The sequence below is a fragment of the Gouania willdenowi genome, chromosome 7, assembly GCF_900634775.1.
Source record: "Gouania willdenowi chromosome 7, fGouWil2.1, whole genome shotgun sequence".
Taxonomy (NCBI): domain Eukaryota; kingdom Metazoa; phylum Chordata; class Actinopteri; order Blenniiformes; family Gobiesocidae; genus Gouania; species Gouania willdenowi.
The window spans coordinates 2,716,906-2,861,084 of NC_041050.1; the positions used below are offsets into that span (position 1 = coordinate 2,716,906).

Genomic DNA, 144,179 nt, shown 5'->3' on the forward strand with positions numbered 1-144,179 from the left:
CCTCATTGACAGCAAAGCTTTTCCTAGAGGACATTTTCAAGAGAGAAAGAGAGCATTTGATTGCAATACACACAGGATGTAAGGTCACATGGGTCACACACAGTTTACACTGCTAAAACAGCCTGGGGTCAAAATGACCCCAGCGGAACACCAATGTGTGCAATATGTGTTCAGCACATTGAAAAAATATTATCATGATGATTTTATGCTTCATCAATTATACCCATCAAATTAGGAAAAGTCATGAAATATGAAGCACAAAAAGGTCAACTATTATTTGTTGAATGATGAACATTGAATGATAATAGTAGTGTTAAGTGAAGATAGAGGTCTTTCTTCTGATGCATGGAAGACAGTGGATTTTTTATTTTATTTTTTATTTTTTTAAATATGATGTTCATATATATCAGGGAGTAATGCCAAAGGCAAATAACTTAGTGCATAGACGGGTTGTTTAATGTTGTAATATTAGGATAAAATCAGGCCGCTTTGCGCTTAATTGGTGCTGCAGTACCATTCATGAACTGCTGGGTGCAGTGTCGCTTCACCATTTACACTGTGAAGAAGAATTGAGCAATGAAAGAAGAACCAACCTAAAGTCTCAAAAGCTTGGGACCATTTCACTGAAAACTTAACTTATGCTAGTATTTTTAAAAGAACAACAAATAAACTAATATATATTTTGTACTGTCACTGTGTTTTATGGTATCTTAAAATATTTGTATATTATGTACATTATATTAAAGCAACACTGTGTAACTTTTGGCCACTAGGGGCGCTAGACCTGTAACTTTCACGTCAAGCGCCCCTAGTGGTCAAAAGCGCCGCAGCAAGGTCGCAACAATCAACAGTCAGTCAGTCGGGCCAGCCTCCGTTGTCCTTTGATTGTGTACGCAGACAGTAGTTGACCTGTTGGTTGAAGAGAGATCATCGACTCACTATTAAAGAAAAGTAAAGTGAGTTTTATGTAAGTAGGAATCTGTCGCTTGGGTGAAATGACTGACTGCGTTCACACCGTACGTGACTGAAGTGACTGAAGGGATTAGATTTCATTCAAATCAATGTAAATGACGCAACCTCAAGTTATCCCCCCTCAAGCAACATGACTTGCGTGATTTGAGCAACTAGGTTATGCACGATCTCGGTGCTCAAAGTTGAAAAATTTGAACTTTTTAAGCGACAACTGATGGCTGCAGCGGAGGGTTGTACTACACTTCCTCAATTTATCGGGGCAAAATTAAAGTGGTTAACTTCTTGACTAAGCCTACATTCTGAGTGAACTCATCCTTTAGTGACTCCGTATGTTGATCATTCTCCAGGTCACATGACCTGGCCAACGACGGTCCGTCTTCTTCAAACTTACGTAGTCGGTATTTCAAGAGGGAAGTCCCGCTCGGAGCATTGATACTGTCAAGCGCTGTATATTGGCCTGAAGAATCATTTAAAATAACTAAACTCTTTCGGTCATAAAGTCTGCAGTGTGGCTTTAAGAATAGTATTTTTAATGAATTTGGGAAAACTGTTATGAAAACTTTTGACCCCCCTTCAGCAAACTCTGCGTTTGGGGTCACGTAAGGTCACCACTGACAGGCAGGTGCTCCTAATCCTGCATCTGATTGGTCTGTTATTGGCATAATCTCACAGTTAAATAAATGTATTCTGCTTTGGAACCAACTGGTTTGGTTTGGTTTAGTCCAGCCGACTGGTGTTTCACGTGCGGCGGCTCCAGGAAAACCTCCCCGACTTTCCCTGAGCTCACATCACTCATGTCAATCCCCAGACCATAGCTTGGAAAACGTGGAGTCCAGGCCAAAGCAGCAGAGAGGTGGGTGGAGGTGGCTCAGAGGCTACTGTTGGGGTCTAAACATTGATATGTCACTGGGAGAAGACCAGTGTGAGACAGCGGAGCGACCACAATGAGTCTTTGGGGGTAACCATTGAGCTCCAGACACAGATTCCTGCTCTCTGACTAAACGCTTATGTAACCTGATCTAGGAGTGAGTAAAGAGAGGAAAACTGCTCACGTCCAGACGGCCGACTTTGTTGCACTTCCGTTTTCTTTTTTCGGCTAGCTCCACTTTTCCCCAAGTTCACGCCAGTGCTTTCCGTCACCGTAAAACATCGTCTGGGTTTCTGAGCATTTCCCTCTTTTGCTTTTCCAAGTGTAACATGCGTGATTGAGCTTTTAAAACCCAGCGCAAACCCTTTGAACCAAACGTTATACGTCTCATGGAAATCAGGAGAACATGCAGCTCCTCCTCTTCCTCATCTCACCTCTTAATTCAGTTTCTCAGGTGAGTCCCCACAAATGCTCTACAGTAGGGGTCGCGAGACACTGGGAGAGGTTTGCATTCAAGAAACTAAGAATTTTCTTTTTTAACAATTTGAGCCCATTTCTGCTTATTTTTACCACTTTTCTGCAACTATGCCAAACATGTCATATTTTAACCTATTTTCATCACTTTTTTTGCCATATTTTTGCTCCTTTTAATGCATTTTTGCTACATTATTCCCATTTTTGACAATTCTACATCAAATTTCCTTGCATTTTCAGCACATTTTTTCCACTTTCCAGACATTTTCAGCACTTTTAAACCCTTTCCACCACTTTTCCTCCTAATATCACATATATTGACCCATTATTGTCACTTTTCACCATATTTCAAGCTTATTCTTGCCATTTTATCCACATTCACAATTTGTCATGCTCATTGTTTGCCAGTTTAAACTAATTAACCTTTTTTTTTTTATCATTCGTCAGTTTCTGTCCACTCTAATTTGCAACTTTTAACCAATTTATGTGGTTTTTTTTAAATCCCTGTTCACCACCTTTTCCACCATTTTTAGTCACTTTTAACCCATTTTATTTCTGATTAAAACAAGGATGACTCTATATATGGTACAAACAATAATAGTAAACGTTCCTGGATAACAGTGGATATTATTCAGATGAATAAATAAATGTGGTTATCACAGATTCATAGAACAATGGACCATCATTTTACTGACTTTATGGATGGACCCCAAAAATCTCTCCCCTTTATTCCCCCTTATAGATGGTCCTGTCTCCACATGACTGTTCTTCAACGTTCATGTCTGTGTTCAACCACATTCAGCTATAGTGGGGGTCCCTGCTCTCTGGGACCTTTATTTTAGGGGTCGTGGGCTGAAAAGGTTGAGAACCACTGATCTAAAGGATAAGTAATCATGATGCAAACACATCATGTATAATAAACATTTGGATCAAAATATTTCTTTTCAAAATAAAATATTTTTTACCAGGCCTCTCAGTGTAAATGTGTGTGGGTCCGACCCATAACACTGTTTGTGTGTAATGTGACAAACCACAGTCATTCAGGTCTGTCCAATGCAGTTTTTTTCTCAAATGGGGGTTCGTGTACCCATAGGGTTACGTGATGGCACTACATGGGGTAGTGCCATGATACAAAGCAACTAAATCAGCGTTTTTCAACCTTGGGGTTGGGACCACATGTCGGGTCACCTGAAAATCCTGAAAAAATAAAAAAGATTTTTGACATTTTTTAATTATTATTATTATTATTATTATTATTATTATTATTATTATTATTATTTAATGAAAACACACAATCTTTAACAACTATATTCCTATACTTTTACTTTGTGAAATATAAATCTAGTTCACTTAAAATGCAGTAAAAATTAAAATCTGAGCTCAAACACAAACAAAAACTAATTCGAGAAAAAAATGTCTTTGGGGTCGCCAGAAACTCTTGATTTCAAAATGGGGACACGATCCAAAAAAGGATGGAAACCACTGCACTAAATACTGTTTATTTCCACTTATTTACAAAATGAGATTCTTTCAAATGTGTTATCACTCGTTTATTCCATCATTATGATCTATAGATGTTTTTAAATAGTTTTCTTGGATTCAGAAATAAGAGAAAGGGGAACTTGAGCCTAAAACGTTTGCAAACCACAGCTTTAATGTGTCTGTATACGTGAGTTTGGGCCTTAATGCTGATTGTGTTTCCATCGTAAACAAACCCGAAAGGAAACACTCAGAAAAACCAAATCTGAGCAGCAACCAGAGGTTAAAATCCTTCCAAAATTAGGTCACATTTAGTAATCAGAGTTGGGTTTGAGACTGAGCTGCTCCGACCACTTCTGGCTCGTCTCTGCACTAAGGATTCCTCTTTCCTTCCTGCCACAACTCCACATCCATGGAAAACATTTATCTTTTTTCCAAACACTGTAAATGAACTAATACGTTCCACCGACATGGAAAACACACACACACACACACACACGCGTATACATCCACACAGGATGAACCCGGGCCATGTTATGCAACAGGATCGTGATCAATATTCAGATGTTTGGAAGGAGAAAGTTTGTCTGAAGTCCAATGGAAAAGTGACGAGGAGCACAGGGGTTTTTCCTTCTCAGAAATCCCACTAAATGATATCAAACCCCCCCCCCACCCACCCCCCCATAGTCCAGACTATTTTTTCATCCAGTTTTCCAATTCAGTCCTGCAGTGTGTCATTAAGCTTTTTACCAATGTGATAATAGTCTGTATTTGGTAGTCAAAACAAAGTTGGATATCTGCATTCAGCTTTTCACACACATCCCATTACAACCCATTCAAACCATCTGAGTTAGCAACATACAGTATTTATTAGCATCAAATAATAATCAGCCTTTAACCATCGACGAACTTTTGGAAAAAAAAAAGATACCAAAACAGATCTTTTCAACAACTTCAGACCTAACCATCGATATAAAGTTCATTATATTTCTTTTTTATGGCCTTTGTGATTAAAAAAAAAAAAAAAAAAAAAGGTGCAAAGTAGAATATTTGATATGAAGTTATTACAGCCTTGACTTGGTCAATAATTGATTTTGAGCTATGAGCATTTATTGAAAAAAACCTACACTTTGAGCTTAGACACAAAATGGTCCCTGTCATAAAAATGTCATCAAAATGTCAAATATAGATATTTTTTCCGCTTTTCTCACTTCAGATCTAACCACGAATATAAAGTTTTTCATTATATTTTTATACATTTTATTTATTTTTTGCCCTTTTACTCATAAAAACATGTTTTTTCAATGACAAAAACAAAAATTCTGCTTTTTTTCTCCTTCAAAAAGATAAAATAAATAAAGTGCTATTTGTATTTTGAAGGTAGAGGCTTAGATTTATTAGTTATTTATGGGAAAACCACTGTTATATGTTAGGATAACAGGATATTCACATGTAAGCAGAAGGCACACGTTTAAGGGTTAAATAAGAGGGAAAGTTCTTCCTGATCCATTCTGTCTTAAAGTTGTTTTTGAAGTTTTTGTTCGCCTCCTTTAGGAGCAAATATTGTCTCATCAGAAATCACCAGAGGTGAAAGTCATACATTTTAAGTACTCACATTACTGTAATTGTGTTTACTTGTATTTAAGTACATTTCAAAAGAAGTAATTCATTACATTTCTACACCTAACCATTACAGAGTGAATTATCATTTTTTACATTGTGTATTTTTTTTAGGTATGCTAAAACAAACAGTAACTTTTCACAACAAAGTTTCACTCGTGACATTTAGATTTACATTTAAAATAACATTTAAGATTTACATTTCAAATTTAGACTTAATATTTAGATTGATTCAACATTTAGATTTAGAATTTATATTCAAATGTAATATTTAGATTTGATATTTAATAAATAGATTTACCATTTACATTTAGATTGAACATTGACATTATAATTTTATGAGAATACTAAATATCACAAATATTGCTGTAAATCTGGTCAAAAGTAACATTTAAAAAAATCCACATGCTTTTTTTTAAACGTGGTTTGTTGCTAAATGTTGCTAAATATTGCGGTTTATTTTAGCATGCGGAACTTGTGAAAGACCCTAAGATGTGACCTTCACAATGACCTTGTAGGTTAACTATCTAGGAAATCAGGAATCCCGCCGTGACCTCATGTATGGGTTCCTGAGCAGGAAGTATAGACGTCCAGCTGCTGGTGTACTCTAGTCTGTAGTTAGAAGTCTGCCCCCCCGCCCGCACCCACACCCCCTCATCCTGTTCCATTGGGAGCTGAGCTGTGTGTAAGATGTTTCCAAGCTGGAAACCAAATCCAAAAGCCAAAGATAAAATGCGCCAACGTTGTGATAATTACTCTGGAAATGTTATGTAACAGACAGAAAAGTTGCAGGAGTCTAAAGCTTGTAAAGTGCATTTGTGAATTCTCTCAGACGCTGATTGGATTGAGATTTGGCAGCTAACCATCGGGAGCCGTTAGCTGGCATCAATAAGAAAAGGAAAAGACCACAAATGCAGCAGGAAGCCCTTTTGGCTCCGGGGTGGAATTTCAGTTTTCATGGGACTGATTAAGTTATTTTAATGGCATGAGTTACGCATTTAGTCGATGGAAGGAAGGAGAAAAACGTTGGCTGTAAAACAGGAGACGGAGATTCCTGAGTGCCTGCAGAGAAAAGGGAAAAGTTTCAGGATTGGGAATCACGTCCAACCTTTGCACAGTCACGCTCTGAAAACCGTGCACGTTAAATACGTGTAAGCGTACGCTCAATTTATAAAGCAACACATTTCCACCTAAAGGACTTTTACGTTTACGTTTCAGTCTGAGGGTTTCCTCAAAGGTTCAAAAGGAAACAATTTCCTCTCCAGGTTTCAGGGGTTTCCTCCTCTGTGATGTGTAGGAGGAAATGGGAAAGAAGGAAGAAAGAGTCGATAGAAAAAAGGGAAGGAAGTCAGGAAGGAAAAAATAAGTGTGTATTGAACAAAAGACAGAAAAAAGGCTGAAGAAAGAAAGGAAAAAAGTAAAGAGACATGAAGGATGAAAGAAAGAAGTAAGAGTTGGAGAAAAGCTGTGAGGAAATGAAATAAGAGAAGGAACGAAATAATAAAGGAAAAGAGGAAAAACAAAAGAAATAAGGAAGACAGGAAAGAACAAAGCTGTAAAGGAAGGAAAGAGAGAAAAAAGGGTGGAGAAAGAAAGGAATGATGAAGGAAGAAATGAACAAAAGTTGGAGAAAAGATAAGGAAGGAAAGAAGAAATTAAATAATGAAGAAAAGAAGCAAAAAAGGAAATAAAGGAAAGGCAGAAAGAAGAAAGGAAGGACAGAAGAAAGAAGGAAGGAAGAAAGGAATAAAGCCGTAGTAAAGGAAGAAAGAAAGTAAGAAGAGAAGGAAGAGTTGCCGAAAGGATGGAAGAAAGGAAATAAGGGAAGAAATGAAATAATGAAGGAAAAGAGGAACGAAGAAAGAAAGGGCTGAAGAAAGTCAATGAAGGAAAGAAAGACAGAGAAAGGAAGGAATAATAATGGAACAAAGAAAGCAAGAAAAGAAGGAAGTAACGTTGGAGAAAGGGTATAAGAAATGAAAGAAGAAAATAAGGAAGAAAGGAAATAATAAAGGAAGGCAGGAAGGAAAGAAAGGAGGAAACAAGGAATAACGTTGTTACGAAGGAAGAAGGCATGAAGGAAGAAAGTTAAAGAAAGGAAACCAGGAAAGAAGGAAGAGTTGGAGAAAAGCTGTAAGAAAGGAAAGAAGAAGCAAGAGTCGATAAAAGGAAGGAAGTCAGGAAGGAAATAAGGAAGAAAAGAAAGAACAAAGGTCAGAGGAAGGAACAAATAATAAAGGAAGTATAGAAAGAAAGAAGGAAAGGAGGAAGGAAGGACTTTAAGGAAGTAAGAAGCATGGCATTAAGGAAAGAAGGTGGGAAGTGAGAAGGTTTTAACAAAATGTAGGAAAGAAGGAAGAAAAGTTGGAGAAAAACTCAAAGAAGAAGAAAGGAATAATTATTGTTAAAAACATAAACAAATGAATAAATAAATCTTTAATAAATGATCAACGATACATGAGCCAAAACAATGAAATAAAATGAGCTGATAAATATGTGTGTAAATCACACACAGACACAGATTAAACGCAGACACGTGAGGTAGAAAGTTAAACCTCGTGTTTATTCTTCATCATCATCATCATCATCATCATCATCATCATCATCATCACAACAAAGACGTTGGCACAATTCTCCCTTTTTCTGCCCAAATGAGCCCAACAATAAATACAGCAGATTAATAAATTAAAAAAACCTTTTATGTACACGTTAGCATCCTGTGTGCTAATGTATCCTAGTAAAGAAAAGCTAACAGTCGTATGCTAACAGCTCGTTAGCTTCAGTGTGAAATGTTAGTGAAGCACAGCACAGTAACGATGCTGAAGTTAGCGACGTCCATGTTACTTTTTAGCACTTCATCCAACATCACCATCCAACATCGCACAACAATAACAACAAAGCAAACTGAGACTGGGAGGGAAACACTCCATGGTTTTCACAATGCGGTTGTGTTGGAAATCTCCCACTAACGTACGACTCATACTAAGTTAGTATGAAGGGCGTTCACATTAAATAGTATGGAAAGATTGAGTACGTGAGATGTATACTACATGGCACGGGGGGGTCAAACTCATTTTTAGTTCAGGAGCCAAACATTGAGCTGTTTAATCAGATTTGAAGCATGAAAATTAGTCATTTAAACATTATTGTGCCCTAGTTTGCACTTCTACGTATACATTAAATACAAAATATGACAATAAACCGACAATATCCAAGCAATAAGTGACAGATATCAGTCCCAACAGGATCTCCACTTTAAATTTCCTAGATTTTGCGCCGAATTTCTAATTAATTAAGGGAAATATGTAATAATTTAAAGGATTTTGTAAGATTTTTGAGTTTTTTCAACAGTTTAACATAAATAATGTCTGTAATCGTGCGATATAAGCAACAGGAAAACTGAGAGAACCTGTAAATATTGTTGAGTTTAGTTTATACAATTATTTATTTTATCTCTGTCATTTTTAACTTCTCCTGTGGGCCAAATATGATGATCCAAAGGGCTGGATTTGAATTTGACACGTGCTACGTCTTCACATTAGTCATACTCAACCGTCCCATGATGCTTTGCGAGTGAATTGTAAAATGGTCCTGGGAACGTCTTCAGGCTTATGATTGGTTTGTATATGCAGAATCAATTTTTAATGGGATCCACGCTAGCAAACCAATGGTTCCCAACCAAAATCAAAAAAATCCAAGATGGCCGCCATTCGTTTTGCCAATTTGGATATTTTTTGTCATAATGTTGGTTTTATTTGACATAGAAGCATAATCTCAGCGGCAAATTATAGATTTTAAGACTCAAGGAATTTAATAATATATCTTAAAATAGTGTAAATTGTGCTCAGAGTAAGATCCAAGATGGCCACCATCTGTATTGCAAATTTAATTCTTTCCATAACTTTGGTTCTGTTCCACGAGGAAAAATCATCTTTGTGGCAAAATGTAAGTTTTTGGAGAAAAAGGATTTACTTGTATATATTTTTCCTTTATTTATCCCTTATCCTTTATATTTCTCATCATCATTATTATCACTGTTTCTGGTTTGTTTTTTTCTTGTTCTTTGCACCAACTGCCAAGTTAAATTCCTTGTACTGTTTTAAACTGTACTTGGCAAATGAAAACCTTTCTGATTCTGATGAAATGGTGGCCATCTTGATTTTGAGAGAGAACCATTGGTTTGCCAGCGTGGATCTCACTAAAAATGGATTCAGAATATACTCAAAAACCCCTCATGTACAAATTTGAACACTGATGTTTGTAGTTTATAGTACGTTAGTGGGATATTTCCAACACAGTAGATCAGTAGGTCCTGGGGCTCATGTTCACTTATGGCTTTAGGTCACGCTCACAGTGAGACGTCATGCAAAGCTGGAGCGACACATTCCTCCTGGTCTGTGGTTGGTTCTGAGCGCGCTCCACAAACACAAAGAGACGAGGCCACATGTAGCATCACACGCCTCGGGGTCATGCTAAAATAAAACCTCCAGAGCTTCAGGGTGACGCATAAACACACAAAGTCCACTGGTCTTTTTCAGAGCGTCTGAATCTTACACTGCTTTTAGAAGGCGTGGGTTCAGGACAGAGGGAATCCAACCTCCAGTGGGACAAAATACAGACTGACGACGTGTTCTCTGTCTCTCATTTTAAATTATACCTAAAACTGCTCAGGACGATCATTTTTATTCCAGGGGCTAAATATAGTTTGTGCTTAAATGGGTCGCAGATTTTTGGTGGGAAAACGAGCAATTTCAACAATAATTTCCCCTAGTGTAAACGAGCGACATATAAACGATACATAATGTATTTAAGACGACGATAATATTAAGCAATAAGTGACAGATTTCAGTCTCTGCAGGATTTTCTCATTTCATTGATTTTGTGACTAATTTTTATTCAATTTCTAGAAATTATGGGATGCAATTTCAGGAAAATGTAGTTCTTTGAGATTTACAATGACTGCAGTCATGTGATAAAAGCACGGAAAAATTGCAATTTTCCAAATATTGTAGAGTTTCATTAACTTTGTGTATTTAGAAGGACTGAAATATCTACAACTGAATTATTTGGTCATTTACACAATAATTCCTCTTTTTTTACTTTCGCCTGCGGGCCGAATTGGAGGGTGTAAAGGGCCGTATTTGGCCCCCGGGCCTTAAGTTTGACACATGTGAGTAAATGACATATATAGTGAAGGCCTCATAAATCAATAAATCCAAGGTTATTTGCTGAAAAATTAAGATGTTAAAGGTCAAAATTACTGCTTGAAAGTTTGTTTTTATCTCCACTGTAAACACTCTATTATTGACATTGTTGGAAAAGTTTGTTGCATTGCATTGTGGGATGTGGAGTTCCATAGACGGCTGCATAGATGTGTTTTTACTTCGTTCGTACTGTGACAAAGTGACTTCCCAACACATTCCTGGTGTTTTGTGGCAAAACAATGGTGGATGTTTATTTTTGGGGTTCACTGGGAACAAACTAGAACAGCAATTCTCAACTGGTGGGTCAAGACCCAAAAGTGGGTTGCAGACCTGTAGTCGGTGGGTCGCGGATAGCTGGCCCAAAATACATAAATAAATACTTAATGTCTCTCATGTTGGATTTGTCTTTTATTTTGAAAGAAGCTTTTCTTTTTGACAGTCGCGCTGTGAAATGCATGTTGCACAGGAAAACATATAGATTTATGTTTTTAAAAAAAGATTACATACGTGTGTTTTCAACAGCTATTTTTTGAAAACTACATTTGCTTGGTTGAATTCTAGAAAAAAAAAGTGGGTCGCGATTTAATGACAATGGCAAAATGTGGGTCCCAGGGTGACCACCAGTTGAGAACCCCTGAACTAGAATAAAAATGGAGTTAGGCCATCACGGTTCTTTTTGTTTGGCAAAGAAATCACAGTAAGAATGAAGTAAAAACATGTTTATGAATCTGTCTATGGGACTCCACATCCCATAATGCAATGCACCAACATTTTGGAAATGAAAACAAACTTTCCAGCGGTAATTTTAACCTTTTTTCTTGTTTTTTCCAAGTAAATGATATTTGATTTATTGATCTATGAGGCGTACCATGTTGTTTTATCATCCCTAGCAGCTTTAAGCATGAGTCAGATTATTTGATATCTCTCTGTAGATACTTGGAATGTTGAAGTTTAAACTGAAACAAGTGATTTCCACACATACACATATACGTACATTTATCAGTGATAAATGTACTTTCCGACCCACACCATTGGCAGGCTTGATTGCGCTCATTTCCAGGAAAACACCATAAACACAGATGGATACGCCTCAATATTTTAGCTTATGCAATGTTTTCTGGATTTTTCTGCATGCGTCATTTCCCACGAGACCCTGGACAGTAAGACTTTATCAACCTGTAGTTTTTTTTTGTTTTTTTTTAAACAGTAATATTAGAAAACTCTCGCTGTCAGTAAACTATCCGTCTCTTACAAAGCTGCTGCGTAGGGGCTTTTATTTTGTAGGGGATGAAGGCTTTGCAGGATGCACACAGGGACACTTCCTGTCAGTAAACGACGGCTCTGGGTTGGTTACGAGGTCAGTTTGGAGTAGTTTGGTGGCGAGAAGCGTCTCCGCAGGTATTTGAGGATGTAGAGCGGCAGGCAGCTGACCAGCGTGATGACAGTGACCTTCCACAGGAACGAGAGCGTGATGATGAAGTACACGTCTGCGAGGGACAAAGAACACACATCATCATCATCATCAAAGCTTAAAAAACTGAATATTTCTTGAATAATTTGAGCCCATTTTTGCTGGTTTTTAAGCTTTTTCTGCAACTACACCACATATTTTAACATATTTTCATCACATTTTCGTGCCCTATTTTTGCTCCTTTTAATGATTTTTTGCTACATTACTCCCATTTCTGCCACAAATTTCAATGACTTGTCTGCACATTTCCAGACATTTTTAGCACTTATAAACCCTTTCTGCCACTTAACCACCTATTATTGCCTCTTTTCACCATATTTTATGCTTATTTTTGCAATTTAACTACATTCATGATTTGTCATGCCCAATATTTGTCAGTTTAAACTAACCGTTTCATTACTGGCACTTTTTTACCACTTTTTCTGTTCGTTTTTGTCCACTCTAATTCCCAACTTTTAACCATTTTCTGTGGTTTTTAAAATCCCATTTCAGCACATTTTCCACCATTTTTGGTCACTTTGAACCCATTTTATTTCTGACTAAAGCAACGATTTGTATCTTAAAGATGATATATACTATATACTATGGCGCAAATAATAGTAAACTTCATGAATAACAGTGGATATAATTTAGATAAATAAATGTGGTTATCACAGATTCATAGAACAATGAACCATCATTTTACTGACTTTATGGATGAACCCTAAAAATCTCTCCCCTGTATCCACCCTTATAGATGGTCCTGTCTCCACATGACTGTTCTTCAACGTTCATGCACCTTTATTTTGGGGGTCGCGACCTGAAAAAATTGAGAAACACTGGTTTAAAGGGATCCTCCACTGTTTTTACAAATGTGGCCTAAAATCTTTTAAATGTACTTATTATTAAATCTATGTCTAACAAAACACATTATTTTGCACCAGATTCATTTAATTAACTTTTAAAAATGGGACTACTTTACAGTTTTAGAGCCTGTGTTCCTCCATCTTGAAATCACATGATTGATGATGTCACACGGCCCCACTACCTATAAACATCCCATTGTTTTCTATTGGAGTGAAACATTCAGCCTGATGTTTAGATGATTTAGCAGCTTTTTCAGTCAAAATGACCATTTGCTCTAAAAAAAAAAAAACAGGAAAAATGAAAGACATCAATGTAAACCTATTTTATTTACAGAAAGATGATAAAAACAAGTTGTGACCCAAAAAAAATCTGGGGGCGACAGTTCCAACTCTGTAGTTTCGTAGCAGACAATGAAGCAGAGAAGAAGAGCTCTCCAAAGGGACCTTTATCTCCCCTTAAACAGTGCGCTGACACGCTCTGGTGGCTGAAGTTGGAGACGGGAGGAGAATTTTAAAGATTTAAAGAGAAAGTTTACTAAAGTACACACAGAAGGGTTCTCTTAATCCAATGAATTCATTTATTATATTCAGTATGATGAACTAATTAAATATTATTGTCCTCTGTGTGCACTCCCTCCACAGTTTATTCACCTTTGCTATTACTCACAACTCTATTTAGTTTAACACGGGACTTTTTGACACATTTTCTGACCAGTATCCACATTAGTCACCCTTGAATGCCAAAAATGGGGAAAAATGTCCAATTAAGCGTGTGGAGTGCAAACGTAGCCTTTAAAATCTATTCCTGTGCAGCTTGAAGTGGGAGACACGTCGTCGTCCCGACCACAGGCCAGTCATGACCCTCCGTGGTCCAGAACGGAGGCTGGATCTGGTGAACCCACGCCCCACATAAAGATGAAAATACACACTACGCCTGGTCAAAGTTTTGTGTCACGGCTTAAAAAAGGTCACAGACACAGACTCTCTGTCTGTTATCAAAGTCCTCTCTGTCACAGATCTGTGATAATATGTTAAGGTTTCATTTATTCAGACAAATGTATTTCAGGAAATGTACTTTGATCTCCTGACATTGTTTCGACTGTCAACTGCCAGTCTTCTTCAAAGGCATCTGTCGATCGCTTTGATGTTTCCTTGACTTCTGCGTAATAATTCCAGCAGGTTCGTTTTGTCATTATTTTGAATAATATGTTGAGGTTTATTTTATTCAAACAACTGTTTTTCATGTTTCGACAGTCAACTGTCAGTCCTCTTCAGAAGCGTCTGTTAAAACATTTCAGGAGATCAAAGTGAATTTCCTGAAAAACAATCTTCTGAATAAATGAAACTTGAACACATTTAAAATGAAGACAAAAAGGAATCAGATCTGTGATAAGCTTTAATGTGAAGCTGTTTCCAACATGCTCAGCTTGACTAAATCTGTGCGCGTTTCACAGGAAACTCATGGAATTGTTGGGATTTCCTCCAAAGATTGATTTTCTGAGCAGGACGGAGCGTCCTCAGCCTCTCACATCCTAATATCTGACATACCAGGAATTATTGCTCACAGTGCTGCAGATGGCCCAACAGATACATTTTTAATGGGATCCACGCTGGTAAACCAACGGTTCCCACTCAAAATCCAGAAATCCAAGATGGCCACCATCCGTTTTGCCAATTTGGATATGTCATAACTTTGCTACTGAGATCATGCTTCTATGTCAAACAGAACCAAATTCTATGTTTTTTGGGTCACAATACTGTAAATTGTGCTCAGAGCAAGATCCAAGATGGCCGCCATCCATATTGCAAATTTCATTTTTACCAAAACTTTGGTTCTGTTAGATGTAGAAATATGATCTTTGTGACAAAATGTAGGTTTTTGGGGGCAATGATTGACATGAAATAGCTTAAAATACTGTAAATTGCACCCAGAGCAAGATATAAGATGGCCACCACAACGCTTTACACATGGAAAGGGTGAAATTGTGATTTCTTTGCAGCCACAACTATGTATGACAAAGATGACTTTTAAAAGGTGAACAATTTTATTTAAATCTTCATCAAAACATGAATAATATATCTATTTCCATATATTTCTCAAGAATATTATATCCACTGTGATCCCGGTGCATGCATTAGCATTAATCTGAAGCACTTGCCAACATGTACAATGATTTAACACAATCTTTTGATGTAGATATCTGAATAATATTTAAATTAACGTAACAAATGTTTCAATTCTTTGGCCAGCTGGACGGTGGCCATCTTGGATTTCTTGATTTTGAGTGGGAACCGTTGGTTTGCCAGCGTGAATCCCATTAGAAATGGATTCAGCATACTTCAATTTTCATATTTTCTTCCAGAAGTGAAGATATTTTTGACATATCTGCCGGGCTATTAGGGATCTGGTGAGTTGGGAGCCGCAAGTTCCAAACTCGCTTAGGGCCCCAATTTGACCTGCTGCTGATGCACTGGTTCAGGGTTTCAGGGAAGGCCCAGCAGGACTTTAAAGTGAGATCAACCCAACAAGTTCTGCGTGTGTTTGCAACGACTCACCGATGAATTCGTGCAGGAAGACGAGCGAGGCGACGTAGCAGGCCAAGCTGAGCAGCTCCCCCACAATCATGAGCCAGTGCCAGGTCTGGATGGTCAGAGCCACCATCAGCAGCTCCGTCAGGATCAGGGACGTGAAGGAAATGGCAACGATGTGCACGAACTCGGACTCAAAGAGCAGCAATGCTCCGTACATGATGATGCTCCCTGTGAACGAAACAAAGGACTCGTGAGCTTTTTTTTAATAAATAAATAAAATAAACTGTTCCAAACATGAGTGAGACATAACTTTAATCAAACCTATAACTCTGACATGCTCTTAAAGAACCATAACACATACTTATTGGTTTCATGATCTGAGAAGAAATGCTCTTTTCTACCTTGATAGATGCTGATTAAAACCCATATTAGAAAAGTCTTAAATGACAGCGGTCGGCCCTGTGAAGGAAAAATAACACAGTCATTACATTTGTTCCTGTGCAGCGTTCAGTGGCTTCTCTCTCTGACCTTCTGGAGATCTTTGTATAACTCTGGGTAGAGCATGGCCACCTCGGACTTTACATCTTTGTCCAAAACCAGGGAGAAAACAGGGAACATAGTGTAGATAGTGGAGTATCTAAAATAGACATTTAGTGTGTTTTTACACAGTGGGAAACAAAAGCAGCCATCATGTGCAGAGCCTTCGATTTTACATTAAATATCTTCCAAAGTCCGTTTCAATTTTCCTGTTTTGTTTCATTATCTTTCCCCATTTAGGCATCTTTACTGAATATTAAACTTCCCCAAATCATAACAAACATGCTAATAAATAGGGTAAATGAAAGTTATTCATTTTACATTTTACTGTATATGCTTCGCCTACTGGATTTTGCATGAAATCCTTCGCAGCTGTGTATTTTTAGATGCTTCAGAAGAAGCTCTGCCTTCATTCAATTACAGGATATCATGATGACTAGATGAGCCTTGACACGTAGCATGAGATTCTGAATCTAATAAAGGGTTTGTAGCACTTTCTAGACCATATGTTTCAAATTCAGCCCTTCAGTGCATCTGATTTGGCCCGCAGGAGAAAGTGAAAGTACCAAATAATTCAGTTGTAAATTGTTGTTGGAAGAACTCCAAATTATTCCACCAAATCTCCCCAAACTAAATAAAATTTGGTCAAAAAATAAATAAATCTGCCACTTGCCTTCCATACTTCGTGTCTAATTTATAACAGGAAGTGCAAACTTGGGCACATTGATGTTAAAATTGTTTGTTTTCCCGCCTAAAATCTGCGGCGCATTTGTGATCGAACTGGTCCGTATTTGGCCCTTGAACTAAAATGAGCTTGACACCCCTGTTCTAGACAGTCATACACCTGTTATCTGGTGAAAAATAACGTGTACATGTGAGACATTGTCCTAAAACATTTACGTGGCGTGTTGGGGCTCGATTTCATATAAAGAGGGAGATTAAAAATAAAAAAGGGGTCAGATTGCTTGTTTCTTTCCGTTTTTTGTGTTTTTCATGATCACGAAGAATCGCAGGCTCTACATGTGTCTCAATGACTGTGTGCAATGCTTGATTCTCACCCGATGACCAGGAATCCTTGGTAGAGCGGGACCGAAGCGAAGTAGAAAACAGTGGAGAAAACCGTCTATGAGAGAAAGAAGAACACACTGCTTTTTATTGTAATCAATGCAGTTATTAAAGGTACCTGCAGTGAAAATGTATAAAGCAAAAATTTGTTTAATGTGACGAATAAATGAAATGTGCACCTTTTTATTAAAAAAAACAAAACACATTAAAAGGACTTTTTAGAACGATTTTATGCTTTCGGGAATAAATTATGGAGAGTAGCCATTTTGGTTAGGATATGACGTACGTTGGTTGATTCCTGTTAGCTGTTGCTAGGCAACAGTGTTCCGTTGGTCTACAATTTCTGAACAAATGGCGGCGTGTAAACCCAATGGTTCCAACAAGAGAAAAAACCACTAAAACATTTATTTTGCATCTTTGAGCCAAATAACGACATTGACTCTATAATATCGGTACAGGATACACACTTAAAACGAAATCCAGTGATATGTGAGGGATCTATGGGCTAAGCTAATGGGCTAAGCTAATTGGCTAAGTTAATGGGCACAAAGACATAATGCAGCTTGTTAACGTACTTGTTCAGCGCACTGCTACGTTTCTGCTTAAAGGGGATAATATGGGGGGGGTGTCATAGCACTAACCGCACCTCCACCAGATTGTTCCCTCTTATTTCCTTGTGGCTAAATGATGAACTGTTACCTGTTTGATCCTTGGTGCATCATCCCGTCAATGAACAGATATCCTTTCACGCAGCTTTCATCACAGTTTCTAACCATATTTGTGCACTTCCAACACCTAACTACTCAGCCATGGCTCGTTTCTGCTGGTAATAGCTCTGTTTGTTCTAAGGCTAATTCTACATGCTGAGTCGGGGCAGGGCTGCATACAAGAAGCATGTAGTTTGTGAGAAAGGTGATATTGAATCCTCTCGTAACCTGGATGCTGCATTTTTTCACTGAGGGAGACGTTAGACCCGACTGATTCACACCAATAGCGAACAGAAAAACTACACATACCATACCATAATGTAAACAGACCTGTTATGTCTCTACCTCCCACAATGCACCATTTATTTAAAGAGACAGGCTGGGCTGATCAACGAAAGTGCGCCATATCATGTCAAAAATGGCTCTTCATTGTTAAATCATTCTAAAAAGTCCTTTTAATGTGTTTTTTTTTTAAAAAAAAGGTGCACATATTTTGTTTATTGGTAGTACATTAAACATATGCTTGTTATATACATTTTCACTTTAAATATTTAACATCTCAATTTCAAACAATGATACTTAGAAACAAACCTACTCAGCCCTATATCTACATATTAAAGGCTGTGATGACTCTGCTGAGACTGCTGCTTCCGCAACCCGGCCCCGGATAAAAGTGGAAGAAAATGGATGGATGGATGACTGTGACAATGAGCTGCTACTGTTGCACTAAAACAAACCAGAATGACTAATCCTATGCCCTACTTGTGGACGATGCCAACACTGAGCTGTGAGCCATTCGGCTGCTGTTCCCTCTGAAACCAGACGGTCAGGCCTCAGGACTACAGCTGCGGTCGTCTGTAATGTGAGATACGTGTGGGAGCCCCCCCCCCCCCCCCAAACCTTAAAGTCTGACATGGGGTGAGTCATCGGCTGGGGGCCGATGTCGGACTGGGACTTGGGAGCTGGACAGGGAACGCCGTCAGGTTTGTAGTGGGTGGAGGGACACCTCTGAGTCACTGTGAACCAACCCTTCCACCACCACAACGTGTCCTTCACTTGATTCTCCCCCAAACGCAAATATCAGGAGCAGTGAGTGAGGCTTAAAACATGTACAAACTTTCCTATGTTGAGCTTGCATATTGACTTTGTGTCAGTGTGGTCTTCAGCCAGGTCCAGTAGCTTTCCTCATCACTATGTTTAGACTCTTCATTCAGGCCTAATTGTGCATGTTTGTCTGGGTTTGTGTTATTCCTGTGTTGGATGGCACAACTTAAACATCTGATAAAAAAAATCGAGAGTACAGAGCCCCAGACGTTGACAAAAACATTTTTTTTGTTGCCACGAAGTACCACAAAATACTAATTTGTGGTCACAAAACATCATGAAATACTAATTTGTTGCCAAGAAATACTAACTTGTGATCACAAAATGCTACTTAGTGAAAATACTAATTTGCAGCCACGAAATATCATGTAATACTAATTTGTGGCCACAAAATATAAATTTGTTGCCACAAAATACCATGAAATACTAATTTGTTGCCACAAAATACGAATTCATTGCCACAAAATGCTAATTTGTGGACACTAAATACTAATTTGTTGCCTAGAAATACTAACTCGTGGTCACAAAATGCTACTTAGTGAAAATACTAATTTGCGGCCACGAAAAACCATTTAATACTAATTTGTGGTCACAAAATATAAATTTGTTGCAACGAAATACCATGAAATACTAATTTGTTGCCACAAAATACTAATTCATTGCGACAAAATGCTACTTTGTGGCCACAAATAATTTTTTTTTACCATGTCATGTCTGGGGCTATGTACCAGAGAACACACACATTGACCACAGGGTGTTGGTACCTGCATGGTGGCAATACACAGACTTCTATGGATGACGAACTGGCTCAGAGCAGCAGATCTCTTGTAGCTGTTGCGGCCATGAACCATGAGCAGACGACCCAAATGTTTGAACTGAGTCACTGAGAAGTCGGCGGCCAGAGAGGCCTGCTTCCCTTCCTGTTACACACACAGTACATAGAGCACACACACACACACACACACACACACACACACACACACACACACACACACACAAAGACACACAGCACAGAGCACAGTGAGGATGAGCTCAGCAGCCAACACACCACACAGAGAATGCTACACAGCATCTTTTTTATTCTCCTATTGAGTTGAAAAGGTCAAACCCAGATTAACTCTGGACATACTGTACTTATAACATGGACTTAGAAACTTTAAGTCTCTAGTTTTTTTTTTTCCTTTCCAAAAACATTGTATCATATCATTATCGCAAGCCCGTTATCATATCGTAAACTCAGGGGCGGATTCACTAAGATCTCAAATAAAGGGTAGTAAACCAGTTGCTTCCCTAAATCCTTAAGTGACGCAGTTTCCTCACCTGCTGAGCGGAATTCACTACAATTGCAGCAATGATTAGTGCACGTGCAGAACTGGTGCAGACCGCCCTTATTTAAATGAGCGTTTTGTATGTGTTGTGTTGAGCATGGAGGGTGAGCATGTGTGCGCAGAAGCAGCAGAATTGGAGGTGTTAGTAGAGGAGAAGAATAAAAAAATGGATGAATTACAGCAGATCAATAAATAGATAGATATTCTTGATTCCTCCCGCAGTGAAGAAATGTGCGTGGATGTGACTGTGAGTGACGGATGGGTGCATGTGCGCGACTGATCACGCATGTGTGTAAGACAATGACCTGGAGCCTTTATTTCATCTCCTCTGTGTTTCATGTCCACATTTACTGCAGCGTTGATCTCTGCGTGTGTGTTTGCACCTGCTTCTCAGTCGTACTATTTTCTGGTACTAAAACTATCACCGCAAACAGTTCCAGATTTCATGAATCGCATTGTTCTCCCTGCATACATTTATTTGCATTTCCTCCTCCCATATTTTTTCTCGCACTGGGAGATCTGTCTACTATGCATATTCATTAGGGGAAAGACGCTAAATAGATTCAGGGCGCATCGGGGAGCACAGCAGCGGCGCACACCTGATTCCCTGGGCTTTGTACTCCTTATTAGCGGTGGAGTGACATTTGCACAAGTTTTAATACCACTAAACCTTTACTGAATCCACCCCTCAGTGTATCGTCCCACCCCTAAAAAAATACATATAAATAAATATACTCGTACACATACATGTAAGCAGCATTCATATGCACGCACGTGCACACACACACGCAACATCAGAGTGGGGCCAAATAAATGTGATCATCTGATCGGAAGGGCAACATTTTCAGAAATCAAATCTGAATTTACAGAAAAGAACAACTTTTTTCCCCCAGTATTTTTGTTTTTCAAGTCATTTTGTATGTTTTTGTTCTCATTGAGTCTATTTCTGTTGTTGCTTGTATTTCTGAAGATATACATAGATTATATATATTAGTGATGTCAAGAGACATAAAAGAAATGTGAATAATTAATTATGCTTTGTAAATAATTAATCTATTTTTTAATCTCACCTTAAAATTGCTGAGAAAACTTCCTCAACTTCAGGTATTTTCATTTAAATTTATTACATTATTGTGGCATACAGTATGTAGGTCCAAATGTAGCGCCATAAAGTTAAAAAACAGTAAGAACACTTTTCTGAGCAATACAACCGTACATTTTTCTCCCCTTCAGATAATAATATTGATCCACTGACTCTGTTTATTTGTCAGTCATGAACTTATTTATATACTTTCCGTATTAATTAGTAAAAAATAACATATACAATGATTGAATGTAAAAGACATCAGTTTGTGTCTGAACAAATATTAATATTTAACTATACTACATTCTAAGAATAAATACTTGATTTAAAAACATCATCATCAGTGAGGATGAGCCAAGGTGATGAAGGCTTTTATTTTATAGCTGGAAGCTTCCTGCTAACTTCCACTATAGGACAATAGATCCACAGCAGAGGAATCATCTGTGTAGACATCACTCCACAACTCTGACAGTTACACGACATCTTGGCAAGAAACACAAAGAACATGAAATACCACACACACACAAATAAAAAACACACACACACACAGCACAGAGAGAGCCTTACTTTTCCCTCCACTCCCACGCCACAGTCGGCTTCCTGGATCATGCTGACATCATTTCCTCCGTCCCCTGAGGAAAAAGAAAAAGTCATGGAGGTGTCACTGTTCACATCGTCTCTATCTGAGCTCAGATCAGGCACGAGGCGCCGTGCACACCCTCACCAGGACGCCAATAAACGGTGACCAGTGGGTGTGCTCTGTAGCTTTTCCCACTCAACGTTCTTGAAGCCAAAATACGGTGCTTAAAGGCGCTTCCATCTTGAAAATTTGACATTATTTGGAGCCAGAGTCTGCACAGTAGGGTCCAGCGGGAGGAGCCGTGGTAACATGCCCCGCTCATTTAGCGTACTGCCCTGATGACTTACGCAGCCCAGCTACGCCACGAACTTAAGTATCTTTCCCGCTGCAAATTCTACCAATGGCTTTGAACAGTTTACTGCAGAACAACTTGTTTTGACAACTCAAAAAAGATTAAAAAAAACTGGACGGAAAAGTTAAATGCCGTCTCAGCTTTCCTTCACGATGTTACTGCTATTCACAAAGAGAGCTACGCAACACCCGCGGCTGTCAATCATCTTCATATATGACGTAAAATCCCATTTTTCAACCTCAAATAACTTATTTAAAAACAAACTACACAGAAAAATGAGCACTTGAACACAATGTAGGGTGATAATAACTAATGATCACAGCAGAGTTTATGTTTGGAAAAAAATGATGTGACGAGTATTTTAACTTTACAGTTTGACCCACATCCCATTTGTTATCATTGAGGAGGCGGGGTTTATATATATATAAGTCGATGATAGTGACACACACACGTTCACTCCTAAAGGCTAGGGGTGTAAGGATACACTCAACCAATGATTCGATTCAAATTCATATTAAAAAAAGAAAAACATTCAAATTAAAAATTGGGATGTAATGATGCACTTTGACACCTTTCAATTTGAATACATATAGATCCAGGGTTCCCACACTTTTTTCACAATGATTTCTCAAAACCTTTCCAAAATATTTGACTAAATTTCCATGACTTAGTTCTTCTGAAGCACAAAGATCTTTTTTTGCGTATGATTTCCTAGTTTTTAACGTACGCCAGTTGAAGTATGCAGCACTTTCACTTTGCATTAATGCTTAATATCTTTGGGGTTTCATATATTTTAAACATTAAAATAACATAGGCTATATTGCCAAAATTTTTCAAGACTGGAAAATTATTTTTTCAAATTCCATAACTTTTCCAGGAATTTCATGACCGTGGGGACCCTGGAGATCATATTTTAAAGAAAAAAAGCTGTTAAGTCAAAAATAGATAGTTTTTCTCTTTATTTAAATTGTCAAGCTTTACACTTTACTTGAAGTTTTATACATAAAAGCTGATATTACGCTGTCATTATTATGACCTGAACACCTGTCATTAGCATGAATAGGGTGTCATGAAGGCTGTCATTAGATGTCGTTCGTTACCTTAACCCTAACCCTTTGAAACCCTGACCCCACTTGATTCCACCATCTAACTCAAAAAATGCCAACATAGCAAGGCCAACATTGTGTCTTTTTTGGTCTTCTCCACCTGCTGCTCTTGATCGCGACGTCTAAACAAGCATCACTAAAACAGTCACAGCGCCCCCTGTTGTTTATGCAGAGTATCGAAGCACATACTGTGCTGTATCAACTTTATTCCTCCTTATCTGCATAGATTTTTAGCAGATTTTGGCTATATCCTTACATCCCTAGATAGACACACGTATTCTCTCTAAATGGTAATCATTTACCAACTCCAATAAAGCAGAGTGATGCTGAGAATGGATGGAGATTTCTACCTGGCTTTACTTACCTACAGCACAGGTGAGTTTTCCCGTGCGCTCTTGCAACAGACGAACTATCTGAGCTTTCTGCGTGGGCGTACATCGGCAGCAAACCACGGCAGGACACTGACAAGCCAGCTCCATAAACTCATATTCATAATATTTTAGACAAACCTGCAACAAAACCAGACAGACACACACACAGACATGGAACTTAGTCCATATTCAACTCCAAATCACAGATTATTCACTAAAGGTAAAGTTATGGTGTTCTACAGAATAAATTCTACCTCCAATGAGTCTCCTGATATCACCAAAGCACAGTCATGTTTCCTTCTAAAGGCGTTGAGCTCCAGGTGGGCCTCGCCTCGTGTCGTCACCTGCAACATCACACACACACAACAATGCAATCAAAGAAATATTCAAAAAGGTTCCAAACTATGGTTTGAGCTTCAAATATGAACCAAAAGTGAAGTAACAAGCAATCAATTCACCGATAAATCGCAATATCTCACTGCATAATTATCACATCGATCCAAAAAAAGTCGAATTTTTTTTTTAGTCATGGTTTTTAACACAAACACCATTTAATTGCGTTTTTAAAACAAAGAATACAGTACAGGTTCTGATACAGCTGGCTTAATGATGGCTAACTGAATGCTTTTGGGTTGCTGATGGAAACCAGAGTACATGGGAAAAAACAAAAAAACATGCAAAGTCCACAATGTTCTTGCTCTGAGACACAATCAACTAAGGGTGTAAGAAAAAAATCAATTCCCTGATATATTGCAACATTTCACCGCATGGTTATCGTATCTATCCAAAAAATGTCCAAATTGATTTTTTTAATCATGTTTTTCACAGAATTTTTTATTTTTTTTTTAATTGTGCCGACATCTGCATTGCACGTAAACTCCCGGTCACTAGGTGTCAGTAAACGCACCATCAGACCTTGTTAAACTACCTCACTACTCAATGCATTTTAGTTTAGAAGTTGATTTATTACTATTTTCATAAAACATACAGGGCACATTTATAGATGTATGTGGTGACTTTAAAAAAACAAACAAACAAAAAAACAAGGCAAATTTATTAGTAAAGCACATTTCATACACAACTCAATGTGCTTTACATGATCAAAAAGTGCAACAAAAAACATTCAACAACAAAAACATTTAAAATCATCAGTAAAAACATTTAAAATCATCAGTAAAAACATTTAAAATCATCAACAAACACATTACATCAACAACAACATGACCAAAAATCCTTTAATTTAAGAACTTAACAGAATCAGAATCTGTTGTAGAAGCAAAACTTAAACTATTTTGAAAAATGTAATTTGACAGTTTGATAAACATACCACTTGTTTTGATATTTGTACTTGAATTACAGTTAGTTAAGATTTAGTTGTTCTCTCAAGTTTAAAAAATAAATAAATAAATTGTATTTTGTACTTGTAAAGGTGACATTTGTCATTCTTGATATCACAATATACTGTATATCATATTGTTTAGTATCAGGATATATCATATTGTGAGATGCAAATCTTGTATCGTATTGTATCGCATGTACACCCCAAGTCTCATGATGTCCTGGTATGACTGTCCTCTAAAAGGCCAGCATTCATACGTCAGTCAATCCGGATCAGGAAACTGATCCAGATGTTTGTACATCAGCCCACTCAGCATTCCCCGTCTGCTGGTGAAGACGTTTTCAAGCCGTGCCAACCATTGTTTTTCTCTCCCTGTCGTACACAGGTTTTAACCTTCCTACATGGCCAGCCCTTCTCCTCCTGCCCTGGCATGGATCCAGAGGGGAAGCATCAAAGCAGGGGGTGGGGGGGGGAGAGTCTGAAACCTGCAAAACTATTTAGGAAGTGAGTCCGGAGCGTGTTCCCTGTGGGAGTGGAGGGGCTGTATGTTTCTCTGTGACAGGGGCTTGGATGTTTCAGCTGGTGGGAGGTGATTTATTCAGCCTGGGGGTGCTGTCCTGGTTTGGCTCTGGAGCTGGTACGCTATGACAACTAGTAGACCAGGGGTGTCAAACTCATTTTAGTTCAGGGGCCAAATACAGACCAGTTTAATATCAAGTGGGCCACAGATTTTAGGCTTTAAAACGAGCACTTTCATCATCCATGTTTGCAACATATGATGATTTCAGGATCTTAAATGTCCTTGATTTTGTATCCAATTTTCATTTAATTTGGGCACATTTTGGGGAATAATTTGAGGAAAATTGTAGGATTTTGTAATAACTGGAAAAAGTTCAAAATGACTGCCATCATGTCATAAATTCATGGTAAAAATGTGCAGTTTCATTGAAAATGTGTATTTGGAGATACTGAGATATCTACAACTGAATAAGTTGGTGACTTACACAATAAGTCATGTTTTCGCTGTAATTTTTTTAATTTTCTATTGTGGGCCAAATTGGGAGCTTTAAAGGGCCAGATTTGGCTTTGAGTTTGACACTTTGATCGTCTATGGACGGATTTTGCTCACAAAGTTCCACTCACTTTTAAAATCTTCTTCATCGTTTGCTATCAATGTTCTTGTTTTATTTTTTGTTTGATATTTCTTTGATCTCCTGACATGTTTCGTATGTCAAGGAAACTTCAAAGGAATTATCAAAGTGATCAGCAGATGCCTCTGACAAAGACTGGCAGTTGGCAGTCGAAACATGTCAGGAGATCAAAGTGGATTTCCTGAGGAACAGCTGTCTGAATAAATGAAACCTTTTAACATATTATTCAAAAATAATCTTGCTGGAATGATCTGAAACATTACTATACAAGGTTTTACTTTATAAATTCAATTTTTTCAGTCATTTTCTCTTTAAAATGATCAAACGTAGATGGTGTTAGGAGTCAAAAAGGAACAGCAGTCCTTGATTCTGACACATTCACATTAGTCGTAAGGTAAATTACAACCTAGCGCTGTTCCAGATATCTGTAACTACATGCATTACACCATTACAGTTGTTTACACGTGAAAGAAATGCAGGATTGGAAAAAAATTGAGAGTTCATTAAAAATGACTGTCTTCATGTGATATTAACATGGGAAAATTGTGAGTCCTGCAAATATTGTAGAGTTTCATTGAATGTGTGTATTTGGAGAAGCTGAGATATCTACAGCTGAATTAGTTGGTCCTTTTTGCTTTCTTCTAAGGGCCGGATTTGGCCCCCGGAACCTTGAGTTTAACACATGTGCGCTATTCAGATAAATTAGCATTGCTGATTTTAATAAAAAAAATGCATGATTGATTGATTGACTGACTCACTGATCTGAAGGTGTGTATATCCTGGTTGCGGGTGATCAGATGAGCATTCTTAGCTGTGCACGTGGCAGTTTCAAGATTATCTCCTGTCAACATCCAAACCTGCAACAGGAAACAGGAAGTCAAAGGTTTGATCGATTAAACACAGATAATCAGAGACTTTCATAAAGAAAAACACAAAAAGTGGTTTGAGTTCAGATGTCTGGTTTGTTAACGCTCCTATTATACTCAGATATTACTCACACATTTTACCTTTCTGACCCCAGGGACACTGGCCTTCAGGAAATGATTTTCAGAGAATTGTTTTAGTGTCAGACACTGTGTACTTCTACTTGTTTATTTTTATGTTACATATTTGGGGTTATTCACTATAAAGTCCTCTGTCTCAGACACATCTACATCTACATGACTTTTACTGTGAAAGAGCTGTTCCAAAATTAGGATATTGCCTCCTTGCTGCCCCACTTTTTTAGTAAACACTAACAGTTTTTAACTAAACATGAATTATGTTTTTCCATGTTGGGGCAAGTTATAAATAGTTCAAGTTTTAATAAAATAAATTTATTTTAGATTTTTGGATAAGTCTTATTACATTTGTGACACAGTGGTTTGACCTGGACTCGTTAGCGGGTCTCATTAGGACCACTAGGGTCATAAGCAGGGGTGACTGTCAGGTTCCTGTGAGAAAAACTACCTTTGGTCAATAAGTCCTGTCCTACAAAGGACAGGACTTATTGGAACAGTCTAGCAACCACAGCTTTAACATTTTTAAACGTCATTTAAAGGAGTGGCTTATTAGGAATATTTTCCTTATTGATAAAACACAACAGTAAAATGTTAGAAAAGATACAGAATAATCTGACTTTACTCATTATGACTGCATTGGAACTAATATAAGATATTGAAAGAGTGTTCTAAAAATAATAAAATGGATCCTGTACTGTTGGATCTGAAGAGTTTCACATTATTCTGACTTCACTTTTAAAATTTACAATAACTCTGGATATTTTGTAATAATCTATTTTCGATCACAGGTTTGATTTAAATGGATTAATGGAGTTATGTTTAAATTATAGATGATAAATCCTTTCTTGAAACTTATTTATACGTATATGTAACATATACAGTAAATATCCCAAACATGTAGAATTAATAAAGTGAATTGCTATAGTTACAGAAAGAGGAGGTGGAGCTGATCACTTTTTAAAAATCACTGATTATTAGATTTATCCTTTTTTCAGTTAATCATAGACTAGAATAGACCTTTATTGATCTCCCAGAGAGAAAATTCACAGAAAAAAATAAGTTAAGTATATTACTCTGGATCTGAACTCCCGCACGGGAAGCGAGAAATTTACCTCTGCATATTATGCATTGATTTGGTTGGATATTGCCTGCCTTTTTCCTTATTATGTTTTTTATTTTATTTCTTCATCCTGCTCCAGAAGCATCAGTTGTTCACAGGTGTAAACGAAGCTGAGCGTCCGTGATCCATACTTTCATTACTGGTTCTGTGATCGAATTCATGGTCTTCTTCAGAAAGCCGTGACCACCCACATATCTCACATCTAACATCCACAGCTTCACTTTTCCTAGTCTCTTTATCCTGCCTCAGCAAACGTGCCACCAATTTATCCAGGATAGTAATATCGAGATAATATCATGTGTATTTCTATTATAATTTTATGCTAAATTGTACCCATCAAATTCGGAAAAGTCATGAAATATAAAGTGAAAAGAAAAGTTAACTTATATTTTTTCAATGATAAACATTGAATGGGGTCAAATTGACCCCAAGGATAATAGGAGGTTTAAAAAAAAAGAATGCAGCCCATATCTTTGCAGAAGGAACACTGAATTGTACTTTTGGTGCCCTTTGGTAGTGAGAATAAGGACAAAAAGAGGAAAAATAAAGGACCCCTGCAGTGCTCACCTTGATGCCAGCGTTGCGGAGGATCTCCAACGTGGGTCTGACATCAGTCTGAAGCTGGTCCTCCACCCCAGTCAGACACAGAAGCTCCATCTCCATCTCCAGACTCTCGATGACCGTGGCCACCTTCAGGGAGCGGTCGTGGACGCTGATCTTTGCCTGCAGGTAACGTGTCTGAAGGTGGAATCACAACAAATACAATGAAACACACACAGAATGAAGCAGGCAGTGGTTAACACTAAATGATATTTTACATTTCTCTGAGATGTTCTGTACTAAGTGCTGTTTTTTTTATTCTAAAAAATCCAGAAAAGCATGAATATATCTTAATTAATTGTAACTTAGTGCTTTGTGAACAATGCAATCTTAATATTCTTTATTCATATTACACATTATGTTTGCACTCAGTGATGGAAATAATAAACACGATTTAGTTGTTTAAGATCATTTATTGTTTTCAGTGATTCAGTCAATTTAGATTCATCGAGATTAATTAATTACAAAGTCTCTAACTAATTAGATTATTTTTTATAATCTAATCCCACCACTAGTTTGACGTTTTTTATTGTATCTGTAGCTTCTCAACTGTCATTCACACTAGTAAAGCTCACATAGAATAATCTTTCATCTGAGCCGTCGTTGTTATTTGGATTGAGGATCAATTTAAATAGATTGAACAAATTAAATGTAAAAAAAGAAAAGTACACAAAAAACCTAAAGATACAGATAACAAAATACTGATAATCACTGCAAACAAAAGATTTAAGTTTAAGAAGATATATACATTTAAATGGGATCTCCTGAAAGGTCCAGTAATTGGTTAGAAATAATTATTGATTAAAAACATGTTTTATAAAATGATAATTAATATTCCTTTTTCAAGTCATAACACAAAACACAATCTTAAACAACTATATTCTATACTTTCACTCTATCAAATATAAATCTAGTTAAATTGAAATTATTTTTTTTTGATTTAAAAAAAGAAAGAAAAAAAAGGAAAAAAATAAAATAAAAATATAAATAAATAAATAAACAAACAAACAAACAAATAAATAAATAAATACAGTATAAAATATATTTAAACTTGAGCATTTTTTCACTTTTTTTTTTTCTACAATAATCCTCTTACTAAACTTGAGTAAAAACTAATAATAGATGGTGACGATCCAAAATATGTTAAGTTGAACCACTGTGCTAAGGTTTAAAAATGTCAATACAGTATGTAAAAGTATAAGTATTGGGGAAGTCTTAGAAAACACCAGAATGGTAGATGAACAGAAATAATCCCGTGGCTAACGCCCATCCTCTCAGCTACGCCTCACGGGCCACTTTGAGAGCGAGATAAGCCAACAGCGATTTGTGTGAGTCACCCACAAACACAAACACACACTCTCTGTGTGTGTGTGACTCAGCTGGTGACTCACTGCTGCCCACCAGCTCTGCTCACTCAATTACACACTTCAGAACGGGGGGCCAGGGGCCAACAGCTGCAGGGGTGGACAGTCCGTGTTGGAGGGTGGAGAGGGAGGGCGAGGTCAAAGGTCACGGCAATTATACAATCTGACATTTACAAACTAATGCACGTTTTGTTGATGTGAATTATTATGTAATTATATATCCTTACAATAAATATCCTTATATCCAAATAATTATACATATACAGGGGTGGACTGGCCATCTGGCATACCTGGCATCGTCCCAGTGGGCCGTCGACCTGAAGTGGGCAAGTCTGCTAGGTTTTTTGGTTTTGTTTTTATGAGCGAGTGGAGGCAGACATGGTAACAAGTGGCCAAAAATGGTCCAAAAGTGGCAAAAACGTGGCAAGAAAAAAGTGTAAAGTGACTAAAATGGACCAAAAGCAGTCAAGAGTGACCAACAACGGGAAAATAAAGGGGAACCAGGTGGTATGTAATGGCAAAGGGTAGCTTATATGGGCAATGCAGAAAAAAAAATAGTGAAAAAGGGCAAAATGTGAAAAAAAAAGAGGCAAAATGAAGGAAAAAAAGGAAAGAAGTGATATTTATTGGTATTTATAGCTTATTTGGATGAAAAGTGGCCCAAAAAAATTAAAGAAAGGACAATAATTGGAAAAAAGTGACAAAAAGAACTTGCAAAAATGGACAAAAAATAGAAAAAAAGGGTTACTTATTGACAAAAGGAAGCTAAAATCTGAAAAAGTGTCAGAACTTTTTGAAAATGGGACAAAGGAAGTTGCAAAATAGTCAAAGATGGCCGTAGACCAGCGGGTCACGACCTGTACTGGGTGGGTCACGTACAGCTGGTCAAAAACAAATAAATACTTATTTTTGTTTTATTGGATTATTGAACAGGGACAGTGTACATTAATATCAATACTAAAAATGTACCAGATTTTGTCAAAAGGCTGTTTTTCATCTGCAGCCCCTGGACAAAATGTTCAATTGTCACTCTAAAAGAACAATATTTACACAAATTACAGTAAAATATACAGCGAAAAATGCAACTGCATAATAACATATAACACTTCCATTTACATACTTTCATGTTGGACTTTTATTTTGAAATAAACTTGTCTTTATGACAGGCATGCTGTGAAATGCATGTTGCACAGGAAAACATATGGATTTATGTTTGTGTGTGAGTTTTCAACAGGTAATTTTGAATAACTGAATTTGTTTGGTTGAGTTTAAAAAAAAAAATAAAAAATTGGGTTGCGATTTAGTGACCGTGGCAAAATGTGGGTCCCAGTGTGAGACCAGTTGAGAACTCGTGGTTTATACCCAAAATGATAAATAATAACTGATCAATCAAAACTCTCGTACGTCTGTATTGCTTTAAATCAGAAAATGAAACAAGACAGAAAAAAAAACAAGAATTATTGTGTAAATTGCCAAATAATTCAGTTGTAGATATCTCAGCCCTTTTAAATACACTAATTTAATCAAACATCACAATATTTGGAGGATCGACATTTTCCCCATGCTTTTATCACATGACTGCAGCCATTTTAAATCTCAAATTATTCAAAGGACTTATTTTTCCTGAAATTATTTCTAATATTTTCCCAAAATGAAATAAAACGTGTCACAAAATCGATGTAATTTAAAAGAGAAAATCCTGCAGGGACTGAAATCTGTCACTAATTGCTTGGATATTGTCGGCGCCTTTACGTACATTATGTATCATTTATACGTCTAAAATCTGTGGCCCACTTAGGATCAAACTACTTTATATTTGGCCCCTGAACTAAAATGAGTTTGACACGTGTGAACTAGAGTAACTCCACTCTATTCGAACAGTTTCTAAGTTAAATATGAAACTGTAATGGAACCTCTCAGCTTTAGATCTGTGTGGTAAAGTTTCACAGGTTAATTCTGCTCACCTCAAAGTCTTGATACTGTTCTTCTGTCAGTGACTTCTTAGCGACCACAAGGACCCTCAGACCCTCTCTGGCCATGTTCCCACACTGTAACCAAGAAAGGATTAAAGGTTTCCTTTATTTTAACAGAGTTCATTCTTTTAGAAATGATTCAAATAATAAAACAAAGGTGAAACGTGAGAATAGCACCTCCTCCTCCAACCAGTCGTTATACTGGACGATCCCAGCCATCACCACATCAGCACCTTTCATATAGAACGTAATCTCTCCAGTAGATTCATCCTGGATGAATAGAAAATGTAAATATTAACATAAAAGTCCATTAATAATGATGAAGATCAGCATTTATTGTCAAATACTAACACAGTCAAAACAAAGATCATATGGTCAAAAAATATGTAAAGGGTTAAAAATTTTACTTCACTGAGCAGCACGTTTTACCTTTTCTATATATATATTTTTTATTGGTGAAAATAAGATTAAAACTTAGATAAAATCAGATTAAACATAAACTACATTTATATTTGCTGAAAGTTACCCTTGTGCTGTAGACTTATCTTGTGAATTACTATATTTTACTATGGTGCTTGACCAAAATGATTTTGGTGCATTGTGGGGGGGGGCGGTGGAGGGATGAGCCCAGTTTTGCTTTTTTTTTTTACCATTTTTCTGCTACACCAAACTTTCTATATTTTAACCTATTTTCATCACTTTTTGTTGCCATATTTTTCCTCCTTTTAATGCATTTTTGCTACATTTCTCCCATTTCTGACACTTCTACATCACATTTCAATGTCTTTTCTGCACATTTTTCTACTTCCAAGACATGTTCAGCACTTATAAACACTTTCCACCACTTTTCCAACAAATGTCACATATATTGACCATTTACTGCCACTTTTAACCTCTTTTCACCATATTTCATGCTTATTTTTGCTAATTTAACCACATTCATGATTTATCATGCCCATTATTTGCCAGGTAATAACTGTTCTAACATTGAAAATTTTAAATCTTTTTACCACTTTTTCTGTCCATTTTTGGTGAATTTTAACCTATTTTTTTCCTTTTATTTCTGATTAAAACAAGGATTTCCATCTTTAAGATGATTATAATAATAATAAACTTCCTGGATAACAGTGGATATTATTCAGATGAATAAATAAATGTGGTTATCACAGATTCATAGAAAAATGGACCATCATTTTACTGACTTTATGGATGGACCCCAAAAATCTCTCCCCTTTATTCCCCCTTATAGATGGTCCTGTCTCCACATGGCTGTTCTTCAGTGTTCATGTCTGTGTTCAACCACCTTCAGCTACAGTGGGGGTCCCCAGTCTGTGTGGAACCTTTATTTTGGGGGTATTTTGGGGCCTGAAAAGGTTGAGAACCACTGTAATAGATGAGAGGACACTAGTCCACTTTAAACCATCAACAGCTTAATGTTTCTGTACAATTTCATCTCACTTCACTTTTCACCAGAGGTTTCACAAAGTGTTTGAAAATATTATTGGAAGGAAGTGCAGCTCTTAAAAACATCACATGCTTCCTGTGTTGCATCCTAATGAGCAGCCAATGAAAATCAACTTGGTCTCCAGACTGAGTCAGAGGTCTGGAGGTGACTTTGTTCTCAGATCGTGGCTCTGCTACATCAACGTCATGTGACAGTCTTTGTTTTTATTCAGTCTGTGAGGCACCTGGCAACAAGACTGACTTACCTCAACATGCACACACACACACACACACACACATGCACACACACGCACTAAGAATGTGTGATAAACTTTTTTGGCTAGTACCTCCTTTCTCTACCTTTTATTCAGTCGGACCTTTGTCCGACTACAACATTTTGCTCAGATGACAATGAAAAAACAACTAAATATCATCATGATGGAATGAATGAGTGATGACACACATTCTAAAGAATCTCATTTTACAAATAAATGAAATGAAACAGTCTTTAGTGCCTCCTGAATAGATTTATTTCTATTATAATTATTATTTCCGGTCATTTTGTTGCTGTCTGTCTGTTCTTTTTATTATTCAGTATATTTTTTCATATTTTGTGTGTGTTTTTGGAGTCTTTTTTGTGTGTTGGTATTATTTAAAAAATTCTCTCTCAGTGTGTGTTTTTGGTGTCGTTTGGTTGTTTCTTAACTCAACTCAACTTTATTTACTGTATATAGCAAAAATTACAAAAAAGTCATCTCAGAGTGCTTAACAAAATACAAAGTCCGTAGTTTTGTATGTTTCTCTGTTATTTGTGTGTATTTTGTAGTAATCTTGTGTATTTTTCTCTCATTCAGTGTGTTTTTGTGTGTTGTTGGTATTATTTGTGTGTTTTTGTGTATTCTGTTGTTGTTTGTCTGTTCTTTTTATTGTTCATCATTATATATCATCTTATTTTGTGTGTCTTTGTTGTCGTTTTGTGAGTTGCTGGTAATATTTAGTATGATTATCAGTTTTAACTAAAGATAAACGACAACAGAAATGCACAAAAATATACAAGCAGGCTCCAAAAACACACAAAATGACTCACACATTGATCATGTTCATGTTCCATGGAATTAAACCAGGGAAATCACACACACTATTTTACTTTTCACCCACAAATAAACATACAGAGAATGTACACCTCTTTGTACATCCAACCTTCAAACACATACTCATTTGGCCATGATTGATAATTAAACTCCTCCCACTATATGAATACATACTTAAAATGGGCACTGTACTAGTTAAATAAAATATCAACCCATGATGAGTAGCTCTTTGAGTACGCAGCTAGTTTTTAATGTGTAAATGTTATCACTGAAGCAGATTCTAATGATGTTTTATTCAATTTAATTTGTATTTGTAAGAAACCTGTTTACACTTTCAGTTGAGAATAGTTTTATTTATTTATTCATTGTTTTTAATTATCGTTACCGTGATAAATAGCAGAAATTATCGGGATATTTTCTTTTTTGTGTCTATATCGCTCATCCCTAACGCACAAGCACACACACTCACTCTCACTATGATGCCCATCCTCTTGCTCTCATAGGTGAAATGAAAGATCTGCAGGATGGTGAAGTTGAGTATTTGTCCAGTAGGGGTCCGCAGCTGCATGGAGGACTGGTCTCTGCCCACCAACGTGAGGCCAACGCTCTCAGTCCACTGCACCAGCGACACCTGGAGGCCACACAGTGAAACACAGACGCTTTAGGGACCTCACAGCTGTCCATCAACTAAAGATTACCTTTAGATGTTTAACTACTATGAAATTACAAAACAATATAAATTTTAATCTGCTGCGGATGATATTTTTATTAATCAGATAAAAGTTGGTTATCAGTTACAACTGGTCAATAATATAACAAGATAATGAACCTAAAACATAACTTTTTTGCCCAAAATGCAACATTTTTCCCATAAGAGTTTACTAATTATTTTATTACGTCATAGAGTGAGTCAATCAATTATTAAGGGAACAAGAAAACATAGACATCAACATCCCCCGCCAAATTGGTTCTATTATAACCTTTTCCTAAATGTCCTAAATCTAAGAACTAAGATGTAGACATAAAAAATGATTATTACATCAGAATATGCAATTACTAACGATCTTAAACAGACGGACGGAGCTCAAACCTAAATCCCCCTTTCCACTTTGTGGCGGGGGATAGTAATAATAACTAGAACTGCAAGCAGTTATGAAAGGAGGCCAAGCCTTCCAACAGGTTATGCGTAGCCCATGGATAGCTAGCTAGAAAACTTTACTCGTTAATAATTTGCACATATTTTGACCGAACAAAATTCTTTCCTCAACTTCAGATCAGGATCAACGGAAGACTCTACATCCCAAGTTTCACGTTGATTGGACAAAACCCCAAGTAGGTTTTGGAGCTTTTGCGATTTTGCGCCAACAAAACTCGAGGCGTAAATGGGCGTGGCCTAGCTCAGCTGATTCTGTGCTATTCAAGGAATCTGTGGATATGAAATTTTTGAATGTGCGACATACGGTGTGGGAGCTATAGGCCAAAACGTGTTGACCTTGGTTATAGCGCCACCTGCTGATGGACATATATGAGTTTCGACATCCATCAAGGTATTGACACACACCAAATTTGGTTGTCCTATCTTAAACAGTTTCTGAGAAAAGCTGTGCACTTTAACTCAGACGGATGGACGCAGTTAAAGTGTATAAAAATATTCTGCCTACTCCGTAATATAATAATTAGACTATTAGGCATTTATTGTTTTCATTGATTCAGTCATTTAACAAAATCCATTTAAACTTTAAATAAATGTTAATTCTTGTGTCAAATATTGTTAATCGATATGAATTAATTACAAAGTCTCTAAATAATTACATTCATAATTTAGAAGATAATGTACATCCTAAATACATGAATGAGTCGTATTAAAATGCTTCTGAAGGTGAGACGGTTTTTAAAAATGTGTTACTTTGAAAGCACAAAACGTTGCTCATGTTATTTCTTCAGCATGTTCATCACTTGTGTCACTGTTTTTTTTTTTTTTTGTCCTTTAAGAAAAAGAAGAATGTGAGGAATGTGTGATTGTGTTCTGGAAGTCATCGGGGACACAGACGCACGCACGCACGCACGCACGTACGTACGTACAGGTTATTATATATTATCGTGTCCTTCAGGAGAAAAAAAACTTTTCATTTGAGAAATGTTCAACGTATCAATCAATAGATTTAAGTGGTGAAACGTCTGAAGGAATTGATTTCAAGCTGAAAATGTCCTGAAAGTGGCCTTCGCTGCCTTTTGTTCCTCAGATAAAAGGAAGTCGTTCAGATGCAATAATTTTACCTTGAAAACATCTACAAACAAACAGAGGCCAGTTATTGCTCTTTTCTTACTTTCTTTTTTATATTATTATTGTTCTTTTTCATTGCAGCAACTTCTGTTTGAAATGCCATGTATAAAGGTTTCTGAATAAATAAAAACCTAAACATTTCATTTATTTCTGAATAAATGAAACCTTTCCATATTATTATTCTTTTTGTGTACCTGAGTGTGTTTTTCCGCTGAACACTCATGTGCCTACTGGCCAAATAAAGTCTGTTGCATTGCATATCATGAATTCTAATCTTATTTTAGGATATTTGTGCACATTGTGTAAGAGTTAAGTATTAAAACATTCAACATACAGTATATTTAATAAAGTAGACCTTTAAAGATGTACTTGAAGCTGCTGGATAAAGATTGTATGTCTCATAATTTGATTGAAAAAAAGACGTAAAATAGAAAATCAGCAAACTCTTTCTCGCACAATTTTCACACAACTTGGCTTTTGTTTTCCATCCGGTGTTTTTATTTAAATTAAAATTAATGCCCATGTAGCACAGCAACGACTTATCCTCTGGTTCTCCCTTTTCTTGTGTGGTGGTCTATTAATCTATATTATAGGTATACCGGGAACTTATGGAATAAAAAATGTTCCACGCTGTTTGGAATGCAAAAAAGTTATTTTTCTGTAAATAAATAATCGCATATAACGCATTAAGGTCCCAACCTTAATAAAAATATAAAATTTAAGACAATACTGCTGCATGAAGCCCAATGCATCATAACCTTTCTGGTCTATAATTTTTTTATGTGATATTTAAGTGGCGAGCCATCCTACCTCATCTGGACTTGCTGCCTGGTAGACCCTGCACGTGTCCTCATAATGCTGCTCGGCCTCGGCCTGGTCCGTGACGCCGTTGGCCTCGTACACGGGCGTCACGTTGTGCACCAGCGCGATGGCTTTCACGGCCTCGTGAACTCTGCTGCTGATGGTCTTTCGGACCTTGGTGGCCGCTGGAGTTCGGGAGGCTGGAAGGTCAAAGGTGGGCTGCAAACAATTATGAGAAAAGCCTTATGATTGAAAAGAAGTCCCAGCAGAGACTGAAGAGTGATGAGACTTTATTCACTGTTCAAGGTTTTTTCTAAGTGAGGTCAGTTATTGTGAGGTGACAATTCCAATAATCTGTGCAGTCTAACGTCCTACTGAGAGAAAACTATTCTACTAACAGGCTGTGCAAACACGCTTTATGTGAACCACGATCATGTGGAGAGAAAAAAAGTTATAAAGAATGTGCAAATTGATTGTTACATTCACGTTTTCTATGCTCCCTCATTTACAAAAGCACATTATTTTGGGGTTTTTTTTCATGTTTTTTGGACAACTTTTTTTCTTTTGTTATTTGGAATTATTTTTTTCTATATTTCATGCTAATTTTTGTTTAGTTTTTCCAACTAATTTTTTTTTCTTCTGTTTTTCATGGTATTTTTTTTTTAGTTTTTTCTACACATTGTTTTCTGTTTTTCATACTTTTTTTTTTTTTGGACTATTATTTTTCAGTTTTTCTGCTATTTTTTTTAATTTCTTTTTCCAGTTTTTCATGGTATTTTTTGTTTGTTTTTTCGACAATTTTTTTTTTCTGTATTTCATGTTATTTTTTGGACAATTCTTTTTCTGTTTTTCATGCAATTTTTTCTTGTTTTTTTGGCCTAATGTTTTTCAGTCTTCTGGACTATTTTTTTTCTGATCTTAGAGGGCATCTGGAACAACAGATAGATTTTTTTTTTTAATTGAGAGCAAACATGGTCAGCTTGTTTAATTTGATAAAGAATTACTTTCAACTTGGTTTAAGACGCTGGGAGATAATTCTATCTTTAAGCCTAAATATTAGATCCATCTGTCCATCAGTTGAACCGATATGACATGTTCCATAGATTACAAATGTCACAGTAATTGAACCGGAATGGGTAGAGCATTGAAACGTGCAGCAATGAGTAGCTATAGGATGGATGTTCTCACGGGATTTCTCGAGTAGCTCGATAATTTAGAAAAAAAATAATGGGATAACAGAAAAAATGACTCAGAAAAACTGAAAAAATTTCATTTTAAAAACAGAAGAAAAATTATTTGACCAAAAAATAATTTTTTTTTTAATTTTTTTCGATTGAATGCAATACGCTTCCGTACTTATTTAAAGCACTAACAGTGGCCTGTAAACATATCCAGATGTGGAGGGAGACTCAATATTTGCATCACAACGTGTCTATTTTTAGGAGGCGGTGCGTTCCAGAGGTTAATGGTAGTTATTAAAGGAGTCCGTTCAATGCGTCGCTTGAAGCTAATCCCGTTTCCTGCTTCGCTAACCTCTGGTGTCAAAGGGGGACAAAGAGAGTCACCTGAGGTCAAAATGCATTCATCCAAACAATAATCACAAACTCATATCCTCATCTCTTCCCATGATGTTGGACCATGAATCTGTTCCCTAACATGGTTTCTACCTGTGTGTAAGCGCTGAACACGTGACTCTGTACTTCATCCATGGAGTCCATTCCATATGCAACGGTTCCCAGATGAAGCCTCCTGAACACCATCTCATTCTGAGTGAGAGTTCCTGGGAACAAATTATATCAACATGTCAGAATCCATCTGAAAATAAACACAACATTTAAAACCACTTTACAAACTGTTCAATTCATGACTCCAGAAGCGTTTTGCATTCACCTGAAAAAAAAAAATAGAAAAATTACATCTTTTCTGAATGATTCATTGTTTTGGTTTGTTTTTTTGGGCTATTGTTTTTTGCGGTTTCTCTGAATATTTATTTTTTTCTTCTGTTTTTCAGAGTAATTACCTCCACCAAGCGTGAAGCGCAGAGCGGTAAGGTTATGTTTTACCCTCCGTTTGTCTGTGTGTCTGACATTTAGCAAGATAACTTTAAAAGTTATGAACAGATTTGGATGAAATTTTCAGGAAAAATGATAAATGGGACAAGGAACAGATGATGCAATTTTGGTGATGTTCTGACCAAAAGAATATATATATATATATATATATACATATACACATACATATATATATATATATATATATACACATACATATATATTCCATTATTTTTCCCATCCACACTGTGGAACTTCTTGTTGATGATGTCATAGCTTCTCTCAGAACACGCTTCGCTGATGATGTCATCAGTAATTTATTTTCTGGAGTTTGGAGTCATTTTACTATTTTTTTAAATTATTGAGATACTTGTAAATCCCGCAAGAACATCCATCCTATGGCAATTCCTTGCTGCACGCTTAAACTCCACCCATTCCAGGTCAATCATTACAGTTTTTTTCAACAGTTAGTTACCATTTACTTGTTACGCGCAAGTTAAAAAAAATAAATAAATAAATGTATTTTATACCATTTTGTTTTTGTAAAGGTGAAAAAAAATTGATTATTGATATTGCGATATATCGCAATGCATATCATACTGTTTGGTAACAGGAAATATCGTATCGTGACGTGCAAACCGTGAATCTTATTGTATGGTCAGATTCATGGCAATGCACACCCCTATTGGTGACCCCTGATCTAAAGTGTATTTATGTGATGGGTTCATAAATGCTGATTGGTTCAAAGATCACTGAGGAGAACAGGATGTGAATTCTGTGAACGCTGAATCCAGTTTCACACTCCGTCCTCACTCCTGAAAACAAAAGAAACAGGATCAGAGGCCCTTTGACACCACGCTGCACAACTTCTGTGTCCTGGCCCCCGGTTTAAAAGCATTTTCCTCTGTGTGTGGGGCCCTGCACATACATTAGCCTGACCTGTAGACCCCGCTGCTCTTATCTCAGTCTGGATGGGGGAAATGGCTGATCATTTTATTGGCCATGAGGGCTATAAATCTGACGTCAAACACCTCATGCCAGAGGAAGTGCACACTGGTGGAGGTGTTACGTTCAAAAGGTGCGTATGATGAGAGGGTTTTGGTTGTTTTTTCCTTTTATGATTGAAGCAGCAGGTCTCTGGGAGCACAAACGCCACCACAGCCAAACGCCCTCGGGGAAGGAAACAGCTCAACTCTGTCTTAAAGGACATTTCCTCTGCAAACCCCCACCTCTAAAACCGCTCATTTACTGCTGGACTTTCTGCCCCCCCTTGTCCTGTTGGTCACTAGGGATGGGTACCTCACATTTGAACCGATATATAAAATAAATACACTAAAACAATATTATCTATCATCTAATTTGTTTCTCATCTATTGGTGACCTTGTTAGGCTTCCTAACTATTGGAAATATTGGTATTAATATCTTGCATGTGGGCGTCCCTAGATTTATATCTATTTTTTAAATGGTAAAATGATCTTTAAGAGAACTGACAGGTAGACTTGATATTTTAATAATTATAAACTACGTATGCGTAAACCATAGAACTGTAACATGATTCCACAGGTTTGCATTTAATTAAATTGTAAATGACAATTTTTATAGAATTTCCATGACAATTACAACGTCAATTATCTGAACTGAATTACAATTAAATTACGATTACAAAAGCAAGAGATTTTTCTAGTTACAATTATAATTCCATCATAAATGCAATTAATTACCAATTACTTTTTTTCTTTTTTTTTTTAAATTAATTACCAATTACAATTATAATTGACCCCAACCCTGCCAGGTAGTACCGAAGCAATAAGGTCCGTACCTAAAAAAGTGCCCAATTCACTACCCATTCCTATTGGTCACACACTACAGGGCAGCGTTTCTCAAATTGGGGTACGCGTACCACTAGGGGTATGTGATGGCACTACAGGGGGTACTTGAGAGAGAGAGAGAGAGAGCGAGAGAGAGAGAGAGAGAGAGAGAGAGAGGAGTCCAACCTGTTTTGTCCGTCAGCAGGTAAGAGATGCGTCCCAGCTGCTCAGGGATGGTGCTCGTCCTCACCACCGTGCCGGGGATTTTAGGGTCTTTCTTTATCATCCAACTGAACACCATTTTCCCCATGTCCAGATTGACACGTAAGCTGTAAATGAACAACACAGAATAAACACACAAGAATCTTTCTCATGACAAAACAAACGAGAAGATGAGTCATACCTGATGGGGACGATGTGTGAAAAAAGCAGCACGAAGCGAAAGATCTGGAGGTACCATCGACCAGCAAAGTGCTGAAGGGCCACCATGACCAAAGAGACCACCACCAGGGCCCCGAACAGGATCTTAGTCAAACAGTTCACCTCCAGATCAAACAAACCCACCTATCACGAGCAACACATGTACAAATGCAAAGATTTAATGCAATCAGAAAGCAGTTTTCTTTAATTCTCTCTTTATTTTGAAAGGCAAATTCCCATCACATACTTTAATTACAATCTTAGTCATTCAGAGACTTAGCTTTGATTCTAAAGATCAAGCCGGGTAACTGCGCTCGCCTCTATCATCATGGTACCTAACATTCAGAGGCCTATAGCAGAAGTAGAAGCACTGTTACTTGTTTTAAATTGTACTCAAGTACAAGTAAGTCATACATAAAATAATACAAGTAAAAAGTAGCTCAATTAAATACTACTCAAACTAGTTACTTTCACCCCCGTGTTTATTTTTGGTAATAAATCTTGCCACGCTTCCCTTGCATACAGTAAACATCTCATCTAGAAACTTAAAGAGTAACTAAACCCCAAACCCATTTTTTATTTTACATACTATGTATTTGGGTATTAACTATTGATCCTCGTCCAACTTTTAACATTTTAGTAACAGTATTTGAATTTTTTGTATTTAGTTGTAAAATGTCAGATATACTGCCCTCTAAGGATTGAACCGCTATTACAACTGAATTTCGCTATTGGCTGAAACTGATTCTTTAGATTCCCCTGCGTCATCAACATTCACTGTTGGCCCCGCCCCTCCTATAAAAGCTGAGAGGAGGGAGGAGGGTTTCCTCCAATCACAGCCCTCAGTGAGCATTGATCAGGGTTGGGGTCAGTTATATCTGTAATTGCGTAATTGATAATTAGACAATAATGGCATAATCATAATTGTAATTTTAAAAAATCTGTTTCTGTTGTAATCGTAATGAAATTGTAATTGAGTTCAGATAATTGACTTTGTAATTATAATTGCCATGAAAATTCTATAAAAATTGTCAATTATAATTTAACACAAAACTGGGGAACCATGTTACAGTTCAATCTACAGTTCTACATATATGTAGTTAATTATTAAAATATGTTTCATATCAAGCTTTCCTACATGTTACCATTAAAAGAAAAATAATCTAGGGGTATACTGACACAAAAAAGGCTCAGACGTCCACACTAAAAACCTATATTTTCATTGATTAGAAAACCTAACAAGGTAACCAATAGATGGGAAATAAATGAGGTCCATGTTAATCCTATCAACCACATTAAAGTGAAACGAGAACATTTCTACACATTTTGGAAGTTTGATCTCTGCTGATTGGCTCTGAGAATCACATGATTACGTAGCGTCTCAGGTAAATATACGGCAGAGCTCGGTAAAGGCTTTAATCTGTTTCCCACCCTACTGTACCTTGTGTCTGGGGTTGGAGGTGTTCATGACACTGCGCAGCTCCTTGCCTGTGTAAATCACGACCCCCACCACAGTGCCTGCAGCAAAGCAGGGGAAGAAAGAAAAAAAACTAAAAACCTTAGGGTCAATGTACCAGAGGAACGACATAAAACATAACATGTCAGCGAGAAGTTCACCAGACTTATAATCCTGTCATGTGCAGAATGAAGGACGTCATTAGAAATATAGGCTGCACATTTCCGATGCTTTAATGGACAACACATGTTGGTTTGGGTTAAAGTTGATTCACTGCAGAAGAAGAACCACACAATGTGTTTCTGAACTGGTCCTGAGCTGTTTAGAAACACACCAGCTACTGTTATACCATGTATGTTTGTTTAGACAAGTCTTCATTTCACCAGCTACAAAAGGAAGCTTTGGTTCACTACAGGAAATGATGGTCCTGGTTACTTCCTGGACATTAAATGCTTGATGAGTTGGACCGAGGTTGCAGGTTTTTTTTTTTTTTACCAGAGGCAACGACGGTGCTCGCCCACAGGGTGTTCTCAATGCCCAGGCTCTCATTAACCGGGGGGTCCCCGTCCTCCTGAAACACAAACAACACAAAAACAATGAATGTGAATGATGTGTCATGATGTCACTGCGATTAATATGTTATGTTTTAAATGCAAGAGCTAGAACATATTATATCTACACAAAGTGTCATCGGGGGTATGTGAAAAAAAAAAAATGACAACATTGAAAACTAGAATATAAATTGACCAGCATAAAAATACACAAAATTGTTCCAAAAATACACAAAATGACAACAAAATAAAAGACAAACATACAAAATGACTCTAAAAGTTCCCAAAATGACAAGAAAACATACTAAGTAAGTCCAAAAGAGTCCACAAAATGACTAAAAAAATGACAATAACAAAATGAGAGAAAAATAAAAGATTAGTCCAAAAGTACACAAAACAAAAAAAATATACAAAAATAACTTACGACAAACAAAATGACTCTAAAAACACAATGACAGAGAAAAACACAATTTGCAAAACCTGTTTGTGATAATGTGAATAGATGGCACTTCCCTTCAAAATAAGATCACAATATCTTTTTATTTTTTGTCTAGGAACATGCTATGACCCACTTTGGGTCCCCCACCCATGTGTTGTTAATTATTGTTCCCCCATAATTTCAGGCACTTCATTTCAATTGAATTTGACTTCAGAATCCTATGGACATGACCACAGCAATGAAGCTCCTATCGAGCAGACATTTCCAACTTAAAACGCCTCTGTCCATGATTACAGAGATAATAATTAAAGATTCACATCATTGTTACTACTTTACAGAAGAGGATTAGGGCAACTGGAAAAAAAGCAGATCCAGTAGTGGAAGTAAAAAAAAAAATCCCAATTATAGGACACTTTTTTAAATAATCAGTTTTTGTGTTCTTTTTGTTGTTGTTTTTTTTGGTCTTAACATTCTTTTCCAGTCCTGTTTTTTTTTTTTTTTTTTTTCATTTTCATCTGTTAATATTGCGGAACACCTGCAAGCTCCTCCCACACACACCACAAAAGGAGGCAGGCAGCAGATTTCTGAGGAAGAAACTAGTGAGTGAATTGAGAATTTCTGATCATGCAGAAAATCCAAAATTTCAGTGATTCTCACGAGTTTCTTCCTAAGATAAAAAAAAAAAAAACAAAAAGAAAAGAAAAAAAAAACAGGACGGGGGGAAAAAAGAAGAATAATCAAGACAAAAAAAATGTAAAGACAAAAAAACAAAATCAAGACAAAAAAACCTTAAGACTAAAAAACACAAACCAAAAAAAACTATAAAGATAAAGGAAAAAAAAAATTAAGACTAAAAAAAGCTTAAAGTCCGTGTAAAGCAGAAATAAATGTGTGTTATGAGTTTGTCACACCACAGAAACATTTGTCATTGACCATTGAGCCACATTTGAAAGACGAAAAAAAATTGCTAAGTATATAAAATTAGGTCTCAAAATCATGGAAAAATAAAGCACTTCTCTCTGCTCTGAGACACTGGGGGCGTGTCAGTTTGGAGGTGCTGGAACTACTCCTAAGCATGGGAAGGGCGCCGCCTTTGTGTAATAACCCTAACCCTATGGGAGAGAGCAGTGTGAAAGACCAAAAAATATTGGAAAAATCCAAAAATGCTCGAACCAAACAAGGTGTTAGTGGAAAGGTCTTCTCCATCCTAGAGCAAAAAAGTGTTCATTTAATTGAAAATGTGGCACCAGCGGAAGCGTTTCATTCCCCGAGTCTAAATATGTGCTTTGTTTTCGGCTAGGCGCCGAATTGCGCCCCCTGGAGACCGCGGAAGTTTGGTGTACTTCAGCAGCAGGGTCGGGTTTATGCTAATGATGGTCGAATTCGTGCTGGTCTCGAACGGTCTTGACGGAAAATCCCGAGTCCGGGCAGCCCGAGTCCGAGACAAGACCGAGTCAAAATGCTTCAGAGTCTGAGACAAGACCAAGACCTTTAAAATTTGGTCTCGAGACCAAGACCGGTCTTGACCACCACAACACTAGGCTCTGTTATGTAACACCTATGATTTCTGACCCGCCCATTAAATCCTGAACACAGAAATTTGAAACACAGTTTGTGAAGCCTAGCTCCACAGTTATATTATAAATGGCTTTTTACAAGTTTTAAGGAATACATTTATGACCTATTTAATGTGTTAAGAAAAAATGGCTGAATTTGATTTACACGGACTTTAAGACTGAAAAAAAAAGACAGATAGATAAATAACCATAAGTGTTCTACAACTGTGATTTTTTTTCTTCCACTACTGTATCAGTTTTTTCCAGTGGTCCTAATCCTGTTCCGTACATCTTCCTTCTCACCCTGGTAAATGTTCCAATAAAGTTGTGGATGTCAATGTTGGGTTCCTCTGCGTACACGTAGGATCTGATCTGCAGAAGGTCCTGTTGGAGACAATGGAAACAAACATCAAGGCCACAATTAAATCAATATTTAAGATAAGATATAAAGTACTGTATTGGTCCCACAATAGGGTAGTTTGAGGAGAGGCAGAGAAAAAGTTATAGAAAGATACGCACAGTTCTATACATACACATGTGCAAACATAATTATACATCCTAGAATCTGTGTCTGCGTGTTTAACGCCCAGCTACATGTTCATTAAACAGTGGTAGTAACCTGTAGTACTCAGTATTCTTTAGTTTACTTTTTAAAAACACACAAAAGTCAACAATAACGTACACTACACAGGTTGTGTAAATGTGCTATCACAGTGTAAACAGCAGCAATGTTTGCCATGTAGTTTTTTTCCACATAAACACTTAAGTAAACTCAACAAAAAATGCACAGAAAGTCTTGTGAGTTCCTGATAAATAAAGCTAACCAAAACGATAAAAGCACATCTAGGTTCTTTGTTCAGCCAAATCAAACCTGGATAATTGATACATAACCTCACAAACCCATCACAGGAATTAAGCACTTTAGATCAGCAATTCTCAGGTGGGCCGGGCCCCAAAGGGGGTCGCAGACCTGTACTGGGTGGGTCGAGGACAGCTGGTCAAAAATAAATAAATACTTAATGTCTCTAATGTCTGACTTGTCTTTTATTTTGAAACAAACTTTTCTTTTGACTGGCATGCTTTGAAATGCATGTTGCAAAGGAAAATCTATAGATTTATGTTTTTAAAAGTATTAGATATATGTGTGTTGGGTCGAGATTTAATGACCGTGGCAAAATGTGGGTCCCAGGGTGACCACCAGTTGAGAACCACTGAACTAGGGATCAATAATGTTAAAATTACTTATTGTCCCAGCATAAAATCAGTGGCCCACTTCACTTTGGAACCCTAACCCTGTTGTTCACTATGTGGCTGTGACTTTCTGCCAGATGATTATAGATCTGAAACACACAGATCTACCACTGCCTATGCTGGGGACTCACGGCGGCCGTGGGCAGCCTTTGGGTGCAGGCCACCGGGAGGCGCAGTTTCCAGGCCGTCTCTCCATCTAGCTGGTCAGTCCGCAGGAAACAGGAGCCTGAGGAAGAGGAGGATGAGGAGGAGGAAGAGGACACTGAGAACCTACTGATGCCAAAAAGTGGACGCGGCATTCCTCTCTCACCCCTAGGGGGCAACAATATACAGGCTCAGGACATTTAAACCAAAATGTGGCACTGGATGTAGAAATCAGGTTTGGGGTCAATTGTAATTGTAATAGTGTGATTATATAATTAATTACAATTATGGAATAATTTTAATTATAATTGTAATTTTTCATCAAAGCTGTTTTAATTAAATTGTAATTAATTTCAGATCATTCACTTTTTTAATTGTAATTGCCATGAAAATTCTATAAAAAAAAAGGTCAATTATAATTTAACTGGGGAACAACCATGTTCCAGTTCTATGTACAGTTCTACACATATGTAGTTAAAAAATTATTAAAATATGTTTCATATCAAGCTTTCCCACAATTTACCATTTTGAAAAAATTGAAATTTAGGGGTATACTGACACAAAAAAGGCTCAGACACCCACACCAAAAGTATTAAAACCTATATTGTCATTGATTAGGAAGCCTAACAAGATAATCAATAAATGCGAAATTAATTAGATGATAGATAATTGATTTAGGACCTTTCTGCATTAGAAATGCTAACAGAAAGCTAACACAAGAGGAAGGTTCAATAAATGCATGTAAATGGGCTGTAAATATCTCTCTATATCCTGGCGGGGGGGTGGGGGGGTGGGGGAGATCCACTGTGAGAATGAGATGCAGAGCTTTTTAATTTTTTTTTACTGTGGGGCCATTTCCCATCCCCCCACTGGCCTGCGTCCATCATCCTGCCCAACATTTCCAATCCTGGCCCGGGCCCTTCATAATTGACCTAATGGCCTCCACATGGAAGAGAGATAACCAAGCACTATTTCCAGTAAAACAAAAGTTGTTGTTTTTTGTCTTCCCCCGACAGGAAGACGAAACAACAACAAGCTTCAGGCTTTTCCTACACAGGCAAACAGTGGGTTTGTTGGTTCAAACGGGCCATGATGATGTTTAGATATTGGATTGGAAAAGCCTTCCCTTTCCTCCAGTCCATGTGATTACTGTCCTAATCCATATTTGAGTATTCAGATGAGGAATCCTTGGCGTGCAACTTACTGATTTTACTTTTTACGATCTCTTCATTTGACAAACAAAAAGTTTTCACCAGTAAAAAGACGATTCACTCGGGGTGAGAGGGCACAATTAAAAGCAGAGACTTCCTGTGGCGGCTCAAGGATAATCCCTAGGAGTGCAGGGATAGTTTTAAATATGACTTTAAACAGGCCTGATGTGGAAATGTGGATGATGAGTGTTTTTACCATTTCTCTCGGAGGTCCTTAAAAAGATCATGTCAGCAGGAACACGTTGGTTCTACAACGAGAGACAAAAACAACAAAAATAAACACAAAAAACAGACTTTCACATCGGTTCAGGGTTGTTACAACTTTAATCAAATTAAAGTATAGACTTGTAAGACTTTTTATTGCCATTTAAAATTAAATTTAAGTAAACTTAATGTGGAGAAAAAAACGCCACATCTATTACATAGGGTTAAGATTCATCTTTTTCTTGTGCAGACATGCAACTGTGGCCCAAAAAGCAAACACACAAAAATACACAAAATGACAACAAAACAAAAAAAAACTGGACTAAAATAATCAGTATCGCTCCAAAAAAACACAAGATAACAACAAAAATAGGCATAAATCTATAAAATAATATCAAAAATACAAAAAAAACTATTAAGGAAAATCCTGAAACATTGATTTAAGACATTTTAATGACAATTAAGGCCTTATTTCCTGTCAGTTGCTGCTCTTTTCCCTCTCCCCTTTCTACTTTTTTACAATGACCAAAGATGGTCTGCACCAATGACCACGTTTACAAGAGAGCTATAATTCCCCTTTAATTCAAAATAAAAGTTAAATCCTCTTTAAACTGACCTAGTAAACACTTAATTCTAAATTAAAAGGGCCATTCCGAATTAAACTTAAATGTGGCTGGTTTATTCTGATTTTAATAAATAAATAATTCCTCGACCTTGTAAACATTTCCGCTTTGAGTTAATTCCGGTGGGTTTGAGCATGCTCGTCATATCGCGGTGACGCGCTGGTTACGACATAATCCAAGATGGCCGCCCGGATTAGAGCCGAGACTATTTATTGAATAAGATCCTTAGTAGACATGGATATAATGAAAAGCACAGGCAGTAATATCACCAAGTTTATCATTGTTTGAGCTACTGTCTTAGTTATTCCTGGTTATTGCTTTCTGGAGTTTTACTGGGCTTTATTTACCAGTGATTAGTTTCTATCTCCTGCTCCTGCTCCGCTGACCAAAGTGAAACAGTGCGTTATTGTCAATCTGCTGTTTCAAAATTACAATCAAATATTGGGGGCTTTGTCGGCCCTAAAGTGTGGAATGCTCTGCCCCTCCACGTCCAAACAGCCCCCACCGTGGAGTGTTTTAAATCTAGTCTTTTATTCTCTGGCTTTTAGCACCACGTAAGTTGTGTGGTCCCCTGTGTCTTTTTATTTATTTTAATTTATTTATTATGACTATATATATATATAAATACATATATATATAATTATCATTATTATTGTTTTTTTAATGTGTTTTTATTTCTATTTATTGTTTTATACTAATTTAGTGGTGCAGCTCATTTGCATCGTTTTGATTTTATTGTTTTTATGATCTTGTGCAGCACTTTGGAAACGTTTTGTTGTTTAAATATAACTATATAAATATAGTGGATTGGATTGAAAATAAAAGTGAAAACTATTTTCATAATGTGGTCTTCTACTGTATGTTGGAGCTGACACTAAAAGGTTTGTTGTGTGTTTTTTCCCAATAGATGTATTACGTTACGTTCTCCCCTTGTCCAATCAGAACCCTTCCCAACCCCCAGACCTAAAGCGGAATTGAATAAAGCTGAATAAACCCGTTTTCTATGTAAACCTCAATACAGAATTACTATTTCCATGTAAAACACAAAGTAGAACACTTTAATTCTGAGTAATTTAATTCGGAATAATTAATTACAAATTAATAAAACATCATGTAACCGTGGCCAGTGTAACACTTTAGCAGCAGACAGTCCATCAGACCAACACCTGGTCTGAAAAAGTGGATATTTAACTGAATTATACGACCTCCGATTTTCTGTTTCAAAAATTTCCCAAATTTCGTTTCAGGGTTTAGCCGTTTTTGTGTCACGTTACACTTTTCCCGTTTTGTTTCCTCGGATCATATATAATCACATTTTGTGGCCCTCGCTGTGACAGAGTTGCCCATCCCTGCCTTATGGGCTTTACCGTTTTCCAGTGAAAAAATAACAATACATTTCTGTGATTATGTAAATTTGGAGGCCCTACTCCAAGCCTAAATACTGATGTCTCTGATGTGAACGTCACATAGCTCTGGATCACTCAGTGGCTTTAGTAAAATGTGTAGGATAACATGTGTGACCTTTCCATCAGCTGCACTGAAATGAGTTGGAAACTGAAGACAGAAGTCACGTCTCATATTTCAGGGAGAAACAAGCCTCCGGGACACGCCTCCCAACTTTAAATAAACACTTTTTCCAATAACAAAAGAATCATTTAAACAAAGAAGCACTTGATTGATTCTGTGTTTGCATTTTTAGCTTTTACGTCAGTGTGGCTCAACATTGATCACAAGATTACTAAATCTTTACTAACTCCTTTCACCAGAGTAGCACAGGAGATTAACAGAAGCCCCCACCCCCACCCAAGCATTTTCTATCATGTAAATCAGGAGGGTCAAACTCATTTTAGTTCAGGGGCCAAAAACAGACCAGTTTGAGCTTTAAGTGGACCCCAGATTTTAGGTTATAATAAAGAGCAAATTCAACATTAATGAGCCCTGGTCTGTACTTCAACGTATAAATGATAAAGTATATCAGTCCCTGCAGGATCTTAACTTAAATGTCCCTGAATTTGGGGAATTTTGTGGAATAATTTGAGGAAAACTGAGAGTTCTTTCAACAATTCTAGATTAACAAGTTTGGATGAACTACGGCAGGGCCCGCGGAACGTCTCCGCGCTGAATAGCACGTCACACGTTCCTGAGCATTCAGTCAAATGACTCGGTTCCACCAAGTAAAAAAAAGGTCTCCGAGAGGCTCTTGACATCTGCTCATAGAATATCCATGTCAAATTACAACCTGATTCAACGAGTATTAACGGAGGAGTAGTCATTTGAAAAATGGGGCCCCCTGGCGCCCAGGGCACATACGGAGTAATGGAACCCATTCATATATTGGTATGTGTCAATGATTCGATATTCACCAACTGTCGCAATATTTGACTCACAAATAAATGAGAAAACAACTTTAATGGAAATTGCTAAAAAAAAAAAAAAGGGGCCCTCATTGAATTGTGCGAGGCATAATTCAATGATCTATAATTGTAATCTACATTAAATTACCTTTGAAACAATATATCACACGACTATGTTCCCATAAACTTCGAAATTAACGGAAATGGGGGGGTGGGTCCCTTGGCCCCATTTAAAAAAAAAGGGTTCTGAGCATCTCATCATATTCATTCATAGAGTTTTCATACCAAACTGCATTCTGAGCTAACAAGAACTAACGGAGAAGTCATTTGAAAAATGAGCAATCAACCTTTGCGTTTTGTTTTTTTGGGCCCCTTGGGGCCCCTCTGGGACCCAAATCAAAAATCGGGCTCCGAGCATCAAAGCGTACATATCCATAGATTATAGCTACCAAATCTCAGCCCGATCTGTTCACGAATAACAAAGGAGTAGTGATTTTAACTAGTGTACACAACAAAAAGAAGAAGAACTGAGTGAGATCGTTTTGAGTCCGGTAGCCCCGCCCTAAAAATAACTGTCGTCATGTGATGTAACAAATAAAAAACTGAGCTCTGGAAATATTGTGGGTTTTATTTAAATGTTTGTATTTGGAGGGGCTGAAATATCTACAACTGAAACACTGTCACCTGACAGCTTTGATTGTTGTATATATCTGTATTATATATGTACATTTGTATTATTATTATTATTATTATTTATCTGTATATTTTTCTACTGTAATGTATGCACTTGTATTTAATCCTTATTTAATTAACAGTTTTTTACTTAATTATGCACATTGTTCTTTCTTCTTTTGTTCAGTGTTTATTAATGTTATTCGCAATATTTCATGAGCATCTGAAACGCAAAAAATTTCCCCCTGAGATAAATAAAGTATTTCTGATTTTGATTCTGATCTGAATTAGTCAGTAGTTTACAAAATGTTTCATGTTTTCTTTTTCTATAATTTTTACTTTATCGAGCGGGCCAAGGTTGATGCTCTAAAGGGCCATATTTGGCCCCCGGACCTTGAGTTTGACACTGTGATGTAAATGCTAAACTCTACACAGATGTAGACAATAATTCTCTTCAACAAACCTTTTCAACAATGATCAGATCCCCAACTTGAATACCGCTGCTCTTTACTTTCACCGTGCCTGAAATACAGCAAATATATATATATATTTAAATGAAGCATATTAGTGAACAGCGTGAATTCAGTTTGTATTTATTCATTTCAAGGCTTTTCAAGTGAGAATTTGCAACAGATGAAAAGAATAAATATCCATGTAATGTTTTTTGCAGTGACATTTTTCAGGTTTTATCCTCTAAAGACGTTAAAGTATAATAAGTCTGTGTTGTCCAGCATGTCTCACTCGTCACTTTCAGTGAATTTGGGAGCGTGGTGCAGAATGCAGATTTTAAAGGAATGCTGGGGGAGTTCAGCCTTTTTTTCTCTCATTCCATTCGGAATGAACGGGCAAAATTGTTTGGAGGAGATCAGTGACCCCTGACCTCTGCTGTGACCTCTGGGCTTTGCATATGTCAGACATTAAAGCACATTAATATTGCTAGTAATAGTAATATTGTTAACAAACACTTAACGTCAGTGCTCGACCCACATTTCAGTGTTTTGGACAAATTTAGTTTTAGATAAATTCAGGAAAAAACCTTTGATTAACACAAGTTTCCATTGTTTAATAAAAGACCCAGAAAATTTACCTCAATAAATCCAATGAAAACTATACAAATATAAGATTTTAGATTCAACGATACTCTTTTTTTTTTAGAAGAGAAGTAGACCAAAGTGTTACATATTGTGCAGCCGTTTGTCAATAAATGTCACATTGAATATTTCTTTTACCTCTTTTCGTGTATTTTGTTGTTCCTTTGTGTGTTTTTCGGTAATTTTGGACGTCTTTCAGAGTATTTTTTGATATGGATGTTGTTCTAAGATTTTTGTTGTCCCATTGTGTATTTTCTCTCCTTTTGTCTATTTTTGTTCTTTTATGTATTTCTGTTGTCCTATTGTACATTTTATCTCTTTTGTGTCCTTTTATTTTGCGTATTTCTCTGTTTGCACATTTTTAAAGTTTTTTTTTGTTCTTTTAAGTATTTTTTTGGTGTTTTAAATATTTGTGTATTTTTCTGTTAATTTGTGGTTTTGTTGTAATGTTGCGTATTTCTCATTTTGTGAATTACTTTTGGGGGCCGCTACTTGTCCATGTTCATGATAAACGCATTAAGTTTTTATTTTATTCGTTTATCTTAAAACACAGTAATGTTATTTTAGCCTGTGTGGCATTTTGCATCAGCAAATTTAACCCTGGATTGTCTTATTATAAGACTTTATTTGAATTAAAACTGTCGAGATTTATATCGTGTATCGCCATTTTGAGAAAAAATATTGAAATATGAATTTTGTTCCATATCGCCCAGCCCTAGTCCTATGTATTTTTGGACGTCTTTCTGAGCTGTTTTGTGTATTCTTTGGTATGTATGTTGCCCTTGGATTTTTGTTGAGTATTTTTCTCCTTTTGTGTATTTGTGTTATTTCATATATTTCTGTTGTCCCATTGTGATTTTCTTCTCTTTATGTATCCTTTTGTGTATTTTTGTTGTTTTTTTGTGTATTTCTCCCTTTGTTTGAATATTTTTGTAGTTTGTTGTTCTTTTTAATATATTTTTTTGTTTCATTGTGCAATGTTTTTCTCCTTTTGTGTATTTTGTTGTCCTATTAAGAATTAGTGTTGTTCTTATGGGTATTTCTCAGTTCATTTTTGTTTTTCAAGTCATTTTGTGTATTTTTTTGCTGTATTTACTTTTGTTTTTTTGTTATTTTAGCCCGTGTGGCAATTTGCATCAACAAATATAATCCTGAATTGTCTTTCTGGAAAGACTATTTGATTTAAAATGATCAAGATGTATGTTATTTATCGCCATTTTGAGAAAAAATATCAAATTATGAATTTTGGTCCATATCACGCAGCACTAATCTCACACATTTCAGTGTTTTGGACAAACCTGGTTTTAGATAAACTCAGAAAAACCTTTGATAAACACAAGTTTCCATTACTTAACGTAAAAAAAAAAAACAACAACCACCTGAGAAGACATTGCACCAACTTCTGACACCATAAACTTTCTATAAACCACAAATATGCTCAGGGGCCACTATCATGGAGGCAAGCAGCCGTCGTGTTTATGGGTAAAACAAGCTGCCACATCAAAGGGCCAAAGTGATGGAAACCACAAGAGGTCCCCCTGCTTTTTATTGCTGGTAGCACTTTATACCAAAGCCTCTCATGTATACTTTTACATCTCTGCTTTGAATTACCCACCATTTCCCCTAGACCCCAATAAGTTTTAATAGGACCAAACCTCCTACAGTTAATAGAGGCAACACACATGACACAAAGTGTGCTGTTAGGGGATTTCAGTTGTTACCTCGTGTGGAAAGCTTGCTGTAAATCTGAGAGTTCACTTCTTTGTCTCTAAGGTAGCATCGGATTTCTTCCGTGGACTCCCTTGTAATGGTGATGATCAGAACAAATCCCTGGAGGTGGATGGGTTTAAAAAAAAAAAACACACAGAAAACAACATCCAAGCTTAGATGGAAATGAATGACAAATTGTTGGAGCATCATTTCCTTAAAGAAGAGCAGTGAAGAGGCACAGGTCTGACTGGATATAATGATTAACTGATAGTGAAGGGCCACATACCAAAGGGACCCAGTAGGTGTAGAGGGCGCCTAAGCGTAACTCCTCCACAAACTGTGAGCAGGCCAGGAGCAGGAAGTAGAAGTTGAAGAAGTATTTGAACTGGTTGAACAGTACCTGAATACACAAAAAAATAACGAAAGAAAACATTTATCAGAATCAGAATTAGGGCTGAACGATTAATTGCATTTGAGATATTATCGCGTTATCATAAAATGCGATTTTCTAATCGCAAATGCTGTAATTTTCTATTTTTTTTTCTCGTCCTGTCTTGTACTGTCCCGTGTTTAAGAAGTGCAGTCCACATGTTTACATGTTTCATGAATCGTGACGTTAGTTAGATATGTTGAAGAGGTAAAGCCACAGATTTTTTTGCTTTATTGTTGTAATTTGTGCTTTAAAATTCATATTTTATCTTTTTTAAAGTTTAAATACATCTGAAATTGTTTATTATGAAACAGATTGATTTATTGCTTGTGTTCATTGAAAAATACATGACAAGAGGCCCTTGAAAAAATAATCGCATATTAAATCACAATTGCAATATTGAGGGAAAAAAAAGAATCAGAATAGTTTTAATTCAATCTTATTTGTATAGCACAAGTTACAACAATAGTCATCTCAAAGCGCTTATCAAAATATAACATTTTTAAGAAAAGACGTAACAAATCCACATGTTGGGTCGTTTCCAAGTAGGGTTTTAAACAATACAAAGATAGTGACTTGGTGGATGTTGCAAAAAAAACTAAAATAAACAAACAAACCAAAAACAGTATAATAATAATAATAATAATAATAATAATAATAGTAGCTCTGTGACACAATATCAGATGTAAGGAAATGTAGGATAGGGCTTTCCCAATTTTTTTGTACTTCTGATACGATACCGATATTGCAGCCTTAAGTATTGATATCACTCCGATACGATGTCAGCATGAATCATAAACACTTTTATTACTAATTTTGCTATGTGAAATGTTAGAAAAACTTGATTGAGCGTATTATAGGGCCACATTAAAATAAAAGGAAAGTCTTAATATTTTGAGAATAGTCATAATTTGATGAGGATAAAGCCTTAAATCTTGAAACATTATGACTTTAATCTCGTGAAATTAAAATTTTATCAATATATGACTTTTTTCTTAAATGACAAGCTTATTCTCAAAATATTATGACTTTAATCTCATAGTGCCTAGAGTTTTTTTTTTTTTTTTAATGTGGCCCTAATATTAAATTAAATTAAATTAAATTAAATTAAATAATATGCCACCATACACTTTAATATTAGACATAAGAATATTCTACAAGTGGATTAAATAAATGAATAAAATACATTAGAAGAAAAATAACCTTAGTAAATCCAATAAAAACAATACAATTATAAGAGATTCTAGATGCAGGTCAATATAATAAAATGCTTCTTTTTGGGGGCGTTTTTTGTGATATTGGACCGATTTCCAATAACAATATTGATGAAAAAAGGATGAAAAGTCCCAAAATAAACATCCATCATTGTTTTACCACAACTTTCAGTTCATAAAAACACCAGAAATGTTTTTGAAAGTCACTTTGGCAGAGTTTTTAGGAGAAAAACACAAGAAATCAAGGTCAGAATGAAGTAAAAAAAAAAAACACTGTATGCATCCGTTTCCAGGACTCCACATCCCACAATGCAATGCGCTAAACTTTTCCAACAACGTTAATAAGACAGTCAGTGTTACAGTGGCGATCAAAACAAACTTTTGAGTGGCATTCTCAACCTTTTACATCTTTTTTTCTCGAGCAAATGATCTTTAATTTATTGATTTATGTTTTTATCTGATAAAAAAATTATCATCTCCTGAACTTGTAGTTTATTACGGGTTTACAGAAACAACTTAAATAATACATTTTATTTCTCAGGCGCCTTTCAAAACCTCTTAATGTCCCCTTACAATGAAAAAAAATCAAATAATAAACAATAAAATATGAATAAATACAATGAAAACATACATTTATAAACACACGGCCTGGAGTTTTACAGTAAGATTAATTTTGGATGTAGGACATTTGTGTCACATCTAAGATAACAAATGCTAAATAATTTAGCTTCCTTGTATTTTAACTTATTCCGTTAAATTCCAGCAAATTAAAAAAATTATAGAAAAATTTAAATATAATCTTTTTTTTTTTTACAATAAATGGCAGGAATATCTTGATAAATTTGCATTCGTCAAGACTTTTTGTCCTTTGAGGATGCCTACTATGCCTGTAGTAGAAGTGGCAGCAATGGCTAGTGTGCAGACGTGTTTCATTTCACAGTATATATCTACATATCACACATCTTCTCCAAAAAAAGGGGCTGAATTTTCCATCGGGCTCTGTGATATTAGATTGACCCCACAGATATGGTGCGATGTGTAAACACATACAGCTGCTTTAGCGCACACACTACAGCTTTGCTCCATTTCATTACCACCACCGTGCGAGGTTAGACAAGTAGCCAATCACCAAGTGGAGCTGAAGTTACATCTCAGAGGAGAAAAAAACGGATCAGAAATTAATGCCAGCAGGGACCAATGTAAATAAAAAGCATCTGTATTTGCAATGCAAAAACACTTTGCTCTTGTCTTTTGCTTTATAAGCAAATGTTGTCCCATTTTCACTGAACACTTAACAAACAAAAATTAGATCTTGAGACAAAGTGGATGCAATGAAAACAAATGCATATGTAAATAATAGTGGAGTAATGACATTTCATTTCACACACAAATGGCCCAGAAATGCATACAAATTGTTCCGTGATTATTCAATAGACACACTGCATCCTTATTTTTCTTCCATTTTCATCTTCCAATGTCTCAGGAACTACATCACACATGTAACATAATAATACAGCTCCATCAACTCTCTCAGAATATATAAAAATATCTGCTATACATCATATCTGGTGGACATGACAGCTCCTCAAAGTTGGAAAAAAGTTTGTCAGGGTTTTTGGGCTTGAACAAGTTGGGATCCAAAATAAAAATGAAGAAAAATAGTTTTTACATCCTAAGAAAGAGTAACCTTTATATTATAAATTAAAACATTTCTTACATTCCCACATGCAGTTATGGCCCAATGAAAATAGTTTCAACAAATAGCCCAAAAAATTCTGGTATTTTTTACCAATTGTTCCTTAATATTTCAATTAGCACAATGTAAACGTTTAGTTTGATTAGATGAATACTTTTTGACATATGGACAATTTAGTGAGGGCGTGTATGTGTCGATTTTTGTGCGTCCTTCCTTATTTTTATTCCATTTTTATCTTCCAATATCTCATGAACTACATCACATAGGAAACTGAAATGTGGTATAATAATACAGCTCCACCTACTCTCTCAGAATATAGAAAAAGATCTGCTATACATTCTATCTGGTGGACATGACAGCTCCTTAAAATTGGAAAAAAATGAGTGTGTGTTTGGGTCTGGAACATGTTTGGGTCTTCAGTAAACTACTTAGCATATGTCTCAGCTCTCTGTAATTTGATCAGCTTAGAGCTATGAACATAGACTGTTCACATCACTAATGATTAGTCACATATATGCATTGGTTCTTGGGTGACACGCTCTGGAAATCCAAAAAAAAAAAAGAACACTTTTTTAAATTATTTTCATTGGCCCATAACTGCACGTGGGAATGTAAGAAAAAATCTGATATCTGCTTTAATTTATAGTATAAAGGTTAGTCTTTCTTGAGGTATAAAACAATTTTTATTCATGCAACTTCTTCATTTTTATTTTTAACCCCAACTTTGGGTTGTTTCACCACTCACAAATATTTAAATCCTTTACATGAGGTCATTATAGCTTGTCTCTGTGTCTTATTATCAGTTGTTGTTTATTAGTTTTTCACTAGTAACATAAAAAAATTTAATAACCATTGCATTGGAAAAATATTTATTTTTTAAAACATATTATTTATTATGAACAAATTTCTCAAGTTCTACATTTTCTATTTTTTTTCTCCTTCAAAATACATTAATATATATCTATCATCATTATCATAACAGCAATTGTTGTAACCGTTGTAGTTTTACGTTGTTTTTGTGTATTTTAGTTGCCATCTTGTGTGTTTTTAGAGTAACCTTTAGTCATTTTTGTTGTCAATTTGTGTATTTTTCATGTCCTATTGTGCGTTTCTAAGTAGTTTTGTGTGTTTTTGTAGTCATTTTGTGTGTTTTTGTAGTCATTTTGTGTATTATTTTTGTTGTTCTGTGTATTTTTCTGTAATTTTGTGTGTTTTTATTGTCCATTTCAGTATTTTCTTTCATTGTTGTGAGTTTTTCTGTATTTTAGTTGTCCTTTTTTGTCTTTCTCTGTAAGTTTTTAATTTTTTAAATTTTTGAGTCATTCTATGTGAGGTTTTTTGTGTGTATTTTAGAAGTCGCTTGTGTGTATTTAGTGTAATACTGTGTACTTTTGTCATAATCCTGCGTGTTCTTTTCATTTGTCTTTCTCTATGTAACTAAATTGTTTTCTTAGAGTAATTTTCATTTTTGTTTTTTGTTGTGTATTTCACTGTTATTTTGTGTGTTTTTGGTGTCACTCTTTGTATTTTTATGTCACTTGATGTGTCGCTAATGTCAAAGTCACAGTTTTTCCACTTGTTGAATGAGGGAAACAAACTTCTGTTATCTTTTACTAATAATCCTAACTGAGATTAATTATTAATGCAAATTGTAGGGGAACAAGACTGATTTCTTGTAAAAAAAAATATTGGGTTCATAATTGTTCTTATATTTTTTTGCTAAATTGTCAGAATATGGAAAATAATTTCTAAAAATGTACTCATTTAAAAATAAATCAATGCTGCAACATTATCGCATTAATTGTGATTAATAAATGACATAAAAATAACACAATCGTTTTAGGGTTTTTTTGCAGTCCAAACAGTGTGGAATCGTTCTCATTTCACGAGTTCCTGGTACACCCCTAATACTGACGCACAGCCCACAACACAAGGAAAAAAACCACTGGATGAAAAACAAAAACCCAGTTGTGTGCAAATTATGTAAAAAAGAGAATTACATAAAAACAAAAATACAGTAGTTAAATTAAAGTTTGTGCTTTGTGAACAATGCAATCATAATATTTTTATTTATACTATACAATATGTTAGCACTCAGTGATGGAAATAATAAACACTTTGTTGTTGTTTAAGATCATTTATTGTTCACTGATTCAGATATATACAGAAAAAAACTATTTAAACTGTAAAACGTTGCATTTCGTGTCAAATACTGTTATGTGATTTATCTAGATTAATCAATATTAATTAACTACAACACCTTGGCAAAAAAAACTTCACAAAGTTCATTTATTTCTGACTATTTGGTCGCTTTTATAATTTTATCTTTCATAAGCTATTACTCTGCACTTTTTTTTTTAACTGTTTTTCATGTACTTGTCTTTTGTGCTATTTATTTGTCATAAGAACATTTTAGTATTATTTTGATACTGTAACTTGTTTTATGTACTGCTGCCAGGACAAGACATTATTAAAAAGAGATTAAATAAAGCCTAATGAAATGAATTACAAAGTCTCTCACTAATTATTACTATTTTTTTTTTTTTTAATCGAGTCTTGCCTCTAAAATATGTATTTTTTTAATTCCCTGCTAAGTATTTATCGTTGCATTAGTGCTTATTGAGGATCGGACACAGTGACAGTAAACGTTATGGTGAGACTAACCCCAGGTAAAAAGGTGAAGAAGTTGTATTTCTGGTTGTTGATGACGTTCCTGGGGTACCTCTGCTCCTTCTTCTCTGGGTGGCCGAGCCACACCGTGCGTGGACGGAGGTCCCCGATACCACAGCACGCAGACCACGGACAGCACCTGACAGGAAGAGCAGGAAATAACAGGTTGGTTACTGTCACATATTACTTCAAACACTCCAGAGGGCTTTGAGATGTGACGCAGCTTTTTTTGGTGACCCTAAAGACGTCTTTTTAGAATTACTTTTTGATCATGTTTGTTATAATGTATCTGAGTCAATGACATGATGCCAACTGCATTTCTCTTAATTAAAATTAGGTTTAAATGCATAAAAAGATACCAAATATGTATTAACTTAGTATATATGCGCTCACTTTGATTTTTCAAATGTTACTTAATTACTTCTGTCATTTATTCTGTTATTCAAAGTATCCAAATATCATGTGGTGCGACTGTCTGAGCATTCACATTTAATTTATGGCCTATTTTAGTTACATTATAGTCCTGTATATGATTTCAAAGTATTTACATTTTTATTTTCATTTCCGTCACATCTTGCCCAATGTCGCAAATTCATGCGGTGAAATCCTTACACGTAATTAACTGCTTTTATTATTATTATTATTAACTAAATGCATCTTTGACAAAGTGAAAGTATATAATACAGTTGTTGAAGAATGTATGTTGTTTTAATTTGAAAAATAATTTTAAAAAAATCTAAATGTAACTATAATTATTATTATTTTATTTTATTTTTATTTTAGGCGACCCTCATTTAAACTCCAGGTGACCCCACATTGGGTCCCAAGCCCATGGTTGAAAAATCCTGATCTAATGTAATGTAATCGCGGGCACATCCCTGTGTTAATGTGTTGCTTGTTACAGCCACAAATCTGCAGCAGAGTCTGAAGGAATCACGCCTTACTAAATAAATATTAACCCTGTTTGAAAAAGGATGGTCGCTTCTTTCAGCTATAAAACACGCACACACACGCACACACATGCACGCTGTTCAAAGAAAGAAGAACCACTTCCTTTAAATCTGTCATCAACCCCTGATTGGAGCTTTACTAACTTTAGAATCTAGAATAATATATATCTAGAATAAGATTGAATATTTTCACCAGTGTTTATTTATTTGTTTGTCTGTTTGTTAGAAAGGTTACATTACAAGTACAGATTTTAACAAAACTTTAACCAAAGATGGACCTCAGGTCATGGAAGATTTTAGTATATTTTGGTGGGGATCCGGATCAATATACTGATGCTGGATCAGTTTAAAAAAGAAAGTGTCCAATTCAATGTTTGCCGTACAGACAACCCCGGTGCTGTGTGTTACGGTTACCGATAGGTTAGGGTTAGGGTTAGGTTTATGGTTCGGGTTGGGTTATAACCCAATATCGCAACATTTTTTAGGGTTAAGGTTAGGCTTAGTCATGTGACCTAAACTGGCCAAATAGGGGCGCTGCGTACGGATAGAATGTCGGTATATTGACACGGCAACCGTACGGCCTTTGTGTAACGTGGAAATATGTCCTGGTGAAGCTGCAAGCCCCCGGGAATATGGGTACGTTTCCGGACCTTTTCTACTAGTAGTAGTTACTTGAATTCAGAAATAAGAAATAGGGGGTACTGGAACCAAACAAGTTTGAGAACCACTGCAGTGGCCCTTGTATTTTCAGTTCATGTTCTAATCAAGATCATTTTGTGTGTTTTTGGTGTCATTTTGTTGTTTGTTATTTATATTATTCAGTATATTTTTCTCTTTTTTTTGCGTGTTTTTGTCATCGTTTTTGTTGTTTCTTATTTCGTGTTGTATGTTTTTCTGTTAAATCTGTATATTTTGTGTATATTTAGTGTGTCTTTGTTTTTGTTCTTGTGTGTTGCTGGTAATAGTAAGTATTTTTCTCGTTTAGTGCGCGTGATTTTGGTGTTTGTTGTCTGTTTTTTTCATTATTCATTATATTTTTCTGCTATTTTGTTTGTTTTTGTGAGTTGCTGGTGATATTTAGTATGAAAATCATTTTAACTAAAAATAAACATTAGAAAACCCCTTATTTTTTACGCTGTCATTTGTTAATTTTCCTTTCTCTCTCTCTCTTTCTCTCTCTAGTACCCCCTGTAGGGCCATCGCTTAACCTCATTTGAGAAACACTGCTCTAAAGGACCAGATTTGGCCCCCAGGCCTTGAGTTTGACACAAGCTTTAAAGTGTGAATGATCAGAATCACTGATCGATAATAGTAATAACTAAGCAAGACCTGTATTCACAAGGCAAATACGTATTTGGCAATTAAAAAATGGCAAAAATTACAACCTGTATCTGGATTTGTTGACCAGTTTGTTACTAATTAAATTGAAAGTAATAATGCAAGAAAAAAGAAGAAGAAACTGACCTTGAACTTAGATATAACCTTCAGCGAAGGTCAAGGTCACACATTGAAAATAAATGTTGTTCAATGGTATCAGTCTATGCACTGTATCTCAATTTGTTTTGTTTTGGCTGAGCTTCGTCGTCCTGAGAGCGTTGAGGTCTCACTTTGTTGACTTTTCTGAGGAGTTGTTGATCTTAAATATGACCTTGAGCAAAGGTCAATGTCACAAATTGAAAGGAATTGTTGTTCAATGGTACCAATGGCCAAGTTATAGGTTGTTTTTTTTTTTTGGGGTGACGTCATGAACTTTGACCCCTACCAATCTTTTACTGGTAGGTCGAACAGCTTGGGTCCAATGAAATAAAATAATCCACTTGAGCTTAACTTTTCATGAATGTAAACATTGCACTTGTGCAATAAATATTGGTAGAGATGTGGAAAATTTGGGTTTTTGACACTTGACTCGACCTTGACCTTGTAATTGACATTTTGGCTCCAAAAAAGGTTCACTGCACATCCTTGACATTGTCCCTATGAGATGACATACGTGTCATTAGTGCTGCATTAATAGCCTAGGAGGAGTTTTAGGACAAAGGAGTAGCGGAAGAAAAATAATAAGAACTCCTACAATAACAATGTATTTGGAAATTTTCAAGTGCGAAATTCGACAGATATTATTATTGTATTTGCCAATTGAAAATTGCTAATTACAATAATAATATCTGTTGAATAGGGGATTTGGAGCTTGGAGGAGATTTGCTGTATCCGTGTTTTCCTGCAGCACTGCGCATGCTCTATCATCAGCACCAGTGCACCATGTGGCTCTACATGTCAGCACAGTCTCCATCCTTCCTCCTCCTTTAATAACAGGCCTTTATGAGCTGCTTTAGACCATCGCCATCACCAGGTCTAATGATGGATCTAACTCAGTCAGGATTCAAACACAGGCCTTAGTTTGAAGGCATTTCCGCTCCTTGTAATGAATGAGCTCACGTTTACTGAGCAAATATTGACAGTAGCTGCTGCATCGTGTAGCATGTGTGTGTGTGTTAGCATGTGTGTGTGTTAGCTTCTTCTCCCCGACCACAATGCACACCGTTCATAGGCATGCACTGTGTCCACATCTGTCCCTAAACTGTCCCTTTGTCGCCACAAACACGTCATGAATCTGTCAGTTACTGAATTAAGTGTTGTCACAGTCACAGGATAACACGGACTCAATGAGAAACAAAGCGGTGATAAACAGCGGCTGTGTTGTAATGTGTCGGTGGTACATTATAGAACAACAACAACGCCCTTACCCATGTCTGTGTTTACTGTCGTGTCTATGCGGTCTCCGCACCGGTTGTAGCGGAATATGGTCGGTCATTGTCGGTGGAAGCCGTGGAGCCGACACCGACACAGACCTCGTAGCTTCAGCCGTATCTGTGTGTGTCTGTAGCGGCTCTGGGCGGAGGATCCACCCGCTGTCAATCAACCGTCAGCAGCTGACACACGCGACCACCGTCACGCACAATATTATTCATAATAATATTAATGATAATAACCAATAAACAATCCTAAATATAAGATTGAACAAATTTTGAATTTATTATATATATTTTATGCCTTTGGGGGAAAAAAAGAAAAAAAAATTTAACGTCCCCCCCCCCCCCCCCCCCCCAGTTATTCGATTGTACGGAAGCCCATTCCCGCCAGTTAAAAAAAAAAAAAAAACTAGGAAAAGTAAAATAATTAAAATAATAATAATAATAATAATAATAATAATAATAATAATAATAATAATAATAATAATAAATACATCTAAGTCATAATTATGAGATACTAAGTCTAATTATGACTTCGTATTTCATAGTTATGACCTATCTAGTATATTACGGAAGCCCATTCCCGCCAATAAAAAAACTAGGAAAAGTAAAATAATTTATAATAATAATAATAAATACATCTAAGTCATAATTATGAGATACTATGTCTAATTATGACTTAGTATCTCATAAATATGCCTTAAGTATATTATGGAAGTCCATTCCGCAACTAGAAAAAGTCATAATTATGAGATAGTGAGTCATAAATATGAGATACCATCTCATATCTTATGATATCCTATATCTTGTGAGATATGAGAAAGTATCTCATAATTATGACAGTGTCTTAGGAAGCCCATTGCCACTCGTAAAAAGTAATATAATTTAAAAAAAATCTAAGCTATAATTATGCGATACTATCTCATATTTCTGAGATAGTATAATTATATATTTATACTTTATTATGAGATACTATCTCAAAATATAGCATAATTATGACTTAGTAGCTGTATATAGTATGTATATTAGTATATGACTTAAATTTTTAATTATTATTATTTTACTTTCCTAGTTTTCTTTTTTTAATTTATTTTATTGGCGGGAATGGGCTACCATATACATTACCCATTTTTTGTCTTTTAAAAGGTTTTTTAATTTATTTCATTTTTTTCCCAAATGTTTTGGTTTATTGTTGATTTTTTAAAGATAGTTTACTTTTAATTTAAGCTAAAAAAAAAAAAAGCTGAAGCTGAGAAGAATTCATACGTAGGTACAGTATTTATTTATTTTTTTGTGTGAAAGCCATAAACAGATTCCTGTTCCTCCTCCATTGTGATTTAAGGACAATTTGCTGGCAATGCTTTAGGTTGTGGATGCAAATAGTTTTTCATTGTCGATGCAAAATGGTGAGGGATTAATGGATTATGGAGAGTCATAAGAATAGAAAAAACGATTTCACTACACTCATCTGAAGGGTGAATGCATGGAAATAAGGGATTTATTGTACACTGATGGGAGCCAATAATTAGCATATAGGCTGAGTATACTCAAACTGTATTTACAAACTATAGTGCACGTGTCAAACTCAAGGCTCGGGGGCTAAATCTGGCCCTTTAGAGCATCCAATCCAGCCCGCAGCTGGAAGTTAAAAAAAAAAAGTCAGAGAAACCATGAATCTTTGTGTAAATTACCAACTAATTCAGTTGAAATATCTCAGCTAGATATCTCCAAAATAACTAATTCAATGAAACTTTCACAATAACAGCAAGGGCTAACGCATCAACTACATGATGGCAGTCATTTTTTATTTCAAATTGTAAAAAGAAATTCAATTGCCTCAAATCTCCTCAATTTACATAAAAATGGCCACAAAATCAAATCAATTGAAAGTGAAGATCATGCAGGGACTGAAATCTGTCACTAATTGCTTTGATATTATCAAAGCCTATTGTAATAAAGGAAGAACTGGTATCAAAATGTTTTTAGTGGCAAATAAGCAGAAAAAAGATGCTCAGGTTGCTTAAGGAGTTTTCATTCTATTCTAAATCTAAGTTTAATTTGTATTTGCATTGAGTTTTATAACTATGGTAAAACGTTATGTATGTTGGTATAGAAAACTATGTACTTTATTTTTTTCATGTACTGTATTTTATTTAATTTATCACTTTTTGAAACCCACATGGAAAATGATTTAACCTCAAAGGAAGCAATATTCTGCTTTTCCAGGTTTATTTTATTATTTTCTCTCTTAAAAAGATAACTTGTAAATATTACAAGCATCCATTTACTTTATTATTCTATCTGTCAAATTGTGTTGTATGACACCCTTTGTAAACGTGTTAGCGTTCAACACAAAAATACAGAAAAATAAAAACATTACAAAAAAATATTTATATTATCGGTACCATATATAGTAGATATTAGCTGTATTTATAAGCACAATAATGATTAAATTATTAATTTTTTGAGATAAAACCACTCCCATATTTGGCCCCCTTAACTAAAATGACTGACACCCTTTTACTTACACGCTGCACAAAACTACTGCAAACAGTCTCAAATAGAAAAACCTGAGTAGTGGAAAAACAAAATTCACCCTGATTTTATTTATCAAAACCAGAACAACATTTAGGTGAAGCAAACAAATGTAAAAAAAAAAAAAAAAAAAAACAACATTTACATTGTAAACAGATCAAATTGAGCTCAACATTACATGAAGTGTTGAAACAACCTGAAAAGCAGTTCTGACAGTTTGGTAAAGAAAAAAAAGGCACAACGTTGGCAAATTTCTATCTGTAGAGGGGAATGTACAAGGCAGGTGCCTAAAAAAAGTACTCTGAGCGTCTGAGTTGAGTAAAGTGTCCAGTGATACATTCATTTACTGTTTCAACTCAGCAGATTGAGAAATCGTATCGCATATTTAGAGGGAGAAGGGGAACAATGGGAAATAATATAAAAAAAAAAAAGGTCTAATAATAAGCCTATCATTGAGTGAGGGGCAGCGATGAAACACTAAACGAGGTAGAACTTACCCCCTAAACTCAAGCAAATTAATGAGATATAAATAAGTTAAAGATGCTTAGAAATGCTTGAAAAAAAAAAAGAAAAAACCCCACAGCATGACATTTTACTTACAAATGGTCGTTTCAGGCAGAACATGTTAAATTGACCCCTCTTTCTCTCTTTTTTGCAGTGAAATGTAATAGCTACCAATACCTGAAATAAAGTGCAGGCACAGAAACATAGAGCTCACCCAACTAAACCTGCACATCTTCAAATAAATGGCAATGGTGTCAAAAAAACAGACAAATAGTAAACACTTTACCATGCCTGATGGTAGATAAATAGACTTGTTTTTTCCCCAAAAAAGCCCAGTTGAAAAACCACTGAATGATGCTGTGAAGTCATCTAGATTAGGCACTTTATTTATAATATTATTTGTGTGTTGCACTAATTTCTCCATTTTTGGCACAAATGCAACAAAACATTACAGTCACAGAAAACTGTAAAAAGAACTTGTTTTTCCAACTTCAACCCATTAAATGCCAGTGGAGTGGACCCGTTCTCCTGATCAAAAATGAGACGTGACCCACAATGCAAAAAAAAAAAAAAACTATGGCACACAACACGACAGAAAAGTAGTCAAAAAACGACGATTTGAACATTTAACCGCAGAGACTCATGACTGGTTTGTCCTTAAAAGTCACAACGAACTCAAACGTTTTGAAAAAATAAATCCTTCAGAAGTATTAAAAACATTATGAAATAAAGCAGTTTTTTCAAGTAAGTTATACATTCAAACTTCTGGAATAGACAGCATTACAACCAGGGGACACGAGGAAGAGAAAACATCAGAAAAAAAAAAAAGAAAATACCCGCATATGTTCATTAAAAAAAAGACAAAAAAAACCAACTACAGCAGTTATCAAGTTTAACAAAAAGTAGTAACACTTGAGAATGTTTGAGATCAGGGAAAGGGGAAAGTTTTTTTAGGGGGAAAAATGATTGTACCTCTTCAAAAAAACAAAAACAAAAAAAAAAACAAGTAAAAGTAAGGTAGGGGGTGGGGTCCTAATTTACTGCAATTTTCCCCTCCTCCATGAAATGTGGGAACTGTGATTTAGGGACACTGTCAGAGCCGTTCTTCTCCATCTCAGCCATGGAGGCAGGCAGCAGCGAATGGGGGGGGTCCATCTTCACCAGGCCCCCGGTGGACCCGATCAGGGGCCCCCCGGCGGGGCTGCCCGGGAGCGGGATGCCCCCCGCCTGGATGACGGATATCTCGTTGGTCTTCATGGTGAGGCCCCCGCTGAATGCCGCGGCGTACTGGTTCCACATCGACGGGTCAAAGTTCATGGCCGGGGGGGGGGGCGAGGTCCTTTGGGGGTTGCATCATTTCCGGCAACATCTTGGCTTCGTTACTCATTGCCATCAACGCCATGGGATTGTCCAGGGACAGACGCTGGCCGCGGCGGGACGAGTTGTTCCACATGTGAGTGCCGATGTGCACCTGAAAACAGCAGAGATGGCAAAGTTAACGACGTGTGTAGTGAAATCTCAATTTCAATCAATCAAAAATACATTATTTTGTGTCAAGTAATAAAAACTAAACTAATTAAATCTTTGGCTGGGCAACATGAACCAAAACTTCCAAATGACGATATACGATATAAATCTCAAAAAATGTAATTTAAACACGAGTATTTACATTTCCTGAAGAAAATACAAGGGAGGATGCACATGATAGCCTGTGTTGTACTGCATTAGCTTAGTATTAGAATTAACATTAGTCTAACGTTAACCTAAAATTAGCACTAACCTAGCAATAGCATTAACCTAGCATTAACAGAATAGCAATAGTATTAGCCTAATAGTAGCATTAACAGTAACCTAGCAATAGCATTAACATTAGCCTAGCCATAACATTAACCTAGCATTAGTATTAACCAAGCAATAGCATTAGCCTAGCATTAACCAAGCATTAGTATTAACCGAGCAATAGCATTAGCCTAACATTAACCAAGCATTAGTATTAACCTAACATCAGAATTAACCTAGCAATAGCATTAGTCTAACATTAACCTAGCATTAACCCAGCATTAGCCTAACATTAACATGAACCTAGCTATAGCATTAAGCTAGTATTAGCATTAACCCAGTGTTTGCATTTGTTGCTGTTGTAGCTCATCTTTGTTGATAAAAAATCTTCGTTAAGAGATTTCATTAAATTTAAGTGACTAAAACTACATTAAATACAATTAAAAAACTATATTAAACAAGAGCTGGTAAATATATCAAGATTATAGAGGCTGATCACCTATATCAATATATTTTATAGCTTATTTGTATCAAAATACTTCACTACTTCTCAGAACAGAGCATGAAAAACAGTTAGATGGATTACTAAATGACCAAAAGTGGCACATGTTCTGCAGCTGTTTGTTACTAAATGTGCCTGTGTGGAATTTTGGATGAGCAAAATTTAACCCTGAATTCTGTTTCTGGTCAGGACTTCATTGATATCAAACTATATTATTTTTGTGTCAACTAATAAAAGTAGTTTTATCTAGGGCTGGGCGATATGGACCAAAACTCATATCACCATGTTTTTAGACCAGGCTGCCGAACTCAAAACGCATTCACTTTATTCTTGTTGTTGTTGTGTACTCTAGTTAAAATCACTACTCATCTGTTGTTCGTTACGGATCGGGCTGATATTTGGTAGCTATAATCTATGGGTGTGTACGCATTCAACGCTTGGAGCACAATTTTCAATTTGGGACCCCAAAAAAAAAAGGGGGAAAAAAAGAAAGTATATTTCTCATTTATTTGCGAGTCAAATATTACGATGGTTGGTGGTACGAATCATTGACACATACCAATATGTAAATGGGGCTCACCACCCCGTACATGTCACGGGGGCACCAGGGGGCCCATTCTTCAAATGACTACTCCTCCGTTAGTTCTCATTAGACCGGAATGCAGTTTGGTATGAATACTCTGTGAATAAATACAATGAAATGCTCAAAGCTCCTTTTTTGAAATGGTGTCCGGGGCCCACCCCCCGCTTCCGGTAATTTCCCAACTTATGGTATCATAGTCGTGTGATATATTGTTTCAAAGGTAATTCAACAAAGATTACAATTATGCCTTGCACAATTGAATTAGGGGCCCGCACCCCTTTTTTCTGCAATTTTATGAAAGTCGTTTCTCATTTATTTGTGAGTCAAATATTGCGACAGTTGGTGGTACCAGAATCATTGACACATAATATATGAATGGGGCCCATTACTCCGTATGTGCATAACTTCTCCTCCGTTAGTGCTCGAGAACCTCTATGAGACTTTTTATTCTCTCTAAGCCTCTATGAGACTTTTTTATTCTCTCTAAGCCTCTATGAGACTTTTTTACTCTGTGGAACCGAGTTATTTGACTGAATTTCAGGAACGTGGAGACGTTCCGCGAACTCGGCCGTAGTTCATCAGGACTTGTTTTCTCAAAATGGCGGTAAATATAAATATATAGATCTTGGTCATTTTAATTCAAATTACGTCAGACCAGAACATTTTGGCTCAGAATCCTATTTAAAAACAACTATAGATCATAATGATGGAGTGAACGAGTGATAACACACATTAATACACGAAATAATCTCATTTTGTAAATAAGTGGACAGAAACAGTTTTAGTGCAGTGGCTCCTAATCTTTCTAGAATTAGTTTTTAATCATATTTGAGCTCAGATACTTTTATCATTTCTGCTCATCCGCCTCATGCTGTGGGACCATGACTGACCTTTGTGTTTTCCGTTCATGTTCTAATCAGATCATTCCATCATAATTTTCACTTGATCAAGTACTTGAGAGAGAGGGAAAGTTAGTAAATAAAAGCATTAAAAATATGGGGTTTTGTAATGTTTATTTTTAGTTAAAAATGATAATCATACTAAATATTACCAGCAACTCACAAAATGACAACAAAACACACAAAGATAATAAAACTGAATAATAAAAGAACAGACGAACAACAACAAAAAGACCACAATTGATCTTGATTAGAACAATAACTGAAAATACAAAGGTCAGTCTTGGTCCCAACATCAGGATATGATGATAAAAACTATAGAAATAAATCTATTCAGTAGGCAGGAAATCAGGAGTCACCAACATGGTGCTAGCGGGCACCAGGTAGCCCGCTAGCTCCATAAGAGGTGCCCTCTTCTAACAAGAGCACAATTAACCAATGAGCTTTGTCTAAAATCTGTGAATTTGAAGCCTAAAGTAAATCAGAGATTAATAACAGGTGACAGATGTAGTCAGAGTTTTACTGGAGTACATGCTGTGTAAATACTTGATACGTTTTTGTATAAAATTAACCATCTTTAAATGTTTATTTTCACTGCGACATTGAAGCAAATTTGTTTAAGTGTTGCAGATATTAATTTAAAAAAAATACAAAGTGGATTTTTCTAAAATATTACAAAATTGTTAAATTGTACAAATTTTACATGTTTCATGATTAGTTAAAAAGTTGTTCGTTAGTGGCTGGTTAATAGAAACATGAAGATTTCCTATGAAATGTAATGAAAATGAAACAACTGCATGAATTAAGAAAGAAAAAAAATGTTGCATGTTGAAACGTTTTCTAACATTTTAGGTTACTGCTAGTTCACCTTATTATCTTAAACTTTAATTCAAGTGAGACCGTGAAAATTTAGCATTTAAGAAGTGCATCTCAAACCGACCGTGGCTCATTTCGTAGTGGGTCGTCTTCTGATCGAGAGGTTGGGGGTTCGATCCCAGTACCTGACTATGTGTCGAAGTGTCCTTGGGCAAGACACTGAACCCTAAGGTGCTCCCAGTGGTCGACTAGCGCCTTGCATGGCAGTCCTGTCCCACTGGTGTGTGAATGTGAGAGTGTTTGGGTGAATGAGCTGATATGTAAAGTGCTTTGAGACTGTTTCAGTGTGGTGATAAAGCGCTATATAAATCAAGTCCATTTACCATTTTACCAAACCGGTAGCCCTTCAGATTATTCAGTACCTTTTGAAGCTCACAAAAAGGTTGGGGACCCCTGCAGTAAATACTGTTTCATTCCACTTTTTAAACAAAATTAGATTCTTTAAAGTGTGTTTTCACTATCATTATGATCTATAGTTGTTTTTTTCACAGAATTCTAAGTAAAATGTAGTAGTCAGACAAAGGGGGTACTGGGATTCAGAAATAAGACAAAGGGGGTACGAGAGCCATAAAGGTTTGAGAACCACTGCTCTAAAGAACCGATTTTTGGTCCTGGCCCCTGAGTTGGACATGTGTTCTATAGAAGGTAAGCGATACTAATGTCTACTGTACCTTTAAATTTCCCTTTGTTGTGAAAGCCCTTCCACAGAGGTTGCAGGCGAAACGGTTTCTCCCCGGTGTGGGTGCGTTCGTGGATCTGCAGGGCACTGGCCGACGAGAAGTTCTTCCCACAGGTGTGACACACGTGTTGCTTCGTGGAGCGTCGCGGTGCGAGGGTGGAAGACATGTGCTGTTGCCCTGAGGCATGTGGGAGCTAAACATAGTGGTGAGGGCCCAGCGGGTTCTCAGGAGGAACCTTCATCTCCAGACTGGCAAGACTGGATGGCATCCTCATGAAAGGCATGTTGGTGGGGTCTGAAAGGAGAACGAAATCAAGAAATTACATTTCTCAATTACTAAAGATCGATTATAATTAATCACAATTGAACCGACACGATGCCTGCACAGTCGGGGCGCGGCTTTGCCGGGGACCCTTGGGCTCTCCGCGCTGCCCGCGTTACGCGCGCCAAAGGGCTTCAACGTTTTGGGCGGGAGTCTGGTGGGGGTGTTTTTGGACGTTTGAGCCTGAAATAAATAACCTAATAAAAGTGAACCTTCCTCTGTGTTTGTTTTCTGTTAGCATCTCTTATGATAACAGGTCCTAAAATAAGCTGTAAAATACACAAAAACAATTATCTACCATCTAATTTCTTTCCCATCTATTGATTACATTGTTAAGCTGCCTAATCAATAAAAGATGTATTTTAATATTTATGGTGTAGTGTCTGAGCCTTTTTGTGTGTCAGTATACCTCTATATTTCAATTTATTCCAAGTTGGTAAATGTGGGAAAGCTTGATATGAACATATATTAATAATAATTGTTAACTACATATGTGTAGAAACTGTAACATGGTACCTAGTTAAATATAATGACAATCTTTAAGAATTATTTTTTTATGGCAATTACAATTAGTCAATTACAATTAATTATGATTACAACAGCAACAGATTTTTAAAAACTCTTAATTATGTCAATTTTAATAATGATAAAATTACGCGATTACACTTATAATTGACGCAACCCTGGTTTATTACAATTACAATGACAGGCATTTTTTTCCAATTACATTTTTTCCTCTGTAAGTCAATTACAATTACGTTCTGAATACATTTAATCATGATTTTTGAGCGTGTTGAACAAATAATCTAATAAAAGTTAACCTTCCGTTAGCATCTGCTATGAAAACGGGTCAATTATCTGAAATTAATTAGAATTATAACTGGAATTTACTCATCAATTACGCGATTACAGTTAGAAATGAGCCCAACCCTGTTCAGAATAGATAACGGATGGACTTACTGTAATCTCCGTTTGAAAAGGAACGACTGGTTCCTCCTTGATGGTTTTTGGAGTAAAGTGACTGGAGGCAGTGAGGGTCCAGCGCTCCACTCAGCTCCGAGCTTTCCTGAGTGCCATCACATTCTGATATGGGCACGCTGCGGGTGTACTCATGGGCAACTGACTCAGGAGACTTACTGAAATTCACTGGAGACGAAGAGTTGAACGACATGGCTGAGTCAGAAGCCGTAGGACTGCGACCGTTCCGACTTTCCAGCTCCCTGGGAGTCGGTTTCGGATCTTTAGACATGCCCTCGCTATCTGAAGTGGTGCTGCTCTGACGTTTCAGCGAGGATGAGAGCAGAGGTGAGGTTCTTCAAAACATCTAGGCTGGAGAACACCGCAGGGAGGGTTCCTCTGAACTTGTTCCTCTGCCGCTCCGAGCAGGGAATCAGAGCCCCTCATTCATCTTTCTGGGTGCTCTAGCTCTGACTTCTGATCTTCAAAACTCGCATCAAACTCATTGCTATCCATGGGCCTCTCTCTTGTAAAGCGGGTTCCATCGCTTCAGGTGCTTCAAACTGGTTTTCAGGCAAAGGGGTGTTGGGACTCTGGCCCCCCTGTGCATGCGGATGTGCTGCTGCAGAACCACAGCGTTGGTGAACTTTTTCTGGCAGATGGGACACGCGTGCTGCATTTTGAGAGGAGTGTTAGCTTTTCTGTGCACGCCGTAATGAGCCTTGAGATTTCCCTTTGTGGAGAACGCGCGGCCACAGATCTTGCACTTGTACGGCCTCTCTCCCGTATGTGTGCGGTAGTGCATTTTCAGAGAGCTTTGGCAGCTGAGCACCCGATGGCAGATGACACACTCGTTGGGGTCGTTGGTCCTCTTCTCCAGGCCGTCCACCATCTGCTGAAGCTTTGCCGTTCCTGAGCTTTGTTCTCCAGCGTGGCCATTCCCGTTCATGTTCATATGATGCAGTGCTCCCAGCAGTTCCTTTGTATCATTCGGAGTAGGATCTAGTCTGCTCTCTTGGCCAAACATAGAGGCAACAGTCGGAGAGCCGTCACTTGTGGATGGGGAGGGGCCTTGGGAGTATGGATCCCCAACGTAACTATCAAATGATGTTTTGAAACCTGAGATAGGAGATGGGTTGAATGCAGCAGTGGGATGACCCAACATTGGCTTCATTTCGGTAATATTTGACTCATCAATGGGCATGGACATGCCGAAGGGAATACCATTGCTGGTGGGAATGTTGTCAAGGTGCTCGGGGACAGGATGTGGATTCATGCTGATGTTGGGGTACTTGTCTCTGTGCCTCTGGAAGTGCACTTTGAGGTTTCCTTTGGTTGTGAAGCGGTTTCCGCAGATGTTGCACTTGAACGGCCGCTCTCCCGTGTGAGAACGCAGGTGTATCTGTAGGGCACTGTCGTTGCCGAAACTTTTCCCACAGTATTTACACTTGTGCTTGTACAGGGACTCTCCGTTCTTGGCGTCTGGGGGAATGCTCAGCAGCTTCGACTTCACTTTTTTGGAGGCGTCGTAACCTGCGGGGAGACCACTGAAGGTTCCAGGGAAGCCAATGACTCCTGATGACTGTGGCAGTAGTGCAGGTGGTCGACTCGTCACATCCGGAATGCTTTTTATACATTCTGCTTTGGAGGTTACTGGGCCCAGGCTAGCTGAATATGAGGTAGGGATGGTGGCAGGGAGAGAAAGTTTTGCTTGCTTCATGGCCTCCATGGACAGGGACTGGCTGCCCGTCCTTTTTCCAATCAGGGCGGCCGCAGCAGATAGCTGTTGAGAAAGATGTGCACCGAGGGCTTTGAGCGGGTCCATGACTGCCCCCGCTGACGCCTGCAGACCTTGAGGCGTCATCATGGCCACTTGGATTCTGATCTGTTCCGTGAGCTGGATCTGTTGTAGCTGCTGTTGCTGAAGGCATACGAGCTGTTCCAGGATCATTGGAATCACCTGAATAGCTTCCTGGGACGAAACCAGCGTAGAGATGGACGACTTTGGGGAGAGGGAAGTTTTCATCTCAGCCCCGTTTTCAACCATCACGTGTGAATCTTGTGTTTTGGGTGAGGCTTGGAACGACATCTCGGGACTGGCCGGGGATTCTCCCTGATCCAGGTTTTCAGAATCGTTTGCATTCAAACTCAGTTCCTCCTCGGTTTTATCCAGCGGCTCCGTGTTGGACTGGCTGTCGTGGTCGTTTCCTGGACCTTCCGGAGATCCTTGAGAGTATTCCTCAGGCACTTCGTTGGCGTCCTCGTCCCTCATGATGACCACTTGCTGATTCTTAGTGCAATTATTCTTGTGTTCGAGAAATTCCGCTTCCTCAAAGAACTCGGCGCAACACTTGTTGCAGACTCTGGTTTCGTCCATTCTTATTCTTTTCACCTCATTTCCAGTTTCTTCAGCTTGATTATCAAGAAAACCTGCAACAAAAAGAAAGCACAATTTAAAACATGTTTCTGAGTTAATTATTCATTTTGCTTCAACAAAACATGGACTCACACAAAAGACAAAAATAATTTCCAATTGTGCAAGATTTGGTCTTTTCCCTTTTAAATTTATACATAAGATGTTTACCGTATGCAAGGGATGTATTACCAAAGATAAACTAGTAACTTTTACTTTGAGTACTTTTTAAATTGAGCTGCTTTTTATTTGTACTTGAGTATTTTATTTACGACCTAATTGTACTCGAGTACAATTTCAATCAAGTAACAGTACTCCTACTTGAGTAGCATATATCAGTTCTCTTTACACCTTTGATTATTGTAGAGCAGGGACTATTTATTTATGCTAAGCTACACAACTGCATCTAATCATTCATTTATTTTACTTATTTAAAATGTTTAGTTCCTATTAGTACAGTGACTATCATTTCCAGTGCCTGTAGAGGGCAATCCTCCACCTTTTTCTTTTTTAACCCAGGAGACAATACATTTCACACCCTGGCCTTCAGAGGTTGTGTCCTGCCTGAATTAATCCACAACTTTAAAAAAGAAAAACCCACCATTATGTGGCTGTACCTATAGAAACCATTAATAAAATGCAGTGTAACTGGTCCCTGTGTGACAGAAAGCCAACCTGTGCTACCAGAATATATGCATTTACTTAAGCAAACAACTTTGGAATTTCCTAAAGTCTGGAACTGTTGCAATATATATAAATATATATATAATAAAGCAATATAACAAAAAAGTCCAATAAAATCAATCAAAAACCGCACAGAAACATGACTATTGTACATAAAATCCATCTTTCCTCAGGTTACGTAATGCTTTATCTATATATTTTGTTTTTAATTAAGGTTGTAAAGATTTAATCTTGTCTGAAGCTTCCCAGTCATCCAGATTATTTTGATTTTAGTAACGTAAAACTGGATGAAAAGCCCTGCTTGAAGCTCTAAAGATTATTATTTCTTGGCTGAGAAATCCATTCTTATTTTTAAATGTCAATGTACAAATAATTCACTTTATCTGACTTGAATCCAGGAAGTGTGTACCGATCCGATGTTGATACCCAATATTAGAAAGAAACGACCGGCATCTAAAATTTCTAAAATAATACATATTCTTTTTATTGGAATTATTTATGTTATTTCTATAGGACTTCAAATGTATTTTATTCAATTGTATTGCACTGTTTTTTTTATTTTTCCGTTTACTGTAAAGTGTCCTTGGGTGACCTGTAAGGCACTTTTAAATTAAATGTATTATTATAATTATTAATATTTTTACGTTTCAGGGTAAATTGTACATAACCCATTGGTTAATAATAACTTGGTCAGTTCTATTTTTTTGTCATACCTACAGTTGCCGACTATTGTTCTTTGTTAAGACTTTTCCAACATAATAAAAATATGTAGAATTTGCACAGATATTGGACAGTATTGATATCAGTATCGAACAATACACAATATTAGTATCGTATCGGAAGTGAAGAAGTTCTATGGAGACATTTCTATTAATAAAACTGATGGGTTTGTAAGAAAGGTTATTAAATCATGTTGGTATTAAATCAGTGGTTCCCAACCTCTTTTGGATCGTGGCCCCATTTTGATATTCTGTGGCGACCCTAAAGACAGAATTACTATTTGATCATGTTTGTTATACAGTATTAAAAAATAGCCAGGATTAGTGACAAGTTGTGCCAGGTCAGATTTTTAACTGCATTTTATCATCTTTATTATTATTAATAAGATTTATGTTTGACAAAGTGAACGTATAGAATATAGTCATTTAAGATTGTATGTTATTTTAATTTGAAAAGGTATCTAGTATTCCAGGTGACCCCACACGTCCCCAAAGGTTGAAAAACACTAAACCCAAAGTGTGAGTAAAGATTCTGATTCTGTAATCCTCAAGGCAGATTTCTTTGATTGTAGCAGAAAAAGCCAGAAACCAGAAAGAAAGCATTTGGAAAAAATTGCATATGAGTATTTTTGCACAAACCCATTCATCAGTTAAAAAACTATTTATCTGAATAATATACACTGTTATCCAGGAAATGTATGAATGATTTTCTCCATAGTATATGGTCATCTTAAACATGTAAATCATTGTTTTTTTTAAAAAAAAAAATCAGAAATAAAATGGGTTAAACGTGACCAAAAATGGTGGAAAAGGTGGTGAAATGGGATTTTAAAACTGCAGAAATAGGTTGAAAGTTGCAAATTGTTAATAAAAGAACCAAAAAAAAAAAATAGCGAACAATTTGCATAAAAGGATTGAGTGGCCAAAATTGACAGAAAAAGTGGTAAAAAAAAAAAAAAAAGAAAAGGGGGGAGGGGATGTATTTAAAAAGTAGGAACAATTAGTTTAAACTGGCAAATAATGGGCATGACAAATTGTGAATGTGGTTAAACTAGAAAAAATAATCATGAAATATGGTGAAAAGAGGTTAAAAGTGACAATAATGGGTCAACATATGTGACAAAAGGTGGAAAAGTGGTGGAAAGGGTTTATATGTGCTGAAGATGTCTTGAAAAGTTGAAAAATTGTGGCAGAAAAGGCCCATTGCATTTTCTCTTCTAACCTGTAATGTTTTGTTTTTAATACTAAGACATTACAGGGGGCCAAATTTAAATGATCTGCGACCCAAATGTTGAAAAACACTGTATTAACCCCAAAGTGTGAGTAAATATTTGATTCTCAAGTCCTCAAGCCAGAATTCTGAGATTGCAGCAGAGAAAGACAGAAACCAGAAAGAAAGTATTGGAAAAAACTTACAAAACGAATTTAAACCAACCCCAAGAAAAGTCACGTTTTCTACATACTCATTTATCATTTGAAAAGCAAAAGTGTTCTCTTCCTGTGCCAGTTGATTTGAGAAGTGTTGATATGAAATGAGCTGCCCAGGGAGCGTGTTTCACAGCTGAGTGTATTGTTAGATGCTAATGCAGCAGCAGAGTGGGGGAGGACCACCTGGTTGCCTTGGCCAAAGGAAAAAACTACTGGACTTAGTAATGCTCACCAGGAGGCAGGGGAGCGGCGTCACACACACGCACACACACACACACACAACAAACACACCCACACACACACACACACACACCACACACACACCACACACACACACACACACAACACACCAAACACACACACCACACACACACACACAAAGCCAGCAAACCGCATTATTCCACTCTGATCCACTTTACGCACAGCGTAACCACCAGGGAACCAAAAGCGCACAGCTGATGTTCCCAAAAATCATGCGTAAAACACCATAAACTAGTAAATTTAAATTAAAACCCATTCTAAACTGGTTCCATCAACAGAAACAAACCGGGTTTCACTGAGGACACACAAAGCGCAACGCAACAGTTTGCCACTTGACGGCGCATGACCTGTATCACCTTTACATGGCACGAGGTCAGGCTCAGGACTATCAATGAGTACATTAATACACAAAGATGACTTTTTAATCCATTAAAAAAGAACGCATACCCACCGGTGGAGTGAGGTCCAGTAGAGCAGCTAGTGGAGGATCCAGGTTCGAAAGAAAAGGACATCTCCAAATAACGCGCCTGCAAACTGCATATGGCAATACCAAAAAAAAAAAAAAAAAAAAAAAGGGAACGCACCCCCACCCAAGTCTCCACAAAAGGCCAGTGCTCCATCCCCACCTCACCACCACATATGTACCAAAGGAAACAGTCATGCATTAAACTGGGGGGGATTTATTGCCTTTAGGTAGGTCAGCTTACCCACAGAGTCACATTTCATACAGTTTAAGAGGAAAAACGGCTCTTTTTTGCATAAATAAAATTAAAAAACAGAATAAAAATTAAAATATGGACGCACATTTCCCACTTCACCACCAAATCAATAAAATGCACCAGAAACTGTTAACGTGGATATGTAAAGAAATTAGTACTGAACTAAAATATGTAACTAAAAAATAAATCACAGTGAAATTTCTGGCTATAAAAGTTTTCCAAAGATAATCCACGGTAGAAAATTCGCTTTGAGTTGTGATAAAGTAGTTCAGGTAAGTTCACAGGTAGTGTTTTTGGGTCAAATCCAGAGATAAAGTAAAGTGGATAAAGCTCCACACCTGGTTCAGGTCACATATTAAAAGCTTTAATCCGGGTCAAAGTGCGTTGTTTAAAAAGTGAGATAAAACTCCAAAATGTGCATGTGCGTGTGGAGGCTCACCGTGGTCCGTGGATCCAGGCTGGTCCGAGTGGAGGTGCTGCGGCTTGGATTGCTTTCGCCTCGACATGGTGCGACCATCGGGGGTTGGAGGTGCTGGAGACGCTCCGGAGGCTCCAGAGGATCCCCTTCCGCACAAAAATTAGTCCCTCAAGTAAGAAGAAATGCGCATGTCAACCGTGATTATGATTATCAATAATGCATTGCGATTTATCGGCCAGCTGATTGGCTGTGGTCCAAGTGCTGGGTCGGGTCCTGTTGATGGGCGGCTGTGGGTGGCAGCAGGGGGCAGCAGGGGGCGGGGGCAGGGCGGCGGGGGCAGGCTCAATATCACACGAACTAACTTTTTGCCTTTTTTCTCCTCTTCATCATGTGCGTGTGCGTGTGCGTGTGCGTGTGCGTGTGCGCCATCGAGAGACAAAAAAAATAAATAAAAATTAAAAAAATAACCTACTGCTCATTTTGTTGACAAAAACATTTTCCTCATAGTTTTTGTCGACTACATCTACAATACTTAAACTATATATATATATATATTTAATTGCAATAATAAAACATGCATTGTTGTCGTAAAAAGATTGCACTACATATACATTGACAGCAGGTGCAGACAGGTTAAAAAAACATATATTTATTTATTTATTTATTTACAATGCACATTAGATAGATAGAAATGTATTTGTCTTCAAACATATTACAATTAAAAAAATAAGCATCCAATTTAACAACCAAAAATGCAATGGGCTAAAGCAGTAACTGTTTATCAAAGCCCATCCCCAAACAGCATTATAAAAAACACAATAGAAACAACTGAATAACAGCAATATTCAACTTGTGTTTCAATAGGTGCAAAAATATTTGATTTTTTTTTTAACATAGACACCAAACTCATTAACTTAAAGTGATCCTCAAGATCATTCCAAACTTTAATTAACACCTTAACAGAAAACAATCTTTTTAACATTTGGTCTAAATTTACCTTTAACTGTCCCTAATATTTACAGATATACATTCCAATAATGGGCAGTTTGAAATGCAAAGGACCACTGGCCAAATGCATTCTTTATTGATCACAAGCTGGCCACCGATTTTATGCAAGAAATTGAGTAATTTCAACATTATTGTGCCATAGTTTGAACTTTTACGTATACATAAAATACAAAATATGTAAGAAACTGACAATATTCAAGCAATAAGTCACAGATATCACTTTGAATTTCTTAGATTTTATGACAAATTTTTATTTAATTAAGAAAAATATGTCGTAGTTTGAGAAAAATTAAAGATTTTGTAAACCTTTTGAGTTTTTTCAAACTGTTTGACATTAAAAATGACTGTAATAATTGTGATATAAACATTGGGGAAACTGTGAGTCCCTGCAAATATTGTTGAGTTCCATTTACACAATGATTCATGCTTTTTTTTTTCTTCTTTCAATCCAGTAACAGTATTTCAACTTGAGTAGGATATATCAGCACTCTTTACACCACGTGTCAAACTCAAGGCCCGGGGCCAAATCTGGCCCTTTGGAGAATCCAATTTGGCCCTCAGGAGAAAATATGAATCATTGTTGTGTAAATAAAACTCAACAATTTTTGAAGGGACTCACAGTTTCCTTGTATCACATGATTGCAGTCATTTTAATGTCAAAAAGTTGAAAAAAACTTAAAAAAGACATATTTCCCTTAATTAAATAGAAATTAGTCTCAAAATTGAGGAAATTTGAAGTGAAGGTCCTGTAGGACTGATATCTGTTTACTTATTGCTTGATATTGTCGATTTCTTATATATTTGTATTTTATGTATACGTAGCAATAAAAAACTATGGCACAATAATGTTGAAATGACTCGTTTTCCAGCATAAAGTCTGTGGCCCACTTGAGAACAACCTGAATTAAAATGAGTTTAACACCCTGGTATTCTTAGTTTGGTTTCATGCTGGAGAAAAGGCACACCTTTTTGGGTCAGGAGACTATTTTGGCTAGTAGCTACATGCTAGCTAGCTTGTAGCTTAGCATACTGAGTGAAGCAAACGCTTTGATTTGTAATTTTGTTGTATAATCTCTTTCTACAGAACAATCACAATAATATCCATCTTTATTAAAGCACATAGAGCAGATGAGCTGCCGTATGTTTGAATAGTGGCCAAACATCCTTTTGATATGTTTCACATTCAATGGACTGTGTTTGTGGTGAACAAAGGAGAGTGAGGGTTAATTATTCAAATAAAAAGGAGAGGGAGAGTTTGTTGGACACAATTTACTGTAGTTTAATCACACACTATATGTAGAAGAATCCAGAGCAGTGATGGGCAGCAGGGGCCACAAACATGTGATTTCTGACTCAAGGGCCTCTTTATCAACATTCATGTCAATATTTAAAATAAAGACCAATATGAGCATTAATACGGGAAAAGAACAAATGGTTTTTATGGTTCTTTGTTGTCATTGTATACATTTCCCTGTCCTTTTTGTATAATTCTCTTGTCATTTTTGTATATTATTCTCTAATTTTCTGTTTTTTGTTTGTCGTTTTCTGTGTTTTTGGAGTCATTTTGTGCATTTTTGTTATTGTTAGTGCATGATTGAGTAATTTTTTGTATTTTTTGTTGTCATTTTATATATTTTCTTGTTATCTCTTGTATAATTTTGTTAACATTTTGTATATTTTCTCTAATTTTCCTGTGTTTTTGTGTCATTTTGCGCGTGATGAGTCTTTTTTGGGGTATTTTTCTATATTTTCTATTGTTTTTTGTAGTCATGGATATTTCCTGTCAGTTTTGTATTTTTTTGTAATGTTCTGTGTGTTTTTGTGCTGTTTTGTGTTTGTGCAATTTTTGTTCTCATTTGTGTACAATGAATCATTTTTTTGTATTTTGTTGTCATTTTTGTATAATTTCATGTTATTTTGTATACTTTTGTGTTATTTTTGTATATGTTTCTATCATTTTTAGTGTTTTTTCTTATTTTCTGTGTTTGTAGTCAATTTGTGCATTTTCGTGTTGTTTTGCATTTGATGAGTCTTTTTTTGGTTGTTTTTTGAAAATATTTTTCTGTTGTTTTGTTTGCTGGTTTGTGTATTTTTGTTCTCATTTTGAGTGCGATTGAGTGATTTTTTTTGGTATTTTTTTGTCATTTTATATATTTTCCTGTCCATTTTTGTGTAATTTTGTTGTATTTTGTAAATTTTTCTGTTATTACTGGTTTTTGTTGTCAATTTCTGGGCATTTTCTTCCAGTTTTATGTGTCATGAGTAATCTTTTTGTATTTTTGTTTTGTTTTTGGTCTTTATGTCAATATATAAATTTGAGTACGTCGTATTCTGATTTGTACGTATTTTTCCTGCTAATATTGTGTCCTCTTGGAGCCATTTCGTTTTTGTTCATTTTGGGGGCTTCACAAAATAGACCGAGGGCCGCATGTGGCCACCAGTTGCTGAATGTTGCTCCAGAGAATAACTACTTTCCCACAACATTTCAAAACCAGCAGACGATGCAGAATGAAGATTAAAGATGTGAGGCTCTGCTGTTGTATACAAATACATCAAAATCTGTATGTTTCGCACCTGTTTTTCCATTCAGCACTTCAGGCAGAAACGTCTCAACAACGCGTGTTATATATGGGACACGCTGATAAGTGCGTGTGTGGCAAAGAATGACCATTATATTCTGATAAACAAATGCCTTTCAAGGGATTGGCTGAAGGTGGAAAACAAGAGGGGAGTGCTGTCTAGACGCTTTTATGGCCCCAATAAGTGACTATACGTGAATGCACAGGTTCTCCTCTATATTCAACCTAAACAAGGTCAAACTGTGCACAGCCATAAAACATAAAGCACAGTGGTGAGGAAATAGAGGGACCTAAAACTCTTATACTCGCCTGAAACTGAAGTGAAAAATAACAAAAATCCACCAGCGAGTGTGTTTTTCACACACATTTACACACGTTTACACCCATCTGTGAACCTGTGCTGTTCTAACATTTAATAAGTAGCCAATACTTATATTGTAGATATCTATAATTACATTTTAACATGCTGTAATTCAAGTCCACATATCATAATGTCATTTTGGACAAGTTGCAATTCTAATTATTGAATCAATTCTCACTAATTGTGGAAATCATGATTTTAAATATTTGAAACTTTGTTATTAAAGAGTTTAAAATGTTCATTGACTTCATTCAATTAAATTTCAGATATCTACAATTCAATTTTGACATGTTTACAAATGCAAGTCTCCATATCCATAATATAATTTGACTAGTTTCAATGTTAATTGTTCAGATATCATACATTTAATTGTAGACATCAATCATTTATTTATGACCTATAGTCAGAAATAAAGTACTGATGAGTCCGTTTTGTATATATATCTATACATCTGTGTTTTCACTAGTTTAAAATGTAAAACATATCTGGAGCATGTCAAAATGATTTCCAGACATCTAGGAGTAACACTTAGACCTTTCAAAAATGTAATTCCCACGGTGAAAACTAAAATTGTACCCAGTAAGCCCTACTGATTAAATGTTAAAACAGCTTGTCATATTCTTACTAGTTACAATCTCAAACTACTGACATATCAGTCATTCAGTTCTGATTACAGTCAGAATTGAATTTCGATAACTACAATTTCAATTTATGATATCTGAAATCTAAGAACAACTGTAGATATCAACCAATTAACATTGAATCTAGTCAAAATTACTGTATATTATGGATATGTGGACTTGCAATTGTAACATGTCAAAAATGGAATGTAGATATCTGAAATTTGATTTGAATGAAAATCAATGGGACATTTCAACTCGTAATGACGTTTCAGATATTTAAAATGGTGATTTCCACTATTAGTGAGAATTAAGTTGTTGATATTTACAATTATTAGTGTAACTAGTGAGAATAGAGTTATAGATATCAATAATTAGAATTGCTGCTAGTCAAAATTACATTATGGATACGTGGACTAGGAATTACAACACGTTGAAACTGAATTATAGATATCTACAATTACAAGTAGAGCTACTTATTAAATGTTAAAACGGCTCCCCCATAGTAAGAATGTAACTTTAGATATCTGGAATTAGCTTTTCACTAGTTAAAATGTAATTACATGTGAAAATAAATCTGGAACATGTCAAAATTGATTTCCAAATATCTTCAATTATCACTTCAACATTGTCGAAATGTAATTCCCACTAGTGAAAACTAAAATGACAACTATTAAGACGTACTGATTGAATATTAAAACGGCAGAGGTGTAAATAGTACTGATATATCTGCTCAAGTACAAGTAAGTCATCCATGAAATACTTAAGTACAAGTAAAAAGTAGCTCATTTAAATAGTACTCAAAGTTAAAGTTACTCTCACCCTCTACGTTTATTTTTGGTAATAAATCGTTGCCATGGTTCCCTTACATACAGAAAACATCTCATGTATAAACTTAAAAAGGAAAAGACCAAATCTGCCACATTTGGAACTTAATTTTTTTTTCCACAAACGCATCTGTATAAAATAAAAAGGATATATTTGTGTGTGTGTTTTGTGAGTAAAGTTTTGTTATATTGTGTTTTTAGAGTCACATTTGTGTATTTTTGTTGTCGTTTTGAATGCATTTGTTTGTTTTCTGTTTGCTGTGAGTCAGTGAATGGGTTTTTGCAGTTTTTTGACATGTTTTTTGGTCATTTTGTGTATTTTTAGCTACATTTATTACCTCTAAAACTAAAGAAATAACCTCCCATTCAATGCTGTTTTGTTGCCGTGCGTTACGTTTTACCTGATTGGTCGGGCTATGTTATGATGCGTTTTGATTGTTGTCTGGTTATTTACAATTTTTGTAGTTTCACAATGTCGTTGATCATTTTTAAAACAAAAAAATATTAATTTACTCTCAGTAATGGTTGGGTGTGTAGAATGCAAACAAATTACTTTAATTCTTTTTAAAACCTCAATTAAGTACAAGTAAAATCACTGATTTAGAAAATATTACTCAAGTATCCATAAAAGCAACTCAATTACAGTAATGTACTTGTAATCCATTACTTTCACCTCTGTAAAAGGGTTTGCTGTAGTTATAGATACAGTATTTATTATAAAACCTTAACTTTCTGACTGACTGTTGGTTGCATTGATCCTCGAGTCAAACATGATGTGTTTGTGTTGGTCAGAGGGATATTATCATGGTGTGTGTGTGGTATATTACACACACACACACGTACACAATGCTTTGTCCATGACCAGAGGTCACCTCTTTAATGACAGAAGGTCTCATAAATGACCAACATGTTGGAAAAATCAGCAGATATTGAACAAACACAATGTTTTTTCTTCATTTCTACACATTCTTTGTGTCTCACACGACAATATACGATGTGAGATGGAGCAACAAGTCATTTGTGGCGTTTCACCTTGAACAGTGGACTAACAGTAACAGGCTAACACTGGCTGAGGAATCATGAATTCGGAGATGTTGCTGCAGTGGTGGGAAACAGACGGTGGTGGTTGCTCAGCAAAAAAAAAGGAATTATTTGATTGAAATAACCAAAGGTGCTGCACTCCTGAGGTTTCACAGAAAGTATATTCATAAAAAACTGAACTGTTTTGTTGATTTAAGACATCAAGCAAGTCAGATGTGCATCTTCCTTTATGCCTGAGCTTTTACGATGACTGTTGAAACACACACAAAGTGACAACCGCACGTCTGCTGAGATGTCAATCTCAAGGCCTGGGGCCCAATCTGGCCCTTTAGACCAGGGTTTCTAAAGGCAGGGATACACGGTGTGATTTTTGCCCATTTTGAGCCGATTTCCGACTCGTGCGACTACTTTGTGGCCCTCAGTCACCTATGTCTGCTCTACATATACATACTTTTATTTCATGTATACATGAAATGCAAAAGTTGCACTCATGTTGAAATTGTTTGATTTCTGCGGCCCATTTGAGATCAAACGTGTCCGTATTTGGCCCCTGAACTAAAATCCAATCAGTGAAACCTTTGACTTTTTTTGAGTTATAATCTTAGATCTACTTTTTTTAATCCTTATTTTCTGAAAACTTTCCTTCCTTGTCGTGATAAACATGTTCATTAAACCACCACAAAGAACTAAAGGAAAGTTTGAAAGATTCTGTGTCCATGTAAAGGGTAAACAATGCTGAAAACACATCTGCTGACCTTTTTTAGTTTCCCTCACTGCACATATTTCATATTCGTCTGATCACACTTTGCTTGTATTCGATCAATGTTGCCGCTCCCTTTGGATTTCAATCATCCAAACGCAGCCTTATCTGGAAAATACAAGCACTGCAATTACTACAAAGTCCAACTATTTTTCCTTATTGATCAGCGAACACCCTTCTATCCACGTGCAGCTCTATATTCGCCTCTTTTGTTTGGAGAATAAAGAGCGAGGGCACGAGGGGTGAAAGGTATTGCATGTTCGCTATGGGCTGATATTGTTTTTCCACCATTTGTGCAAAGCATCACAGATAATGTAAAAACAAACCTGACACATGCGTCAACAGGTCAATGAGTCTCATATAGTGTAGATACAGATGCATGAGTGCATTTAAAAACACCTTAAAAGCTATATATACATATATACTATATATATATACATATACATATATATAATATAAGTAAACAAAATAGAGAAGATCATTTCTTTTAGGTGTAATGTGATGTAGTTGTTAGAATACTTTAAAGCAGTGATGGGCCAGTGTTATCACAGCAAGGCCATAAAAATGGAACTTAAGTTATGAAGATTCATCTGAACATTAATATAAGAAAAAAACAAAGGGTTTGTGTGTTTTTTGTTGCCATTTTGTATATTTCATTGTTATTTTAGTAATCGTCTTATGGGTCTTTGGAGTCTTTTTGTGTTATTTCTTTGTTATTTCTTTGGTATTTTTGTTGTTCTGTTGTGTGTTTTAATTAAAAGCAGAATTATGCTTCGTTTACAAGACCGAGAAAATTATTCCATTCAGAATTAAAAATTGAAATAAGTCAGCCACCTAAGTTAAACAAGAAGCAAGAACACTTTAATTCAATTTATTTTATTCCAAATTAAAAAACATTGTGTAACCGTGGCCAGCATCACAGAAAATACATAAAAGGACAAAATCAATACACAAACATACACTAAATTACAACACAAAGACACAACATTGCACCAAAAAACACACACAAGGAATACAAGTACACGGAAATAACAGGAACATATATAAAACAACAACAATAATACAAAAAAGGACTCATCACACACAAAATGAGGACAAAAATACACAGGACATACAAACAAATATACAAAAACTGACAGGAAAATATACACGACTACAAAACCTTCCAAAACAGCAGAAAATGTACATAAATGCAAGAAAAACACAAGAAATCACAATAAAAATTAAGTAAAAAACACTTCTATAGATTCGTCTACGGAACTCCACATCCCATAATGCAATGCACCAAACTTTGAGTGTTTACAGTGGAGATCCAAATTCATTTTCAAGCAAATGATCTTTAAGTCATTGACCACATTATATGAAAGCTTCAAATCCTCTTTAATTCGGAATAAAAATTAAATCCTCTTTGAAAAACCATTTTCATTCGGAATTAGGTTGTTTACATGGTCAGTTTAAAGAGGATTTAAATTTGAATCTGAATTAAAAATCTCGTGTAAATGTGGTTAATTCAATGCTCATATCTCGGTGGCCATTCGAGCTTTGGTCAGAGATGGTGTCGGGGGGCTTGGGGGGGGGGGTTGTGGTGGTGGTGGGGTGGGTGGGGGGTTGAAACAAATGGAAATGGCTGTGACACCTTGGTGAAACAGGATGCATGAAGGACGTGGAGATGAGATAGTGAGATGGGAATGAGTGCTATTTGTCTGGTGAGGTCGGGGGTGGGGGGTGGGGGGCAGGAAATAATGTGCCACAGCATTCCACAAACAACCATGAGCCATAAATTCTTCCAAAGTGCTTCTGGCTTTGTGTGTGTGTGTGTTGTGTGTGTGTGCGTGTGTGTGTGTGTGTGTGTGTGTGTGTGTGTGTGTGTGTGTGTGTGTGTGTGTGTTTTGAAACCTTTTCCTGCATTTGTTGGGAAACGTTCCAACAGGTGGAGAAAAGAAAGGTTGGAGAACTTTAGAATTTTCCTCCAAAAGTCAGTGATTGTTGTGAAGATGAGTGATGTTACCAGTAACAATAACCTGTCCCACTGTGTGTGTGTGGTGTGTGTGGGTGATGTGGTTCAGGGGAGGGAGGTGAGGGTGGGTGAGGGGACAGAGCAGACCAGCACCCCCCACACATGGCTGTAATTTAATGGAGAAGTGCCCAGTGGTTTCCTGTGCAGAGGTAAACACAGCCATAGTTCCGACCTTTTGTTACGACTCCACTATGAAAAACTGGCTCCATCAATAAACAATAGAGGAGAAACTAGAGAACCACCCACTGTATGAGGAGAGAACCAATGTTACACATCAAAGGGTTAAAACTGCATTTTTTAATCTGATAAAGACAGTTTAGGCGTCATAAATCAATCAATCTGAGATCATCTGCAAAAAAAAAAAAAAAAAAAAAAAAAAAAAAGATGTAAAAAGTTGACATTTTGCCACTGTCATAAATAGAATTCAACAAACCAAATTTAAGTTTAAGTTTTTCCAAAAAATAACTGTTGAAAACACATGTATGTAATAAAAAACCCCCAAAAATATATATTTTCCTGTGCAAATTTGCATTTCACAGCATGCCTGTCAAAAGAAAAAGTTTCTTTCAAAATAAAAGATAAGTCCAACATGAGATACGTTATTAATTTATTTTTACTTAAATTTAACTGTGTAATTAAATCTGCTTCCATCGTGTACTTGTGCTGTTGTTTTTATTTATTTATTGTTTTGTGTTTCTCCTTGTATTGTTTTGTCTTGTAATACAAGTGCCTTGCCCTTGAGCAAGACACTGAACCCCACCACGGCTCCCTTCATTGTAAAGTGACTTTGAGTACCCAGAAAAGCACTATATAAAATTGATGTATAATAATAATAATAATAATAATAATAATAATAATAATAATTAATAATAAAAAAAAATAAAGAAATAGAAATATTTTTGACCAGCTGTCCACGGCCCAGCCCGTAGAGGTCTGCAACCCACTTTGGGTCCTGACCCACCAGTTGAGAATCACTGCTTGACAGTGGGCCACATTTACATGAGAGCTTAAATTCCCCTTTAATTCATATTATATTATATTCACAGAATATATAATATTATATTTATATAATATTTTTATATTTCTATATAGTGTCTGTTATTGTATTGTCATATTTCATCTCCTTCATTGCACTATTGTTCGTGTGTCTTTCAGGTATTCTGTGTTTAGTCTCTGTAGTTTTTTTTCTTGCACTTTATCTGATCATGATCGTAGATTCCCCACTGCGGGATCAATAAAGCTACTCTACTCTAAAAATGAAATAAATCCTCTTTAAACTGACTTTGTAAACACTTCATTCCCAATGAAAATGGCCATTCCGAATTAAACTTAAATCTGAATTAAGAGGCTGGTTTATTCTGATTTTAATTCCAAACTGAATAATTCTCCAATCTTGTAAACGTTTAATTCAGCTTTAAATGAATTCCATGTTCGTCCTGTCACGATGACGACATAATCCAAGATGAACTTTTTATTTAATAAGAGCCTCACACACACACACTGTTAACAAAATGACAGGAAAACACAAAAAACAACAAAAAGCAAAAAATGACGGAGAAATACACAAAAAATCACAAAAACACACATATTGACCCTTAAAACACACAAAAACATCAAAATCACAGGTTTTTGCTGTTGATGAACAAAAATAATTTCTTTTAAACAGGTAAAGATGTAGTTTTGTCCTCATAGATCAATGAATCAAAAATTATTTGCTCAGCAAAAGGTGTAAATGATTGAAATTCCTGCTCCAAAGTTTGTTTTGATCTACTTTTCTGTAACATCTTGTTGTTTTGTGTGTTTTTGTCGTCATTTTGTTTATCTAAGTAGTTGTCATGTCTGTCTTTGTTATCATTTTATGTTTTATGTGTTTCATTTTGTCTATTTTGGGATTTTTTTTGTGTACTTTGTGTATTTTCAGAGTAATTTTGTGTATTATGTTGGGTTTTATATTCCTTCCAACTTCTTAAATGACAGTTTGTGCTTTAGTTGTCTCCGTATTAATGTGGACGTGAATTGTCAGGGTGGATTTTTAAGAGAGGATGTTAAACGTAAAAGAATTTGAGACACAATAAACAAAGAAATGGAGGGAGCTCCACAGTCACCAGCAAGCTGTGAGTCAACGGGAGGGGTCCGGGGGGGTCAATCCTTCAAATCTGAGATGCAATCTGGGTCAGAGCCATAAACATTTACAGGGTGGGAAGTGCTGAGTGGAGGTCTGCAGGATATCAGTCGTCCCTCGCTCCTAATTAGCTTATGAGAATATAAAAGCATCTGCATGGGAAGATGTGCGTCACACTCACTATTCATCAAAGATTTTATAGTTTTGTCTAAAACACACACACACACACACACACACAACACACACACACACACACACACACACACACACACACACACACCACACACACACACACACAACACACACACACACACACCACACACACACCTTTAAACATCTCATTGGAAGGATAAAGAATCTATAGCAGAGATGTGCAGCTTTTATCAGAGTTTTTGTTGATGTTTTTTGTATTTTTATCATCAAATTGTATCTGTTTAGAGTCATTTTGTGTATTTTCTATCATTTAATGTGTTTTGGTCATTGTTTTATGTATTTTTTACCAATTAGTGGGATTTGGAGTCATTCTTCTGTCATTTTATGTGTTTTTGTTGTCGTTTTGTGTATTTTCATCAATTAGTGTGTGGATATGAAGTCAATTTGTGTCTTATTAAATCATTCTATGTGTTTTTGTTCTCATTCTGTGTAATGTATTGTCATTTTGTGTGTGTTGAAGTAATTTTGTGTTTATTGGTGTCACTTTGAGAATTTAATTGTCATTCTTTGAATTTTTTACTGTGGTTTTAAGTTCCTTTAGTCATTTTGTGTATTTTTACTGTCATTTTGTGTGTTTGGAGCCAAAGTGTGTATTTTTCTATCATTTAATGTGTTGTTTGGAATCATTTTGTGTGTTTTTACTGCACTCTTGCTTGTGTTTGAAATTGTTTGTGTTTTTTGGTCTCATTTTGTGTATTTTCATTATCATTTTGTGTTTATATGTGTCATTTTGTGTATGATTTGACATCATTTTGTGTCGTCATTTTTTTGTTTTTGTACATTTTCTCGTCATTTTTGTGTGTGTTGGAGTCGTTTTGCATTTGTTCTGTAATTGTTTAGGTGATTTGCTGCATTTACTTAAGGGGCCACACAAGACTAGGGCCACCAGTTACTCATGTTATGGTGAAGAAATAATTCACTCCATCATCTTGTGGTTTTTGTGTGTGTTTCTCCTGTTTGACTCATTCATATTCACACTTGACAGATGAAGTGTTTTGTGCAGCGAGGGGCCAGATGGTGAAGTGACATAGACTTAAGCACGTGAACATTTAACACCATCTCACGCTGACACTCAAGAGTTTGTGCGTGTGCGTGAGGAAGCAGGAAGTTTCCCTGAATCGTCCGATTGGTCAACGTTCACAGATGGACGACGTGCAAAAAAAAAAAAAAAAAACCCAACGATTTGATGATTTGAGTAACTTTAATGCACGTTTTAAAAGGTGCATTGAGCGAAAGGAGGGCCGTCACAGGCGCTCAATAAAAGCTCTTTAAGATGTCCTTGGGTGTTGGGAGGGTGGGAGGGGGTGGGAGGGGGGCAACTTCCCACAGGACAAAAGACACATGCAGAGTACAAAGCACTTGACAGTGAATGTGGTCATTTGTGGTGGTGCTGTGAGACTATAAGACACCTGGCGGCTTTTCAGTGTGTGGCTTTACAGCAGCCATTGACACAGACAGACCGTGATCTCTATTGACTCTAACGCCTAAAGAAAATTAATCCTACTGTAGTCACTCACCTGCACAACTGTGTAAACTAGGGCCTCTGATTTAAATTTGTTTTATCTCCTTTCATTTAAAATCAAACGCCAACATGACACGGACAGGTTTTCGGGCAATAACGCACAATAAAACACGTCCAATAGAGTGAATTATTCGTTCACTATAAATGGCTCGAGTATCAGTTTAATTTTGTGTGGTCCCTAAAGCAAATGCGTAAAATCACCTCAAAAACACCCAAGATGAGAAAAAAAATACACAAGAGAGACAAAAATGTGAAATGAGAGAAGAATTCACAAAGCGAGACTATAAATACATGAATGACTAAACAAACACAAAAAAGAAACATACATAAAATGACAATATAAATACACAAAATGACTTAAGAAACACAAAATGACAATAAACATACACAAAGTGATAATGAAAAACAGTCAAAACAATGCCAATTATACACAAAATGACTCCAAACACAGACAAAATGATAATAAAATACACAAAAGGAGAACAATACACACAAAATGATAGAAAAATACACAAAATGACTCACACACGTCTGTTGTTGTGTGGCCCCCAAAGTAAATGCACAAAAGAACAACAAAAACATGTGAAATGAGAAGGGAATTCACAAAAAGACAATATAAATACACATTATTAAACAAAAACAAAATGAAAATAAAAAAGTAATTTCCTAAAGAAAATGCAAGTGAGGATGCAGGTGCTGGCCCGCGTCGCACTGCATTAGCTTAGCATTAACAATAACTAGCATTAGAAATAGCTAGCATTAGCATAAGTTAGCATTAGCAAGTATTAACATTACTAACGGCATTATAATTAGCATTTGCCAGCATTAGCATTAACTAACATTAGCTAGCATTAGCATTAGTCTAACATTAGCACCAACAAAGCATTAGCATTCCCCTAGCAATAGCCATCACCTATCAATAGCATTAGTTTAGCATTAGCATTAATCTATCAATAGCATTAGCCTAGCATTAGCATTAGTCTAGCAATAGCTGAATATTAGCAATACGGTTGAAATAGGTTGGAAAAGAAAACATGTATTAAGTCAAAAAGTTTAAAAGTTACAAATGATAAAAGCGATAGCATAAGCGTCGGGAACTTTCTGAATTTTTTGACAGCTTATTTGTCAAAATCGGACAATCGGTGTAGGAGGAGTTAACGCAGACAGAAGAAAAAACGATAACAATAGTGATGACGCCTCCTGCATCCTCACTAATTATTCACAAAATGACACAATATATTTACGCTACATGTAACGGATCGATTAGCGATCATATTATCCTGTGATTGAAAATAACTGACGAGCTTCATCGGACGTGTGTTCGTCATGTGTTGTAAGGACAGTAAATATTGTGTTGACGTAAACTAGGGCCTTTAATCTTGACAATATATTTCAACTTTATTCTCAAAATTTCGATTCTATTCTTGATTTGCCCAAAATTATTCTCTCCATCAAAATTGGTTCTAATCTGCTTCCGTAAACATGTGTGATACGATTTTGGGAAGAACATCATCTGAATAGGAAAAGATGATGAAACGTGGAAATGGGCTAAACGCTGAATGGGATTTTTGAAAATAATGACACTGATTTGTTTCTTCACAAAAAGACTTCAAACACACAAAATGACAGTAAAAAATACCCCAAAAAAAGAAACACACACAAAATGACAAAAGGAAATAGTCAAAACTACACAAAAAGACTTCAAACACACAAAATGACAGTAAAAAATACCCCAAAAAAAGAAACACACACAAAATGACAAAAGGAAATAGTCAAAACTACACAAAAAGACTTCAAACACACACAAAATGACAGTAAAAAATACACACAAAGAAAATTACACAAAATGACAAAAGGAAAGAGTCAAAACGACACAAAATGACTTCAAACACACACAAAACAACAATAAAAATACACAAAATGACTAAACAAACACAAAATGACTCCAATGTGTGGTACAATTTTGGAAATTTTGAAAAATGATAGTTTCTCTTTTGACTTTACAACAAGTTTGAATAGTTTTCATGTCATTGTGTCCTTGTGTGTTACAGTAAAAGAACCAGAACTCATCCAGCAGCACAGTGGGTTTATAGGAGTGTATTATGGTTGTTATGGTGACCACAGAAATGCCCTCTCCACTGAACAATGGTCTGATGGTTCTATGGGGGGGGGGCAGTACATCTGCTGCCCCCACATTCACACCTATGGGATGGTTTTCACTTCTTTTCAAAGCTGACAGGCCAAGAGGACTGGAGTGAAATTAGGAATTCTGCAAACATCTGTCCAGGAGCCTGGCAGGAATCTGGTCCCTCGGTTAAGATAGGAAGTAAAGGAGGGGGGGAGGTTGGGTTTAGGGGTGCGTCTGAAGTTGATAGGATAAAAAAAAGTGTGTGACAAATGTCCTTTGTGGAGCAAACAATCTGAGAGGAAGAGCCAGAGACAAGCTAGTGAATAATAAACGTGCACAGAAACCAGGGGAAGGCATGTGCAGGACGGGAACGTGCACGGCTCAAAGAGAGTTGAGGGGTGACCCCTCCACAGTTACAGTGAGTCTGTGCACACGTTTAGTAGAGAAGAAGGAGTGATGGAGGGAGTCTGGTTCCTTTTTATGGATTCACACAGGACTATAAAAGCTTTTCCTTCTGCTTTTGTTTCAATAAATTTCACTTCCCATACGACTTCTAAATATACTATATACATATATACAGTATATAATATAAGAAAAGTCTTTGTCAATGGCCAAGTTTACATGAGAGCATTAAAATGTGGCCTAAAACCTTTGAAATGTCCTGATTAGAAGATCTATGTCTAACAAAACACATTATTTTGCACCAGATTCCTTTTATTAACTTTTAATAATGGGACAAGTTTACCGTTTGACAGCCTGTGCACCGCCATGTTGAAATGACGTCATTGATGACGTAAATCACCCGGGTCAAAAAAAAATCTGTGACTGCAGGGGGCGACAGTTCCAACTCTGCCGTCATATTTTGTTCTTGTTCTCTTCTTCGTACCGTCTACGAAACAGCAGAGATGGAGCTGTCGCCCCCAGTGGCCACAGATTCTTTTGGGTCACGGGTTTTGTTTATCGACTTTTTTTTAACTTTTGCTGATTTTTAGATCAACCCAAAGCAGCACAAGTTGTCATTTTGTCTGAAAAAGCTGCTAAATGATCCTGAATGCTTCACCTCCTATAGAACTCAATGGACTAAAAGGAGCGATTTATACGTCATCAATGACGTCATTACAACATGGCAGCGCACAGACTTTCAAACGGTAAAGTAGTCCCATTTTTAAAAGTTAATAAAAAGAATCTGGTGCAAAATAATGTGTTTTGTTAGACATAGATCTTCTAATAAGGACATTTCAAAGGTTTTAGGCCACATTTGTAAAAACAGTGGAAGATCCCTTTAATTCAGAATAAAAGATAAATCTTCTTTAAAATGACCTTGTAAACACTTAATTCTGAATGAATTGGATAATTCCTCTATCTTGTAAACGCCTATTTCCACGTTAAACTAATTCCGGTCGGTCTGAGCATTATCCAAGATGGCTGCCCGAACTTGAGCCAAGACTATTTATAGAATAAGATCCTTAGTGACTAAAGTGAAACAGGATGTTATCAACAAGCTGCTGCTTCAAAACAACAATTCAAATAAAAGTTCTTATTATGTGGTCTTCTATGTTGTAGCCCAAAAGAAAAGGTTTGTTGTGTTTTTTACGATAGACGTGAATACGTCACGTTCGCCCCCTGTCCAATCAGAACCTTCCTAACCCCCAGACCTAAAGCCGAATTAAATCAAGCCGAATAAACCGGTTTTCCATGTAAACCTCAATTAGGAATGACTATTTCCATGGAAACACAAAGCAGAACACTTCAATTCGGCATTATTTAATTCAGAATAATTAATTGAGAATAAAAAAAGAAAACATATTATAACCATGCCCCCCAACATTTACAACATTCAAGTGTAAATGTTTCAGCAGTTGTTACGAGTTGTCCCTGAACACACCACCGTTGAACCCTATACGGTATATACTGTAGATGTGCAACATTACTTTAAAGCCAGGATCACGTTACCACAACGTAAAACAACATGTAGCTCTCGCCAAAAATAAAATCCAAATATCACACAAACAAAACAAGATGTCGCCATTTTCTCATTTTAATAAAACAAAAAAAAAAAATTAAAACCATTGCATCCAAAATACATTTATTTTTGAAAGCATAATATTAATCATGAACACATTTCCTATGTTCGACATTTTCTACAATTTTCCATGTTTGTAGTGAAAACCTAATAAACACTAAATGATTCTGAGACACAGAAACAGCCTTTTCAATATTAGCAAGTGGTGAAATATCCCAAAATTTGGGGTACAAAATAAAAATGAAGAAGTTGCAAAAAGAAAAAAAAAAAACGTTTTCTATCCCAAGAAAGAGTAACCTTCAGACTATAAATATTTAATCAGATTATTTATTACATTTCCACATGCAGTTATGAGCCAATGAAAACAGTAAAAAAAGTGTGACCAAAGAACCAATGCATATCTGTGACTAATCATTAGTGACGTGAACAGTCTATGTTCATAGCTCTAAGCTGATTTAATACATGGAGCTGAGACATATGCTAAGTAGTTTACTGAAGGTCCAAACATGTTCCAGACACAAACACACATTCACTTTTTTCCAAATTTGAGTTTCTGTCATGTCCACCAGATAGAATAGAATGTATAGCAGATCTTTTTATAGACAGAGTGGGTGGAGATGTATTAATATATCATATTTCAGTTTCCTATGTGATGTAGTTCCTGACATATTGGAAGCTGAAAATGGAAGAAAATACATACACCCCCTCACTAAATCATCCATATCTAAAAAAAATATTAATCTGATCAAACTAAAAATGTACAGTGTGAAAATTCAATAATCACGGAACAATTGGTGGAAATCTTTTTAGACCAAAGTGCGTGGGATTTCCTTAAAATGGAATATATGAAATCAAACAACATTAAAGTGTTCACAGTTTCCCAACATGTTTGTTTTCTATATTTAAAGACTGAGTGAACGTGTTTTATTTTCCAGTCGTTGATGGTCGATCACACAAACACAAACCAACCGTAAACGACCCCAACATGATCTGACTTTTCACTTTTACACCCCAGTCAAAAATAACAGGAAAGAAAGACTTCAAACTTCAGGGAATCCAAACCCCTGCGTCCATATTGATTAAACAAATTTGCCACAAATCATTTTACAAATGCCCAGTGGGGGGGTTTAGAGGCAGGGGAAAATGGCCTATTCATGCTGGGCCCCCCCACACATCCACTCTGGGCTCGTCTAAGAGGGCTGACAGCCTCTGATCCTCCGGCCATCTGCAGGGTGGGCCGGACACTGCCCACAGCTCTTTGTGCTTCAAACCTGAGGAGGTTTAACATCACACCCCCCCAGACCCCCAACCCCTCCACTACCCTCCATAACTGGGCTCACGTGTAAAGCTTAAAACCAAGGATGGAGCATCTTCTGCCATCATCACTTCATTTGGAGGAGGAGGTTTTTCACAATGACAAGACACATTTTCTGAAATATTCACGTTACTGTAATTTATAGCTTTTATGGGCACTTGTACTTTTTAAAGTATATTTTCTAAATCAGTCATTTGACTTGTACTTCAGTATATTTTAAAAGAAGTAAATGTAATTATTTACATTTCTAAATGATTGTTTTTTGTTTTAAAATGATAAACAGACATTGTGAAACTACAAAAAATGACATGAATCAAATGCATCAGGTCATAGCCGACCAATCAGATTAAACGTAATGCTTGAACGGAGGTTATTTTCTCTGTTTTAGAGTTCATAAATGTATTTATACTTAGAGAATTTAATTCATTTATGTTGTTTTATTTTTTACCAAAAAAAAAAAAAAAAAGAAATGTACATTTTAACAAACCTTTTATTTTATATACAGGTGACTTTATGGAAAATAAATTAAGTTCCAATTTCATCTTTTCCTTTTAAAGTTTATACATGAGATGTTTACTGTATGCAAGTGCATATTTTGTGCAGTACCCAAAGTAAACACACAAAACAGAGAAATACACAAAAAAATAGCATAAATACACAAAATAACTCAAAAACAAGCAAACAAAGAACTGCAAAAATCCACTCATTGACTCACAATAAACAGAAAACAACAATTCACACAAAATGACTGAAAAAGGTACAAAACTGTCTTTATTTTTAATAAAAACATTGATTTTTTTCAGGTAAAAGTTTGTCCCCAGTTGCTGAATGTAACTAATAAAGTAACTTGTAATCTAAATGAGTTACTTTTAGAATCAAGCATGGAGTACAGTACAATATTGGCTTTCTTCTGGTTGATTCCCAACAGTTCTCAAACTCATTTTAGTTCAGGGGCCAAATACAAATATATAAATATACTGTATATAAGTGACAGATATCAGTCCCTGCAGGATCTTCACTCTCATTTAAAAAAATAAATAATAAATTTGACCCATTTTTATGTTAGTTGGGAAAATTTTCTGGAATAATTTTAAGAAAATTGCAGGATTTGGGAGAAAGGTGAGTTCTTTTTAACAATTTTAGATTAAAAATGACAGCCATGTGATATAACGATGGGGGAAATATGAGTCCTGATAATATTGTAGAGTTTTCATTGAATTTGTGTTTTAATTTGTAGATATCTACAACTGAAATAGTTTAATTTGCACAATAATGCATGGTTTCTCTGCTGTGGGCTGACTTGGATGCTCTGAAGGGCCAGATTTGGCCCCCGTGCCAAGAGTTTGACACTTTTGTTCTAACAGAACAAATATGAAAAGGAAGACTTTGCTTATAGTGTTAATATCTAACGTCCTTCATTGTTGAACCTTTACGGCTTCTCTAAGGCCATTCGTCCTGTGCTCATAACCTCAAACACATGGTGTACTCCTATTACTTTAACTGCTTCCAGTTACTTCAGATCTCACTTGACCTCTGAGTGCAATCAGGGGAAGGAATGGTCATATTAAAACACGCAGAACGGTGACAGCTTGGATTACTCTGATCATGTGGGATGAAATGGCAGCGACATCATTATTAACCCTTAGAAAACTGTCATTTTTTTTTAAAATCTCAAATTGTTAAAAGAACTCAATTTTATTTTTCCAAATATTGCAATTTTCTTTAAATTATTCCACAAAATGTCCCCAAATTACATAAAAAGAGGTCAAAGATGGAAAAATAAATTGAAAGTGAAGATCCTTTTTAAATGCAAGCTGAAAACCTATTTATTCAGTCTGGCTTTTATGTAGTGCTTTATGATTTTTATGCTTTTTGGGGTTTTCATTTTTTTTTTATTCAAAGTTTGATGTTTTATATTTTAAAAAGTGTTCCCTTCTCCTCTGCCGTTTTTTTTTTTTTTTAACTCTTTCTCCTTCTATCATCTTTTCTGTTTGCATTAGCCTCTAACACTTTTTATCATTTTTTACTTTTGTCAATCACATTAACCAAATTCTGCAAAGTTTGAGATATATATATATATAAATAAAACAAGATTGCGTAATAACATGAGATGAGCAAATAAATAAATAAATAAAATAAAAATATTAGTGCAAACTAGAGCACAATAATGTTGAAATAACTCATTTACTCATTTTCCTGCATAAAAACTGTGGTCCTCTTGAGATCAAACTGCTGTGTATTTGGCCCCTGATCTAAAACCCCTGTTCTAAAGGGCCCGATTTGGCTCCCGGGCCTTGAGTTTGACACACGTGACATATCAGGTAAAAATCACCTGGCATTAGTGATGGTGCGACTCAGGAGACGTTAGAATACATGAAACCTGCACTAGTGGAAAGTAAAAGATGAGTAGATGAAATATGTGAAAATAAAGATACATTTCAAATGTTGAATGTTCTTACGGACGTCTGGAGATGTTTGATGAGTGGGTTCTGAGGGATCAGCTGAACAACAAACAGGTAATGTTTACAGCAGCTGTTTGTGCCTCAGGAGACGTTACCACCAATATTAACACACACGCACACACACACACACGCCTATTCTCTACTCAGCTCCTCCTCCTCCTTATATTCAGGGTGTAAATGTTTCCCCAGAAACCCAAACAACAAAGCTGACCATCACTCATATAAAGCTTCCACATGAGTGATGTGAACAGAGCGAGTTATAGTGACCCAGGGACACACAACTCTCCCCTTCCCCCCAAACACACACACACATTCCACTGATTTTTTTACCCCTCGCTGATCTACCTGCAACATTAATACACATAATAGAGATAATGTATAAAGCAAAAAATATAAACTCCAACCTGTAAACAGAGGTGAAAGTAATGGATTACAAGTACTTACGTCACGTTACTGTAATTGAGTTGCTTTTATGTGTACTTTGTTTTGAATAAATCTCTAAATCAGTCATTTTGCTTGTACTTAATCAGAATCAGATATACTTTATTTATTCCAGAGGGAAAAGTATGTTTTAAAAGAAGTAACAGTAATTTGGTAAATTTCTACACCCAACAGTTACTGAGTAAATTATTATTATTTAGTTTTAAAATGATCAACGGACATTGTTCAACAAAAAAATGAAATAACCAGACAACAATCAAATGCATCCACATAATAGCCGACCAATCAGATTAAATGTAATGTATCCACATCATAGCCAACCAATCAGATTAAACGCAATTTATCCACATAATAGCCAGACAATCAGATTAAACGTAATGTATCCACATCGTAGCCGACCAATCAGATTAAACGCAATTTATCCACATAATAGCCAAACAATCAGATTAAACGTAATGTATCCACATCGTAGCCGACCAATCAGATTAAACGCAATTTATCCACATAATAGCCAGACAATCAGATTAAACGTAATGTATCCACATCGTAGCCGACCAATCAGATTAAACGTAATGTATCCACATCGTAGCCGACCAATCAGATTAAACGTAATGTATCCACATCATAGCCAACCAATCAGATTAAACGTAATGTATCCACATCGTAGCCGACCAATCAGATTAAATGTAATGTATCCACATCATAGCCGACCAATCAGATTAAATGTAATGTATCCACATCATAGCCGACCAATCAGATTAATCGTAATTTATCCACATCATAGCCGACCAATCAGATTAAACGTAATGTATCCACATCATAGCCGACCAATCAGATTAAACGTAATGTATCCACATCATAGCCGACCAATCAGATTAAACGTAATGTATCCACATCGTAGCCGACCAATCAGATTAAATGTAATGTATCCACATCATAGCCGACCAATCAGATTAAACGTAATGTATCCACATCATAGCCGACCAATCAGATTAAACGTAATGTATCCACATCATAGCCGACCAATCAGATTAAACGTAATGTATCCACATCATAGCCGACCAATCAGATTAAACGCAATTTATCCACATAATAGCCAAACAATTAGATTAAACGTGATGTATCCACATCGTAGCCGACCAATCAGATTAAACGTAATGTATCCACATCGTAGCCAACCAATCAGATTAAACGTGATGTATCCACATCGTAGCCGACCAATCAGATTAAACGCAATTTATCCACATCATAGCCGACCAATCAGATTAAACGTAATGTATCCACATCGTAGCCGACCAATCAGATTAAACGTAATGTATCCACATCATAGCCAACCAATCAGATTAAACGTAATGTATCCACATCATAGCCGACCAATCAGATTAAACGTAATGTATCCACATCATAGCCAACCAATCAGATTAAACGTAATGTATCCACATCATAGCCGACCAATCAGATTAAACGTAATGTATCCACATCATAGCCAACCAATCAGATTGAACGTAATGTATCCACATCATAGCCGACCAATCAGATTAAATGTAATGTATCCACATCATAGCCGACCAATCAGATTAAACGTAATGTATCCACATCATAGCCGACCAATCAGATTAAACGTAATGTATCCACATCGTAGCCAATCAATCAGATTAAACGTAATGTATCCACATCATAGCCAACCAATCAGATTAAACGTAATGTATCCACATCATAGCCGACCAATCAGATTAAACGTAATGTTTTTAAACGTAATGTATCCACATCGTAGCCGACCAATCAGATTAAACGTAATGTATCCACATCATAGCCGACCAATCAGATTAAACGTAATGTATCCACATCGTAGCCGACCAATCAGATTAAACATAATGTATCCACATCATAGCCGACCAATCAGATTAAATGTAATGTATCCACATCATAGCCGACCAATCAGATTAAATGTAATGTATCCACATCATAGCCGACCAATCAGATTAAATGTAATGTATCCACATCATAGCCGACCAATCAGATTAAACGTAATGTATCCACATCATAGCCGACCAATCAGATTAAACGTAATGTATCCACATCGTAGCCAATCAATCAGATTAAACGTAATGTATCCACATCATAGCCAACCAATCAGATTAAACGTAATGTATCCACATCATAGCCGACCAATCAGATTAAACGTAATGTTTTTAAACGTAATGTATCCACATCGTAGCCGACCAATCAGATTAAACGTAATGTATCCACATCATAGCCGACCAATCAGATTAAACGTAATGTATCCACATCGTAGCCGACCAATCAGATTAAACATAATGTATCCACATCATAGCCGACCAATCAGATTAAATGTAATGTATCCACATCATAGCCGACCAATCAGATTAAATGTAATGTATCCACATCATAGCCGACCAATCAGATTAAATGTAATGTATCCACATCATAGCCGACCAATCAGATTAAATGTAATGTATCCACATCATAGCCGACCAATCAGATTAAACGTAATGTAACGATAGTTTTTTATTGAATTGGATTTATTGGTGTTATTGTGGGAATGCTTCACATTCCCAATTTTAAGATCCACATTTTTTCTTGTTCTTCCAACCATATTTTGACCTGCCAGTTCTCTACAATTATTAACTGATCTACACGACTAAAATATCAAAATGATCCAATGTTTAGTGGCAATGCAGCTATGTAATTTGTAAAATGCACTTTTACTTTTAATTTAATATTAGGTTTTATGATTTTACTATAAACTGCTGTTGATTTTTAACTCAAAGACACAATTTTAGCACCAAAATGTTCTCCAATGTCTAATCTAGAAATATATCTACTTTGTAGAGATTACAAGCTGACAACATACATTTATAATAATTTTTTAATTGACTTTGTTTGTCATGCTGCATATTAACCACTTTACACCATTCAAAGATCAAAATGTTCTGCTCCTTAGTGACAATGATAATATCTAATGTGTATGAGTGTATATGTATGTGTGCGTGATTAGGTGTGCCAGAGTGTAACAGCTGCTGCTCATGAACTCTGTAAAAAACTGCATGTAAAGCTTTATTCCTGCAGCTACAGCCACAATTTATAGTTTAAAATGTTGCTACAATCTTCCTCTTTTATAATTATACTTTTAGTGGGAATGCTTATCATTCATCTCTTACTTTGCTTCCACAAGTTTATCCCAAGACTTCTATGTGCAGCTTTAGCTTAGTGTGATCAGAATCTTGTACAACTCTTTAAAAAGTACGTGTATTTCCATTTTTGGGCTGGTTTTGTGGAACGATCTTGATGAAACGATTAAAAAAAAAAAAATTTAGTGCAGTTTTAACATTTTTACAAAAGATAAATCTTTTATCTTTGAAGGCGCATGTTCATTTTTTTTTGTTTTGTTTTGTTTGTTCTGCTTTTCTTGATAGAGTATTTATTTGTATTGTCCATTTAGTTTATTTTCTAGGATTTTAATAGCATGTGTTAATGGTGGTGGGCTTCATCCTGCCCCTTGACGAATGATTCAAATGTGTGTCATATTAAAATTGACTTTTTTTTATTTGACAGAGATTTCTGTTGAGATTTGTTTATTAATTTTCATCTATTTTTTATTTGTTAGTTTGTTTGAAATAACTAAATAAATAATACAATCCATCCATGCAGTAATTTTACTCTCTTTGTGCAACAGAGCAGCGTCACATGTGCTGCTTTTTGCTTTGCAAGGACGTCCAATCAATTGTTGTTTGCTACTGTTATTGTTGCCTAGCAATGTGGTGCTATGTCGCTAACATGTGGAGAGTATAGGAAAAAGAGAAAAACTATGAATGTAGCAGATTCTCAAGAAAACATGAGTGACTGGGCCACACTTTGCTCTAGACCCTCTATAGTCAGAAGTTAGCGAGGCACAATGAGATAAATATAGTATACTACTCTACTCAGCTCTTGGCCGCAGATTTTTCTCATAAAAAAAAGCCTTTGATAGTTTAGCCATCTGGCCTGGGCTGAAAAAATTCCTCATAAAAGAGGCCCAAATAAGGTCAGGGGTCACCCCCTCCTTGGGTCAGGGGCCCTGGAAGGTTGTTATAGTGGACTTTACTAAAGTTGTCAGCTCAGATCCTCCTGACAAATTAAAGCGCATACTTTTCTGTTTTTTTTTCTTCTGTTACAGTCGAAGGAAACGCTGTTAATGGGAAAAGTAGAGCTGGACCACACAGGTATGAAATATGATGAGCATTAGCAGTGTGGCATGGTGCAGATTGTGAATATGTATCAGAAATAACTTTATTACTCCCAGATGGGTAATTAGTGAGGCAAAAAGTGGCTTATTAAATAATAGCAATAATTAAATTAAACTTTATTTGTATAACGCAAATTGCAACAAAGTCATCTCAATGTGCTTATTAAAAATATAAATATCACAATAAGAAAGAAAAAACCCAACAAGATCCACATGAACAAGCATTTAGTGACAGTGGGAAGAAACAACTTCCTTTTAACAGGAGGAAATCTCCCTTAGAACCAGGTTCAGAGGTGGCAGCCATCTGCGTGGACTGGTTGGGGTTAGTGGACAGAAGGACCAACAGAACAGGATAGAGAGATAGAACATCAGAGTGTCTCAGACTAGTTGAGACGTGAACCACAGATCAGGAACTGCCATCATCAGCTTCACGACACCTGAAACAGAGCAGAGAGAGAAGGACGAGGAGAAGACACTGACTGCAGAAAAACATGATACAGTATTATTAAGTCAGCCTGCCTTGGTCTTGGGCCTCAGTCCCTTGAATGCAGTCCGGTAAAAATCCCCGAAGAAGAGTGACGATAACGATGGTGTCAGTGACCGATCCTTTCACGGGCCTGATCCTTTCCTCACTCTTATTCGTGGATTTTTACTGGACTACTTTCGTGTTGTGTTGTGAGCGTTCATGTTGCGGGGTTTGTATTTGTGTGTGCTTTCATTTTGTGTTGCGTTGTGGCGTTAGTCATTTTGTGTTGCGTTGTGGCGTTAGTCATTTTATGTTGCGTTGTGGCGTTAGTCATTTTGTGTTGCGTTGTGGCGTTAGTCATTCTGTGTTGCGTTGTGGCGTTAGTCATTTTATGTTGCGTTGTGGCGTTAGTCATTTTGTGTTGCGTTGTGACGTTAGTCATTTTGTGTTGCGTTGTGGCGTTAGTCATTTTGTGTTGCGTTGTGGCGTTAGTCATTTTGTGTTGCGTTGTGGCGTTAGTCATTTTGTGTTGCGTTGTGGCGTTAGTCATTTTGTGTTGCGTTGTGGCGTTAGTCATTTTGTGTTGCGTTGTGGCATTAGTCATTCTGTGTTGTGTTGTGAGCTATCAGGGCATTTTTTGTTGTGTTGTGGGGTTCTTCATTTTGTGTTTTGTTGTGAGCTTTCACGGCCACCGTATTTTTTCAAATAGGGCTGTCACTTCAACGCGTTAATTGCGATTAATTAATTAAGGCTTTTTTTGCACTCCAAACAGCGCGGAACCTTTCTCATTTCAAGAGAGTTCCCGGTAAACCCATAATACTGATGCACAGACTACAATACAAGGAGAGAGACTGATGTGTTTTCATGGGCGCAAATAGTGTAAGAAAGAGTTTGTGGATCTAGCTCCTGATGCCACCTCAATGCTAAACATGTAGCAGCTAGTACAGACACTCGGACAGTAATAACTGCTACATGCTACGACACTCAGACAGGGTTCAGAGCCAAAATGAATAAGTATATGACTGAAAAATGATTATGTTCTTACTATTTATGATGTGCTAACTTATAGCATTAAATATGGACCTGATGTTTTGTTTCATTTGTATATTCTATTATTTGGAGATTGACTAAAGTACACATTAATATCCCCCAATGGTCTAAAATAGAGGAATGGAAATGGTTCAAGTCTGTTAAAAACAATAAATGACTTTATAAAGTCACTGTGTCATATATCAATATTTTGATCTGCAATAATCACATTATTGCGGCAAATATTATTAGCAATTTTTAGGGGAGATGAAAAAATCTTAATGAATTACAGAGCATAATTAATTAATCAAACAAACAATTGTTTTATTCTCTTGACACCACTAGGTTATACATTGGTTAATCACATTTTTTTATGCAATAATGTCACATTTTGAGTGATAATCATTAGCTGTAATGGTTTATTTTTGGATTATTTTCCCTAAACATGTGTCAATCTGCTCCATTTTTGCACTGCATCTTTATTTTGTCAGATAGAACTTGTGGAGCTGGGTTACAATAAACTTTATTTTCCCCATTATATCATGGACCACCCTAATGGTGCCCATTGGGAACATGTGTAGATTATATTTACATCAATGCCTGCTTATTAAAATACCTAAAGAGTAGCTGCTGTTGTGGTCGGTGGAAAACCATTATGCAGTAAAAAGGCCTTTACTCAACACGCCGTACATTAAAGGTGTAGTGACAGCCTGTCATTAACCCTGACCTGTCTGTGTCTCTGTCCAAACGTCCGGAGGATGAAAGGCTCGGGCGGGACTTATCTCACAGACGTATTTAGCTGACTGAGGGCCGGCGTCTGCGTGTCATCGCTCAGGATCTGAACGCTAACACGATGCAGACGCTGTTTGGTTTGATGCCCACTCGCACTTCAGAAAACGTCAGAGCCACCGTTTCAGGTTTTACAGTTTGGCATTGACCAGCATGTCAATAAGTTTTTGGTTGCACAAAAAGCTAGTTTTGACTGTAATATTAGCTGCTAAGGAACAACTCTATCACAGCAAGGGACACAAAAATGTGATTGTATCTGATCAGAGGGTCACATGATCAACATTCATGACAGCATTTACAATAATAACTAATCATTTTTTCTTTTTTTTTGTCTTTATGGTTTCAGTGTTTTCTCAGTTTTTAGTCATTTTGTGAGTTTTTATTTTTTTTTGTGTTCAAAATCTGGATTGTCTCATTCATATCCAAAAAGATTACATTAGTTATTCAATTCAATTCAACTTTATTTATATAGCACAAATTACAACAATAGTCATCTCGAAGCGTTATTGTATTTCTTAAACGTAATAAACATGTTGAATTGATTGAGAAACGCATAAAATTATTTTTTTTAAATGATAAATTGAGTGCTGTCAAGAGATTTAAAAAATTGTGCAATTAATTAATCATGCTGCGTAATTAATTCATCTCTTTTTTAATCACACCTAAAAAATGCTGAGAAACTCCCTCAAGTTGAGGTATTTTCATTTAAACTACATTACTGTGGCAGATCAAAATATTGGATGTATAACAAAGTGTCTTTATAAAGTCATTTATTGTTTGTTTTTAACAGACTTGAACAGATGCAGGCGTAGACATTTACATTCCTTTATATTTTGTTATACGCATTGAGATGACTGTTGTAATTTGTGCTATATAAATGAAGGTGAATTGAAGTATTTTTTTTAAAAATTGAATTCTTCTGTATTTGACACTAGTCCCGAGGGCTGCCTGTCATATAAACCCCTTAATGTCTGGAGACAAAAACAGGAAACGCCGCTGGCTAAAGCATAGATATATATAAACACTAGATGATGCAAGCGGGATTCTCCAGCGTAGCTCGACGTTGGCCATCTTACCTCAGATAACTGACATTCTGACATTGTGACACGTTCTACGGTAGCTGTTGGAAGATGAGTGATCAGTTTAAACAAAAATATCCTTAATTCATTGAAATACTGACGGATAGACAAACAGTTTGCCTTATTACTTATTATGCGTAGCTATGACATAGGATGCTTGTACATGTTGAAATTACCGTTTGAAAATTGGTTGAAAATTGAGCTAGGGTTATTGAAATAGTACATGCACCATTGTAATGAGCGGGGCCAGCTGTCTGAGGTAAGATGGCCGCCACATTGCTACGTCCCTCCCCATTGTCTAACAGTGCGGGTAAGTCATCTAGTGTTAATATATATTATAATTATATTATATATATAATGTTTACAAACAATCTAAGGATCTATTGATGTGTACTTTTGTCAATCTCCAAACAATAGAAAATAGCAAACGAAGTTGAGCAGCTCGGCAGTCTTCCGTCGCATTATTGTGGTCTGTGAGTCAGCAGGGATGTCCAGAAGGGTAGGCGGCGGGCGGAATCGCCTAGTACTGTCTTTGCGGCCGTCTTCTACTCTTAAACATGTTCAGAAATAAAATAATATCTGTAATATTACGTGAATATCTGTAAAAGTCAGGTTTTTCTATTACCTCTGTCTGCTAGCGCATAGCATCTCTTCTTCACTGCTAGAATAGCTGCATCCCAACCGAACACTGGGTTACCAGCGCCCTCTGTTGGTCGAAACAAATATCTGGCGGCTGCAACTGAAGGAAAACAATCATTCTCTCTAAACATTTCCTTAATAATATAATAAATCTTAACGTTCACAACATTACTGAATTCAACTAAATTAAATAAACATTTTCTTTAAGAAAGATTCAACAAAGAAAAGAGTCGCTGGTAGAATAATTCACGGAAAGTAGATTTTGAAGGGTTTTTTAATCCTTCTCTATGGAATTGAATATGTATTTTTTTTTAAATATTTATGGTCAATATCATCATGAATCATGAATTCATAGTCCTGCCTCCAGGCTACTGGGTTATGGAAATCACAAATGTAAGGTTATATGTAAGATATAGTATGAATATTAATGTGCTTGTGTTAGATATATTTTGGATATTAATGTGCATTGATACACTAAATATATTACCAAAACCAACTACAAGCAAACCACATAAAAATGATGTAAATCATGCAGATATGTTCCAGTACCAGACAGTATTCTACGAAGGACTATTAACAGACCAAACGCCCATACTACTGCTATACTATAAGCTAGTACAATTTCAACTGGAAAGCGGTTAACTGATAATGATGCTCAATTCTTTGTCATTGTTACCATGGATACCAGATTTCAACTTGTAAATGCATCATGCAAACAAAAACTAGGTGATGATAAGAAAAGTGCTACAAAATATAAGAAAAGCCACAATTACACTAATATAATGCACCAAAAGCCACCATATAACATCATTTTTGCAAAATATTAAATACATGGTCTCAGCTCGAGTCCGGGCGGTTATCAACATATCGTCACCAGCGCGTCATCGCGCATGTGCAGAATGACCGGAATTAACTTAAAGGGGAATTAGGTATACAAGAGAGAGGAATTATCTAATTAGGAATTAAAATAGGAATATAACAGCCACCTAATTTAAATTTAAGTTTAATTCAGAATTAAATTAGCATTAGGAATTAAGTGTTTACAAGGTCAGTTTATTCTGCTTTAAAAAGGAATTAAAGCTCCCATGTTAACATGGCCAGTATGAATCCTAGAGCGTTTTAACTGCATGCATTTCATTAATTGTAAAGCCATTGTAAATGTGTTAGTATGGTCAGACAAAAACACTTTATTATGTAAGATGTAAAGGTCAAATATTTCAAAAAGGATTCAAATGAAGCTGAGGTGTTTATTTTTTCCTGGACAGACAGAGGTCATATGAAAGGTTCGTTGTCACCTCACATGCATCCTAACGCTCGTCCACATAAAGTGGAACAAATGCCGAGCATAAAACGGCCCCTATGAGACGTCGGGAATGCGACTGTTTTCCACCACACAGCTGCAGACCTGGAAATTTGTCTTGTGTCATTGTCCAACGGCCTTTAAAAGAAGTGCTAAAGCTCTCACTCCATGCTCCAGTCACTTCCTAAAGAAGGTGCTGCAGGATGATGCATGGCCACTGGTCTCCAGTTTCAGGGGGAATGGTGAGAGAATTAGTAGGAGACGATGAGCTCCATTAAACACCACTTGGAAAAAAAAAAAGGGGAGCAATCAGTGCTACACGATCTACAGGTGACCTCACAGGTCAGAAGGTCACCACAAAGAAGAACCTCAGATTTGTTTAACTGGAACATTAATAAAGTAACAATAAAACAAGTGCAGTGGTTGTTTCACTAATACAAGTTTAAGTCTCACAGGCATGTTGTACGCGCGCCTAAAAACGGATACACCTTTCCTCAATGTACCCAGACAGATCATCTCCAAGACAAAATTCCAAAGGAGACAATCCCAAAGGAAAAACTCCAACACACAAATTCCCAATGGACAAAATCCCAAAGGAAAAAAACTAGAAAAGGACTAAATCCCAAAGGAAAAACTCCGACGCACAAATTATCAATGTACTAGATTCCAAAGGACAAAATCCTAAAGGAAAAAAAAACCCAATGGATAAAGTCTTAATGTACAAAATCCAAAAAGACAAAATCCCAAGAGAAAAAACTGAAACAAAGGACAAAATTCCAAAGGAAAAAAAATCTCAAAGTACAAAATCCTCAGGAAAAAAAACAAATGGATAAAGTCCTAATGGAAAAAATCCCAAAGGAAAATATTCCAATACAAAACCTTAATGTACAAAAACCCAAAGGACAAAATCTTGTGGTAAAAACCCAATGGACAAAGTCCTAATCACAAAATTCCAAAGGACAAAACCCCAATAGACAAAATTCCAACTCAAAAAATACTAGCGAACAAAATCCCAAACGATCAAATCCAAACCTTCTATTAAAAAAAGTGAAAAAAAAGTCTGTTTTCATTTTTTATCTATTTACCAAATTCTTAACCTTAACCATAATTATGACAGATATATTTAAACATTTGAAAATGTCTAAAAATGAAAATGCTTTAATGTATGAATAGTTTAGACTTTAGTTGAGATTTAATACGTGATAAATGATAAATCTCTGCGATAATGAATGCGAGAGAAGGAGAGAAAAGTTTAAATTTCATCAGAATGTAAAGGCTCTGGTTTACAATCAGCGCTGGGATGAGAAGATGTTTCTTCTCACAGAACTGTAGCCTGAGGGCCTCAGTGGAGAACCTTCATCACTGCTCACCGTTATTAATCTCACTTTTCCATTCAAACGTCCCACAGCTGTATTTTTCATCATTAGGGCTCGTGTTTATAGTTTGACCTGCAATGTAAGCAATGGATAATCAAATGGTCACATGGTCTAAACTTTTAAACATGGACTTCCTTTTTTAATAATCATAAATATATGTTTTTATTGTTATCTTTTGTTATTTTTTATAGTTTTAGGATTGTTGTCTTTTGTTATTTTTATAGTTTTAGGATTGTAATATTTTATGTTTTTATAGTTTTAAGATTGTTATCTTTGTTGTTTTTATAGTTTTAGGATTATTATCTTTTATGTTATTTTTATAGTTTTAAGATTGTTATTTTTTATGGTATTTTTATAGTTTTAAGATTGTTATTTTTTATGTTATTTTTATAGTTTTAAGATTGTTATTTTTTATGTTATTTTTATAGTTTTAAGATTGTTATTTTTTATGGTATTTTTATAGTTTTAAGATTATTTTTTATATTGTTTTAGTTTTAAGATTATCTTTTATGTTGTTTTTATAGTTTTAAGATTGTTATTTTTTATATTGTTATAGTTTTAAGATTGTTCTTCTATTTTATTTTTTATAGTTTTAGGATTATTATCTTTTATGTTATTTTTATAGCTTTAAGATTGTTATCTTTTATGTTATTTTTATAGTTTTAAGATTGTTATCTTTTATGTTGTTACAGTTTTAAGATTGTTCTTTTATGTTGTTTTTAGTGGGTATGCTATGAATCTAGACTGGATTAATTAAACATGCATTTCCAGATATTTGCTGGACTTGCTGAAATCACGCTAATTGAACCCAAATGATTTCACCCTCGTACGTGCACGCTCACGTGAAAGGGGTGGAGCTTGCAGCGTCTGACCAATCAATGGAGAGAACTGGCAGAGCGTCTTCACAGGAGGAACAGTTTATGATCTTAAATATAATAAATATAAATCCATAATAACAGTAGTGCAGGAGGCGGAGCTTTTATACTCGCTATTGGATCTGATATGAAGAATTAAAAATCATGATTCAGACCAAAAACACCACTGGTGATGCAGTAAAAGCAGAAAGTTATTAATGCAGGAACTGATTAGTGTTAATGTTTATATTTGTGAGATTATAAACATAGAATAAACGGACATTCTGATACGTTTCACTTTCTCTTTTCTTTTTAACGTGTTACTATGGCTGTGATCATGTGTTCATACAGATCTACATCATATTTTATATTATCTACAGGACTGAGCCTCTCAGCATTACCTGAGATTACATGAATGAATGAATCGGTGTGAAAGCGCCTGATGCACGCAGCTGATTTATTTTATTTATTTTTCCTATATGATGTCATCGGTAAATGAAAGGATTGCATCTCTCTCTTTTACAGTCTATGGTCAGCGTCACATCAGATCCACACAGTGACGTGATCACATCACCTTTCATTGGACAGCTCGTTTTCTAAGAGATCTGATTGGTCAGGAGGCGGGACTTTATCACGAGCTAACATTTAAGCTAGAGAAAAACTTGGTCGGGACCAGGTGAGCTGTGAAAGACTAGTTGCCATAGTGATTCAGCTCCAGCAAGTTTTGTAGTCCAGCACACACGGATTAAATCCTGGATGTTAGTGCGATAAGACGTAATCTAGACTCGTAGCTTACCCCCTTATAGTTTAGGATTGTTCTGTTATGTTGTTTTTATAGTTTTAGGTTTATCTTTTAGGATTACTACAGAAAACTTAAATAACCCACGGAGTTTTTGGAAGACGATTAAATCTTTATCTGGAAATTCAAATGCTCTTGATTTTCCCTCTTGTATAATTAAGGACTCTCAAACAGTTTCTGAAAGATATTTGATGCTTAACTGCTTTAATGAACATTTTATTGCTTCAGGGTCAATATTCGTCTCTTGTAGGCATCCTCAGAAACCTCCTCCAATGGTCCTAAATAGCCACAGTCCTTTAATACAGTTTATTCAGGTAAATAAAGCACCTAAGCACTTGAACGTAAATAGAGAAAAGACAGCAGGTCTTCACAATTAGCAGCAGATTTTATTGCTCAACCCTTAATTTATCTTTTTAACTTTTTTATAACCTTAAATGCCTTTGTCCTACCCCTGCATAGAGGAGGTGGTGTTTAGGAAAAGGCACAGAACAGTGTGCAGCACTTTTTATTCACCTTTCTAAGGCTTATGACACAGTCGACCGTGATGTGCTGGTAGACAGATGCATAGAAGTGATATTTTTCACAGTATAATACTTTATCTTATCATAAATATGATTTTTAAATGGAAAAGTCAATAAGTATGATGATATTTTACCAATCAGTGCCACTCACAAATAAATCAATAAATCATAATATTAGCCCTGAACTGCATTGAGTTGGACACGCCTGAAATAATACAAAAATACAGTCTGAAAGTATTGATTGTTTCCTGAATATGATTCATTGATTATTATCATGATAATTATACAAAAATACCTATAGAGAAGAAAACCTTTACACTGCTGTACCTTTGCACTGTAAGTAGATATTTGTGCTTTTAATTTATTACGATTTTATTGTTATTCATTTTTTTTTATGTGTCGTAACACTATTCCAAACTGCTATAATTTTGTTGTATGACCTGTCATGTACATTGACAATAAAAGCCACCTAATCTAATCTAATCTTTATTCAGACATATTTTTATAAATAAATTGAAAAGGCGAATGAGTAAGTATATATATTAGAGCTGGGACTTTAACGGGTTAAGACTATTTCAAACCAAATGCATCAGCTTCATCAGTTGCTCTGTTTATTTCACAGATATTCTAAGTATTTTTCATTTCTACTTTTCTGTACTGAGCTTATTTTAATTAACAAGAACACATTTGTTTTAGAAAGTTGATAAAAAATATCCGGAAAAGCATGAATACATCGTACTTAAATTTAAGTGTGTGCTTTGTGAACAATGCATTGTTGATATTGCACATTATGTTAACACTCAGTGATGGAAATAATAAATACTATTTATGTTGTTGAAGCTTATTTATTGTTTTCATTGATTCAGTCAAACAGAAAAATACATTTAAATTGTAAAACCTTTGCTTCTTGTGTCAAATATTGTTATGTGATTAATTGAGATTGATTGATTAAAAAGTCTCTAATTAATTAGATACAATTTTAATAATATAATATTATGTATATACAGTTATTACATAAGCCCGACTAAGCTTTATTCACCTGTGCAGTGGGTTTTTCTGTGATAACCTGTGACGTGACATTCCATGTGTTGAACAGTGACGGTTTGGTCTTTTCAAAAGGAATGCATCATGGTGGAATAATTGCCCTTAACTCCACTCTGGCAACTTTAGTTAAAAGGGATTCAGATGGTTTGGGTTCTCTCTCTCTCTCTCTCTCTCTACCACCCCTCCTCCCACGGGGCAAGTGGGGAGGAGAATGGGGGGGATGGGTATTTGACTTGGGAGGGCAGAATTTGGAACAGGGTGTGAGCATTTACATGGAAGCCCCCACAGTTGTGTGTGTGTGTGTTTTTTTTAACGTCTATTTTTAATCCAAAGACACTTCCTGTTCTGCTATCTGGTAATTACGCCTCTAATTACCCCCTAATTTAGTCTCCATATCCCAAACCGGTGTGGAGCGTTTGTTGAAGGAATTCCACAAAAAATTCTTTCAACAAACTTTTCTAGTTGATATTCATCTGCACCAGAGACTTGGACATTGGATTATAGGTCACATGGTCCTCAAAGTTGTAGGATCACATAAATACTCAGCACCTCTTGTTCACAGGGTGGGGGGTGGGTCACTGCCAGGGCCGGGTGGGCTACGCTGCACTTTTGGTGGTATGACAAGTGATTTTTTTTAGAAATGTAGGTGTGGTTAATTCACCTCCTAAAATACATACATACACACATACACACACACACATACACACGCCTACGTTTGTATGGATTGGCAAGAGTAACAGGTTTGGGAGTTTTGCAATACGTCCAACAAGAAACTTTGGAAGAACAATAGTTCAGAGGTCTCCGTGTGTGTGTGTGTGTGTGTGTGTGTGTGTGTTCTGCAGCAGGTTCAGACGTCCATCTTGTCAAAATCTGCAGATTTTATTATTTCAATGTAACCCAACAAACCAAACAAGAAGAGTTCCCGTAAAATAAAGAAAATAAAGATAAAATCCCAAAGGACAAAATCCCAACAGACAACAGTCAAATGGACAAAATTCCAATGCACAAATTCCCAAAGTCCAAAAAAACCCAAATGGACAAAATCCCAAAATACAAAATCCTATAAGACAAAACTAAAAAGATCAAAATCCCAAAAATAAAACTTCCAACGAGTCGAAACGTCACTAAAGTAAAATAAACTTGACTATACTGTAGTCTACTTTAGTCTAAACTAGACTAAAGGAGCTAGACTAGACTCGAATCAACCTAACTTAACTCAATTAGACTTCACTACAATAACTAGACTTGATTAAGCCTAACTTAACTATAATAAACTGGATTTCACAATAACTAGACGTGACTAAACTAGACTAAACCTTACTTAATTATACTACACCTACTCACAACACTAAACTAAACTAGGCTGAACAAGTCTAAACCTAATTTAACTTCACTTAAGTAAGACTAAACTAGATTAAAGAAAGCTAAAGTAGACTAAACTCAAATTTACTTAACTTAAATAAACTTTACTAGACCAAACTAGACTTGACTAAACCGAACTAAAGTAAACTAGACTTCATTACAATAACTAGATTAAACGAAACAGACTAAACCTTACTTAACTTAGATAAAGTAAAACTAAACCAGTCTAAACCTAATGTAACTTCACTAAACTTGACTACACTGGAAACTAAACTAGACTAAACGAGCTAGACTAGACCCGACTCAACTTAACTAAAAGTAAACCAGACTTTACTACAATAACTAGACTAAACTAAACAGACTAAACCTTACTTAACTTAAATAAAGTAAAACTAAACTAGTTTAGACCTAATGTAACCTCACTAAACTTGACTACACAGTAGACTAAACGAGCTAGACTAGACCTGACTCAACTTAACTTAAATAAACTAGACTTGATGACAATAATTAGACTAAACTAAATAGACTAAACCTTACATAACTTAAATAAAGTAAACTAAACTAGTTTAGACCTAATGTAACCTCACTAAACTTGACTACACTGGAAACTAAACTAGACTAAACGAGCTAGACTAGACCCGACTCAACTTAACTTAAATAAACGAGACTTGACGACAATAACTAAACTAAACGAAATAGACTAAACCTTACATAATTTAAATAAAGTAAACTAAACTAAAGTAGACTACTCAGTTATGAGCAGAATAGTGAAATTTAAGTTAATATTTAATAATATTAGACACGTTAACTCTTTCCGTTCCTTTAAAGCCTGCCTGTCTCCGTCCATCACCTCAGAGCCTTTAGTATCACACACACATGACGTTGCTAATCCTATTGAGTCAGTCTTATGTTTGCACTCCCACCCCCACGGTGGGGCTAATTAAAACAATTTTCATGGACAAAGGTGGGGAAGCCATAGTTTCACACCCAGCAGTGCAACAGATACGTTGGAGGGAGGATTAGCGTGGCCTCACATGGATGGATCAGCATCAGTGGAACGGTCTCCGCTGAGGCTTCACTTCAGTCTAAATATGTGAAATCAAACCCTGGGCTGGTCACAGTGAGTCAGAGAGACATAACGGAAAACAGAAAGACCAGTTTTTAGATCGACCTGTTGCTCTTACATCAGTTCAAACCTGTTGGTCAGGACCAGATAGAGCAGATAATAAAGCAGCCGCTGGCTCACACGTTTTTTAAGTTTGTGCATATTTGGCATTATTTCAGACCTTACTGTCAGGAAATACACATTGGCAAAAAAAGACAGAAAAGAGCGAAAACCTCCATTAAACACCAAATCTCCGCTTTTCCAGATATTGCCAGTTATAGAAGTCGGCTGATATGGGATTTTCAAAGGCCGATGCAGATACCGATTTTTTTTTTTTTTAAATTCAGCCGATGGCCGATATCTGAAGCCGATATTTGAGGCCAATAAACTTTTTTTTTTTTTTTAAAGCACATTGATTATGAAAGACAATTGAAACACATATAATGTGTACCCCCAACCACATAAATGTGGTTGGGGGTAAGCTTCATTGTGGACAGAGCGCCGACCATCAGTAGAATAAACTAAACCAAATGTTAATAAAAAATACTAGTTTAGACTAGACTTACTAAAATAAACCAAGTTACATTGAAGGGCCAAAAATGTATTGCATGGCCAAAACTAAACATTCACGTTCCAGTGCATGAAATGAAATTAAAATTTTTTTTAAATTTGGGCAACGTTGACTAAACCCAACTTGAACTAATGTAGAAATAAACAAAGTAAACAAAGCATTAGAAAAAAGTAGATTTCATAGGGACTCCCTCTGCCAGAGCATTCACTGTCCACGGTTACATGTTTTTTTTAATTTGGAATGAATTATTCCAAATTAAATTATTCAGAATTAAAGTGTTCTGCGTTGTGTTTACATGGAAATATTAATTCTGAATTGAGGGTAACATGTAAAACTGGTTTATTTAATTCTGCTTTAGGTCTGGGGGTTGGGAAGAGCTCTGATTGGACAGTGGAACGAACGTGACAGATTCACGTCTTATCGTAAAAAACACACAACAAACCTTTTCTTTTCGACTCCAACATAGAAGACCACATAATAAGAACTGCTTTTGTCTTTGCAACAGGAAGAGCATGTGCAAAACAACCGGAATTAATTTAAAGCGGAATTAAGCGTTTACAAGATCGAGGAATTTGGAATCAGCTACTTAATTCAGATTTAAGTTTAATTCGGTATAACTATTTTTATTCAGAATTAAGTTTTTACAAGGTCAGTTTAAAGAGGATTTAACTTCAATTCTGAATTAAAGGGGAATTAAATCTCCCATGTTAACGTAGCCATTGTTTGAATGTAAACTCTTTGCTGAGGGGTGGAATTAAAAGCACTGTTTAACTCACAAATAGATGTTCAGAGAGTTTAGTGAAGACTAGGGTGACCAGACGTCCCCGTTTACCCGGGACAGTCCGTTTTCCGAGTTACGTCCCGTGTCCCAGTCGTTTCCCCCCAAACCATTGATTTGTCCCTGTTTTTCAAAACTTCAGTCCAGTTTGTCCCGTTTATTAAAAGAAGGACATTTGTTGCCACTGACAGAAAAGACCCTGAAAGCAGCAGCGCATTTTAATTAAAAAATATGATCTATGTGGACTGTGAGCTGTCAATCACAACAGTTGCCATGGTAGCGCTTACAATATAAACCAATTAAAAAGCTCAAAAGTCTTCCACGCGTTTGCAACTCAATGCTGATTGGTCGATGGCACAGACTATATTAATCGTTCACTTCCTCTCATTCTTTCTCCTTCAACATGACAAAAAAAAAAACACTTTTTTATTTCCTTTTTTTTTTTACTATTATTAAAAACTATTTTATATTCATTTAAAATGTTGCTTTTTTTTTTTTTTTTTGTTTTACTGATGGTCGCTTTAAATTTGGTTCAGCTGTTGCAATAATACATTTCATCCAAAAGGAAGAGAGAAAAAAAGTTATTTACGTGACCTTTTTTCATTAAAAAATAAATGAAAAAAGGTCAAAATAAAATAGTTTATTTTGAAAATCTGTCGTCGTCTTCGGTTAAATTACTGTCCAGGTGTCACATACTGAGTTTACCTCCGTACTGAGATTATAACCCTAATCCAATAAACAAATAAAACATGTGTCCGTTCACTTTGAAAACAAAAACAAACAAAAATGTAATTTTTTTTTTTTTTGCATAAATTAATTTTCTGGTCGTGCGCGTGTGCATATATGTGCATATATGTGCATATAAAATCTCAGTACATGAGTTTTAAATATCTGGTAACCGTAGTGAAGATGGTTAAAGATGTCGAGGAGCTAAACATTAAAACATGTTTTCTCTCATTCCATCTTCCAAAATAAAAGTAACTGTGACCAACTTCCTTTAAACTGCAGTAATGACTCAGTGAAGTGACTCACATCCTGTGTCCATTATATTTATGTGCACGTATCCAGGAGCTCACCACCCCCCCCCCCCAAATATCACATTTTAAAATGAATCACTCCACAGCCCCCAGAGCACCAGTCTGGATATCAGCCTGGGACAAGATATTAAAAACAAAGGATGACTCATGCCGAGTCATCCTCTATATGCACAGCCATGTTTCAGATGGTAATTTTTACTCTTTACTGCTGAGTTCACGCATGAGTCTCGGTGGGAATCTGCCAGAAAAAAACTGAAGTCCCATCCGTGCAATTAGAGGTCATTGTTGGTCTTATCTCAGTGTGTGTGTGTGTGTGTGTGTGTGTGTGTGTGTGTGTAAACACAAACAATGGCTTTGATTGACTGCATTCCCCATAAAAGATGTGAAATTTAACTGGTCTAATTTATTCAATAAATGACATGTAATTGAGTTGCTTTTACAGGTATTTGTACTTCTTTGAGTATATTTTCTAAATCAGTCATTTTACATTTAAATGAAGTAAAGTGATAAGTTACATTTCTACACCCAACCGTCACCAAGTAAATTATTACTTTTTGTTTTAAAATGATCAACAGACATTGTGAAACTACAAAAAATTAAAATAACCAGACAACAATCAAATGCATCACATCACAGCCGACCAATCAGATTAAACGTAACGTACGGCGCCAAAAACAGCGTTTAATGCCAGTTATTTTCTCAGTTTTAGAGTTCATAAATGTTGTAATACTGTACATAGAGCCTGATCATTTATTCTATTTTGAATTGAATTCATTGGTGTTATTTTATTTGAAAAATAATTGTACATTTTGACAGACCTTTTTATTTGATACAGATACTTTTGTGGAAAATAAATTAGGTTCCAGTTGTGGTGGATTTTGTTGCAGTGCCCAAAGTAAACACACAAAGATAAATGAGAACACACAAAATGACGGAGAAATACACAAAAAAATGCAGAAATACAGAAAATGACTCAAAAATGAAACAAAAGAATTGCAAAAACCCACTCAGTGACTCACAATAAACAACAAATGTCCAAATATATACAAAATGACAACAAGAATACACAAATATGACTCCAAAATTACAATATAAAATTAAAAATACGAAACTTTACTCACAAAATTTACTCACACAGGACGAGTACAGAAATACATCCTATGATTTTATACAGATGCCTTTATTGAAAATATTTACTTGTACTTAAATATTTGATGTGTGACTTGTTTTTACATTTACGCGAGTACCATTTCAATCAAGTAACCTTTAATGATATTCAACCTTTGGTTTTTTTTTTATTAAAATTAATAGATTAATAACTGGAATTTAAAAGGCAGATTAAATGTCATTTTTCACCAGAATTTGTCAAGTTTAATAATAATAATTTAAAAAAAAATAGTGCTAAAAATAGAATTCTGAATAAAAAAATCTACAGATGAATGCAAAGCTAATCTGTAACCGTAAACCACAATAATGCACTGAGCCTAACAAAGAAAATGGTAATCCATTAAGCAGTGTGAGCACTGGGTGGGGTGCATCTGTAATGACCTGAGCATGACTCCGAGAATGCTTCAGAGGAATTTTCACACCAATAAACTCCAGGAGAGCCAGGCTATAACAGCAACTTATAACCAACAGGGAGCGCAACTGAAACAACAAAAGAGAGGAAAAAATAAAGGGCGCATACGTCTATAAAAAGCAAAGGTTTTGGAGATGATGCAGAATGCTGTCGTGTGCTGCACAAGAAGAAGAAAACGTAAATGACCCCAAAAACATTCCAAATTACAGAAAAGTACACAAAATGACAAAAGTAGACAAGATTGCTCCAGAAATAACAGTAAAATGCACAAAATGAACACAAAACCCCCAAAATGATTCATAACACACAAAACAATAACAGAAATACACAAAATGACATCAAATAACACATTAAACAACAACAAAAATAACAGTAAAATATAAAACGTACACAAAAATGACTTGTGACATAAAAATGACAGAACGACGCCAAAAAACAGAAAAAAGACAACAACAATAATAAACAAATCATTAATAACACACAAAACAACAATAAAATGCACAAAATGACAACAAAACTACACAAAATTATTTATAAAACACAAAACATCAAAAATAAACACACAAAACAACATCAAAAAGACATGAACGACAACAATAATACAAGAAATTATCCATAACACACAACACAACACCAAAAAACAAAAAAAGACAGAATGAAAACAAAATTACACAAAATGTATTACAACACACAAAACAATAAATATACACAGAATGACTCCAAATTAAAAAAACAAATACAACAATATACAAAATAACACATTAAACAACAACAAAAATAACAGTAAAATAAACAAAACATACACAAAAATGACTTGTGACACAGAATAACTGATAGAACGACTCCAAAGACACAAAAATGACAACAAAACTACACAAAATGTTTTATAAAACACAAAACAACACCAAATAACACAAAAAGACAGAACTAAAAAAAAACAATAATACAAGAAATCATCCACAACACACAAAACAACAATAAAATGCACAAAATGATTTATAAAAAAAAACATTACCAAAAATAAAATTTAAAAAACACACAAAGCAACAAAAATAAACAGAATGACACCATAAACACTAAACGACAGCAGAAATATTGGTCATTATTATTATTTACAGCCTCGTCCAGCTGAATTTGTCAAACTGTCACAAAAAACGACTTTGTGTAATTCTTTGTACGCGTTAACACAATTTCCTCTTATTTTTTGTGCTGTAGGAACATTTTTTTCATGCTGCTGATGCATTACAATGAGATTTATCATTTTAATCGTAAAAATAGACCCTTCAAACCAAAAAATAAAATAAATAAAAAGACTGATGTTCAAAGATGTCATTACCAGAAAACTACAGATTTTTTTTTTTTAATTAAATAAAGCATAATTGACACATTTAACAGAAACTGGAACCAAACACTTACCGTTACTCATTAACTGTTGGTTGTAAGAATGTAACAAATTATTTCAAACGTACTTAAGTACAAGTAAAATGACATTCACCTCTGCCATTCTGCTTCATGTCTTTAATTTGATAGTTTCTACATTTTTGTTTGTTGCGTCGTCACTTTTGTTGATTTATGCGACTGAAAAAGGCTTCAATCAATCAGCGTGAAACCCCGGGAGGTGTTTTCATTTTGATAATGAGCAGAGAAGTGTGGAAGGAGCTTTGGAAGCACAAACAATGCAGATGTGAGTCCTTTTTAAATATAGAAGTAGTGAGAAAAAGAGGCTTTTCTGCCACTGCAGTGTCCAGCACGTCTGCAACACATGCATGTTCATAAAAATAAAAATTCCTCACAGGTGGATTCATTGTTGAAAACGTATTGGTCCAGTCAGATTGACTGAATGGTGATGGAGCCAATCACAGTAACAGGTGGCAAAAAATGCTCCAAAAGTGACAGAAATGTGGCAAGAAAGGAGTAAAAAGTGACTAAAATGGGCCAAAAGCAGACAAAAGTGGCAAAAAATGACTAAAAAGAGGAAACAGGTGGTATGTAATGTTAAAGGGTAGCTTAAATGAGCAAAAGAAATGTGGAAAAAAAAAGAGGTCAAATGTAGAAGAAAAAGGCAAAGTGTGAATGAAAAGTAGCAAAAAAAAAAAAATGGTTAGAGAATTGACAGAAAAGGGATAAAAGTATCACAGAGAACTTGCAAAAATGGACAAAAAATAGGGAAAAAAAGGACATTTATTGGCAAAAAGCAAAATAGTGTCAAAAAAATTGTCAAAAAGTGGAAAAAATGTGGCAAGAAAAGTTTGAAAAGTGGCAAAAATGGGTCAAAAGGAGAAGAGTGACAACATGTAGCAACATTAGTGAAAAAGGGCAAAAATGTGGAAAAAAAGAAAACAAGTGTGTTAAAAGTAGGAAAAAAGGGTTAAAGTTGACAAAAATTGGATAAAAGTGTCAAAAAGAACTTTAAAAGGAGTTAAAATCTGGAAAAACAAAAAAGTGTTGCATTTTTTGGAAAAGGGGCAAAAATGGGAAAAGAAAAAGGTAAAAAGGGGTTAAAAAGTATCTGCTTTTAAGGTTTTCTGGAGGAATAATATTTAAAAAGAAAACATGAAGAGCCACATGTTGAGAATCGCTGACTTTATCATGGTTTTAATAGATGAATTGGGCGTGGATGGTTGCCCTACCCTTAGAACACCCTCACTTTTAAAACCCCTGCCAGTGTCCATCTAATCTGGTGATATAAGCCCGTGGCGTGGCGTGGCGTGGCCCGGGCCATATTTAGTGTTTGTTTGACCCCATAGGGCCACGAACCCTGGCTGATCCTTCATCTGAGGACAAAGCTTATGTTTGCAGTGACATCATAAATGCCTGCGCAGAGAAAACAATGGCTGATGAATTCAGAGCCTCGACGCTTCCTCCGTGTCATGGAAAGTTTCAGGTCCCACACCTTGGTTAAACACACACACACACACACACACGGCTTCCAAAAAATGAAGAGGTGGAATTCCTGGGGAGGGGGATCATCAGGTTATGTCTCTTTAAAGATGGAGACCAGAGAAGAAGAATGAATGAGCTTTATTAGCATACGTGGCCCCTCCCCCTGCTCTGAATCTGCTGGTGGTCTGATACTGTATCATACTGCTATCTGCAGCACAGTGTATGCTAATTAGCTCATGCTTTATTTTTTTTTTTTTGCTGAGTCAGCAAAGCTATAAAGCCTGATGCAGGCTTCTGCAGAGGCGAAAGTAAAGGATTACAAGTACTCACGTATTACTGTAATTGAGTTGCTTTTATAAGTAATTTTTCTTGTACAGGAAAGGAATTCATTACATTTTCTACATCAACCATTACTGAGTAAATTTGTATTGTTGTTTGTTTGTGAAACTACAATAAAATGAAATCAAATAATCCATATGTTGTTTGTCGTGTCATTTGTGATCAACATCACATTCTATGGTTCAGGTTGTGGGTTCTACCTATTACAGTATGTTGTTACCCACATCGCACTGTTTTATTTGACTTTGAATTCATTGGGGTTATTTTATTTTTAAAAGAATTCAACATTGTGACAAAACTTTTATTTCATTCAGATGTCTTTGTGGAAAATAAATGAAGTTCCAATCGTGCAAGATTTGGTCTTTTCAGTTTTAAGTTTATACATGAGATGTTTACTGTACGCAAGGGCAACATTTTGTGTAGTACCCAAAGTAAACACACACAGATGAATAAAACATGACACAAAATGACAGAGAAATACACAAAACAATGCAAAAATACACAAAATTACAGAAAAATATACATTATGACTGCAGAAATACACAAAACAAAACACAAAAGATCACCCCAAAAATACACAAAACTGCAAAAACACATAAAACTATGTAAAAATACAAAAAAAGATGTAAAAATACACAAAATGACAGAACAATTTACAATATGACTGTAGAAATACACATTATGACTCACAAAACACAAAAGATCACTACAAATATACACAAAACTCTGCAAAAATACACAAAATGACAGAAAAATACACAAAACTGTAAAAATACACAAAACTATGCAAAAATACACAAAATGTCAGAAAAATACACAAAACTGTAAAAATACACAAAACTATGCAAAAATACACAAAATGACTCAGAAAACACAAAAAATCACTACAAATTGACAGAAAAAACATACAATATGACTGCATGCAGTAAATACACAAAACAACTCCAAAAACCCACTCATTGATCCACAATAAACAGAAAACAACAAATTCACACACAATGACTGAAAGAAATAAAACGACAACATGAAAACACAAATGTGAGTTCAAAAACACAATAAAACAACAAAAAGACCAAACGTTACTCACAAAATACACAGGACGAGTACAGAAATAAATCCTTTTATTTATGAAATTGAATTGTGGGAGATTTGGTCTCTTCCTTTTTAAGTTTATAATTTCATCCAATAACAGTAATACCACTACTACTACTACCACTACTACTACTACTACTACTACTACTACTAATAATAATAATAATAATAATAATAATAATGGAGTAGATATATCAGTATAAAGTGAATTTTGTGGGCGACAAACGATGACGAATGACGTGAGTTTTTGAATCCACATTCCTCAGGCTGAGGCTGGAGACACTTTAGTCTCTATTTCCCCCGACATGAATGAGAGTGAACGTGGCAGCTGTATCTGCATTAAGCACTTTAAAAGGCAGCTAAGATAAACACTGCTCTAAACACACACACACACACAACAATGGTTTGTATGTGAAAAGATCAGATTTCTGTCATGTTTGTTGTTTTAGGATAAGGCACGCATGAGCAAAGAGCTGATTTTTTTGGGGGGGAAACCTGTGGAATTTCTACATTTTTTAAATAGGTTTGAATGGGTGGAAAAAAGGTGACGTCACTGGCTATGTCTACATTAGAGCTCTAATTTCTTTTTAATACACAATACAAGTTAAATAAAAAATGACTCCACATTTACACAAGACGAATACAAAAAACACACAAAATGACACCGAATAACACATTAAATAACAATAAAATATACAAAATGTCCACAAAAATTACTCGTGACACAGAACAAGTGACAGAATGACTCCAAAAACACAAAAAACAACAACAATAATAAACAAAATGATTTATAACACAAAAAACAACATTAAAATACACTAAATGACAAAAAGAACTACATAGAATTACTCCAAAAACTAAAAAAATACTACAATGATAATACACAAAATGACTCATAACACACAAAATAACAATAAAATACACAAAAGAACACTAAATAATACAAAATGAAAACAAAACCACACAGAATGTCTCCAAAAACAGAAATAAACGACAACAATAATACACAAAATGACACTAAATAACACACAAAACAACAATAAAATACACAAAATGACACCAAATAACACAAAAACAAAAATTAAAATACACAAAATGACACCAAATGACACAAAAAACAACAACAAAAAGACACAGAACAACTCTAAAAACACAAAAACATGTCAATAATAGACAAAACTATGAAATATATGATGGGGGTAGCTCTTATCGCGCTAACTTCCAGGATTTAATCAGTGGGTGCTGGACTACAAAGCTAGCTAACGTCTTATGGAACTAAATCACCATGGTAACTTAGGCTGAACGACTAGCCTGGTCGGGATCAGGTTTTGTTCTGGCTAAAGCCCCGCCTCCTGACCAATCAGTTCTCTCAGAAAACAATCTGCCCATTATTAGCCCATAGGTTGGTGCAGCTGCGTTTAGGAAAGAAAGATTATTAATGCAATAAAACACAGAACATTAACAAAAATAATACACAAACCAACACCAAAAACTCACAAAACAACAATAAAATACACAAAATGACAACAAAAATAATCAGAATGACATCAAATAACACAAAAAAATACACAAAATTAACCTATAACACCTGTGGAATAACGCATACATTTATTAAATAGGTTTGAATCGGGGGTGATGTCATTGTGGGTGCTATGCCCAAAAGTCACCCACAGGTAAAACAAGTGTTGGTTTTGTGGATTCTGCAAAGAAACGTACATTATCTAAACATTTTACTGCACTTATCACTAATTATAACACTATTATATGTGTATGATAATTATACGTGTATAATAGAGTGGAAACAAAGCAACATTTGTTGGGTCGTGACAGAGCAGTCAGAGTAACACAAAGCAATGTGCTGACTAGTGAGAATCACAAAAACAACAACAACAACAACCTGACGATGGAGTCGCCAACATTAACCTGCATCCCACTAAATATGGAGTAAAAAAAGAAAACAATTGGGTGATTGTTGCACGGCCCGAAAACATGCAAACAATTCATTTGTTCAGGGTTAGTGGCACAGAAACTAGAAACCAGGGAAACAATGGCTGCGTGTCTTTGTTAACAATCACAAAAGATGACGATCACTGCTGGTTTGAGATTACACTCACTGCTAAACACGCTTAGCATGGGGGGGGGGATACGATCCAGGGACTTTAATGATACCTTAACTATAAAAATGTATATTGCTGATATGGACAAAAACAGACAAAAATAGACACCCTAGAACTCTCACGTGTCATCACAGCTTTCACAAAGTGTTACAAGTTCAAAATGTACAACACCGTACAAAAGAAAAACTACCAAAATACACACAATTAAAATACAAATAAACCAACCAAGGTCAATAACACACAAAATGCCTTCAGAAACACACAAAACGATAACAAAAAACACACAAAATGAGAGAAATTATCCTACAAGAAACACACAAATGATGAAAACACACAAAACGAGAGAAAATGACACCAAAAACGTAAAATGAGAAACAAAATATAAGCTGAAAAAATGACTCCAAAATCTCTCAAAATGACAGAAAAAAAGAAAGGACAAAAAACCCCCCACAAATAACTCACAAAATTCCTCCAAAAACACACAAAATGACAAAAAAAATGCACAAAATGAGAGAAATTATACTAAAAGAACCCAAAAATACATAAACAATAAAAACACACAAAATAAGAAACAAATAGATAAAATATAAGCCTAAAAATACACCAAAAACTCAAAATTACTGAAAAATACACAAGATGACGATTAAATTACACACAGAAAAAAAAGAAAATGCCAAAACATAAAACACACACAATGACTAGAAAAATAACAATCAAAAAACACAAAAACACACAAAATGACTCAAACCGACTACAAAAATGCACAAAATGAGAGAAATTATAAAATACAAAAAACATATAAACAAAAAAAATACACAAAATGACATAAAACACATACGATGACTACAAAAATAACATAATAAAAACACACAGCAGCAAAAAACCCCACAAAAACACACAAAATGACTAAAACACGCAAAACAAGCCGACTACAAAAATGTACAAAATGAGAGAAAGTTCTAAAATTTAAAAAAAAAAAAAAAACACAAATTCAAACAAAAAATACAAAAAACCCGAAGAGCAGCAATTCTCCATACATTCCACAATAAAACTAAACTGATCAAAGAAACCTCGCTGCAAATAATCAGCAAACATTCAGAATTAAATGTATTCTGTTTAAATTATAGCTACGTTTGTGCTACAAAAAAAAAAAATAAAAAATCACTAAAAAGGTAATAAGTGCAGGGAAGAAAAAAGAGGATGCATCAGCAAAACAAATCAATATTATCAATACTTTACCAATCAGGTCATTTAATTAGGGCCTTCAATGCCATTTGCTGATAGGATAGAAACTAATCAAAGGTCACAAATGAAGAGTTGAACTCAGTGTTAGAGTTAATGTCGTGATAAGAATATTTACACTGATAAAAGAAAAATGAATTCATACCTGTACGTAATTGACTATCATTCTTTTTTTACTGTCACAGGGTTTTATTTTTTCTGGGTGTGTTTATGTCCACAAGGAACGCATCACGACTTAGGGTTTCTTTAAGCAGCTGTGAGTGGAAATTGCTTTTTGAAGGACGTTTATGACCCCATTGAAAGGACGACAACTCAAACACAGGAAGGAAGGAGCTCAGAAGTGTCATAGAACACACTACAGTATCAGGTCACTTTAAGACACTCACTGGCAAGTTAAACACACAACCTTTATCATTAAAGTCGCTAACACACACCAGAAACAAGTCTGTTAACTTTAAAATTCCACACGCGTTTTCAATTTTCTTCAGGAAATTTTAAAAGAAATAAAATATAAATAAAATAGTGTTGGTCTAATTTTGTGCTGCCCTCAAAGTAAACGCACAAAATGACTCAAAAACACTGAAAATTACATAAAAAACACAAGATGACAAGGAAAAAAAAATTAAAATATAAGTAAACCCCGGAATGACAGTAACACACAAAATGCCTCCAAAAAACACACAATACGACATTAAAACACACAAAATGAGAGAAAATGACACCAAAAAACACCAGAATAATGCAAAAATCTACTCCAAAAACACATAAAACAACACTAAAACACAAAATGACACTAAAACACACAAAACGAGAGAAAATGACACACAAAACACACAAGAATAATGAAAAAAATGACTCCACAAACACTCGAAATGAAATATTGAAATATTATATAACATGACTAGAAAAATAACATAAAATTTACAAAACGACAACCAAATAACACACATCAAAAACACACAAAATGATACTAAAAAAACACAAAAATAGAGAAAATCACACCAAAAAACACACCAGAATAACACAAAAAATGATATACCAAAATGACTACAAAAATAACGTGAAATTTACAAAACAACTAAAAAAAAAAATCCACAAACAACAAAATAACACAAAATGAAAAACAGTTATAAGATACAAAAAACACATAAGCAAAAAAATACACAAAAAGACAAAAAACAAGAATGTTAGACTGTAAAAACTGATGTGAATCCTCATATATAAATATATATATATTTAGTTATTATTTTAATGATGACAATTTTCAGTAATTTAAAGTTTTTATTCCTTCTTACTGCTTAGTGTACTTTACATTAAAAACAAATGTTAATATGGCTACAAACAAAATAAAGTCACACCCCTAAGGTAAAATAAATCTGTTTTAAACTCTTATTTTAATGGTTGAACGTTTTGAATCAATCATCTTTAATGATGATCTGAGTGAGTACCTGAGGTTGTTCTGCAGCATCAGAGGCCATTAGAGCAAAGGGAACAGAAATCAATCAATAACCATCATTATTGGCTTTGTCTGCTTAGAAATGGACAAAAATATAAAAATGAATACAAATACATGTGGAAAAGACTCTTTAAACAAACGGGAAACAGTAGCGCTAACTGATATTATGTTATAATGTTACAATACATTGAGTCTTTATAGATACATGTGTGAAACTCAAGACCCGGGGGCCAAATCTGACACTTTAGAGCATCCAGTCGGCCCGCAGGAAAAAGTAAAAATTAGAGAAAGAACAAAAATTTTTGTGTAAAAGAAATTCAAACCTCCTGGTGTTTATATCAAGTCATTTTTAACATTAAACTGTTAAAAAAAAAAAAAAAACTCAAAGTTCATGCAAAAATCTTAAATTTTCCTCAAATTATTTCCCTTAATTAAGTAGAAATTGGTCACAAAATCAAGGAAATTTAAAGTGAAGATACTTTACATCAAATGTGTCAAATTCAAGGCCTGGGGGCCAAATCCGGCCCTTTAGAGCATCTAATTGGGCCTGCAGGAGAAAGTAAAAATGACAGAAAAAAAAAATTAAAAATTCTATCATTGTGTAAATTCTAAAATAATTCAGTTGTAGATGTCTCCGCTCCTCCAAATACACATGGATGTAAATTTATTCAGATTACATGATGATGGCAGTTATTTTTTTAATCTCAAAGTGATGGAAAAAACTTCAAAATCTTGCAAATTTAATCAAAATATTCTCCTAAATTAAAAAAAAAAAAACATTTGTTCATAAAACCAAGGAAATGTAATTTAACTATAGTTTAGGGTCAATTAATGCTTGGATATTGTCGGTCTCATATTCTTTGTGTAATTTATGCCTAGAAATGCAAATTAGGACAATAATGTTGTCATTGCTCGTTTTCCATCCTAAAACCTGTGGCCCACTTAAGGTCCAACTGGTCTGTATTTGGCCCCTGAACTAAAATGAGATGAAAACTCCTGCTATAGAACAAAGTAACCATTGCTGTGTTTTTAACTTTACTCTGGACTCATGTCACTATGCTGCCACCTAGAGGACAAGTCGTAAAACTACCAGGAAAATCCAACAATATTATTGATGTCTTCCAAGCCTTATTTAGACCATTAATTTAGCCAAAACGCTTTAATAATGCATCGTTTTCATGAATTTCAATAATATATATACACACATATTTACCTGTTATTCAAAGTAAGAGACGTAGCATCCTTGTCTCTAAATAACACATTGGTTTGAAAGAGAACAATATCCAGTTAATCATAAATATGTGAAACTTTTAAGATGGTTTTAGTAATGAACGACCTTCTATAACACAGTGATTCTCAACATTTTCAAGCCATGGCCGTCAAAGTAAAGGTATCAGAGTAATGTAGCAAAACTGCATTAAAAGGAGCAAAAATATGGCAAGAAAAAGTCATGAAAATAGGTTAAAATATGGCAAGTTTTGTGTAGTTGCAGAAAAAGGGTAAAAATGGTTCAATGTGTTAATATTGGCTTAAAAATGGCAAAGAAAAGGACCAAAAATGGTGGAAAAGGTGGTGAAATGAGATTTTAAAAACCAACAGAAATTAGTTAAAATTTGCAAATTAGTCAATATTGGAACAATTAGTTTAAATGGCAAATAATGGGCATGACAAATGGTGACTGTGGTTAAATTGGCAAAAATATGCATGAAATTTGGTGAACATATGTGACATTATGTGGAAAAGTGGTGAAACGGGTTTATAAGTGCTGAAAATATCTCGGACGTGGAAAAAAAGTGCAGAAAAGGCATTGAAATTTAACAAATAAGTGTCAGAAATGGAGTAATGTAGTAAAAATGCATTAAAAGGAGCAAAAATAGGACAAGAAAAAGTGATGAAAATAGGTAAAAATATGGAAAGTTTGGTTTGGTTGCAGAAAAATGGTAAAAATAAGCAAAAATGGGCTCAAATTGTTCAAAACATATTCTTGGTTTATTGAAGGCAACTGGCGACCCCAAATTGGGTCCTGACCCCAAGGTTGAGAACTCCTGCTCTAAAACAATATTGAAAAAAAAGTAGATTTTACTGCACTTGTTATTGATCATCACTATTGTCTCTTATTATGGGATGTCCTCCAGTGTCTGTGTGTAAAGCGTTTGCTGAGTCGACACTATTGGGATCAGCAGGTTTTGGTTCTTCTCCGCTGTCCTCGCACACTCCTCGGACGTGTCGGGGGGTGTTGCCGTGGTTACCAGGGTGCTGCTGCTGCCCGTGGTCACCACCGTGACCTCGGTGCCGCCCTCCTGGATCAGCGCGTTGAGGCCGTCCAGCTCCGAACAGGAAGTGATGAAGGTCTGCGTGTGGCTGCTAGTGCTAGTGCTAATGCTAGCGCTAGTGTTTGGGATCTGTGTCTGAAGCAGCGCCTGATGCAGAGGGTTGTTTGGATCTTCTGAGCTGATCTGGGTCAGGATGAGGTCCTGGTCCGCGTTCTGCATGGGAGTCAGTATGTTGACGTGTTGGATGAGGGAGTCGACCACCATGTCCTGGTTCTCTGGGCTGAGGAGGATCATGTTGCTCTTGATCTCAGTGTCCTCCCCAGGTGTTATTAATGAGTCCTCCTGCCCCATAGATTGAGAGACAATGATTTCCAGCTGTGCGGTGCTGTACGGGGACATGGATTCGGGTCGGACCGGGACTTTAGCAGCTACGCTAACGGGTACCACGGTGAGGGCGTCGCAGAGCTGCAGCTGCACCACTTCCTGTGTGTGGCTGTGCTGCTTCCTGTGGCTGCGTAGAGAGTCCTCCCTCACGAAGGAAGCGTCGCACAAATCGCAGCAGAAGGCGCGGGCGGCGTCCAGCCTGGCCCGGTACCGGGTGCTCATGGGTTTGTGCGCCGACGCTACATCGCCACCGCCGCTTTTCTCCGGCTTCTCGGCGTGACACTTCTTCCTGTGGATGAGCAGGTTGCTGCGCTGCTTGGAGGCGAAGCCGCACAGGTCGCAGCTGAAGGGCCGCTCCTCGGAGTGGACCCCGACGTGGACCCTCAGCGCCGCCCTGCTGGAGCAGGAGTAGGAGCAGGTGGGGCAGCGGAGCGGCTGCGCGGGCCGGTGCTCCCTGGCGTGCTGCCGCAGCGCCGTCCGGTTGGTGCACGTGAAGTGGCAGAGCGCGCACTGGAAGGAGTGCTCGGTGCCGTGTTTGATGTGAACGTGAGACTTGAGGTTTCCCTTCATGGCGCAGCGGTACTCACAAAACTCACACTGGTACGGTTTCTCCCCCGAGTGGATCCGCACGTGTCGCTTCAGGTCGGAATTGATTTTGAACTTTGCGTCGCATTGTTGGCACTGGAACGGAGCGTCGCCTAAAAACACACAACGACAAAGAAGAGATGAGTTGAATGTTTGCTGCCTCACATCCTCTGGTTTAAGACGTTTTCCCATCATTTAAAGAAGGGGTTCTCAACCTTGGGTTCTCCAGATGCCTTCAAAGAAACTAAGAATATTCTTTATAATTTGAGCCCAATATTGCTTATTTTTACCCTTTTTCTGCAACTACAACCTAAATGTCATAAACCCTGAGATCCTGTTCCTTCCCTCATTAACTCAGTGGGCGTGTTCTGGTCACCCACCGGTGTGAGAGCGCAGGTGCACGGTGAGCTGGCTGGAGTTGCGGCTGGCGTACGGGCAGATCTGGCACTTGAAGGGCCGCTCGTCGTAGTGGATGCGGAGGTGCTTCTTCAGGCTGCTGCTGTCGGCCGCCGCGTACGCACAGTGTTTGCACTTGTGCGGCTTCTCGCCCGTGTGCAGCCGACTGTGCACGTTGAGCTTGTCGCGGCGGCTGAAGCGCTTGTGGCACAGCTCGCATTCAAAGGGCTTCTCACCTGCAACGGAAAAATAAAACAATATTTTTATTATTATTACTACTAGTACAGTGCCCGTCGGAAGTATGTATTCATTTAGTGGGCGCTTAAGTAGAGTTCTTAATTATGGGCATAATAATAACATACTCAGTAGCATTATAAAGGGGTATATTTACAGGTGCAAAGTAAAATAGCGTGTGCAATTTTCCTGGTTTAATTCTATGAGACATGCGCATGATGAATGTGTTGTTTTTTTTTAACTCATTTTTATATATTTTTTTTCGTTTTGGTGTATTTTTCTGTAATGTATGTTTTTTTGGAGTCATTATGTGTATTTTTGTATCTTTCTGTTGTCTTTTTGTGCATTCTTTGTATAATTATTGTTTGTTGTTGCCATTTTAGTGTGATTCTGGAGTCATTTTGTGTAATTTTTTTTATGTAGTTTTGAGCATTTCTGTTGTTGTTTTGTGTACTTCCTGTATAAATATTGTTTAGTTTTTTGTTTTACGTCATTTGTGCATTTTTTTGTATAATTATTGTTTTTGTTGCATTTGTAGTGTGATTCTGGAGTCAATTTGTATCTTTTTTAGTGTCGTTTTTTGCATTTCTGTTGTCTTTTGTGTGTTTTTTGTATAAATATTTAGTTTTGTGTATTTTGAGTCATTTTCATATTTTTGTGTGTGTTTGGGGGGAGGGGGGGGGGTGAATCCATTCTAAATTCATGCATACCAGTCCATCCATGTGTACCTGCCTAACTTTCACTAAACTTGTCTATTTTCAGTTGTTAAATGTAGTGGCAGGTGTGTCGTGAGTGAAGCTGCAGTAATCAGGTGACGACCACCCTATGGACGTGTGTCGTGACACAGACTGTAACCGAACTAAATGGTGGTCTGTTATACAACTTCCGGGTGAGGTCCGTCCGGTCTAAATAGCGAACGGTCAAACTAACATGAAAATAAACGTTTTGAAATGTCATCACCAAATAAAGAACAGTAAAAAAAGTATTTTTCCTCAAAAGAGAAAAGAGAAGTCCACGGGAGCTCGTGCACGCACCGGAAGTGAGCTGTGCTGTGAAATAGATATAGATGGTGCGCTAGCGCCCCCTCACACCCTGAGGTCAATAGCTGAATAGGTTTCATTTCGGGGCCGTCCAGAAGTGAAATAATATTAAAATAAACATTTTGAAATGACCAAATTACTCCAAAATAACAGATACACACAATCGGGGTATTTGGAACCCGTCGACCGGGTTTCAGGTCGAACTCGCGTTGGGGAGATATTTGCTCCACACACACACACATCCAGACATCCACACACACACAGACCTCCCTTGCTTTTATAGGTAGATTTCAATCTTATAATTTATAATGCTAACACAGCACGTGTGAGTGAGTTCTGTAGTGTGGCTTGTTTAGGGGAAGGTCTGGGTGAGGACACACTCAGAAATACATCTGTTTTTAATGCTGTTCTGAGAAGTATGAAAGCAGCGGCTCCGAAAATGAGTATTTTAATACAAAATAAACTAAAAATAATTACATTTTTGTATCATTAATATTTCCATCTTATTTTATATTATTTTATCTACTGTAATGTGTGCATTTGTATTTAATCCTTATACTGTTGTTTTTTTATACTGTTTTAGTTTACTTTTATTGTGGTTTTATACTATTCACTGTAAAGTGACATTGGGTGACCTGAAAGGTGCATGTTTTCAAAAAAAAAACCAAAAAAAAATAATTATTTAATTAACAATCTTTTACTTAATTATGTACGTTTTCTTTTCCCTTTCTTTGTTTAGTGTTCAATTTTTTCATTTGTAATATTTCTCGAGCCTCTGTGAGTCATTTCCCCCTGGGATAAATAAAGCATTTCTGATTCTGAAAATATATCAATACAGGCGATATTGTAATTTTCTATATCAATATATCGCCCAGCCCTACCACACACGTGGAGCGTTGACCTACCAGTGTGGGTTTTCAGATGGCGCTCCATGTCTTTTTGACCATACTGTGTTTTAAAAGTACAACCTGTAAATCAAAGGAGAAAAAATGGTGTTTTTATGAGTTTGATGTTTTTGCACTGATGGAAAAAGCATCTAAAATAGGCAGTAATTAAATAACATGAGGGAGCTGAAGAACAGGCGACACGGACCGGAGAAACAGCAGGTGTGTCTCTTTGAAGTCAGCGCAGGCTTCAGTTTTTTGGAAGGTGTTTTCTGAGCTCTGGTCAGGATCTTTTTCACACTTCTCGGCGAGCACACTTGTTGGAACGTCTCCTCGAACACACACTCAGGGTTGGAATCTGAGCAGATCGTGAGACAAAACAAAACAAAAGTACAGCAGACATTAAAAAACTGGAAATGTTTTGAATTTTAAAAACAAAAAGGATCAAGAGAAGGAAAAAAAAAGACTGAAAACAAGATGGAAATCTGTTCTTTTATTTATTTAAAACAAGGTTGATTCCTACTGGTCAGTGGATTCTGTTTATGGTATAGAACACAGCAGCTAATGAATAGTAAAAGGTACGTGTAGTATACTATATTTGAAGCTCTATCATAAATCGATTGAAGAACAGGTGATTGATTACCTGGACTCGAAAGGCATTGAAGTGAACCCTGACAACATCAACTACTGCCAGCTGCTGCCAAAACGCAAAGATACCAGAGATGTGAAAACGTGAAATTTAAAGGAGAAATCATGAAGCAAGGCAGAAAACTTAAGGGAACGATGGTGTTTATGAACGAGAACTTGACGAAGCAGAATGCAAGTATCGCATGGAAGGCACGACAACTGAAGAAAGGAGGAAAAATTGTGAAAACTTGGACCAGAGGCTGCAGGATTTACATCACACCCCCAGGAGAAGAAAATGGAAAACCCATTCTAATCGAAAGGATGGAAGACCTGGAAAAATACGAATGAGGTACCTAAACGACAAGAACACTGATAGAAATTATGGATATGGAAAGAATCACTAAAAATCATCCACAACATTATCAACATCAACAACGGGAGAGTAATCAAGTGGACCCAAACAACTTTTCACACTGGAAACAAGACACGAACTGTCATTACTACACAGAGAATGAATTCAAAGTGGAAACAAAGAAGGAAAAAGGTCTGTCACTTATTCACTGTAATTGTCGGAGTATGTATGCAAATTTTAAAGACATTAAGGATTACATCTCCACATTGTATAGGTTTGACATAATAGCACTGTCAGAAACTTGGCTGAAAGAAAAAAAAGGCATGGAGTTTATGATAAAAGGATATAACCGATTCAAAATCTGTGACCACAGGGGGCGACAGTTCCATTTCCGATGTTTTGTAGATGCCATGAAGCAGAGAAGAAGAACTACGCACATGTAAATACAGACAACCAGGATCGGACTGTTGCTCTGAGAAACTGTCGCCCCCTGCGGTCACAGATTTTTTCGGGGCACAGATTTTGTTTACCAAATTTCGGTAAACAAAAGAAGTTTACATCAACTTTTTTTTTTTTTTTTTTACTTTTACTGATTTTTAGAGCAACACAAAGCAGCACAAGTTGTTATTTTGACTGAAAAAGCTGCTAAATGATCCTGAATGCTTCACCTCCTATAGAACTTAATGGACGAAAAGGGGTGATTTACGTCATCAATGATGTCATTTCAACATAGCGGCGCACAGGGTAAAGTAGTCACATTTTTAAAAGTTAATAAAACAAATATGGTGCAAATAATGCATTTTGTTAAGCATAGATCTTCTAATAAGGACATTTCAAAGATTTTGGGCCACATTTGTAAAAACAGCAGAAAATCCCCAAAATCACAGAATCGACAAATTAAAACGGAATAAACGTAGAAAGCAACATAATGTGAAAAAAACGCCATCATCGTTATCCCAGGTAGACATTATTTTTGTCACAGAGGCTCGAGAAATATTACAAATGAAAAAAATAAACCCAAACAAAAAAACGATATAAACAAAAAAGATCTTATAGGAATATAGTTAAATACATATTTGCATTGATGGTGCAGTTGGACCTTTAATGGAACTTAGGAGTAAAATTCACTACAGGTACGGTTTAAAACGATAGCAGTGGCCATTATTGTTGGTTTAGAACAAATGTGACCACAGTATATGTAGCAAAAGTCTAAAATATTCCTTCATTGAGAAGATTCTTAAAGGAGAAGTACCAATTATTTATTTATTTCAGTTTATTCTTATATATATTAAAATATATAATTAATAGCAACTTTCCATTCGTTTCATGTGATGTGATTTTAAGGAATAAATACTATATGGTGATATATGTGGTATATATATATATCAGGATATAAAGCTACCTATATTGTGACATTACATTTTCTCCATATCGCACAGCAGTAGTTGTAGAGCTGGGTGATTTATCAAGTTTTCTATTTTGGGGATATAGAAAATTACAATATCGCCTCTATCGATATACTGTATATATATATAAATATATTATATAGCGTATTTTGTATTAAAATACTTGTTTTAGAAGTCACTGAAGGAGTACGATAATGATAACATGCTAATGTGTTCTGTCTTTGTACCTGTCAGAGCTGCTGTTGTTGATACTGTTGTTGTTGTTGACGACGTATCTGAGGCGTGCACTGAACATCCTGTTTGTTTATGAGACACAAACAGCTCAAAGTTGTTGTACTGTTGTTTACAGAAGCCACAGATGTGGATGTCAGGACTGGTCTCCACCACCACCGACAGCCCTGTAGCGACACCAGGAATAACACGTCAACGAACCAACGCTAAAACATAACAGTTCAACTAAAGCACGTGTCAAACTCAAGGCCGGGGGGCCAAATCTGGACCTTTAAAACATCCAAATCGGCCTGTAGGGGAAAGTAAAAATGACTGAGAAAACATGAATCATTATGGAAATCAGTGGTTCTCAAACTTTTTTGGTCCTCCTTTGTCTTATTTGTGAATGCAAGTCCCCCCTTATGTCTAACTACAACGTTTTGCTTCCAAAAATATGCAAAAACAACTACAGATCATAATGATGGAATGAACTAGTGATAACAACACACATTTTAAAGAATCTCACTTTGTAAAAAAAGGGAAAGAAACAGTATTTAGTGCAGTGGCTCACAACCTTTTCGGATCGCGACTCCATTTTGATATATAGAATTTCTCAGATACTGTGTATATATATATACATACACATTGCTTTTTAGTTTAACTAGATTTATATTCCACAAAGTGAAAGTAAATAAATATTAGATTGTGTGTTGTTTTAATAAATAAAATAATAATTACAATTTTTCAAAAATCAATATGCATTTTTTCAAAATTTCAGGCGACCCCACATGAGGTCCTGACCTTAAAGTTGAAAAACACTGATTTAGTGATTTATTTATATATATTTTTAGAAAACTGGTATAAATGACCAAATAATGTAGTTGTGAATATATCAGTAGATTTGCAAAGGGATGTAAAATATCTGGTAAATTTCCACAGGAACTTAAGCTCAGGAATTTTGGCAATATTAAATAAAATTAAAAAAAAATAGAAACTTTTCATGGGAATAATTTATTGAAATTAAGCAGAAATCGGGAGTAATTTTAAATCACTATATCATACCCAAACATAAATACTGGCATTCAAGCAAAAATAATACACTTTATCGTTTCAACAAATTTACTTGGAAGTAGATGTTTACAAATTATTCAAGTGGGGTTTCATTGAATTTGGGACAAATTCAATGAAACTCTACAACAGTGTTAAACTCAAGGTCCAGGGGCCAAATTCGGCCCGCAAGATAAAGTCCAAATGACTGTAAACATCAATCACTGTGTAAAAACACCAAGTTATTCAGTTGTAGATATCTCAGCTCTTCTAAAGACAAAAATTCAATGAATATTCATAATATTCGCCAGGGCACACAGTGCTTACGTCATTTTTAATAACAAATTGTTGAAAAAGAATCCTTAAAATCTTAATTTTATGAAAATTATTCCACAATTCAGTAAAAATGGATCACAAACTCAGTGAAATTAAAATACTGAATAATGTCTGTAACTTTCATTACTTTATGTAAACGTATAGGGCACAATAATGTTGAAATGGCTTGTTTTCCCACCTGAAGTTTGCAGCCCACTGGAGATCAAACTGGTTCGTATTTGGCCCTTGAACTAAAATATGTTTGACACAATATTAATTCACTATATCATACCCAAACATGAAAATTGGGACTCATGCAAAAATAATACACTTAAAAATAACAAGATTTCAACAAACAATCAAGTGTAGTTTCATTGAATTTGTGACAAATTCAGTGAAACTACAATATTTGCAGGGTTTCACAGTTTTCCCACGTTTATACAACACAATGGAAGTCATTTTTACTCACTAATTGTTAAAAAAAAAAAAAAAACTATTATTATTTTTTTGTTATTTTAACTCACTATCATATCCAAACATAAATACTGGTATCCATGTAAAATAATAGACTTTAAAAACGTAAAACTTCAACACATTCATTTGGAAGTTGAATTTAATTTATGGAAATAAAAGTAGCACTAATGTTGAAATTGTTGGATTCCAAACCTCTGCGGCCCACTTCAGATCAAACTTGTCCTTATTTGACCCCTAAACTAAAATGAGTTCTACACCCCTGAAGCTGAAACATCACATTAGATCATCCTCACAGCCATAAAGAAGAAGTTATAAGTTATATATCACCTGCACACACACGGTTTTAGTCTTACCTCCTGCGTCATATGTTGCCATTTTCGACAAATGCCCGTGAAATCAACTCATTCTTCCCGCATATAGTGATAAATAATATTACTATACATCCATAAATGCAATTACATCTTTAAAAATTAGCCATTATGTGATGTTTTTAGAGATAAATCCTGATGAACGGAACGATTTCCTCTTTAACGACGGTAAAAGGAATTTACGGCGCGTTTTACGACAGCTCACTTCCTGTTTACGGCAGTGAGGAACGAACAGGCGTCTCCTAGCAACGGCTAGTGTTTACCGCGGAAATAAAATGTATTTCTTTAATAAACTTCAATAAAGGTATATAAATGATCTAAAGTGACGCGCTTCTGTAACAAAAATAAAAATAAAAAACGTATTAGTCCAAATGCTTCTTTGAAAAATAATAATAAGGGTAATATATATAGTGTTGTTGTTTTTGTTTAATCCCTAAAGTTACAAATGATCTTAATTCAATATTTCTAACAATATATTAAAGTACTGTTTACTTTGATACTAATGCAAAGGCTTATTTGAAAAATAGGAATAAATTGTTATTAATCGTGTTTTTTCTCTTTTTTTTTCTTCCTTTTTTTTTTTTTAAAATCTCTTTAGGTATTATTTTAATTCAACGTTTTCAACAATGTATTAAAGTGTTGTTTACTTCTTTAAATATTCTTTGAAAAAATGTATCTTAAAGGCTTTACCACATTTATCATAAAGAAGGTAAATGTATCTATGTAAATGTATTCCTAAAAAAACGCTTGAAGCATTTGTTTGTTTATTTGTATTAATTCTTAAATATATATTTTACATTATGACTGATCAGATTAAAAATGCTATTATAAATACATTTATATCAAAACTTTGAAGAAGTTATAGCTCAGTAACTCAAATAATAATAATAATAATAATAATAATAATAATAATAATAATAATAATAATAAATGAATGAAAACATTAAAATTGGCTACAATATAAGAAACAATGAAAATATTTAATGTAATAATAACAATTTAAAATTAAGATATGGTACTTAAACTCTATTGAAATATATTGTTGA

The 144,179-nt window shown here is 35.9% G+C and overlaps 3 protein-coding genes across 3 annotated transcripts; all 3 read right to left on the bottom strand.

The window, feature by feature from the left end:
• Positions 1 to 10,825: 10,825 nt before the first annotated feature.
• atp9a (ATPase phospholipid transporting 9A) lies at positions 10,826 to 65,264 on the bottom strand. The gene is made up of 28 exons (XM_028453598.1): positions 65,113 to 65,264; positions 61,413 to 61,557; positions 55,695 to 55,808; positions 55,420 to 55,528; positions 53,071 to 53,129; positions 48,951 to 49,002; positions 47,531 to 47,625; positions 46,452 to 46,532; positions 44,098 to 44,173; positions 43,588 to 43,664; positions 42,130 to 42,290; positions 41,913 to 42,055; positions 39,534 to 39,646; positions 37,876 to 38,085; positions 35,251 to 35,412; positions 32,425 to 32,517; positions 32,239 to 32,322; positions 28,878 to 29,048; positions 26,948 to 27,046; positions 23,954 to 24,043; positions 23,693 to 23,837; positions 21,858 to 21,922; positions 19,643 to 19,798; positions 17,061 to 17,125; positions 15,994 to 16,102; positions 15,867 to 15,924; positions 15,490 to 15,693; positions 10,826 to 12,104 (listed from the first exon to the last, which is right to left on the bottom strand). Exons 1-28 carry the CDS (start codon positions 65,178 to 65,180, stop codon positions 11,968 to 11,970), a joined length of 3,141 nt encoding a protein of 1,046 aa, XP_028309399.1. The 5' UTR covers positions 65,181 to 65,264; the 3' UTR covers positions 10,826 to 11,967.
• A 3,925-nt stretch (positions 65,265 to 69,189) lies between these two features.
• On the bottom strand, positions 69,190 to 81,484 carry sall4 (spalt-like transcription factor 4). The gene is given in 14 exon segments (XM_028453497.1): positions 69,190 to 69,474; positions 69,476 to 69,628; positions 73,468 to 73,518; positions 73,520 to 73,641; positions 73,644 to 73,680; positions 73,682 to 73,770; positions 74,758 to 74,772; positions 74,775 to 74,832; positions 74,834 to 75,088; positions 75,090 to 75,147; positions 75,149 to 75,284; positions 75,287 to 75,358; positions 75,361 to 77,184; positions 81,418 to 81,484. Coding segments are annotated over 14 exon segments (3,222 nt in total).
• Positions 81,485 to 134,465: 52,981 nt separating this feature from the next.
• On the bottom strand, positions 134,466 to 143,311 carry zfp64 (zinc finger protein 64 homolog (mouse)). Its single transcript, XM_028453419.1, has 6 exons — positions 143,119 to 143,311; positions 140,947 to 141,117; positions 138,543 to 138,692; positions 138,356 to 138,418; positions 136,161 to 136,412; positions 134,466 to 135,893 (listed from the first exon to the last, which is right to left on the bottom strand). Exons 1-6 carry the CDS (start codon positions 143,138 to 143,140, stop codon positions 134,656 to 134,658), a joined length of 1,896 nt encoding a protein of 631 aa, XP_028309220.1. The 5' UTR covers positions 143,141 to 143,311; the 3' UTR covers positions 134,466 to 134,655.
• Between the last annotated feature and the right edge of the window lie 868 nt (positions 143,312 to 144,179).

Bases quoted from the DNA above. Each gene is read 5' to 3' on its own strand.
- atp9a (XM_028453598.1), bottom strand. From the start codon at position 65,180: ATGACCGACCATATTCCGCTACAACCGGTGCGGAGACCGCATAGACAC. The intron at 46,533-47,530 runs GTGAGTCCCCAG...TGTCTCCAACAG, and splicing joins AAAGGCTGCCCACGGCCGCC to GACCTTCTGCAGATCAGATC. The intron at 17,126-19,642 runs GTACCAACACCC...TTTCTCTCATAG, and splicing joins TGTGTATTGCCACCATGCAG to ACGGTTTTCTCCACTGTTTT.
- zfp64 (XM_028453419.1), bottom strand. From the start codon at position 143,140: ATGGCAACATATGACGCAGGAG. The intron at 136,413-138,355 runs GTAGGTCAACGC...TTTCCGTTGCAG, and splicing joins CCATCTGAAAACCCACACTG to GTGAGAAGCCCTTTGAATGC. The intron at 135,894-136,160 runs GTGGGTGACCAG...GTGTGTTTTTAG, and splicing joins GCACCTGCGCTCTCACACCG to GCGACGCTCCGTTCCAGTGC.